The sequence below is a fragment of the Eretmochelys imbricata genome, chromosome 12 (genome assembly GCF_965152235.1).
Source record: "Eretmochelys imbricata isolate rEreImb1 chromosome 12, rEreImb1.hap1, whole genome shotgun sequence".
Lineage (NCBI taxonomy): Eukaryota > Metazoa > Chordata > Testudines > Cheloniidae > Eretmochelys > Eretmochelys imbricata.
Genome location: NC_135583.1, coordinates 37,686,407 through 37,809,455, shown reverse-complemented (window position 1 = coordinate 37,809,455; position 123,049 = coordinate 37,686,407). Strand labels below are relative to the sequence as shown.

The following is a 123,049-nucleotide window of genomic DNA, read 5'->3' as shown; positions in this document are numbered from 1 at the left end:
TGGAGCAGAGAAGCCGTTGCAATGCATACTCCAGCATGGGCTGTACAAGCCCACCTGGAACCCTAGGTGGTGATTTGTGGGACAGGCCCACACTGAAGCTCGCTGCTGCAGCTTTGCTGTTCAGGTAGCTGTGCTAGCTAAATTAAAGCTAGCATGGGTATGGCTACTCCAGCTGCAGCCACACCCTATCACTGCAGTATAGACGGACTCTGATTTGGTAACCCTTCACGCTTACTGCTTTGTAAGCCACAGCGTGCAGATCTCTGTAGTATATTAAGCCTTTGCTCTGCATGTGAAGTTCCCACTAATGTCTACGACCCGAGTGCATGGAATGGGCATTAGATATACACACTGTGGATCAGAGCTATCCATGGGGGGAAAAGGCGGATAATTTTGCTCTTTACATTCAAGGCAAAGTTCTGTCCGTGGGCACTCTCTGTTTAAAAACAAAAAACCCAAACCCAACCTTCCCCAGCAGCAGGGACACCGAGTAGAAGTTAGTTGCCCCTCTTCTGCTCACCCCAGATCTTCAGGGAAGTTGTTCTGTTGACCTTCAGCCATAGGAGCTATGGGGAAGCATTCTGGAATGAGATCAGGCAGGACATGTGTGTTTATGCACTTGCACACAATCGCAGACAGATTGTGAATACCCCTGTCTGCATGGGGGGGGGTCCATGCGTGGACTGCTGCCACTCACAAGGCAGGTATCTATTAAAGTTACTTAGCAGCAGACAGGCCTGATTCCTTTCATTTACGCCATAATCAGGAGTAACACTAGTGAAGCCAATGAAGCTACACCAGTGTCAAACAGATGTCAGTGGGGCCTCTGGCCCCTGTGTGCATCCTTTTGAGGACTGCTCAGGCTACATATCCCACCCTGGATTGAATGTGTTGATCAATCTGAATTGCCTACGTTTTACCAGATCTAATAACATCAGAATGAAAAATACCTCTCTGGAGACTTGATTGCTTTTCATTTTAACCTTCTCCCCTCTTTTCCTGTCCCCAGTTGATCATGTTTCATTTAGAATAAAGTCAGCTGCAGTAGTCCCCAAGCTTTCCCTTATCTCTCTAGTCTCTAACTAATCTACCCAAAAGACAACAGGACGATATTGTAACAAGAAGGATTGTTGCTAATCTCCCAGTAGATTACAGGTTAGGAAAGCGATTTGAAATGGTTGGACATTTTATTACTTGAAGGAGGTCCACCTGTGAGTCACAAGTAGCATGTGTCTGTCTTAATGTGTAACCACTTCAGTGCTAGTAATCTCTCAAGACCTGGGTTAACCAGAAAGAGAAACTCTTGCATGTATTTGGGTTTAATACTGCTTTTCTATGAGCTTTACAGAAAATGGGGGAATGTTTTACACTCCTTGTATCTCCCCCACACCCCAAGGAAATATGTTTGGGGATAGAGGGTTAATGGCCATGATACATGTGTACAATAAATTAGCTTGATTGTTTTCTTTGTGCTGGGCCTGAGCTAAATGCATTTGCTGGTCACAGAATGTATCCCATTAACTTGCTGTGTACAGTGTGTGTCTGTTTATCCAGCCAATTACTTCAAATCTGATCTGCTTTATCCGGGTAAAAATAGAGCCAGTTTCTGTGTAGAAATCAAGAGGCACAAAAACAGCAGCAAAGAAGCTGATCCTGATCAGCTGAGTGCAGAGAGGGCAGGAAGCTTTCTGCTGGTAATTGGAAGTATTTTATAAGGTTGTTTTTTGGTTTTTTTTAACATATGGCAGAATGAATTGGTTTTTTCTTAGGTCTTTGCTCAATCCAGCACCCTTCAGGCACACTTTGATAAATTGAGTAGGAGAGAGTTGGGAATGGAATGCGGAGCAGTAGAGACCTCATCTGGGCGCTGACGTTTCATGCACTTTCAGAAGTGCCTCGTTTCATTGCAAGCGCTTGCCCTGGGTGAATGCCAGGCCAGTATAAAAAGCTAGTGGCTGTATTAGTTGTAAGAGGAAGCATAGCCTTGAGGTTAAGGCACTAGACTGGGACTCCAGAGATCTCTATTCAATTCCTGGCTCTTCCACAAACTCACTGTGTGACCTTGGGCAAATTACTTAATCTCTCTGTGACTCAGTTCCTTACTCTGTATACTGGGAATAATAGCAATTTTCTGCCTCATAGGGATGGGGTGAGGATAAATTCATTGTAGACTAGGAGGTGCCCATATGCTCTGTTGATGTGCTCCCTATAAATACCAAGATGGGCAGCGGTGTCTTGTAAGGAAAGTAGGAGGTAGGATGGGTGCATTTGCATAGTTATACCCAGAATGCCCTTTCAGCTCCTAGCTATTGCATTGAACTGTATGAACCAGCCAAAAGGTTTGAGGGGCAGCATATGCAATGACTCTTTATTTTGTGTGGCCAACAATTTACTAAGCAACAGGTTTCAGAGTAGCAGCCCTGTTAGTCTGTATCTGCAAAAAGAAAAGGAGGACTTGTGGCACCTTAGAGACTAACACATTTATTTGAGCATAAGCTTTCATGGGCTACAGCCCACTTCATCAGATGCACAGAATGGAACATATAGTAAGAAGATAGATATACATACAGAGAACATGAAAAGGTGGAAGTTGCCATACCAACTCTAAGAGGCTAATTAATTAAGATGAGCTATTATCATCAGGAGAAAAAAAAACAGAGACTGGGAGTGGCTGGGTCATCAAACATATTGAATCTATTTTCCCCATGTTAAGTATCCTCACACCTTCTTGTCAGCTGTCTGAAATGGGCCATCTTGATTATCACTACAAAAGTTTTTTTCCCTCCTGCTGATAATAGCTCATCTTAATTAATTAGCCTCTTAGAGTTAGTATGGCAGCTTCCACCTTTTCATATTCTCTGTATGTGTATATATATATCTTCTTACTGTATGTTCCATTCTATGCATCTGATGAAGTGGGCTGTAGCCCACAAAAGCTTATGCTCAAATAAATTTGTTAGTCTTTGCCACAAGTCCTCCTGTTCAATTTACCAAGAAGCTCCTGAATGTGAAGTGATTCATATGAATTGTATGCCACCATCACTGGAGAGAGACTTAAAGGACCATAGTCAAGTTGTTTAAGGCAAAAATTCACGTCTTCTTTCACAAAACTCGTCTAAAGAGCGATTGGAATGACTTTAAAGAGAGAGGATTTTAAAGGACAGTTTTTCATAGGTGTCATTTGATTTCTATCTATGTGGGGAGGTGCTCCAGTCAGGCTAATAGGCCAAGTGGGGGGGGGGGGGCAAATTTCACACCTGTCTGAGGCTTGTAGTTTGTGGGGGCCACACCCTCTTTCCCCCCACCCCCAAAGTATGTCCATATTTTCCATTTAAATGCTCTCTTGTGGCATTGATCTTCAACCCATCAGAACAGTGCTGGTGCAAGACACCAAGTGCCCGGGTGTCCAGACTCAGGTTCCCCCTGCTCTAACCATTAGACCAAACCACTTCTCTGTCTTGGCTGCCAGCAGGGAATAATGGGGACTGAGGTTCCCGTCCTCTGTGGAGGGAGAGCAGCATTGCTTTTACAGCAGTTTCTGATCAATGCATTGATCCCAGACAGCGAAGCCTTTCCACCATTCAGGAGTAAAGCATCCGATACCGACAGCATCTAGTAGGGGAGGGGATAGAACACAAGGACTGCATCAGCAGGAGAGAACTGGAGGAAAGCTTAGTGCCTGATTATGTGAGCCAGATCTATGATTTTTTGCAGGTAACAGGTGGATTTTTTTTTTTTTTTTAAGGAGGCCACCCCTCCCTCAAAACTTCCCTGATCAAAGCATTCACAGAAAACCCTATACTCCCATATTAAGTGACTGATTCTGCAGTCTTTGCATGGGAAATGTTCCCCGTGAATGTAGGATGGAGACGCGCATTTAGGACTGGCTCCCAAAGTGCCCGCTGATGCCTGCATGCTGGACATGGGTGTCATGCCTCCAAAGCTGATCAGGGTATTACTGAACTGCTTTGCATCTTGGGGAGGGAAAACTGAAAAGGTGTGGGGGTTGGTTACATTCAAGTCACCATCTGAAATATTAACCTACTGCAGCCACCATCTTTCTCCAGTACCCTTGAGCTGGTTTAGTTTATGTGGATATCAGACTCCCAGCACTAAATGGGAGCACATGCCCCCTCTCTTTCCCCTCAAGCCAGGCATCACCACCCCTTGGGATATAGGGCATCATTTCTCTCCCTTTCGCTTCCCCTCTCCTGTCTGTGATGTAGAAATGTTACTTCTGCTGATCCTACAATGCTGGGTCTATTTCTCTCCTGATCCAGGCCACCATCCCCGGCCTGGCCCACCACATGGGCAGAACAGGGCGAGGAGCCCAAGATGGGATTCAGGTGCAGTACAACAGGGCATGGCCTGGGAATTAGCTCCAAGGTGTAGAATGTCTTGGGAGTTGTGGATATGGCTGGTCAGGGGGAGATCTGTTACAGTACCTGTCTCTCTTCCACCCCTTATGACCTTTGCTAGGAATTGTCCCTTCAGGGCCCATCTGGACAGACTTAGGGCCCAGAGTGCATGCCACAGGTTGTGGGGGGGCCCTGAAAGCCTGCAGCGAAGGGCTGTTACCAGCTTTATATCCCTGCTTCCCTCTTTTGTGACCCTTCCTTGGGGCATCCAGAACCATAAGTCAAGCCTTCGCATAAGAGGGGTGTCTTGGTGCTATACTGTGTGGCAGCTCCCTGCCAGCCAAAGAAACCCCTTAGAATTCTTTCAGTCTTGACTTTGCCTTGCAGATTAACCCTTGGTGTATGCGATGGACTGTCCACCCCACTCTCGCCCCGAAGGGGTTAACAGAGGCCAGATGGGCCAAATAACCGATTAGGCTGAAGGCTGAGAGGAAAGCCGTAATTAGGGGAAGCTCACCTATACAGGAACAGGTGGGGCTTCTGTAAAGCCAGGGAGCTGCTAGCAGAAGGGAGGGAGGTGTGTTTGGGACTATGGAGGGTAGTGCACAGTTACTCCCTGAGAGGAGGGAGTTGGGAGGCTGGCAAACCCAGAGAGTGGGAGAGAGTCAGAAAGGTAGGAAGAAAGAAAAGGAGGACTTGTGGCACCTTAGAGACGAACCAATTTATTTGAGCATAAGCTTTCGTGAGCGACGTCACTCACGAAAGCTTATGCTCAAATAAATTGGTTCGTCTCTAAGGTGCCACAAGTCCTCCTTTTCTTTTTGCGAATACAGACTAACACGGCTGCTACTCTGAGAAAGGCAGGAAAGGCTCAGGGGAACAGCAGCAAGGTAGGACAGTGCAGGCCTTGGCTGATGATTAGAGGGCCCGTGAGCTGGAACCTGGAGTAGAGGGTGGGCCTGGGTTCCCCTGCCAGCCATTGAGGACATGGCATAGACCACACAGAGGGCTGCTTGGGACAATTTGTTCCAGAAAGTCTTTATTTCCCCCCCCTGCCCCCGCCAGCCCCCCAAAGGGGGAACAATATAGAGACCCAGCCAGAGGGCCAAGTCACAAAGAGGAGGCTGCAGTTTCTGGAGAGAGAGGGGCCCGTGGGTGAGAAAGGACAATGGGTAGGGACACCGCTAGAGGAGGGCAGCACCTCGCAGAGCTAATCCCCAGGATGGCCAGGAGGAGGCACCACTAACTGTTTCATATATCTGCATGGAGATGAATTGATAATAAAACAAGAAGATGTTTATTAATAAAGAACAGAGATTTAAATGATACCAAGCAGAGACAGCAGAAGGCAAAAATGGTTACAAATAAAACAAAAGAATAACAATCCCAAGAGTCCACACAGAAACTTAGCAGGCTCCAAGTTTTGTCTAAAGCAGTTTTCTCACCTACAGCTGCTTCTTAGCGTCACCAACCCACATCGCTGGGGATCTACCATTCATAGATGCAAAGAGCGCTGACTTCTCTGTTCCCTTAGGGATGGATAACCAAAACATCTCTTGCTTCTCCTTATGTTCCCCAAAGTTTATTGTCTGTCACCAGAGTCAGGATGACTCCCTCACATTCACGCTCCTGTTTCTTCCCATGCTGATTTCACATGCTCATGCTAATTTGCTTCTCCTGTTTACTGCCCGTGCAAATGAACTGGCCCTTGTCCCTGGGATCACCAGGCTCAATTTACATTAGAGACTAGGGGAATAACTGTCTGCCCTCTTGTCTGGAAGAAAACTTTGTTTCTTCTTTTGTTTGGTTACAGTCTTTAAAGAGTAATATTAGTGAGTATCCATAATTCCTCAGATTCTGTTAATACATCCATTCTGTGACAATATTAATGACCAGTTTGTCACCAGCTTTCATGTGATATCTCGCACAACATTCCTTACAGATAAACACTATTACAGCAATGTGTTAGGTGTAGTGAGTTTGTCAGGCCTGACAAGAGTGGCTGACACAGGGAGATGAACCACAACCCAGCTTCTGTGTCACAGCTTTATCTTCCAAACACACTCTCTGGCTCACCAGGTCAGAAAGCAAACAAGCAGCATCTGTTTCACATGACTCCAGGCTTCAGCAGGCTGAAGAGATGCATCAGCCTCCTGAAATCTTGTGGCCTGAAATGTTTTTATCTCTGCTCCTAGGCTTTCCCCTGATTTTGGGCTTTGAGACCGGTTTCTAAAATAGAAGTGATTAAAAAGCATAGAGCTGCCACAAGCATTTAATGAGTTATTACCTGTTTTTGGTAGGTCACTAAGTCAGCAGGAAAAGAGGGGAAGAGTTGAAAATCTTACTCAGGTTAGAATATCACAGCCCCTTCAAGTGGCAAAGAACATCAGATTATTTAGGGCAGTTGAAAGATGTGTGAGGGGAAAAGACTGGGATTTGCAAAATCCTTCACAGTATTAGCTGCAGCGATTGTAATGCCAAAGGAAAATATGTTTGCACAGATAAGAGGTTTCTTTGCAGCTGGTGAAACTTTCTGCTATTCTCCTTATGCCATTGTTCTCCTCCTCCTCCACCTTAATAAGTTGTGGGGTGAAAACACAGTTGTAGACTCCTATCTATATCTGCCTATCCACCCACCCACCCACGTCACTACAGAATCTGAGTGCCTTAATTGGTGCTGAATGTACCTGCTAAAGTGCACCCAGGATGCACCCTCCGTGCCGATGAATATAGCAAGTACACATTTAAAAAATAAAAATGACTGACTGAATTCCATACTGGTGAAAGGTGTCAGCTTAACAGGCCTGGAAACTGCAACAGATCCTAAATGAGTAATGGACATGCAAATTCCCCTCCCCTGTTCCCTCTCGTTGTCCCGTTAGTGGGCTGCAACCCTTCCTGAACGTGTTTTCTGGAGGGGTGAAGGAGTTAGGTGTCAGATTGTAGGGGAAGTGGTGTTTCTCTACTCAAGTTTGGTAAAATAAGCGTCATTATCCCCATAATCCCAGAGGAGCTGGTCATTTCTGCTAAAATGATCAGGGGTTAAAGTTGCCAATTGCAGCACCATTAGGCTTCAGAGTTAATGCCCAATGAAGAGAAATGGGGGCAGTTTACACCCCTCACAAGCAACTGGTGATGCCCACTCCCTCCTTCCATCCTTCTCCATGCAAAGCCCAGCTGCTGAAGGGAGAGGGCAGCCCCTGCCCATACTGCTCTCAGACCTCTGATCTTGTAAGCCCTACAAATAAAGACAGGGCAAAGGAGTATAGGGTCTTGGGAAAGTACTACCATTTCCCCCCAAGACACTCTACCTGCTGCTCTTTCCTGTTCTCAGCTCGTGAAGGTTTTACTGGTATCCTGATGCTACAAAAAGCAAGAGTAATATTTCTCTGAAGATGAGAGATTCCAGGAAATAATACCCAGGTATCCAGTCTTAGCCAAATGGAACGTGGCCTGCATGTCAAGCTTTAACATTCTCCTTTGAGTTTGTCTGAGACCCAGGAGAGGGAATGCTGGGATAATTAAGGGTGACATCTGTCACTTGTATGTGAGGCTATGTGGCTGACCAAGTGTGAAGAGAAGAATCTTTCTCTGGAAAATGTACTTGGACTTCATCGGTTACGTGTTCAAAACCTGTTCACAACCAGAGCTACTCAGGGCTTGGCTACGCTTGCGAGTTACAGTGCATTAAAGTAGCCCCGGGCACCCTAGCTCACTACCCATCCACACTGGCACGGCTCTTAGAGCGCTCTGACTCTGCGGCTACAGCACGGCTGGTACTCCACCTCGGCGAGAAGATTAACGCTTGCTGCCTCTTGGATGAAACGCCCGGGTGTCAGTGTGAACGAGGTGTTGCATGACTGCGCTCTGATCAGCCTCTGGAAATGTCCCATAATTCCCTTAAGTCAAGTGGCCACTCTTGTCATTGTTTTTTGAATCACTGTAGGAATGCAGATATGCCCTTTGAAAGCTCCATTTCTGACACCTGGCTGCTTATCTGCTCAGAGACAAAGCGACCATTACTGTGGAATTCTGTGTGTGAGAGAGGGAGGTGAGGAGGGGGGTCTGCTGCTGTCTGAACTTACAAGACAGCATGCTGACCTGCTCTCAGCCCCCCAAAAACCCACTCTCTCTCTCCCCACATACACACAACACACTCCCTGATACACTCCACCTCCCCCCCGCCATTTGAAAAGCATGTTGCAGTCACTTTTATGCTGAGATAGCTGCCCATAAATGCACTGCTCCCAATGCCGCTGCAAGTGCCACAAATGTGGCCATGCCAGTGCGCTTGAAGCTGTCAGTGTGGACAGACTGCAGCGCTTTCCCTATTGCACTCTCCGAAGGCTGGTTTAACTCAAAGTGCCCTACATCTGCAAGCGTAGCCATGCCCTCAGTCCTGACTTGAGTGCAGGGGACTGAACTAGAAGACCTCTTGAGGTCCCTTCCAGTCCTATGATTCTATGGTAGAAAGTACCAACAAACGGTAAACCCAGCATAAGCAACTTTATTGTATTATAATATTTAGCATTTTACCACCTTGTCACTCCCATGTGATCAAAAATCATGTGTCAGGCCCCTAAAATCATGAAGTGTTTTGTTTTTCTTTTTTAATAAATTAACACATTTTGAGTTCTCTTTCTTTACCTTTGGGGTTTTTTTAGCCTTTAGTGGTCAAGTTTGCGAGAAACTTACTTTTTTTTTTTTTTTTATATATCAAAAGCTGAAATTCTCTCATAACCCCATGAATCCCAGAGCTGGGGCTTTAGGAAAAACAGCAGAAATCGGGACACTCAATAAAATTGTGAGAATTGGCAATGCTGTTTTTTTTTTTTTTTAATATCCTTCCCCTGGGAAGACGCCAGGGGGGCAAGTATGAGTATTCCATTTTACATCATAGTAAAACACATTTTGTTTGAATGGGCCCAGCTTACCAAGTGATCCGGATTGCTCTGTATAACTGCCCTGTCCTCCTCCTCATTTACCGCTCTGCCAATCTCTGAGTCACCTGCAAATTTGATCAGCCATGATTGTATATTTATCTCCAGATCATTGATTAAAATGTTGAATAGTGACTTGCTAGTACTGATCCCTGTGGAAACCCACTAGAAACACCCTGTTCGGGCATCGTGGCGAAGGACAGTCTGAAGGAGGGATCTGCAGGTGGATAATGAGGTAGCTTCTCAGATGTTTACAGGGAGCTCTGCTGAAGTGTGAGGGGCAGGTCAGGAGAGAACACAAAGGTGATTGTTTGAAAATGTAACACAGTTAAATCCATTTAACATGTGCTCTATGATTAGAATCGCAGGACTGGAAGAGACCTCGAGAGGTCTTCTAGTCCCGTCCCCTGCACTCATGTCTGGGCTAAGTATTCGCTAGACCATCCCTGACAGGAGTTTCTCTAACCTGCTCTTAAAACGATGGAGATTGGTATCGAGTTGTACTGTAGAGAGCTTTTTTTTTTTTTTTTTTTAAATCAGACTGTTGTGCGGTACTAAGCCAAACGCCTTGTAAAAGTCTATATTACCTCTAGGCAGTCACCTTTATCATCCGAACTTGTCATCTCCTCAAAGAATGAACTCAGGTTCATTGACAAGACCTGTTTTCTGTAAAACCATGCTTCTGGCATTTAATTATATCCCCATCCTTTAATTCCACATCGGTTGAATCCCGTATCAGTTATTTTTGCCCAGGATTGATGTCCGGCTAACCAGCCTCTAATTACCTGGATCATCCCACTTGTCCATTGGGATTATTAGCACTCTTCCAGTCTTCTGGAATTCTCCAATATGCCAAGATTTATTAAAAATAACAAAACACTGTGCCAAGCAGGACCAAGCATTTTCAGCCATCCGTGTTGTCTATTTGGTCCAGATAATGTACTTTGACTGCGCTAACTTCTCATGATGCCCTCCAACTAACGTCATGGTTAAAAATAAAAAAGGAAGGCCATTTATATGTGTTATGTCTCCCCATATGGCAACCTTTATAACAGTGTTTCCCAGAGGGTGGTTTTAGATTGATCGCCATATTCAGGGCCAGATTAACCCATCACGGAGCCCTGGCGTAGGCAAACATACACTTCTCCTGGGTTGATGCTTCCATTCCTGACTGGGCCGGGCCTAACTCAATTGGCACAGCAACCTTGTGCACCAGGTTGCAATGCCTGGAGCAGGGTGCTGGACCCAGTCCCACGGGACAGAAGCTGCCACTTTGGGGTGAGTGTGTGGTGGGCTCACTCTCCAACCCCCTCCCTCCCACCACTGGAGCCTCCTCACCCCCTCCCAGGCTGGGATTATGGTTGTGGGGTCAGGGTGGAGGGTACATACATGTAATGGTGGGTTACCAAAAAAGATAAAAAGCAACTGGTGGGTCACACCAGGAAAAAGTTTGGGGACTGCTGCTTTATAATGATTCACATGGCCTCTCTTGGAGGGAGGGCAGTGGAATGTTAAAAGCTATATTTTTGTCACATTCTGGAAAAGAACCTTAGCACAACCTCAGGCCTAGAAAGCTGACCCCAGGACCGAACTGCAAGGCCAATTAGCAGCGTAAGGATTTGAACTGTGGCCTTTGGGAGGAACAAGTCTGAAACTGCAGCTTTAACCTTTAACAATTCACTGACCCATCAGCCAGCTGGAAGATTGCTGAGCAGATGTAAAGCATAGCAGTCTACACCAGCATCCCACAGCAACAGGATGTGCTGCAGTGAAATCTTCCAGCAGGTTGCATACCCGGCATTGTGATGTTATTACAAGTCTTTAGTATGAGTCTTGCACTCCCTCTGGTGCTTTCCATGGGAGGATCTCAAAGTGCTTTGCAATCATTAAGTAACTATGAGGTGGGTCACTATTATTATCCCCATGTTACGTATGGGGAAACCGAGGCACAGAGAACTGGAGTAACTTGCCCCAGTGCTGCCTTTGACCTTGAACAAGAAGCCACATCTGCTTCCCAACACTGTGCTTTAACCACCAGCCAGCCTGCCTCTAGATGAACTTCCAAGAGGTCTTTTTATACTTTGGAGTGGCATCAATCTATTTTACATGCTGCTACCTGTAGTTACTCTGCATGTCAAGTTGTAGTTCTCTATCACAGTGTCCAGACTGTTACAGAGCGTTTGTGTGTTTAGCGGCTTGTACCTTTTCCCCTCCTTGGAAACGATATAAGGGCTGTTATTCTCAGTACACAATAATTATGTGAAAATCGAAGTCTGCCTGTTTCCACCAAGTGAAGAAAATACAACAAATGAATTGACTGTAAATTCTATTTGTTAAACACCATTTGTCTCCATGTATGGCTTTGCTAAGGAGCCTGGCGTTTGTGACTTTGACTGAGGCATGGCACATCCAGGCTGGCTAACCAGGAAGATAGTTGTTTTGATGGACAGACTGGTGCATGAGCAGCATGTTAGGTCTCTGCAGCAATTAAAATCTGCATATTTACCGATGCACGTATCTGTTCAAAGGGTTTTAAATCAATTTTGCTACTCGCTTTCATAATGCCTGCTAATTATAGGGTGCTTTTCATGTTCAAGGTGCTATACAGACACTATCTAATTAATCCTCAGAACAGCACAGCAATGTAGGTATTAACCTCTCTGCTTCAGTTTCCCCATCTATAACACAACCAGGCCCATGGAGACCTATGTGTGGAGGCAGCTTTTCAGTGCTGGGATCAGAACTCAGGCATTGCTGATTCCCGCTCCCGTGTCCAAACTGATAGACCATGCCTCTCGTTCAGTTCTCACTGCGTCTCAATGTTTTGTTTAGTTCTCTTAACAGGAGCCTGAGGAAATAGGCTCCCTTCGTTAGAAAAAACTCCTGCAGTATTGCTTGCAATAGAGGAACTACGTTTTGTCACTGCAGCATACTGTAATATTTGTAATAAGTGTTCCAACCCAAACTGGAATCTCCTAGATTGAAGGGATGTCTCTCGCTTATTGCAAAGTGTGTGGTGTTCGGGAACCATCCTGGGCCCAACGTACTTGCAAGAGATTCTCTTTAGTCAATGAGTAGTTCCAACTGCTTCTGCATAACTCATGAAAAAAGAGCTACTGCAGCACCTCTTCCTGCCTCTGAAGCTAAACCACTTAAAGGTCCAATTCCCAAAACCACACACAGGCAACACTACGGGTGCTCAGAAAATCCGGAACATGGATAACCAGGTGTCAATAGACCAACAAGGCATGCTGACACTCGGTTAGAAAGAGAGGACTGCAGGTTCAGTTAATTGGGATCCTACTGTAACTATCTCTGTCCAGTCAATCGATCGATTTTTGGAAAGTGTTTTGAGGATGGAAAGTGCCGAGTGCTGTTGTTGGAACATTTTACAGAGTTTGTAAAACCAACGCCAGGAGTTTCCCAGAAGCGTTTGGACAGTGGCAAAGTGACTGGATAACTCAGGACTGTCTTTTTACTTATTTGTTTGAGCAACTGGAAAACTGAAAAAGTATATTAACTTGTTATTACTAATATGATTGGGTTTATTATTTAAGTGCACAACAGTGAACCCATAATCTGGATTCTGATCGCAAGATGTCATTGAATAAACACATTTATTAAGATAAATGACATTTACACTAGGTTTACTAGCCATTTTTATGAAATTATATCAAGCAAGAACAATCAAGAATCTTTTTTTCTAAACAGATCAATGGCTATATGGAGATTTCTTCCATACCTTGATGTACTTTCCCAAACAAAGTTTTCTTTTTTAAGGCCTCAGTTCAGAAGGAATTTAAGCATGTGCTTAATATTAAGCATATGAGTAATCCCACTGAGGTCAATGTGACTATTCAAATGCTTAAATTTAGGCATTTGCATAAATGCCTTACAGAATCAGAGCATTTGAAAACTAAGATAAATTTGACTGACCCTTAGTCTATATGAAATATGTTTAAGATATCTTACATTTAAAAAAATTGGAGCAGAGAACAGCCTTCGCTGCAAGAAACCCAATACTTTGCTGGTTTCCCTTAATCTATCAAAAATGTTTCTTCAAAGTTTACCACAAATTCAGTATCAAATCATCATCATGATCTCTTACTGTTCAATAGAATAAACAGCAACCAGAGAGAGATGAGCTCTGGTAAGATTTGGAAATCTACACGTCAGATGTGTTTGGGGAACAAGGTTTGAGGGAACAGCAAAAATCGCTCTTGGCTAGATTTTGTCACCCTTAGGTAGTAGCCCCAATGGGACTACCCTCAGAGTGAAGGACGACTCACATAAATAATAGTGGCCCGAATATTGATTTGTTCGGCAAATAAATCCTGAAGCTTATGCCTTATGTCACAATTCAGGGCAACTACACCTATATTCCCCTTCTATGTCTAGCAAGGGCACCTACTCTCAGCTTCTGGCTCCCCACCCATCACCTCTCTTAAGCAGAGACGTGTGTCTTTCTCCCTCCTGAGCAGGGTATTTCCAGTCTACGCAGCTCCCTGCCTGTACTGTAAATTCCCTACATAAGACAGACTGTCTAAGCAGGCCTGCTTTCATTTTCTTCTCAGAGATGGTGCACTGTGTAATTGCCCACAGCTGGCTTACCACGTAGCTCCTTCTCAGCGACCACATTCATTTTTAAGGTAAAAGCATTACAGAGAAATCATATTAGAAACACCAACAACAACCAAAACAAACCCTACGCTTAGGCTGATAAGTTTACCAGAGATCATCGCAACTCCAGCACTGACTCAGTGACCCAATGAACAGTCCTAGCCTCACCAAGAGGGTTTTCTGTGGTCAGAAATTCGTAACAGCTGTTAGCTCAGAACAAGCACCCCCATGAATCTGTGAATGCCTTCCTTTTGTTTTTTTGATCTGTCCTCATGAAACAGATGATCAGCAGATAAAAGGTTGTCTCCACACCCGTCAGGGCAAAGCTTCAAAAGACTGTATTCTCATAGATTCATAGACTTTAAGGCCAGAAGGGACCATCGTGATCATCTAGTCTGACCTCTTGCACATTGCAGGCCACAAACCTTACCCACCCACTCCTGTAATAGACCCCTAACCTCTGGCTGAATTACTGAAGTCCTCAAATCATGGTTTAGTGCAAGTTACAGAGAATTCACCATTTACACTAGTTTAAACCTGCAAGTGACCCGTGTCCCATGCTGCAGAGGAAGATGAAAACCCCCCAGGGTCTCCGCCAATCTGACCTAGGGGAAAATTCCTTCCTGATCCCAAATTCCATACCTCTCCTCCTAGAGATTTCCTAGGAAACCTTCTTTACTTTAAAAGTTCATTCATGCCTTGACTGTTTCAAATAGCCCTTTAAAGCTCATAACACTTCCCAATGTTAGACTTACATACGATCCCACAACAATACAGAAACATTTGCATTTTTAAAGCAATGAACTCCTAAAATACTTAATCTTAATTCATCTAAATTTGTCCAGGAAATTGCTATTTCTGTCACACCAGTTCAGTGGTGGATACTGAACAAGTCTGAGTTGTAAGCCCAGCTCTGCCCTTGTCCTGCTGTGTGATCTTGGGCACACTTGGCTTCTACACGCCCCTGTTTTCCTTCCCACCCGTTCTCTCTCTTGTCTGGTTAGATCGTAAACCCTTTGGGGCAGGGACTTCTTACTCCGTGTTTGTACAGTGCCACAATGGGGGCCCCATTTCAGTTGGGGCATCTGGGCTGGACTATAAAATGAATTTAATATAATCTCTTTAAATAATTTTGACTGGTGTGTGACAATGACCTGCGTAGAATAACTGTGCACATTTGCAGAGGAGATGCCATGTGGACTAGAATCTCCATTTCAGAAAACAAACATACCTCTACAGAAACAAACAAAGCAAAATAGTATCAAATTTACTCTGCAGACACGGAATGGCAGTCCCAGGACCCAATACTACAAACAGGGCTTGCCACGTATGAGGATATTGCCGTACACGATGCAATACGGCCTGACTCTGCAAACTGAAAATAATCCAATGGCTGCCAGTAGTGTTTGTGCTTAGCTAAAGGAGGCACTGAAAACCCTAGGCCAAGAGCGCTTTCTATTTGATTCACTTTTGCAAAGAGATTGGTCAGATTTTTTGCATTTTTCCCATCTGCCCTGTTTCAGGATTGTTGCTGGATGCAAGCAAAACCGTTCTCAAGCCCTGCTCTCTGTACTGCTGATACCTTTTGTCTCAGGCATTGCTGCTTCAAGTATGTTGTGTGAGATGATATGCACCATAAAGCACGTTTCCCTGACCTGGTGTGGCTAATTTATTAGCTCCTATTTCCTCTCCCCCACCTCCACCCCCTTTTTTAGGTTTGGATACTACAGCTAATGCTGGACCTACTCATGCGGGGATGGAGGAGAACGGACATCCCTCCGCTCCTCTCCTCCAGTCCGACATTGGGGTCAGGTATGAAATTAAACTGTTCTGCAAACATATTCTCCGGGCTTCCGTGCTGTCTCTGCAACACGTGAACAAGGCTTTACCCACGGAAAACCATGACACATAATTCCTCACCACTGTCGCCCCACTGGCATTAACTGGGGGCAGGTTTCATTCCTTTGGAGTTAATGAACCAGAGGGGAAAATTCGGAGCATCAGGGCACTTGGATTTGGGGAGACTCAGGACTGGAAGGGCCGTTGAGGTCACCCAACAAGGAGTCACTAGGTTGGTGGAAGCCAGGGTGAGACCTTGATGCTTGTAGGCAGGTTAGTAGACTGGGAAGGTTAACCCATTAGTGCTAGGAAAGAACTTTTAAGATCCTTAGATGAACATGCTTAGTAGTAAATACTCTGCTTTTCTAAAAGTCTAGTTAATTTTTTTTAATAACTCATACCGTCCCCCCTCCCCCCCGAAACGGTTTTGTTTAAGTTGCTGTACTCTTCCAGTTTTAGAAAAAGACTTTGTACAATAGGGGCACGGGAGGCTAGTCATCCCATCAGCACATCCTAAGAGATCTTCGCCTGTGCCTCCATACTGACAACTCTTCTACAAGGGATTTATTGTGTTATATCCACTCTCATTACTTTCTGCACTGGTCTTCCTTTTAAAGGGGGCATCATCAAGTTAAGTCAAACACTAGAAATAAAATCCTTACCTCTGCTAATGATACCTAAGATATGAAAATGTAATTTAAAAAAACCCAAAAACTGTATTTTTCACGGTTTATGCTGCTTTGTTTACTATTTTGCACTTCCATCAGCTCAGAGTATGAAACTGGACTGGTCAGTTTCACTTTTGTTTATATTCAGTTTTGCTTCCTGTTTTGCAAACCCTATCACATACACCTAAATATAGAGATATATAAGTTGTTTCACTGAAAATATTAATTCTCTTTGTATTAGATTTGATCAACCAAGCTCTTTTTTGTTTTGTTTTTCAAAACAAAAATAGATGTAAACTATTCAGCAGAGTCCCCTTATTTATTTATTTTCTGGGTGGGGAGGGGAGAGCCATGAATGAGGGCCAGATTGTGCGATGTTATTCACTTGGGTAATACTTACACAAGTAGTCCTGTGAAGTCAGAAACTGGCCCTGAATTTATTACTTTCAGCTAGATAAAATAAGAAGGCTGCTTCCCATAACTGTGTCTCCTCTGTACATGTTTGTGTTTTCAAGAGTTGGCATAAGTCTTTGGACCACTGGAAGGCATTCTTCAGCTGTCTATACATGCAGTATTAATACTCTGTACTATCACAACACAGGAGTTGTCTAGACTGTATGGACACATTAAAACCCTTTGCTTCCAAAACGTTTTAGTGGAAGAGCTGTAGTGCACATTCTAGAGTTTGCATTCGAAACAAGTTCAGAATCAGCAAGCCGGAAGAGGCTCGCAAAACATGGTATTGCACAGGCTCTCATACAAGTATTAGCCTTGTATAAGTGCCAACACAATACCACGTTTTGCTCACCTGTGGAAGTAAGAGGGCACAATCACAGAACAGCACGCTATCTAGAAATCAAAGTAGGGGAATCCTAAATCATCAGCTTCTATTAGCTACTACAGTCACCTGAAACCACGCGTATGGAGCATATTAGATATTGGGGATGAGGAAGAGTGGTGGTTTGGAGAGGATTAAGCTTGGGGGGTATTTGTGTGCCTAAGCCCAGACCTCTCTGTTTCCCAATGCTGCAGTGGGACGCTGACCCTGGAAATGTTGGACTGTATTAGAGTTGGATCCAAACTAAAACCTTGATCTGAACACCCCTGAACTTTGGGGAAAATTTGGATCTGGGCCTGAGCAGCAAAGTTTGGATCCATCCCTGGGCGTGATGGGACACAGACATCATTTCTCCCTTCTCTGTTCCTTGTCTCTTCCTCCTCCCTGTTCTTTTCTTATCCCTCCTTCATTTCCAGCCTGGTGTACAGGAGCTAGGCTCTCATTTACCCATCTGCGAGTGCTATTAGCAAATTTCTCCAGTGACCAGACATGGGATACTAGATGGGAGGGCTCTGAATTACTACAGAGAATTCTTTCCCAGGTGTCTGGCTGGTGGGTCTTGCCCACATGCTCAGGGTCTAACAGATCACCATATTTGAGGTAGAGAAGGGATTTTCCCCGGGTCAGATTGGCAGAGACTCTGGGGGGTTTTCATGCCGCATGCTGCAGAGGGAGGCGGGTCACTTACTGGTTTGAACTAGTGTAAATGGTGGATTCTCCGTCACTTGAAACCAAGATTTGAGGACTTCAGTAACTCAGCCAGAGATTATGGGCCTATTACAGGAGTGGGTGGGTGAGGTCCTGTGGCCTGCGAGGTGCAGGAGAGCAGACTAGATGATTATGATGGTCCCTTTTGGCCTTAGTCTATGAGTCTATTGGTCTCCCACACTCTTTGGAGAAATGCTCCTCTCCAGATCTGCACAAATCTCTGACTACTGTTAACCCCCACTGTAGAGAGAACGTTTTCGTTATTGGCTGTTGTTTGTAGTGTAGCTAACATAGTCTGCGACTAAGCATAGTGACTAAGGCCAAAAAATTTGTAAGTGCCCCCCCAATTATTTGGGGGAGCCCAACTTGAGACACCAGGCATCTCAGATTGGGTGCCCCCAAATCAGAGACATTCAGAATGAATGGCCAGTGGAATCTTTTGGCTATAGTGTAATATTAATGATATGTCATCACAGGCTTATAATTACAGGAACAGCACGCTTGGCTCAAGATTTTTAAAATAAAATAGAGGAGCCTAAAGTTAATCCCTGAAGCTCTGTTTCGGCCCCTGACTGATTTTCAAAATTGCTGGGCACCCAGATGCTCCCATGCAGGCCCATAGCTCTGAGCCCAACAATTGTCCATGCTTCTGAGCACCTCCTCCACTGTGCAGAGCATCCTTAACGCTCGCTGGAGGCACTCAGCACCTCTCAGGATCTGGCCCTAAGTCTATAACTCAAGCTCCAAAGCACAGCTGCAATAGGCTGTCCTTCGTCATAGGGAGGGAGGAACAAGGAGTGTGCCCCATAAAGGGTTAATCTAGTGAGGTGGAAAAACAAAATATCTGGGATGAAATCCTGGGCTTACTGAAATCCATGAGAGTTTTATCATTGATTTCACTGAGGTCAGGATTTCACCCCCTAGACTGTCAGTGACAAGATGCTTGTTTCATTGTCCTAAGCAGAACAGGCTGTTGCATGTTGGCCATAGCTTTCATCAGTCTCGAGTATTTAAGTTTTTTTAGTTTCCTGGGAAAGTCCCAGATTTGTTAATTATTGTACAGTGTACTCTGCTGACCTAAATTCCCCCAGCAGTTTCAGTTGGACGAACTGTAACATTCTTTTTCATTTCCTGTCCTAAATGGTGGCGCTGTGCTCTTGTGTACCATTGACCAGCTGTCACGTTCCACCCCTCCAGTGGGCAAAATGACCCCAGTTTATATATAGTTCATAACACGCTTTGGGATCCTTTGGGATGAGAGGGCGATTCAGAATGGTAAGATGACACCATCAGTCATGTCAGTGGCAGTTTGCATAAGGAGAGGACGACAACCTGGCAATTTTCTATTCCTGTCATATGAAATCAGAGAGCTCAGAAGATATGATGTGAATGGGAGACTCAGATTAGAGCATGGCTTCTTCTTGTCCCCAAAGTAGGGCAACGAGATAACACCAAGAGACGTTATGGTGTCAGTGGAACTGCTCCATCTGGATCAGATGCAAACTGAACAGAAGTAACATTTCATCAATACAGAGTGTTCTCGCTATGCAAAAACCACAGCAGAAGGTCTGGAGCAGTTAGATCCCAGTGAAAGTGCCAGAGAGAGGAAGGATGGCGGTGTGCTTAACGTACAGCCCCAGGAGTCAGGGGAGCTGGGTTTTATTGTTGGCTTGGTTGCAGAATTGTGGTGTGACCTTGGGCAACTCACTTGCCCCTCTGTTCTTCAGTTTCCTCTTCTGTAAAATAGGGATAATTCTCACTACCCAGAATCTAATCCTCAATGTCAATAAAAAACAACAGTCTCTCCAGGCACTGAGGGGGCGGGGAAAACTTTAGGCTTTTGGGCTTCACAGCCTTTCCAATCTGAGGCTGTGAGCTGCTGCTGTTCCTTCTCACTAACACATTGTAGACAGCTGGCTTGTAGCTTGCCTGCCTCTTGCACGCCGTCTGATCCCTCTCACTTGCTTTTGGCACACAGCGTTCTGTTATTTCTGCTCTGGGCTAGGGCCGTTTCCTGCCCGACTCCACAGTAGCACAAAACAAGGATGAATTACAATTCAGACTGAACGGGGACTGCAAGTTGTAACACGCACCGCAATTTGTTGTTGTTGCCGCAAATTTGAATGGCATTGTGACCCCATGCGCCAGGTCACAACACCTCTCTCTCAACTTTGTCCCAGCTGCCACTCCATCATGGTGGAGGGGATTTGGTGTACAGGGAGCATGGAGGGCTCTGGGTGGTGAAAGAAATAAAACGGAGGTAGGCCATGGTGGTATTCAGAGAGCTGGAAAATTGCGTGTGGTCCTCAGGTCACACCTTGGCCGTGTCTGACAATAGATCTGAAGAAGTAATGTTAAAATAATTCTTTGCACTTATATGAGAAGTCTTTCCATCCATGGGCCTCGGGGTCTTTTATAAACATGAATTTAACACTTTGTGAGGCAGGGAAGCATTATTAGACTCATTTTGCACAAGGGGTAATCTAAGGTATACTGTGGTTAAGAGATTTCCCCAAGATCTCACAGCGAGTCATTGGCAGAGCCATGGATAGAACACACGAGTCCTGCTTTCACATCCTCTGCTCTAAGCTCTCTAGTCTAGTCCAAACTCTTAGAGAAGTAGTTACCTTGTGAACTCCAATGCCCAGAATGCACTGCATGCAGTAGTTACTAGCCCATTATTTACTGTTGTTGTGAACAGTAGTATTTTATTATTATTTCAGATTTATGTTAAAATAGTGTCCAGAGGCCCAGTCAGGATGAGGGACCCATTCCACTAGGCATGGTACATATCGAAAACACAGTCCAGGCCCTAAAGAGATTATAGGCTAAGACCAAAAGGTGAAGCGAGATACTGGCAATGGAGTTGTACTTAGCAGCAAGTTGGGCCTGGTAGGGGGTGTGTGTGTGTGTGAGAGAGAGAGACGGGGGGTGTACATGAAATGAAGCAGTCCCAGTCAGCCCCTGGAATACACCTGGCTAGTCTACAGTAGGAGCGCTGCAACGACGCAGCTGCACCCATGCCGTAGACTGCTGTAGCGCAGTCTGGTGAAGACGCTCAATGCCGACGGGAGAGAGCTCTCCCGATGGCATAATAAAACCACCTCTCTGAGCAGTGGTGTCAGTATCGGCACTTAAGTCTGTGTACCTTACATCACTCAGGGGGTGGCTTATTCACACCCCTGAGCGACATGAGTTGTACTGACATAACCTGCAGTGTAGACAAGCCCTTATTAAAGTTCTTGTGAACTCTGGGCTCTGTAGCAACTTCTCTGCAACAGCAGCTTCCTGGCACCCTCTAATGGAAAAAAAGAGTCACTGAACCCCCCCACTTCACGGACGACTTTTCATTTCTGCACTTCTATTTTTAATCGACTATCACAGTAATAACTTCCAGGTAGATGAGGGATGCCCGGTGCCAACACACGCCCAAAAGAATGTGCTGAACCAATGTCAAGGCCTCACTGGAGAATTGAGGATGTCTGGCCAGACTTGCTCAGCTCTGGAAATTAGCACATAAACAGATTGCTGCCTTGAGTTATTTAAATGAAAAAAAACTAAATCAGCTCTGCCTTTTGAGTCTTTATCATGAATTAAATACATACACAAGGGACTAACTGTGTAACGTTTGTCTTTAATGCAGCCCTTTTCTTTCCTTACTCTTTGCACAAATGAATACGACAGTATTCTGTGGATGTGGCCCAAAGGCTGTACTTGTAACCAACGGTTTCAAACACAAGTGCTGAAAGCTATGCTCTGAAGCTCATATTTGGGCTCCTTAAAAAAGAAGGCTTTTTTTTCAAAAGTGCAGGGTACCAAGCAGCTCCTAATGAATTCATTGTTGAAAAAACAGGTCACTTATTTAGGAGCCCAAATTTAGTCTCCTGTTTTAAAAAATCTCAGCCTTTGTTGGTGATTCTGCTGTAGTTTGGGTTGTTTCTGTAGATACAGCAGTTTGTTTTAAGAAGAGATGCCACTTTAATTATGAAATGCTTTGTGCAGCTGATTTAGCTCATCGCTCATAGGAAACTAATGCTATCAGCAAAGAAGTTCTGCACACAGACCTTTGCAACATATAGTTGTCTAAGATTTGTTACCAGGGATTATACAGGGCATTCAGAGAGAGACAGAAAAACTGGGCTGGTGGCATATACAATAATCATGTGATGACCGAGCTGTCTAATATAATGTATTAGATGTATGATCTAATAAGTGATATTAGACAGTCTCTTCATTGCTGCACTGCACCCAGAGATAGCACAATAAGCACTTGGCATTGTAGAAAACATTGTCAAAGCAGAGAATGACTAGGGCTATTCTAGTAGCTGACTGCAGTTTGGTGCTATCTTCCATTACATCTTGCTGTGAGTAACTCTGGCTTGATACAGGGGAACATAAAAAGGTACTGAAGTATTTCAATGAGTCCTCTAAGGCATTTAACAATTCAATATTGTAATGAACTGGCTTGTGAGTGTGTGTGAACACTACTTTTCTCTGATGGACAGAATTTTTGAACGTATGTGTCATAGGCTCTATATTGCCAACAGCAAAGAGAGATTCTCCTTCAGCTCAGGTGGTAGAATTATGTGCATTTAGAGGAGAAGGTTCAGAGTCATAGCCTTCTGATCACCGTGAAGTTCCAGGGGCTACAAATGCGTTATCATGATAATTACAAAATTCTAGGTGCCTGTGGATTTGCCGCAGTATCCAGGAGTTTGCAGTCTGAATTGCAACAAATACTGAATTGCAACGAATACGGATATTTCACTTGACAAAAAATAAGTAAATAAAAACGTCAATTTGGCAAATGTATTGTGTTGAAACTGGGAGTTCAATAACTCCAACTTAATCCAGGAATTTGCAGGCAAATATTTGTCATACTAGTTCTGTCAGTGCAGTTCAGCCTTGTTCTTCTCCAAGCCTCTCCTCAGAATCCACCCCTTCCGTAATGTATGGAGTATGGTTGTACTGATCTCAAGGACCAAAAGAATTAAAGGTGGTTATAAACTCTTTCACTGTTTCAGTGTTCAGTGTTGAACATTAAAACAGTGATACTTAGGTTTGGAATTTTTTTTTTACAGAGGGCCTGGCGTTTTGGCAAACACTCCAAAGCATTCATTCTAAAGTTGAAAGGTTATTGATCAAACACAAGCTAGAACCAAAAAATTAAAACAAGCATTTATACTGCAATTGAGTGATGATACAAAACAAAGTTAATTAAAACTTATTAAAGTCTCTCTCATTTTGGAGGCAATATATCAAAGTGTCTTATTTTTATTAACCACCTTTCTTTGAATCAAAGGCAAGGGTTAATTTTACTGCCTGTCCTGATGCATGAAGGGTATTCACTTCTCCTGTTTTTAACAAACAGACACAAAGTGGTGGAGAGACAGGATAGAAAAGGTGGGGAAAATATGGCTTTTGTTGAGGTTTTAGGAACACTGGGCGGCTGATGCTTTGGCAGCAGCTGTGGCCGATGCTTTGGCAGCAGCTGTTTCATGGCTGTTCAAAGCATTTACCCATTGCTGTGATTGCTGCTGCTTCCACCTTGTTACAGTCTGCTCCTGCCTTGGTCCCAGCCTTGCCCCTGACTTGCCTCACCGCAGGTAAACCTAGTTCTGACCCTTGGCTCTGATTCCTGACTCCAGCTCTGGCCCCTGACGCTGGCTCTCATCATGAGCTCCTATTGCTGGCTACCAACTCCTGCTCCAACCACTAAGCTGGACAGCCCACATCCTGGTCCCTGACAGCTCCCCTCAATCTCACCAGCCTGTTACATCTTCTCTTTTAGACTGGAAGCTCTTTGGGGCAAGGAGTGCCAGTTATTGTGTGTTTGTACAGTGCCAAGCACAACGAGGCCCAGCTTGGCCTATCGGTGGTGCCACAATATAAATATTCAATAGTAATGAGAAGAACCAACCATGGGTCTCACTATCCCCTTGGGCTTCTGTGCTTCATCCAATAGCAAAATCATGAAAGCGGGGACGGTGTTAGTTACCATCGTGATTCCTGCTCCTTACCACTGACTGACTGTTTCTTTTGTTGTCCCCATTCCATCCTGAATGTGGCTTTTGCTCTGCTTTTGTTTTCAGGCCAGTGTTCCAGTTTCAAGCTGTGTTGAGATTTCTATTCTAGCCCCTTCCCGAGTCCAAAGGCAGCTACTGATCCAAAGCAAACACTGCAAGATAGAGATTTGGTGTGTCAGCCTCTTCCCCTCCTCCACTCCACACACATTTGGCATCTCAGTTAGCATCCATTTCCCCCTCCCTCATGTCAAGATTAGCCAGCAACTACCCCTGCTATTCCAGTCTCAGAGGACAGAGTGACAACCATGCTGAAATCAATGTGCCAGAATGCATGAAGTGGTTTTGGGTTGTAGACCAGTGTCCCCTAGGGACTTGGTTGAGACCACCAGCCTCATTTCACGGGAAACCTTAAGGCACAGTTGCATCCAGCTCTCTGGAAGTGGAAGACTAGTGCATTAATCCAGCATGTCCCTTTAAAACTCTGATTGGAAACCTTTTACTTTTAGAATCCCCGTTTCCACAGCAACAACAGACCCAGTGCTCTCTGCAGAATTTGGGGTCTATAAATACATTCTAGATCTATAGTTGTGATATTAGCTATGACGACTACAAAATTGCATGTGGTAATGAAGTAAAAAGATCAGTACTTTTAGATGAAACAAATTAGATGAGGTTCACAACTTGGTTCAGATTGTAACCTGAAAAAAGAACAACTGAAAAATAATGCACAATACCTAATAAGATCCTGCATCTTAATTAGGATCGTTTTATATTTATTTTAATTATAATTTTTGGAAATTATGAACTGGAGTCTAAATCTCTCTCTCCCTCCCTAAATAAATAACTAGTTAAAATACATAGAAAGTTTTAACAGGTTTACAGATGCCTGGCCATGCAACTATCAGACAAAATAATAATTATTACAACAGTGAGCTTTTATTTAGCTATACGTTATACAGTCTTATAGTCATCAGATCTCTCTATTTAACAGGGTGTTACTATATTACACAATGAGCGGCTTTACACTATCCATGAAAAGTTTTGGTTATTTTATTAATTTGAGTGAAATCTCTGATTAGGCTTTGTATATTTTAAACACATTACTCTGTGGTTGTTTATGTAAATGGTTTTCTTTTTTAAAAATAGCCATTTTTGTGGAACCCACTTAAAAACACTGTGTGAACACTTGCTGCTTGTGGAAAAGCAGCTAACTAGCTAACACTGAGCTAGATTTCAATACACTTACTCCTATTGCTTCATGAGTAGTCCCTATGGGTCTGATTCAGCACAGTATCCCTATCCCTTAAATGCATGCTATCTTTAAGTGAATTTAAGTCCCAACTGCTTTTCTGAATTGGGATCACGAACTTCAATGGGCCCACTTGTGTAGGAAGATTCTATTCAGTGTGTCAGGATACCAAAATTTGGCCCATGGTATCTAGAGATGTGTTGATGTTGTTCATGACAGCAGAACACAAAGAAGGATGCAATTGAAACAGGGCAGATTAATATTAACTGCATTAAAAACAAAGGGGAAATAAATGACTGCCATATGGAAAAAGATCAGACTTGGCAGGAAAGAAATAAATGTTATTTTCAAGGTTCTGACACAGATTTGTATACAGTGGTGAGAGAGGAAAGAAAAGAAACTGAAACACATATCAACAAGTTTCAGAGTAGCAGCTGTGTTAGTCTGTATTCGCAAAAAGAAAAGGAGGACTTGTGGCACCTTAGAGACTAGCCAATTTATTTGAGCATAAGCTTATGAAAGCTTATGCTCAAATAAATTGGCTAGTCTCTAAGGTGCCACAAGTCCTCCTTTTCTGTTTACATATCAACAAGTTATTTGCCGTTTCCACCTTTAAAAAGAGAAGCTCTATGTTATTCAAAGTACACTTTGTCATGCAATCAGTTTTCGTTTGTTTGTTAATGATGGTCTTAGAATGAAAATAAATTCCATCCTGTGGCTCCTCTGGGGGCCTGATCCTAGTGGCTAGGGGGTCCATGTTACAAAAGCAGCACCACAGTTGTTGATACTAGTTATTGGCAGCCTGCACAGAGATGTCCAGGAATGAATGGGCCATGGGCAACGAATTCATTCCATAGCAGTGATTCCTCCTGCTCAGGATCGAGGGCACAGCTCCCACTGGATCTTCTTGTCAAGGTAGATGGGCCCCCACTGTCCACACACATCTGCCTGAATCTAGAGCGGTGAGGTATTTGTGTAAGTTAATGTGGGGATTTGGACTCAGTACCTGAATAAAAGACTCTGGTACCTCTGCCTAAGTGCACACACACACCTATTACAGCTGTCAGCCAACCAGACACATGTGGCATAGAATTTGCAACTTTTGGCTCCAAAAATACCTGGCATCTCTACTCGGAGAACAGCTGCACTAGCTCAACAAGAGGAGAAGGGTGTTACGAACACTTACAAAACAAACGCATATTGTATAGTGTCACCTAAAATATTTCCCAGAGTTAGATTGATAAAGGGCACTGAAGTAGAGAGAAATTCAGAGTTGAAACCCTAAGAAAATTTGCAGCACACAGGATGGGACAATGAGATAGAGGAAGACTTTTTCCAGCAGCAGTAACTGCAGAGGAGAAGTTTTTTGCACTAATACTGATGACACTGTGTTAAAGGACAGAGGCCAGAGCAGGGTATAGATGAGGTCCATAGGTAGGCTGGAGCAAGGCCATGAACATTATGGAGGACCTTTTGGACTGGATCCTGAGAAAATTGTATTGGGAAAGGGAGCTCGTGGAAGTGTTTGAAGTTGGTGTTGATGTGGCTGTTTCTTTACACTAAGGCAAGACACAAGTGACATTTTGCACAGGACAAAGAGAAAGGAAGAGTATAGTCAAGGCAAGAAGCAATAGATGATTTCAGCAGAAGCGGGGCAGAGTTGTGAAAGTGGGGATGAGGAGCTTTGTTGACATAGGAAATCTGGGAGGGGGAGAGTTTAGGGTTAACACTCAATCAAGGAGGGAGATGGATGAGATGGAGCTGTGTGTTGAGGCTGCTTCTGCCAGTGAGAAGCACTTCTGTGCGTGACATTTACCTAAAGCAAATTAAAAGGAATCCAAAAGTTTAAAGCAGGTCTGACATTGTCCGTCCACTGGAGGGCAGTAGCACACATGCACTCAAACCCCAACACATAAAAGTACTGTTAATTAGCCTTTTTCAGCTTCAGCCTGGTGTTTTATATTGCAAAACTGCACACACTGTAACTGCTCCTTCTGCCACATCAACTCTGGCTCAAATGGAGTTTTTTAAATCTTAAAGGGACATTGTCACAACTGGAGGCCCGATATTTGGCCTAACTTTCTTTGTAAAATCCTTTAGTTTTTTTGCATGTGCTTCAAAAGCCTTTTTTTTTTTTTTTTTTTTTTTAAAAACAGCCAGCAACCACGAGCAGTCCTATAATAAATAACCAGTGTATGTATGAATAATGAGGCAAACATAGTATAACATTAATTTCCTCTCTACAGCGATTTTAACAGCTTAGATTGTACAGTGATGCCTATTTTAATTATTATTAAACATACCTGAATAGAAAACAAAAGGGAATTTGTGGGAGGGAAAATGCTAGGATCAAAGGATTTCATAGCAGTCAGGATTGGGCAGTTGGGAATGGCTGCTGGAACTGGGTAGCTGGGAATCAGGACAGGTTGGAATTGGGGGTCTGGGGTAATGCAGTGTTAGCTGGCCAATTGGCGGTGCCTGATTTATACCTTACGTGCCCCTAGGCACTGCATCTTCAGCGGCCCCCTGCCTACAGCTGACCTTTGTGTTGCACACAGTTTTAAAGAGGTATGGCGCCCCAGGCACATGCCTTCAGTGCCTAATTGGAAATCCAGCCCTGCCAACTGGGAGTGGTATTTGGAATTGGGTGACTGGAACTAGGCATCAAGTCTTAGCAAACATTTTTATAGGTACAGAGCATACATTTAGACATTACCTTATAACACAGGATACAGATATTTTAAGTAGGATTAATACATTCAGCATCCTACAAGCATCTCATAAAGTGTAAACACATTCTTATAACTCTAATATCTATTTTAACAATACTAACACACAGGTGAGCCAAACTGGTTTCCAGCTATGTGTTTGTCAGTACAGAGTCAGGACTGGGGCCTTGGCAGGAACTGGTACCAGGTCATAGGGACCATGTTTTCATATGTTTCATAGCACCACGCACCATGGGGCCCCAATCCTGTTTGTGAGCTCTGGGTACTATTTTAATATAAATATAGTCACAGATTATGAGTATGTTGACAACAAGATGAGAGAGAACTATCTTTTAGTTTAGTTACTGTTTATTGACTACTCCAATAAAAAGAAAAGGAGTACTTGTGGCACCTTAGAGACTAAAATTTATTTGAGCATAAGCTTTCGTGAGCTATAGCTCACTTCATCGGTTGTATCTGATGAAGAGAGAAACCGATGAAGTGAGCTGTAGCTCACGAAAGCTTATGCTCAAATAAATTTGTTAGTCTCTAAGGTGCCACAAGTCCTCCTTTTCTTTTTGTGGATACAGACTAACATGGCTGCTACTCTGAAACCTATTGCAATAAAACCATCCAAGCTGTGCCTTCCAAACATGCACACTCATCATCCAGATAATTAACATTGGGCAAGAGAGAGAATGCAGGAAATAGGACAGTCTGGAAAAATATGGTTTTGGCATCTAGAGAACTCAGCTTTCACAAAGAAACCCCCTCCCCCTCATACATACACACACCATTTGCTCCTCTGAATGACCTTTAGCCTGCCGCCTGTTCTCTTGTGCAAGTTGTAATATGAACTGTTATAACTATGATTTATCTCTCTCGGTGTGGTTCTTTGCATTTTCTCATAGGCCAGCCATGGATTCTTGGTACCATGTTTCTGCTACAACAGAATTCCTTTTAGTTTTTTAGGGCCTCATCCAAAGCCCTAAAGTCAAAGAAGAAAAGGAGTCCTTGTGGCACCTTAGAGACTAACAAATTTATTTATTTGAGCATAAGCTTTCGGTTGCATCTGATGAAGTGAGCTGTAGCTCATGAAAGCTTATGCTCAAATAAATTTGTTAGTCTAAGGTGCCACACGTACTCCTTTTCTTTTTGTGGATACAGACTAACACGGCTGCTACTCTAAAAGTCAAAGAAGACTCTCATTGACTTTAGATCAGGCGAGAGGCTTTTCTCCATCATCTATTAGGTGCTTAAAAGGCTTAAGTGTGTCAGTCCAAGGGCAAGTATTCCTCTCATTGTTCTAGGGATTGGGAATGCTACAGAAGCAGCACACACCTTCCTCGGGGAAGACAGCACTTCATCTCTTTTCTGCTGAGCTCCCCACCAGTATGGGGGTTCTTACTCTTCCATTAAGAGACAAATAAAGACAGGGTCCCTGATCCAAGGAGATCATAATGTATAAGAATCAGTGATGGAAAACCCTTACTCTTACCTTGGGCCAAGAATAAAGATGCTGGTTCCTGGCCTGCTCCACGGAGGGCAAGAAGTAAAAAAAAAAAAGTGCATCATCACCCCTATCCTTACCTAATTGATCACATCACAAAACACATAATTAAGCTACATGGAAAAGCATCATCAAAATATCATGTCTCTCTTGGCTGCTCGATGTTGTCCATAAAACCCACAGGTAAATCCAGCTCTGAAATCTCAAATTGTTTCAAAATCTGTAACATACACATTTAAGTCACCATGACAGGGAACCACAGTTCAGAATGAAGTTGTTTGTGGAGGGAAGGGGGGCGGGGCACGGAAATTATCACTATACGAGGGCTTCACTGTCAGTTATGTTTTCACACTACATTTAAAGACACCCCAGGATCAAATGCCAAAATGTCTTTGACCATGGAGAGCTGGCTAATCTGGTAGAGATGTTGTCAAGGTTAACATTAATGGCAGTAGCTTTATTTCATTTACGAGTTCATGCTATGCTATCTTTCTGATCTCACCTGTTCCATATATGCTTTGAACTTTGTATATTTCTCCATACCTAGAATATCAGGGTTGGAAGGGACCTCAGGAGGTCATCTAGTCCAACCCCCTGCTCAAAGCAGGGCCAATCCTTGCTATCTAAAACAAATAAAGCATGTAGGCAACTACAAAGAAATGGTGCCCCATAACAGTACCCTCCCTCTAACTCCTTTGCAGAACCACACTATTTTCCATGCTGCTGGATGGCCCCCTTGTCAGAAATAAGAGGAGATAAGACAAGTTAGAAACCCAGGGAATGACTTCCCAATCCATACACCACAGAAAATATTGAAACTGAAAGACGCCGTCTACTCCAATGTTCAGGAGATAAGGAAATGTCAGAAAGAGACTTTTTCAGCTTAACTGACAATAAGAGAAGACTCCCCTCAAAAAGCAAAGAAAGAAAAGGAAGCATCGTTTTGGGAGATGATGTACAGCGGGAGTTACAGCCCATTACAGGGCCAGCTGACACTAGATTAAAAAGACAACACTAATATTGAACAGCTCCATGCCATGAAAATCCACTCCTGCAGCAAACCCTCTCCTGAGCCGATGCTGGACTGCACGGGATTTGAGTTGGACGCAGCAGCAGCCCTGTTTCGTTAGCATTTATTGAAGGGGAGCAGCCACCTGTGAAAAGCCACATGCTCCCAGCTCCACAGCCAGCCTGCAGAGCGGGGCCGGCCAGGGCTCCTTGCCTCGCCGCCTCCCCCAAGACAACGGGCTTCTGCTGTGCAGCACCAGCCCAGGGCCAGGCCCTCCAGCGGGGCAGCCCCTTGCCCCAGATCCCCGAGAGAGACAGGGATCCAGACAGGGCTGCCTTCCGCAAGCCCAAATTCCTCCCCCACCGCCCGAACCAGCCTGGCCTCCCCCGGCCGCAGCAAACCCCCCGAGCCAGCCTGCCCCCCCGGTCCCAGCAGACCCCCCCCGAGCCAGCCTGCCCCCCCGGTCCCAGCAGACCCCCCCCGAGCCAGCCTGCCCCCCCGGTCCCAGCAGACCCCCCCCCCCGAGCCAGCCTGCCCCCCCGGTCCCAGCAGACCCCCCCCGAGCCAGCCTGCCCCCTCGGTCCCAGCAGACTCCCCCCGAGCCAGCCTGCCCCCCCCGGTCCCAGCAGACCCCCCCGAGCCAGCATCCCCCCCGGTCCCAGCAGACCCCCCCAGCCAGCCTGTCCCCCCCTGGTCCCAGCAGACCCCCCCCGAGCCAGCCAGCCTACCCCCCCGGTCCCAGCAGACCCCCCCCAGCCAGCCAGCCTGCCCCCCCCCGGTCCCAGCAGCCCCCCCCGAGCCAGCCTGCCCCCCCGGTCCCAGCAGACCCCAGCCAGCCAGCCTGCCCCCCCCGGTCCCAGCAGCCCCCCCCGAGCCAGCCTGCCCCCCCCGCCCCAGCAGCCCCCCCGCGAGCTAGCCTGGCCCCCCGGTCCCAGCTGTCCCCCGAGCCAGCCTGGCCCCGTCCCCAGCAGCCAGCCAGCCCCGCCCCGCTCCCAGGCTGCACGCGCGGGGCAGTCAAAGAAGCAGCCACACGCTGTTGCCTCCTACTTCGCCCCGCCCCTGTCGCTCTTGGCCAGTCATCCAGCGGTGGGCGGGACTAAGACGCTTGATTGACATCCCGGCCTCCCGAGGCGGCCCCCGCCCTCGGGAGGTTGGCAGCCAGGAGGGAGCAGCCAATCGTAGCCAGGCCGGTCAGTCAGTGGGAGGAGGGAGGGAAAAGAGGGCGGGGCATCGCGGAGGGGTGGGCCGCGAGTGAGTGGGGAGGGGGAGTGAGTTCCGGCCTCCTCCCTCCCGATCGGGGCTTGGGATTCCTCCGCCGGCCGTTCACTTTCACACACAGTGCCTGTGCCTCCGCTCCGCTTGCTGCCTCCGGCGGGGATTATTTGTCGCGGTGGTGGCGGCTCGGGCTCTCCGGTGGCGGTTGAAGCCGGCGGGGGCGGCCGGGCTCGGGCGGCGCTCGTCAGCCGCGGAGAGCCAGCGGGAGGCGAGCCGGCGCGGGGCCCAGCCGGAGGAACAGGCTCGCGGAGGGGGCGCGGGGCTCCTGGGAGGCCGGCGGAGGATGGAGCGAGCGGGGCTGAAGCGGAGGGAAGGAGCCGCCCCGTGAGGGGAGCGGCCCAGGGACCTGCTTCTGCCGAGCCGCCCGGGGCAGGGACGCGGCGCTGCCCTGCGCCCGCTGATACCCGGGGGCCTGGCCCGGCATCCCCGGCCTGCCCCCCGCAGCTCCCCGGCCCCTCGGGCCTGCTCCCCCGCCCGGCCGCGGGGAGCGAGAGGGCAGCGTGCCCCGCTTCCTCGGCCCGCGGAGCCCGGCCTCACCCGGCTGCCGGCGCCCTGGGGTCCCGGGGTCCCTTGTGCCGCGTCGCCCCGGACCGCTGTCCCCCTCACTGACCCCCTCCCGGGCCCCCCGCGTGTCCCGTCATCTCCCCCCCCCTCACTGACCCCCTCCCGGCCCCCCGGGTGTCCCGTCATCTTCCCCCCCCATCACTGACCCCCTCCCGGCCCACCGGGTGTCCCGTCATCTTCCCCCCCCCATCACTGACCCCTTCCCGGCCCCCCGGGTGTCCCGTCATCTCCCCCCCATCACTAAATCCCTTTAGGCCCCCCGCGTGTCCCGTCATCTCCCCCCCCATCACTGACTCCCTCCCGGCCCCCCGCGTGTCCCGTCATCTCCCCCCCTCACTGACCCCCTCCCGGCCCCCCGCGTGTCCCGTCATCTCCCCCCCCTCACTGACCCCCTCCTGGCCCCCCGCGTGTCCCGTCATCTTCCCCCCCATCACTAACTCCCTCCCGGGCCCCCGCGTGTCCCGTCATCTCCCCCCCCATCACTAACTCCCTCCCGGGCCCCCGCGTGTCCCGTCATCTCCCCCCCCATCACTAACTCCCTCCCGGGCCCCCGCGTGTCCCGTCATCTCCCCCCCCATCACTAACTCCCTCCCGGGCCCCCGCGTGTCCCGTCATCTTCCCCCCCATCACTAACTCCCTCCCGGGCTCCCGCGTGTCCCGTCATCTCCCCCCCCCACTGACCCCCTCCCGGGCCCCCGCGTGTCCCGTCATCTCCCCCCCCTCACTGACCCTCTCCCGGGCCCCTGCGTGTCCCGTCATCTCCCTCCCCATCACTGACTCCCTCCCGGGCCCCCGCGTGTCCCGTCATCTTCCTCCCCATCACTGACTCCCTCCCGGGCCCCCGGGTGTCCCGTCATCTCCCCCCACATCACTGACCCCCTCCTGGGCCCCCGTGTGTCCCGTCATCTCCCCCCACATCACTGACCCCCTCCCGGGCCCCCGCGTGTCCCGTCATCTCCCCCCACATCACTGACCCCCTCCCGGGCCCCCACGTGTCCCGTCATCTCCCCCCCTCACTGACCCCCTCCCGGGCCCCTGCGTGTCCCGTCATCTCCCCCCCATCACTAAATCCCTTTAGGCCCCCCGCGTGTCCCGTCATCTCCCCCCCCATCTCTGACTCCCTCCCGGGCCCCCGCGTGTCCCGTCATCTCTCCCCCATCACTAACCCCCTCCCGGGCCCCCGGGTGTCCCGTCATCTCCCCCCCCCATCACTAACCCCCTCCCGGGCCCCCGGGTGTCCCGTCATCTCCCCATCACTAACCCCCTCCCGGGCCCCTGGGTGTCCCGTCATCTCCCCATCACTAACCCCCTCCCGGGCCCCCGGGTGTCCAGTCATCTCCCCCTCCCCATCACTAACCCCCTCCCGGGCCCCTGGGTGTCCCGTCATCTCCCCCTCCCGGGCCCCTGGGTGTCCCGTCATCTCCCCCTCCCCATCACTAACCCCCTCCCGGGCCCCTGGGTGTCCCGTCAGCTCCCCCCCCATCTCTAACCCCCTCCCGGGCCCCCGCGTGTCCCGTCAGCTGCCCCCCCCATCACTAACCCCCTCCCAGGCCCCCGGGTGTCCCGTCAGCTGCCCCCCCATCACTAACCCCCTCCCGGGCCCCCGGGTGTCCCGTCAGCTGCCCCCCCCATCACTAACCCCCTCCCGGGCCCCCGCGTGTCCCGTCAGCTCCCCCCCACATCACTAGCCCCCTCCCGGGCCCCCGCGTGTCCCGTCAGCTCCCCCCCGCATCACTAACCCCATCCTGGTTCCCTGTGTGTCCTGTCATCCTCCATCACTAATCCGCAGGGTCTCTGCATGTCCCCACATCCCCATCAGTAACCCCTCCTTGGGGTCCCTGCGTGTCATCTCATCACTCCATTGGAAACCCTTCTCTGGGGTCCTCCTGCCCCTCCCTACCAGGGTCCTTGCGTGTCTCCTCATCCCCACCACTGGAAGCCTCCTCTCCCCCGCCCCCCGGGATCCCTGCGTATCCCCACATCCCCCCCCATCAGCAACCCCTCCTCCAGGGTCCCTGTGTGTCTCTGCATCCCCCCCATCTGTATCTCACCCCTAATGTGAGGTCCCTGATTTTCCTGGATTTTTACTGTTTGGGACCCAGTGTGTATTGCTCTTAGGGTGCCCCCTTCTTGTATCTGGGCACTTACCTCTCAGGGTCCCATTCCCCCGCTTCCCTCCCTTTTGTTTGGGCACTTTCCTTCACTCCCCAGTGTGTATCTCCCCTGTTCCCGGGGGGGCACCAGCACTGGTGCAGGTGGTGGTAGCTGCAGGAGCAACATGGTAGAGAAGCGATGCCCACGGCTGCAGAGGGACAGTGTGTACCGCTGGTTCTCAGAACTGCCCTCCCCGCAGCGAGTGGAATTTCTCTGTGGCCTCCTGGACCTGTGCATCCCACTTGAACTGCGCTTTCTAGGTGCCTGCTTAGAGGACTTGGCCCGCAAGGACTATCACTCCCTACGTGACTCTGAAATCAAGGCCAACAACCCTGCTGACTTGGGTAGCCTCACTAACTTGACAGATGAGGTGGTACGTAGCAAACTGCTGGTATCCCTTGCCTTGTTGGGGTCTGCACACCGAGAGGCAGCTGGAGTCCTCTTCCGCACACTTACCCACATTGATTCTGTCATCAACAACTATGGGCTGCAGCTCAACGAGGGCCGCACTGGGGATGAATTTCTCTTGCTCTTCACTATGGCGTCCAACCACCCTGCATTTAGCTTCCACCAGAAGCAGGTACTGAGGCAAGAGCTTACCCAGATCCAAAACATCATGGCCAGCACCAGCAAGAATCCCAGCATCCCCACTCTTAGCACCATGGCAACGTACCCTGGCTGCCATAAGGTGGGTATTGCAACCTCGCACTCTTCCTTTCAGGGTTTGGGTAATATCTCAAACTATTTTTTTGAAGGCTTAAACAACATAGCCACATATTTTCTCCTTCCTACCACTCAAACATTCTATTGATAAGTGACAACCTAAGGGAACAGCAAAAATCAATTGCCTAGTAGATGGGATGGTCAGAGATTCATCTAGGATCCTTGGGATCTGTGTCATAATCAGAAGGGGGACATTCATCAGTGAGTCACAAGTAGATCAACAGAAATGGGCTTGGACTAACTGGACTGCCTCACTTCATGGGTAGCAGATCAAAGACTAGCGAGGGAGAAAGACATGGAAAATCTAGCTGGAAATGGGAGTCAGCATCTGTCTTCAAGGATTAAGAACTGGAGGGTTAGGAATTAGGTTTGTTAGAAGTGTCTGTCTGGTGGCAGTGAAATTTTGGTGAGTCTAGGTCCCACTTAACCATAACCCAGTAGGAGAGGCTATCTAAATGCTGAACAAAATTGCACTGGAGTTGTACTTAAAGTGGCTGCTTAATGGACCGATAAAACTATCGAATTCAGTGGGAGCTGGATCTTTGCCTAAGATGGGTAGGTACGTGTTGGAGGTGTCCCGTAACATAAGTTTCCTTCTAGTTGTACATTCCTTTGGATACTGCTGCCTTAGATTTGAAAGTTTGGGGGGGGAGGGGGAGGTTATACTCGGCTGTGGACATCTGGGTGCTTTTTCTCAACATTTTGTTTCCTTGTCTCAAAATATATGGAGCCAACAAGCAGAGGTTACAGTTTTACTTTTTGTTCAATTTAATTTTTTGTTGTGAATGATGTATAGATGGAAAAATATTTTCAGTACAGGCTATAAGGATATAATTAACTGCAGGAGGAGCCTCCATACGAATACTTAATCTTATGGTTTCTATTCTGCAGAAGAAGCATGACATCAAATCAAAATAAGGAATAGAACAAATATACAGACCTCAGTTCCATCTTCCCCACTCTCACCTTCTTGGTGGTTAAAAGCAAAACTTACCGCATACAAAAGTTCTGTAGAAATAGGATCAGGACCAAGTGAACATGCTCAAGGAACAAAGACATGAATGCCTCTGAGAGCATACCATTTTGGTCTTCACTAATAGTATACAATTTTTATCTAGCTGAGAAAGTGCAGCACCGTTTAAGCCATTCTAAAATGGATTGAGAATCCATTCTACTGTTCTTCCTGGTACCAATAAAAATTACCTTCTGGTAGTCACTTGCCACTGTGTTCAGAAGAAAAATAGCCTTTGGGGCAGTGTATTTTAAACATGGAATCGTACATATGGTACACTGGACCCTTGCCAGAAGGTGCGTCTATATAGCGCAAATTTGCATATAATGCGGTCGCGGCCATGGATCCCAAATTTAATTTTTTTAATTGCAATTCATTTTAGCGCGGTCTCTGCTATAACATGGTCCCCATGTTAACGCGGTACCGCGCATGGATCCCAAATCCCGCGTTCTAGCGAGGGTCTGGTGTATTGAAGAACACTGATAGTTTACATAGTAACAAAATTCTCTTCTTTAAGGGAGTACAAAAAATTAGTGTCACTTTACTGTACAGATGTTCCCTGGGTTACGCAAGACCTGACTTACGCAAATACGCACTTACGTAAAAAGTTCCATAAGCTTAAAATAGGGGTGTGGGGTTTTTTTGGGCGTAATGGTCAGGTATACATTTCCAACTTATTCAAAATTCGACTTACACAAGGTGTTCCGGAATGGGACGATTGCGTAAGTCGGGGAGCATCTGTATATATTTTCATTGTCTTTTGAAATTAAGATAATCTGTTTGAGACAATTTCAGATTTGTTTTTAAGAGAAGGCTGCTAAGCTGTTCAGATGCTGGTAGCTAGTTAATACGTTTTAGAACAAGAAGTTGGCTTAAATCTATAGTTGGACAAAGAGCATGGAAAAACAATATATCTTATTCAATCCAGCCATGTTTAATTGTGCACAATTAAATCCAAACATTGCAGGTTTGGATGCTGTGATGATGTGACTTGATAACGTTTGCATGATCACAACATCACCCAGAAGAGTCAGCGCAGGTGCCAGGAGAAGATAAGCTGCATTGGGGCCCCAGCCATCAGAGCTCTATAAAGACTTTCCCAGTGCCAGCCCTTCCCCATCATTTGTGCTTCTTTGCCAGAGCACAAGCTCTGCTGGGTTGGTATTTGATGTCCGCTAAACTCCTGTGAGCACAAACTCCTCTGGGTTCATCTTAAACACTGAGATGTCCCTTGTCACAAGATACAGTGGAACTACCTTAGACTTCCATGCTGTTGATACAGTGTATAATTTAAATAGCCTAATGACTTATCTAAAGTGTCTGTGACTTTAAAAGGTTGTGGTTTTCTAGCCAAATTGAAACCATAGTTTATTTTTTGTCCATATAAAATTGAACTATTATTTTGCATTAATGTAGTATTTTTATATAAATTCCTTGCTTTTTATATTTTGAAAAATTAAGAGCAACGCTGAGTGCATGTTCTGTCATCAAAATAAGCAGCACAGGCGCTGTGCAGTTATGTATATAGACCTTTGAACACATAGCTAGATAAATGTACTCTGTGCACACTTACATTGAGAGGGAAAACACACAGGCAGTGACTGCCATTTTCATTCATTTGTAACTTTTCAATGTTTTAGTGATTAGGAATCTTTATAGTTCAAATTTGAATTTAAAAATGAAAACACTTGAATTATCCATGAGCAGCAGTGTCTGAAAAATCTATTAATACATGAAGGCCACCTTTTATTTTTTTCATTTTCAGTTCGCTCAAAAGGAGTCGCACATAATTTTACTAAAATTAAAAAACAAACAAACAGCTCACTTTCTCCCCAATCCTTTCTGGGCCGTGAACAAGTATGAGAAACTTCAGGCCAAAGGAGTAATTTTGGAAGGAGCTATAAACCTCTGAAAATGCATTTATAATGAAAGTGACTCTTCCAGCACAAATATAACATCAATGCTGTCATGGTATTTGAATGATGTTTGTGTCAACATGTTAATGTTATTTCCCATACCAAGCAAGACACATCTGGGAAGAAAAAAATGTGTAATTGTCGAAATAATTCCAATTTACAGTCAGTGAAGTATGTGCATATTTTGTAAGGATCAGGAAGAAAAGGATAATAGCCATGAAATGTTAAACTCATTACATACAGGGTTCCGTGTTATATGTTTACATCTGGAAGGAGATTGCATGTCCCAGTCTGAGGTAGATCTAGATGTTGGGCAGTTTTGATTCTGTGGATTGCTGATCCAGTCTAGTCACATAAGGTTGAGGGTGAACCATGTCGTATGAAACTTGTGGTGTTCTCTGAGATAGGAAGTACGCTTAAAAAAATTGAACTAATTAATTCAAATTTCTGGGTGTTGAACAAGTTTTGCTTTAGATATCCACTGATTTAGGATATACTTTTTTTTTTTTTTTTAACTGTAGATGAAAACAGGTTAATAATATCAATTTTACTCCCACTGTTGCAGGGATGAGGGTTTGGGGGTGATGTATTTCAATAACTTTTCCTCCTCTACCTGTCACTTACATAAAACAATTTTGAACCAGGACCAAGAAATACTATACAATGGGGCATTCCAACAAACAGTGAAATAAGGCTGCCTTAGGTGAGTAACATTTTGGACATCAGTCCTTCAACTGATTCCATGTTGAGGAATGCCCACTGATTTCACTGGGGCTCTGTGCAGGTGTAAGGATCTGACTGGGTGGAGTCAGCTGCAGAATCAGAGCCTTTTACATAGTAGTTCTGGCCATATTTTGTTTGCAGATGAAAGGAAGTAACACAGTCAGTGGTTAATATGATACTGTAGTTGTGTGATTCTGTTGCAAATTGATATCTTATGAATGGTAGGCCAGTCAGCCTCCAATTGCTGTACCAACAGCTCTGTTCTAAGAATGTAGCATATGATATCTATCAATCATATTATTCCATGGGCTCATTTAAAACTTTGGAAATAAGCTGCTTAAGAGGGTTTCTATATTGACCGCTGGATCTGGTTTTAGTGATAAGGTCTTACTTTCAGGTGCATGCAAAATAGTTTTGTTTTTATATTGTGTTGCTGCAGCTGATTGAAGGACCTGAGAATATTTCTGAGGAAACAGTAACTGAAATTTGTAATCCTTTTATGGAACCAAATTTTGAAAAAGTGTGTGTGTGTGTGTGTGTGTGTGTGTGTGCATATAATTTTTTTTTTTGGAAAGCTGAACCTGAGTCCTATCTAGGAGCTCTTTGGCTTTATGCCAGTCTTGCAAAGGAAGGGTAATAATTGGATTGTTCTTAGCACTATTGGGTAACTCTGGTTTTAAATTGAATCTTTAGCCTCCAATCTATCATGAGGAATTATGTCTTGTTCAGTCATTTACTATGTTAATACCTGTTTAGGCTAGAAATTGAAGTGTTGCCGTTCCCCTACCACATGTCTCAGCCAGGGACTTCAAGACAAGTGGGTGGTACCCTAGATGGGACAGTGTGAGCCCTAACTTTCTTCCTGGTCCTCTTTCATTTGTGATGGTAACTGCATGGTTGTGTCATCAATGGACCTGCATTCAAATTCCTGTGCTCTAAAAGTGAGAGCCTGTGCTACATGAGCTAAAGGAGCAGTTCTCTTACCTTTGAGGCAGTGGCATACACAAAACTCTCTGTGGCCTGACCATTCGTGGGTACAGTGAGCCACACCATGTTAATGTGGGTTACGCATAGGTACTGAGTTTCCAGATTGGAAAGTTGAGACTCCCTACTTGGACTATCAGAATTTACTAATGCTAATCCTAGGCTTCTTGTTTTTTCTCACAAAAATGGTTTAATAGGATGAACCAGAAAGGTTTTTTTTATAACTGCATAGGAAGGATTTGAAAGGGGTAAAATAGTCTCTATTAGTAGTATGTTTATTTTAATTAAATGAATGTTACCCAATAGTATAATGAATGTTAACATGAGAATCTTATTTAGGCATTTAAAATCAAGCTTATTTGGAAATTGGACTGAATATTCCATTGTGAGAAACCAAATAGAAGAGCCAAAAAACTTTCACTCAATTCATAATGATGTTGACTTTCCCTCCACTTTTTTTTAATGCAGACTATGATGTTTTTTCTTCAGCCATGACATCATTGTATTCAAGTCCTGTGTTTGTATACTATTTTTTTTCTAATTATCTATTGACTGTTATCAATTACAACTTAAGCAAAATTGAAGTAGGACACTCTTCATATGAAATAAAAGTGAGTATAAATATAAGGAATAAAATAGAATAAAAGGAGACTGCACTGTTTTACCTGAACCAGTCTCTAAACTGTTTTAATTAAATCAGTGCTCAAACTGTGTATAAACCACCCATGGAAAAGCAAAGCTAGCAATTGTTAACCACACATAAACATTTCAGTGTGCAACTTCAAAGGTGTTGAAAAGCAACCTTGTTTTGAAGTATTTAACCAGTCAGTTAAAAATCTGTGTTTTTAAATGTATGATTTGAATTGCATAAATTGAGGTGCTATGATTCTTTAGCTGGTTATTGCGACAGGGCCTGTCTCTTTCTGTGTGTTTGCACAGCGCCAAGCACAAGGGGGCTCTGATCCTGATTGAGCCTTCTAATTATTACTCCAATATGTCTAATAATAACTTTTCCCTTGAAGCCATGTCCTGTGTGAGTGAGTTGCAGAGTATATTTTGTGTTTTGCCATTTTGAGGTTTTGTTGTTTTTGCTGAAAACAAAAGAAGTGCTAATTCTAGAGATGCTATTCCCATGAGTATAGTTAAGGGCTATTAGCCTTTCTGTTGTAGATTATTTTCAATGACATAACTTAGCTGTTAAAATTAGCTCTATATGAAACTTGGGAGAGAAGGTTTGGATTTTTTTCCCTTTGAAATGTTCAATATTTGTAAAAGGGAAGAGAGCAGGATGAATCAAGAATTGCTTTGCCTGTATGTAAATTAGGAGAAATATAAAAGGCAGTAAAGACAATGGTGTTGGTGTCGTCCAAATCCACATCTTGTGTGAGTTTTGCATTGAGTATGTGGGGCAGTAAACTGCCAACCTACTTAGCTTTTGGGTAACTGCTAACAATATAATTATATACCTCAACAGTGTTTGAAATCACTGACACTTTTAAACTAAAATACTGCACAATATGCAGTTTTAAAGCCTTCATAATTAACTAAAAAGGATCCAAAAATAATCAGACCAATTGCTTAGGAATAACTTTTTAATTGAAGAGTTGAAGAGTCAATGATATACTAGAAAATGTTGCTTTTAAACAGTGGCTGGCTTTCCCCAGCCCCTATTTTCCTGTTTTATATGTGAATATTGTCACTATCTAACAGCATTTTTTAAACCTATATTCACTGTTTTAAAATATGGATTTTACCTTGTTCACATGTCCTTCTGAATCTGTGAGTTGTTAGTCAGTGAGATCAGAGTATCTGTGAATTATTCCAGTGACAAGGCAAACTAGAAGTCCGTTCACTGCCTGATTTGCACTTCAACAAATATAAGGCTTGCCTTTCCTTCTCTTCCCCTCTGACCTCTCAAATGCGATGCTGGGAGTTGGCAACTGCAAAAGAAGCATAACACTATTTTGATGCCTAAGGCCTAGTCTATGCGACAGAGTTAGATTGACATAAGGTAGCTTATGTCGACCTAACTCTGCAAGCGTTTACACTAAAATGTAGCTCTCATCAATGTAACTTGCTCACTACACCGACTTAATAACTCTCCCTCTGCGAGAGGCATAGGCCTTAAGTTGATGTAGTTAGGTTGATGCAGTGTCAGTGTACTCTGCGTTGCTTACATCAACTGTTGCTGCCTTTCAGAAACTGTTCCACAATGCACCATGCTGGCAGTTAAATCAGTGCAAGTGCTCCCAGTGAGGACGTGCACCGCCAACACAAAGAGCATCGTGTGGACATGTAAAACTGATTCAATTATTGTGGTGGCTGTACATCAACGTAACTTAGGTTGACTTAATTTTGTAGTGTAGGCTTCCTTTCGAGTGTATCAACCAGTACTGTCACCTGTTCAGCTGAAATGGTGCTAGCCTCAATGGCCAGATGATTTTTTAACCACAGTGTTGATTAAACATGCTTTCAGTAGATTTAATTAAGTGGTGATAAAATCAGGTCTGGCTGCAGGAACCTTGTTCATGCTTTGGCTACTATTACCACTGATGCTGGCTGGGAATTGTTTTGTAAACTTTCCAAATTTAGAGATGGTCTAAAGGTTTAGAGAAAGACAGACAAAAAGCCCTATACTGGAAGTCTTGGATACTTTCAAGTGGACCAATAAGATGGACCTGCATGATACTTAGTGCAAGTGTCAATGTGTTTTGTTGCTTTCTTTGTAGATATGAATCATACTGTGAATACCTGCAGCTAAAATTGTACACATATGTATGTAATTGTATAGATGGTGGGTCTGCCTCTTGCTACTGGAGAGATTTCGCCTTAAAAAATTGTATAAACAAAAGCCCTATCAAGAACGTAAGGAGAAATTTATGCACGTTTAATCTCAAATCATACATTAAAATACTGTGTAGTTCAGGATAGAGACTGCATATCAGATCATGCTGATACGTGCCTAAGTCACTGTTAGTATTAAGCTGTCTTCTGTTGACTGCTTTACTATTTAAAATAAAAGTTGTACTGGCAGAATATAGAAGTGATCCACAGTCTATACTTGCATGAACTTCTTTCTGATCTCAAATGGAAAATCTAAAAAAAGGCCTGAATCCTTTTAAATGGTTTATAAATTTGAAAAGATCTGACTCTTTTATGCAGTAGGTAACTAATTTAGGTGCTCAAAACTGCATTATATATATCAAATATTAGTGACGATTCAGTGAGTGGAGGGGAAAGATTAACGGTATTTCCCATTATTTCTCACCCCATAAATACTATAATTCAGAATTGCATGAAAGCTGTGGAACTTCTGGTCTTGTTGTGTTGTGTCCTCTTGCTGCTTAATGATGATTTTTTTCTATTTATTTTTTTTTTTTAAAGCTGAAGTCTTCTTTTAAAGGAAATTTTGTTTGCTTTACAGCAGTAGCTCAGGTTTTGTGTGTTCTGGAAGATTCTATGGCCCTGTGTGCATTATGGAATTTTAGTAAAGGTTTCTGGACAAAGGAAATCTTTATTAAAGAGTAAAGTTGATTAATCACAGTTAACTCATGCGATCAACTCAAAAATATTAACAGCAATTTAAAAAATTAATCATGATTAATCGCACTGTTAAACAATAGAATACCAATTGACATTTATTGAATATTTTTGGATTTTTTTTATGTTTTCAAATATATTGATTTCTATTACAACACAGAATACAAAGTGTTCACTTTATATTATTATTAATAATTACAAATACTTCACTGTAAAAATAAGCAAAAGAAATAGTATTTTTCAATTCACTTCACAATTAAGGTACTGTCGTGCAATCTCTTTATCGTGAAAGTGTAACTTACAAATGTAGATTTTGTTTTTGTTACATAACTGCACTCAAAAACAAAACAATGTAGAACTTTAGAGCCTACAAGTTCACTCAGTCCGTCTTCTTATTCAGCCAATTGCTAAAACAAACAAGTTTGTTTACATTTACAAGAGATACTGCTGACTACTTTTATTTACAGTGTCACCTGAAAGTGAGAATAGGCGTTCGCATGGCACTTTTGTAGCTGGCATTGCTAGGTATTTACATGCTAGATACACTAAACGTTCATATGTTCTTCATACTTTGGCCATCATTCCAGAGGACATGCTTCCATGCTGATGATGCTCATTAAAAAAAATGTTAATTAAATTTGTGACTTAACTCCTTGAGGGAGAATTGTATGTTTCCTGTTCTGTCTTACCTGCATTCTGCCATATGTTTCATGTTATAGCAGTCTCGGATGATGACCCAGCACATGTTCATTTTAAGAACACTTTTCACAGCAGATTTGACAAAACTCAAAGAAGGTACCAAGGTGAGATTTCTAAGGATAGATACAGCACTCGACCCAAGGTTTAAGAATCTGAAGTGCCTTCCAAAATCTGAGAGAGATGAGGTGTGGGAGAATGCTTTCAGAAGTCTTAAAAGAGCAATGCTCCGATGTGGAAACTACAGAACCTGAACCACCAAAAAAGAAAATCAACCTTCTGCTGGTGGCATCTGACTCCAGTTGATGAAAATGAACATGCGTCGGTCAGCTCTGCTTTGGATCATTATCGAGCAGAACCCATCATCAGTATGAACTCATGTCTTCTGGAATTGTGGTTGAAGCATGAAGGGACATATGAAGCTTTAGCACATCTGGCACATAAATAACTTGCGATGCCGGCTACAGCAATGCCATACGAACGCCTGTTCTCACTTTCAGGTGACTTAAACAAGACATGGGCAGCGTTATCTCCTGCAAATTGTAACCAGACTTGTTTGTCTAAGCAATTGGCTGAAGTAGGACTGAGTGGACTTGTAGGTTCTAAAGTTTTACATTGTTTTGTTTTTGAATGCTGTTTTTTTTGTACATAATTCTACATTTGTAAGTTCAACTTTCATTTTAAAGAGGTAGCACTACAGTACTTGTATTAGGTGAATTGAAATATACAATTTCTTTTGTTTTTTACAGTGCATATATTGTAATAAAAAGAAATATAAAGTAATTGCTGTATGCTTTGTATTCTGTCATACTTCAATATATTTGAAAAAGTAGAAAACATCCAAAAATATTTAAATAAATAGATAAATAAATATTTAAATGTACCTATTATTGTTTAACAGTGCGATTAATCGCAATTAGCTTTTTAAAAAAACTAATCACATTAATCACTTGACAGCCCTATTAAAGAGTCAGCATTTGCCACACCTTTGATTAAGGTCTGTGAGCATATAATACACACAGAGTCAGAATTTACAGTGAGAATGGACCACCAGATCATCATCATCTGCTCTGTGATATGCAGAATGTTGTCCAGCAACAGCAGGGATGACTAGACTTGACCTTCATGGTATTTCTAAGGCCTTTTCTACACTGGAGATTTATCCCAATTCCAGCCATCAGTGAATAGCCATCTGTGTAACTGCACTGTATGAGCCCCTAGTTAGATAGGGAAAGCCAAGCAGTGATTTGTACCACTAGAGCTTACTGTGATTTAAAACCAGGGTATGCTGCTGCAGTGCAAATCACAGCTTTCCATTTCTATACTAGACTGGGATTGCACAAGTGTTGCTACATTGGTGGCCAGAATTCCTAATGCAGACAAGGTCTAAGATTTAAAACAAACAACAACAAAAAGTCAGAAACACGTAAAAAGGCAGGAGCAGGAATTTGTTTGAGTCATAAAAAAACAAGAGGACACAAGCCAGACTCTTTAAAAATCCTTCGCAGCTCACCCATAAATCTTTCTGCATTTAAGAAACTGAAAGAGAGATTCCTACTCAGGATTTATTCCAAGGGTGTGTATCTGGAATTTGACTTGTTTACACCAGTATTGATGGCTGGCCCCCAGTGAAGCTACACCAAGGCATGCCCAAGTATAGGCAAGGAAAGCCATGATTTGTGCCAATGAAGCTTGCCCTGGCTCAGCATTGGCCATTGATTGTTGGATATGGGCAAATTCCCAGTATTCACTTTCTGAGGCATTTAAGCCCCAGTCCAGCAAAGGTCTTAACTACGTGTGTAAATTTAAGAAGGTGAGCAGTGGTATCATGGATTTTAAAGAGAAAAGCCTATATCTAAGATCAGTAATGCCCTAGTCTTGCAGACGTACCTGTGAATAGTCCCTTTCACTTCATTGGGACTACAGGCATGCATGAGGTTACTCACATATGCAAAAGTTGGCAGAACTGGGGCCTCAGACAGCATCTTGGAGCCTAGCCCCTGGTTTTCATGCTTCATGGATCAAACTTAGAATGGTGACCTAGTCTCCTATTGCTAGTTAGGAAATTGAAATGAGTAACACTGAGAGGGATGGGTAGGTTTTTGTTTTTCTGGGGTGTTTTTTTTTTTAAATGGAAGCCTAAATCACTCGGTTCACTTTTTAGAAGCAGCTATGTACCTAAAAACCCAGAAAAGAGGAGAGACCCTGTCCCAGTCTGCAGTCTTCAGCTGTAACATCTTTTGGTTGAGTGGGTATTCTAAAACAGTACTGTAGTATCTGAATGATCCCACAATATTTAGCTCATGCTAATTGGAGATTGAAAGGACTGCTATTTAAATTTTCCCCAAGACTTTATAAAAGATGGAACAAAATTGTTAAATATTCTCTATATGTGGCCCCAAACCTGAGAGGTCTGGAAATGAAAAAAATAAAAAAAAAATCTTAAATTGAGTTAGAGGAAGCTCTCAGACAATGTAATTTACAGGGTGAAAAATTAGTGGAGCCCATTACTTTCTAAGATTCCTGCCTCCCCAATCCTTAGTTATTTTTCATATCTGCAACATTATGTGGATTTTTCCCTCAACAATAAATAGGAAATTATTGTATTCATTCATGCAGCTCTTGCGCTTGAAGCCATTAGATGCTCCTTAGTGCTATTCTCTTATCCAGCCTTCACTTTGAATGTTTTTAGTCTTATTATACTCTGAATATGTATGACTGAATAGAAAAGGAAATCCGTATTTATTTTGCATAGAGTATTAGTGAATAAACATCCCCCATGAATTTCTTCAGAACAAGTTGTTCCCAAAAAACCACCTATGTAATCTTTTCATAAACTTGGAGAGTATAAGTAGTCATGTTACACATTAGATAGTGTTGGTTTTAATTCAGTCGAGGCCAACAAATAGTTTTCAGTTAAACCCTATATATTTTGTATTCTGGTTAGTTATTCTAAAAGGGAACAGATAATTACTGTTCTACTTAAATACTTACCAAGTTAAATTTCCCATTTATGAACACTGCTGTTCTCATGAAAGGACTTTGTGTAGTAAATATACTGTTGTACATCCTCACTGGGTAGCACAGCTAACATTTAGTAAAGCTGGCTTCAAAGATTTACCTCTTCCCAAACTTATTTGAGCCATCCATGCGTTAGTGAGAACATTTTAGACTGGTAGCTCTTATTACCTCTTGTACAGCTACAGAACGGGTTGTCAGTATTTCCATTATGAACTTATCTTTGTGCACGGTAATACATAGGAACCATGACATAAGAACCTGAACTCTGAATTTTCTTGCTATTTTAAATTTGTCAACTGTGACTCAATTAACATGGTTTGTATTTAATGAATCATGATATATAATTTCTGCACAGAACCCCCCTCAATGAGCCACTGTGCTTCCAGCCCCTCCCCCCCAACTACTCACTGAGCTGCCTGCACCCAGATTTCCCCCCCATAAAACCCTCTCACCCCACACCTGTATCCTCCCACACTAAGCCCTTCCGTACTTGGATCCTGCTGAGCTGAGCCTGCCTGCCCACAACTGGTGTGCAGGGCTCTGGGGTGTTTCTGGGGCAGGCCCTGCCCTTGCGCTTTCTCAGGGTTGGGTGCAGCCTCACTGCAGATCCATGTCCGTGGGGCACGGGTGGGTGTTGTATGGTGGTCTCCCATCTTCGTGCAACCAGTGACTTGTGCTCCCCACTGCCATGCTGGAGCCTCCACATTTATTTATTGACAAATAAAATTTGTAGAATTTTAAAATATTGTGTACAGAATTTTTATTTGCTTGGCGCAGAATTCCCTCAGGAGTAGTGTGGCTGTAAAAACGTAATTGTGTGTAAATGTTGATATTTTTCATGTCAGTTTTCTTCTAGGACTGCAAGTTTCACAGTTCATGCAATCTTAGGATATTGCAGTGTGTGTGGTCCAATCAAATATCACTTATTCTTTAATTTTAAAATAGCTGGCTGATCTGAAAATATTACTTACATTACAAAACATTTTTTACTGAAACTTTCCCTTTCTCTAGAAAAACTTCAATGATATGTAACGTCAAAGGATATGGAAGACAGTGGAAAAAAGTTATTTAAAATCTGCATGAAGACTTTTAAACAGTCATAGTGAGCCTGACCATAACACCATTAGCTCTCTAACTAAAGTGCTCCGTTTGGAACTGATCATAGTGTTGTGGTTGTATGTCAGTTTGAATTTACTGTACTTCAGTGTGAGAGTGAGTCAGATAACATATGAGTTCAGCTGGTCAAGATGTGGGCTAAATTGATCTTTACCAAAAATAACAAACGGATTTATGTCTTCCTGGGAAGAATTCAGATTTTGCGTATAACCAAAAATGCGTGACAGCAGGCCTTACTTGGGAAAACATCAATCTGTTTCTTGGGTTAAACTTTCCACTGCCAGCAGCAGGTTGGAGTCAGCAGAATGCCCAGCCCTCTGGAACGTCTCTCTCCAGCAATCCGCCAGAGTCTGAGTTTAATGAGCTTCAGAAACAGTGCGTGATTAGCTCTTCGATCAAGCCTTTGAAAAATTTTAGTTAGGGCATTGGGATTTGTGTGTGTGTGTGAGAGTGAGCTAAGGGTTTCATTGCTAGCCTTTTAATCTGAAAGCTTCGTTTTTCACTGTTTTACAATTGTTCTTATGGGTGTAAGGCACCTGTGTGCTTGGCTGTAGGCCTCCAAGTAAATGTCTGAATTAAAAAAGTAAAAGCAGTCTAGTGATGTTGAAGAGGAAGACAGGAGTTGTAGTCATTTCTGTTCCAACATCTCTCAAGGTTTTCTCCTATAATCTATCTTTCCCTTTTGGGGGCTCTGGTGGTGTTTTTTTAAAAGCAGGTCGACTTCTCTAGCACAGGTGTAAACTGTCATAGTTTGAACAAATGAGTTTTATGAATGCAGTTTTTCAAATTCCTTCTCTTGTGCACTTAGGTGTTAAAGTGTGTGTGTGTCACACATGTGAAGGCCAATGTCTTATGTGAACCTCACAAAGGGATAATTCTACAAAAACAGATAAATTATGCAAAATCTAAAACATGTAATCCAGTCACAATATACTAGGCTAACGATGGGGTGGATGAGATGTTTTTAAAAAATTGCTTTCGTCCTCATGGCCCTGCCTGGAATCACTATGTGACTGAACCTTAGAGGAAATTGTAAACTCTGATGTTAGTTATCGTGAATAATGACTAGTTTATTTTGTTACACTGAGATTACATTTTCCTCTCTTGTGATTTGTGAAAGGATAGAACCTATGTTAAATTAGAATCCTTCAGACTGGGATTTCTTGTTAATTCAAAATGTGGCAGTTGAATTTCAGGGAGTGCATTTGTTAACATAACCTATTTAAACAGACAGGTTTTTCACCTTTCAGATACTTAAGCCTATTGCTAATGTGACCATTTGGCTTCTCCTTTTTTAGAAAATGAGAGAGGCTAATTAACTTGCTTTAGGTGGTAAATTCTTCACATTACGCTACTAACAATAGGTGTTTCTCTACATTGTAGCACAAATGTGCAGATTGTTGTGGACAGCAACTAAAGGAGTTTAAATGTTCTGTTTTTCGTATGATTTATGTTTGTTTTTCTAGATCTTGAGTCACAGTGAAAATATGTTCCTTATGCTAAGTGCAGTTCAAAAGGTACATATTAGGCTATAAAGTCGGTTTTTGATGATGCAGCCTACTTGTTCAAGTTTTTCTCTTTCACAGTGAATCATTTTTCATCAAAGTATAGTCTTCAGATCTTGATGGCAAGCTCCCAAATTGCAAAGCCAACTGAGTCACTTTCTTACACTGTTTTTTGTCCTGAGAGGTGAAGTTGGTTTCTTATCTGTTGCAGTTAGGGTGACCAGATGTCCCTATTTTATAGGGACAGTCCCAATATTTGGGGCTTTTTCTTCTATAGGCACCTATTACCCCCCCACACCCGCTGTCCCAATTTTTCACACTTGCTGTCTGGTCACCCTAGTTGCAGTAATATTTAAGATACATGACACAACATAAAAGTGGTTGCCCTTTGCCTGACATAGTAACCCAGGTTTGCTCTTAAAGTACAAACTCTTCTTCTGTTAAAATGTGTTTAAAATGGACTGTTGCATGAGCATAACACTTTAAAATAAATGGTACTTTGTGTACCACTGTGTGGATTATGAAGGCTAATTTAGATTTACAAATGGCTGACTAAAAAGCTCCTCTACCAAATTGTTACTTGTAAAAATATACTGAAAAATGTATAACTGTTTTAGAATAGAATAGTAATGCTCTTGATGGCTCTTAACTCAATTTGAAACACTATTCATGTAGTAGAGGAAAATGGAATATTCCAAAGTTATATCAGCTTTATTTATTTGTTTTTTCCAGGTCACTCCAAGATCTGAGACCCCCATAAAAAGTGTCAGTAACAGTTTGGAAAATGCACTACATACGTCGGCACATTCCATTGAGGAGTCGTTACCCAAGAGATCTTCAGGAAAACACTCCAAAGGTGGGTCCCAATTTGCTTTGCATAATTCACATCATATATCTCTAATTGCTTTAAGGAAGTATTTTATAATCCTGATGCAAGATTGTAACTGTGTTTCTTTGCTAACTTGTTGAATTCAGCAAGGATAGCACACTGAATGTAGAATGGTCATTGGAGAAAGTCATCTTAGTCTTCCAATAAATAGTTAAATTTTTATAGTAAGAGACACATTCTGCTGGGCAGTTAGCAAGAATGTTGCTTACAACTTAACCTCCTTTTAACTCTTTTTTTGTCAAATTATGTCTTCGCGAAAACTAAATGTCTCCTGATTTGTTTAAGTAATTGGTAGTCCATATATCTTGTGTCTTTATATAAGTAGTTAATTAATATATTTTAGTATAAAAATGTTTGCTATAGTCATTGTTGCTGTTCCTCTTAGAGATGAGACAACAGGTAGAAGAGCAGCTATGTTTTGGTATTCTGTTTTGGTTTTCAAGAGGACATTCCTGTGTGTGCAGTAAGGAGGGGTAGATGGTACGAGAATCAGTCAACCCTTGACACCTTCCTTCCCCCAGCCATACAACCCCTATTGTTCTGTTCATTTGCTAACTCTGAAAACTGAATGTTCATCCAAAATCACTAGGAGTTCAATTTAATGCTGCATTGCCAGTAGGTAATAATAAATGTACAGACCTTTCAGTGTCCAATATCTGTGTGTAAGCATACCTTTCATGTTGAGATCATCGGTTATTTAAAAGAATGTTTGAGAATGCTGGTGGTGGATGGGGATCTAAAAGAGATTGTGTTCACACTTTGACCTTTGTACTTGTAGCAAATTGATACATTGCCGTTGATACATTGCCGTGGGTGTAGTCAGCCTCATGGGGGGGTTGGTATAGGAAGGAACAGTTCTAGACATTGAATGGTACATTCAATGGGGACACAAGCGAAAAAATAGGTTTCCTGAAATTTTGAGTGGAGAGCAACGTCCCTTTCCACTCCCATCCCTTTGAGTATTTCTAAGCATAAGTCAATCTCCTTTACTTTAGATCAGCAACACCCAGAATCTGAGTTCACTATTTTTTTTTTTTTTATTGCAGGCAGAGAAATATGTGGCCCATGGTTATGTTGGAGAATATTTTTAGCTCTGAGCTAGTTGTAATGGGGTTTAAAACCCTATACAGAGACTAAGAGAGTGAAGGAGCAGTATTGGACCAAGAGGGTCTCACCCCTCAGCAGCTGTGGAGCATGCTTCAAAGGAGGGGGAGAGTGGCAATGCGGGGGAGAATAGGAATGAAGGAGAGGCTGTCCAAAGGTAGCAAGACAGTTTTCAGCTTCTGGGGACAGAGCTATCCACAGGAGAAAGATCTGGATTGTGGGTAAAACCACAACCAGGAGGGTAAGAGCCTGAAGGCTAGGACTATAACAGGGTTTAAAAGAGAACTAGATAAATTCATGGAGGTTAAGTCCATTAATGGCTATTAGCCAGGATGGGTAAAGAATGGTGTCCCTAGCCTCTGTTTGTCAGAGGGTGGAGATGGATGGCAGGAGAGAGATCATTTGATCATTATCTGTTAGGTTCACTCCCTCTGGAGCAACTGGCATTGGCCACTGTCAGCAGTCAGGATATTGGGCTGGATGGACTTTTGGTCTGACCCAGTATGGCCATTCTTATGACACTTTCTCCACCCTCACTCCCTGTTGAGATAGAATAACTGAACACTCAGAGGAGAGCTGGGGAATACTTATTTGACCATGTGAGCTGCTGAGAATGGGAACTCCCTGCTGGATTGGGGAGAGGACTGCAGCCATGTGCCCAAACTGAAGAGAGAGCAGGGAGTTAGGAAGCAGCATGGCGGGGCTAGTTAGGTGCAGTAGAAAGAGACAACTGAGGCACTTAATCGCACTCCCATGGGGCCTTTAGCTGAGAGGGTGGAGATGGAGGTCTTGGGTGCCCCCTACTGGCTACTGCCAGGAGAACTCTGGGGCACTAGGAACGACTGAATGAAGCTTGACCGTTAGCCTTGCTGACTGCTATGCAAGCCCATCCCAGGATGCTGGGGTTGGAAGGACTATTGCGCTATGGCCTTCCTGCTAGACCTGCCGGCTTCCGAGTAAAATCTGCTGTGCTAGTTTTATACTTATGTAGAACAACTTTTGTTAACTGCCTTTGTAGGATCTGTATAGAAGAAATAATGCCGATAAATTACACACATTAATTAGTGCTAATATTTTGTCTTTAAATTTAGAATAGGCTTCAAATGCAACAACAAATCTAAGAAGTTATGGACTGAGTGATAAGTTCAAATAAAGAGCTGAAATCTAGTCATTTTCTGGGGGCAATGTTGTGTAGTGGTTAGAGCAGTGGCCTGTAAATCTGGTCTCTGGGTTTCTGCTATGTAACCTTGGATAAATCTCTCTCAACCTCTTTCTGCTTCAATTTCCCTATCTGTAAAATGGATATAGTAATACCACTTTGAAATCCTTGATGAAAGGTGCTTTTACAAGTGCAACATTATTTATTTGCTATAGAAGCAGAGGAGCCAAAACAGAATGGAAGTAATTAAAGATCCTAAGTAAGACTTCTTGGCTTGTCTCCACTGGGAACTCCTATTTTGCGATATACCCAACAATAATCCCAATAGCTATAAGTAGCAGTAAGTTTACAGCCAAATAATGCTGTAAGTAGCTATTTCTTCAGCTGTGAAAAATGCAACACTCGGCAGAAACCTGCCAAGGTTCGTGACTTCCATCTGTCAAAAATACGACAGGGTTTGGCATTGAATTTTCATTCTTGGACCATGATTGTTGTTCTAGCACCAGAAAATGTGCCAAGACTAGACATGGTACAGACTGAAATTAATTACATTTTCCTCTTACACTTTTTTTATTTTTAATCTATGAATTTTAGAATAGGATAACCAGTTAGTTTGCAGGGGTGTTGTTTAATGTGTATGTTGCAAAATGCTTAGGGATCAAAAGGAATCATGCAACAAATACAATTATTTGAGTAACTAGTATTCTAGCTTCTAGTTAACCAGCAACAAAGACTATGTCTGTCCTGTGGGATGTTGGGCCTCTCCTTGCAGGTTGGAGTCAGATCTGAGATTGACAGCCCGCCTGGGGCAAAGACTGGGGCCAGGACTGCCCTTCTGTGGAAAAGCCCCATAGCTTTCTGCCTCCACTCCTGGGTGGACAGTTGACCAGGGGTCTCTCCATTGTAGCAGAGGCTTTCAGGGATAGAACTACCCAAAGATTTTGAATTTTACTCCATTGGAGATGCCATAAACAACTGTAAATATTTTTTTTAATTCTGTCTTTTTTGACCAGGAGTTTCTAGCCAGCCTTTCCTCATATCCCTTCTCTAAAGGGATTGCTGCTGGGGCAGATTGCAAATGCTCTAGTTCCTTCTCTCTAGTCAGGAGCGCTAAGCCGGACTGCCCCAGCTGCAGAGAGGAGCTTGTGCCTGAAACAGAGAGCAACCCAGAGGTGAAGGAGAGGACCAGGTCTCCCTGAAGCACTCCAGACACCCTAGGCAGGCAGGAGGGCCAGGTCCTTACCAAGCCAGAGAATTGGGCCACGGATAAAATTTGCAAATGATTTGCATCCTGGCTCTCAGAAATATTAGTAAACCATACACTCTGTGGTTGTTTGTGTCTTTAGCAGGATTTTCTGGGTCCTGGAAATATTGACAATGGTTGTTAATTAACCCCCTACCCTTCACCCTTAGTATCCAACTTTCAGTGCACTTGGAGGTAGAAATATTGCGTACTCCTAGCTGGTGAAGGAGGCAAGAAAAGCAGTGGGCTATACTGTTAAGTCTACTGAATACTTCTTGGAGATGACTTAGCTTCAGTAATTCTAGTTTGTATAAATAGTGTAGTTAGTGTATTTGCAGTATTTTATATTGTCCTGGTTGGTTGGTTTTTTTTGTTTGTTTGTTTGCTCGCTCATCTGTGTGTTACAAGATGGTTAGCTGGAAACATTTATATATGTTATCTTTCACATATAACTTGACTTAGTCTTCTTAGTCTGGATTAAGTTTAGAAGTGTGAGCAACAAGGGTGATGTCGTGGTGGGAGTCTGCTATAGACCACCGGACCAGGGGGATGAGGTGGATGAGGCTTTCTTCCGGCAACTCACAGAAGTTACTAGATCGCAGGCCCTGGTCTCATGGGAGACTTCAGTCACCCTGATATCTGCTCGGAGAGCAATACAGCGGTGCACAGACAATCCAGGAAGTTTTTGGAAAATGTAGGGGACAATTTCCTGGTGCAAGTGCTGGAGGAACCAACTAGGGGCAGAGCTCTTCTTGACCTGCTGCTCACAAACTGGGAAGAATTAGTAGGGGAAGCTAAAGTGGATGGGAACCTGGGAGGCAGTGACCATGAGATGGTCAAGTTCAGGATCCTGACACAGGGAAGAAAGGAGAGCATGCTTTTCAGTAGGAGACATTGTAGTGCTTTTCCCTCAAAGTATATTTAATACAATCGAAAATTTAGGAAAGTATATTTGAATGGTCTTGGCTGTGGAAGTTGTCTCAACTGGATGGAACGTTAGGTGGTAGGCTATTTACCTACTTCCAGTGACAGAAAGTTCTGTTTCTGTTCCCAAGCTGTAAGCAGGCCAGTGCACCCATTATAGTGGATCTGTTGAGCTTATTACTCAAAAAAGGAAACTGTAAAGTAAGCACAAATAGACTTTCTTATTACACATTTGAATTTAGATTGCAGGGTGGAGGAGGGAGATAAGACATCGCTAGACCTCTGTCCTTCCTATCTTTTTCTATATTTGTAAAATGTACAGAGATTTCCTTTTCATTTTAGGAGAAATATGTTCTTTTCCACACTGTAAGCAAATGAAGCTTGGATTTCTTGTTGCATGCACATTGAGTCTTAAGTGCCTCATTGTACTTTACTTTAAACAGCCTCAGGGTTTTTTCCCACAGTTGTCAGTTTATTTCTTTTACTATTATAAATGAAAAAGTGCCATGGCTTGAATAGTTGATTCCAGTCTCAAAGGTGACATACTTTATACTTATAATTCAGTTTGCCTTCAGGACATATACTTTCAACATCAGTGCATCTATGCAAGAAATGTCCCTTTTGGTTTGGTAATTGTGTTTTGGAACATGACATTTGATTGACTAATGTGAAGTCTTTGAGGACTCTAGTCTTTAGAATTATCACCGTCTATAAAAGTCTTAGTTAAGTACTATGAAAGTTGTGTGCAGTGTTGTTGTAGCTGTATGGGCCCAGGGTACTAGAGAGACCGATAATATCTTTTATTGGACTAAGTTCTGTTGGTGAGAGAGACAAGCTTTCAAGCTTACTCAGAGCTCTTCTTCAGACCAACCTTGTCTCTCTACTATGAAAGTTAATTTTTCTTCAAATAATTGTTTTTTGTTATACTTTCTCTTTGTAGACTGAGTTTAAAATGACTTCCTATACATAGTAGTTTACATTAGGAGCAGGAAATAAATCTCCTTTAGAATCATGGCTATGTAGGGCTGGAAGGGACCTTGAGAGGTCATCAGGTCCAGCCCCCTGTCCAGAGATAGGACAAAGTAAACCTAGATCATCCTGGATAGGGTTCTGTCCAACTTGTTCTTAATAACCTCCAATGATGGGGATTCCACAACCTCTCTTGTGGAAGCCTATTCCAGAGCCTAACTATCCTTATAATTAGAAACCTTTTCTTGATATCTAACCTACATTTCCCTGGCTGCAGATTAAGTCCATTATGTCCCATTCTGCCTTCAGTGGACATAAAAAACATTCGATAACCTTCTTCTTTTTATAACAACCCTTTACATATTTGAAAACTGTTATCAGGTCCCCCCTCAGTCTTCTTTTTCTCAAGACTAAACATGCCCAGTTTTTTTAACCTTTCCTTATAGGTCAGGGTTTCTAAACCTTTTATCTTTTTTGTTGCTCTCCTCTGGACTCTCTCCAGTTTGTCCACAACTTTGCTTAGGTGTGGTGCCCGGAATTGTATGCAGTACTCCAGCTGAAGCCTCACCAGTGCTGAGTAGCGCGGGACAGTTACCTCCCATGTTTGACGTATGACATTGCTGTTAATATACTCTGGAATGGTATGCATTTATGAAAAAGGCTAATCACATTATAGACTCATATTCAATTTGTGATCCACTATAGCCTCCAGACCGTTTTCAGCAGTACTACCACCTAGCCAGTTATTCCTATTTTGTAGTTGTGTATTTGGTTTTTCCTTCCTAAGAGTAGTACTTTGCACTTATCTTTACTGAATTTCATGTGGTTGATTTCTGATCGATTCTCCAATTTGTCAAGGTTGTTTTGAATTCTGATTCTGTCCTCCGAAGTGTTTGCAATCCTGCCCAGTTTGGTGTCATCTGCAGATTTTATAAGCATACTCTCCATTCCAGTATCCAAGCCATTGATGAAAATATCAAATAGCACTGGATCCCGGAATGACACCCTCCCTGTTTGACAGCAAATAATTGATAATTACTCTTTGAATATGATCTTTCAACTAGTTGTGGACCCATCTTATAGTAATTTCACCTTGACCACATTTCCCTAGTTTGCTTATGAGAATGTCATGTTGGACTGTGTCAAAAGCCTTACTGAAGTCAATATATATCATAAAAAGAAAAGGAGTACTTTAGAGACTAACCAATTTATTTGAGCATAAGCTTTCGTGAGCTACAGCTACAGCTCACGAAAGCTTATGCTCAAATAAATTGGTTCGTCTCTAAGGTGCCACAAGTACTCCTTTTCTTTTTGCGAATACAGACTAACATGGCTGTTACTCTGAAATATATATCATGTCTACTGTTTTCCCCCCGACCCTGTAGGCCAGTAACCCTGTCAACAAAAGAAATTGGTATGCTTTGGTATGGTTTATTTTTGACACCTCCATGCTGGCTATCTCCTTATAACCTGTTATCTTCCAGGTGCTTACAAATTGCTTGTTTAATAATTTGCTTCAGTATCTTTTCATTTAGGCTGACTGATGTATAATTCCCTGGATCCTCTTTGTTCCCGTTTTTAAAGATCGGTACTATGTTTGCCCTTCTCTAGTCCTCTGGAACCTCAGCAATCTCCTTGAATTCTGAGATAATTGCTAACAATTCAAGATTGTTTCAGCTAGTACTTAACTACCTAGGATGAATTTCATCCAGCCATGCCGACTTGAATACATCTAACTTATCTAAATATTCGTTAACCTGTTCTTTCCCTGTTTTGGCTTGCATTCCTTCCCCCTTCATGTTAATATTACATGTGTGGAGTAGTGGGTCACCATTAACCATTTTAGCGAAGACTGACCAAAGTAGGCATTAAACACCTCAGCCGTCTTGATGTCATTAACTCTTTTTCCCTGTTAGGACCTACGCTTTCCTTCAGCTTTCTCTTGCTCCTAATGTATTTGAAGAATCTCTTCTTGTGGCCTTTTATGTCCATTTTCTTCATAGATGACTCATGCCTCCTGATGCCGGGAGAGCACAATGTAAAGGGGAGGACACATGACCGCCCCCATGTGTCTGTTCTGCCCAGCGACCCCCCTGCTCTGCACCTAACCCGGGCCCACTGCACTCTCCCTGCCCCACCATTGTTACCTACGGCCGAGCAAGCCAAGTACATGCTGGGAGGGAGAGGGGACTCTGGCTTGGTTGGCCCTTGTGCCTGCAGCCAGGCCTGGACAGGGGGCAGCCCGCTGCTGCCTCCCCAGCCTGGCTCTTGCAGGCAGCCGCTGCACTGCCCAAAGCAGCAATCTGGAGCGGCAGGCATGAAAAATGGCTGGTCACGCTCCCTCCACTCCTTGCCCAGGCCTGGGTGCTAGGGACAGGATCTGAATGTGTGGAGGGACAGGCACAGCGGGAGAAGGACACCCTCTCCTTCTTCTACGAGTGATTGTTCATGTCCATTCCAAGCAGGTATATGCGTGCCGCGTGCACGCTAGCCGGAAGATTTTTTCCCCTAGCAGCGTCCATAGGGTCAGCCTGGGCGGCCCCTGGAGTGGCGCCTTCATGGCTCCCAATATCTGGCCCTGCCGGCCCCGCATCCCCTTAGTTCCTTCTTACTGCTCGTGATGGCTAGCTGGAACTTTGCTCGCTCTTACAGCAAGCACCTTAGCAGTGTGTTTGTTCTTAGTGTACATAGTTCAATAGTTATTCTCTCTAGTTATACTTTTTCATACAGTTAGTAGTGGTTTGTTAGATAGTTCGTTTCCCCTTCGGGGGTATGCCCAGGTCTCCGGGGTTTAAACTCTCTGAATCCTATGGAAAGTTTATGCCCAAGAGTGATCCTCACTCGTCTTGCCTGCGGTGCCTTGGTGAGACTCACCAAAAGGACAAGTGCCGCATTTGCAAGGGTTTCTACCCAAGAACCCTTAAGGACAGAGAGCAGAGACTAAAACTCCTGCTCATGGAGATGGCTCTGAGACCGCAATCTGACCCAGGACCCAATGACCCAGCACTAAGCATGTCGTCTTCGGAGCGCAGCGCTCCGGCACCAAAGGCATGCGAAACAGGCCCAGCTAAGGACTCTAAAACCCACCGGCACCGCCACTACTTGGGCCATAGGATGTTGGCCTCAGTTGGCACCATTCTCCGTCTCTGGTGCCGGTAAAGAAGAAGAGGCCGGTGAGGGACCGGTTACCCCCCCTTGACACCTAAGAGGCCGGCGCCGTCCGCGAGGGGCTTGGGACAGACTGCCTCCGCCTCGCTTCTGCCCAGGGTTTTGTCAACTCCTGCCCCGGCCGGGGTCCAGTCAAGTCCAAACCCTCCTCAGCCCCCGGACCATCTGGTGGACATACAACCACCATCGACGCCGGAGGCGTTCGAAGCAGCAGTGGACCTGATGGATCTCCTGGTGCCGTCCTCCACCTAAAGGAGGGACAAATCTCTGGCGACTGCATGTCCCCGTTCCACTCCAGGGGTAAGCCAACCATTATGGTCCGTCGGTCTCCATCTCCAGCACCGCCTGCACAGACGCAGGAAGCACACCGCTCCCTGGAATCGAGTTGTCGTTCGTTGGCGACCCAGAGGACTGCTCCTCCGTGGTCGTCTTATTCGGAGACCTCCGAGTCGGAGGTGGACTCAGCTCAATCTAGCAGATTGCGGAGCATAAGGTCCAGGTCCCGGCGCAGTCACCAACCATACCCGGCACCGTGGCAGCAACAGTGGCAACCACCTGCTCACTGGCCCTTCTGAACACCCTGGGTGTACCATTAGAGCCAGGGTCAAGTCCATGGTCCGCGCTCCAGAACGGTGTTAGTGTCCTCGGCGTCATTCGTGCCACTGTCGGCGCCACCCTGGGGCGGAGTGGCCCTGCCAACTCACATGGTTTCGGCGCCGATACCTCAGCCAGCTCCAGCGCTGGCACCGGTGGAAGCTTCAGCTCCATCCCTACCGACCCCGACGGTCTCGGTCCCGCCGGATTTACCGGTTGCGGTGCAGAGTTCTTCATCGGTACCGGCTCCACAGCCCGAGTACCGCGTGTCGAGGGACCCCGGGGGGGGGGGGGGGCGACTGAAGGCAGTGAACTGGGCCCACCTCTTGTTCTCTCTCTTCCTCGTCCTCACCCGATGAAGCGGTTGCGGGGACTTGGACGGCCCTAGCTTTGGAGGACAACCAGGTTCTTCAACAGCTTTTGCGACTGGCTGCCCAAAGCCTGGGGATTCAAGCAGAGGAGGTGGAAGAGGATTTAGACCTTGTCATAGACATTCTGTCTCCCTCCGGCCCATCCAGGGTTGCATTGCCATTTATCAAGTCTGATAACCGAAACATCCAAGAACTTGTGGCAAACTTCTGCTTCTCTGGCACCTACGGCCAAGAAATCCGAGCGCCGCTACTTTGTTCCCTCTACAGGGTATGAACATCTTTACACAAACCCTCCTCCGGACTCTTTGGTGGTCAACGGGGCCAATCAGAGAGAATGTCAAGGGTTTCAAGGATCCACCCCTAAAAACAGGGATGCCAAGAAACTGGACCTGTTTGGCTGGAAGGTCTACTCGACAGGAGGCCTGTAACTTCGTATAGCCAACCAGCGGGCCATAGTAAGCCGCTACGGGCATAACACCTGCTCGTCTACGGCTAACTTGACAGAACTTCTGCCCCAGGAAGCTCGGGGGGAGTTCTCTGCGCTCGTGGAGAAGGGGAAACTGGTCTCCCAAGCATCTTTGCAAGCAGCTTTGGACGCGTCCTCTTGCACTTCAGCCACAGGGGTAGTTATGAGGAGAGGCTCCTGGCTACAGGTCTCTCATTTTCCCCTTGAGGTCCAGCAGACCATTCAAGACCTTCTCTTCGAGGGTGTAGCTCTCTTTTCCGAGAAGACGGATAAGAGACTTCACAGCTTGAAGGACTCTAGGGCTACCCTTTGTTCACTGGGGCTTCACATGCCTGCTACCCAGCGCAGACATTTTACGCCTCAACCTGCCCCTCGTCCTTACCAACCCCAAAACTGCCAAGACGCTCCACCACGTAGGCAGAATAGGAGCACTCGGAGGAGGCAACGCCCGCCCTCTGGACAAAGCTCGGGCCAGCCCAGGGCCCCACCAGGCTCTAGACCACCCTTTTGAGGATACGGTCGAGGACGGCTTGCCAATATGACCTTTTGGATCCTTCCCATCTTACTTTCTCATCCCGTCTATTCCCTTTCTACTATGCCTGGTCTTGAATTACTTCAGACTGATGGGTCCTCCACACGGTAGAGAGGGGATATTCCATCCAATTCCGTACCCTCCCGCACCACTCTCATGAGCAACTTCTAATTCAACAGGTGCAGTCCCTGCTCTCAGTAGGGGCAGTGGAGGAGGTTCCTCAGGAGTTAAGGGGCAAGGGTTTCCCAGTATTGCCTCATACCGAAGGCCAAGAGGGGCCTCAGACCCATACTGGACCTGCAACAGCTCAACAAGCACGTAAAGAAACTCAAGTTTTACATTGTCTCACTAACCTCCATTATCCCCTCACTGGATCCACGAGACTGGTACGCCGCCCTCAACTTGAAGGATGCGTATTTTCATATCACAGTTGTCCCACATCACAGACGCTACCTCAGATTTGTGGTGAACAGAGGCCACTACCAGTTTACCGTCCTCCCGTTCGGACTGTTGACTGCCCCCCAAGTATTCACAAAATGCATGGCAGTCGTCGTGGCGTTGCTGTGCAAGCGCCAGATACAGGTTTTTCCATACCTTGACGACTGGCTGATCAGAGGTCGCTCAAGAGCCCAGGTGGAAGCTCAGGTCGAGTTTATAAGGCGGACCTTCCTCGACTTAGGTCTCCTCCTGAATGAGGAGAAATGTACTCTGTCACCGGTGCAGAAGATAGAATTCATAGGCGCGGTCCTGGACTCTACCCAAGCCAGGGCGTACCTCCTGGAGGCCAGGCTTCGCTCATTTCAGGACATTATACAGAGCCTCAGACGGTTCCCCATGACGTCAGCAAGAAACTGTCTAAAGCTGCTGGGACACATGACCTCCTGCACATACGTGGTGCAGCATGCCAGGCTCAGGCTGCGCCCACTCTAGTCTTGGCTGGCGTCAGTGTACCGACTAGCCAGAGATGCGATGGACAGGGTCGTAACCCTGCCCCTCCTGGTACTGGACTCCCTCCTATGGTGGCTCGACCCTTGAATGGTTTGCGCAGGGGTGCCTTTTGCCAGCCCTCAGCCCTCGCTCACCTTGGTGTCAGATGCCTCGGATCTGGGTTGGGGGGCTCTCCTAGGGGACCTCAAGACCCAAGGCCTCTGGTCTGTGGTGGACATCACTCTTCACATCAATGTCAAAGAGCTAAGGGCAGTGCGTCTGGCATGCTACGCTTTCAAAACGCACATAATGGGCAGATGTGTTTCAGTCCTCATGGACAACACCTCGGAGATGTTTTGTATCAACAAACGGGGATGCACGCTCCTCTCCCCTGTGCCGAGAAGCGCTTGTGCTGTGGGACTTCTGCATAGAGCACTCGATCCACCTGCAGGCCTCATCCCTCCCAGGGGTGCGAAACATACTGGCGGACAGCCTCAGCTGGACCTTCAATGGCCACGAGTGGTCCCTTTGGCCAGACGTGGTGAGCTCAATCTTCCAGTTCTGGGGCTCTCCACAGATAGACCTGTTCGCCACTCTGGGCAACAGGAAATGTCAGACATTCTATGCCCTCAGGAGCCACGGCTCAGGGTCCATCGGAGACACCTTCCTTCTCTCATGGGAGGGCTGCCTGCTATATGCTTTCCCACCCATCCCCCGAATCCACACGGTGCTCCTCAAGATCCGCAGGGACCGGGACCGAGTCATACTAACAGCGCCAGTGTGGCTGTGGCAGCAGTGGTTCACCTCGCTCCTGGAAATGTCCATAGCGACCCCACTCGCCTTACCGCTGGTCCCCGACCTGATCACGCAGGACCAGGGCCGACTCCGGCACCCGAATCTGGAGTCGCTCCACCTTACGGCCCGGATGATCCATAGCTAAGTGCCACAGAGCTGTCTTGTTCGGACCAGGTCAGACAAGTCCTCCTGGGTAGTAGAAAGCCCTCCACCAGAGCTACTTACCTGGCCAAGTGGAAAAGGTTTTCCGTCTGGGCGGAGCAACGTAGTCAGTTGCCGCTCCTTGCCTCCATACCGTTTATACTGGACTACCTCCCTCACTTAAGGCATCAAGACTTGTCCCGGTCATCAATAAGGGTCCACTTTGCCGCTATCTCTGCCTTCCATCTGGGCTCAGATGGTCTCTCGGTCTTTGTAAACCCTGTGGTCAGTCGTTTTCTCAAGGGTTTGGACAGGCTCTTCCCACACACGCGTCAGTCTGTCCCTGCCTGGGACCTCAGTTTAGTCCTCTCCAGGCTTACAGGCCCGCCATTTGAGCCTCTGCCCACCTGCTCCCTTTTATATCTCTCATTCAAGGTCGCGTTCCTCATGGCAATTACCTTGGCTCGACGGGTTTCGGAGCTCAGGGCCCTCACATCTGAGCCCTCTTACACAGTTTTTCATAAGGATAAGGTGCAGCTCAGGCCTCATCCGGCTTTTCTCCCGAAGGTCGTCTCCCATTTTCACATGACCCAGGACATCTTCCTCCCAGTGTTTTATCCCAACCCACACTCCTCCAATAGGGAGCGCAGGCTGCACTCACTGGATGTGCGTAGGGCCTTAGCCTTCTACATAGAGAGAACTAAGTCGTTCCAGAAGTCCGTCCAACTCTTTGTAGCCATGTCAGACAGAATGAAGGGCCTCCTGGTATCCTCTCAACACATATCGTCATGGATAACGTCCTGCATTAGGGAGTGCTATACCCTGGCAAAGGAGCCCGCTCTGCAGATAACCACTCACTCTACCAGGGCCCAGGCCTCCTCTGCAGCGTTCCTGGCACAAGTCCCTATTCAGGAAATTTGCAGGGCAACCACGTGGTCCTCAATACATACATTTACGTCGTACTATGCAATTACACAACAGTCCAGGGACGATGCGGCTTTTGGGCGAGCCGTGTTTTTTTCTGTGGATAACTCTGACCCCACCTCCTGAGCTCTAGCTTGTGAATCATCTTCTTGGAATGGACATGAACAATCACTCGAAGAAGAAAAAACCGTTACTCACTTTCTCATAACGGTTGTTCTTCGAGATGTGGTGTTCATGTCCATTCCAATACCCACCCTCCTAGCCCTCTGTCAGAATAGTTGGCAAGAAGGAACTGAGGGGATGGGGGGTCGGCGGGGCCCGATATTGGGTGCCATGAAGGCGCCACTCCAGGGGGCACCCAGGCTGACCCTACGGAAGCTGCTAGGGGAAGAATCTTCCGGTTGGCGTGCACGTGGCGTGCACACACCTGCTTGGAATGGACATGAACAACACATCTCGAAGAACAACAGTTATGAGAAAGTGAGTAAACGTTTTTCCCCACTGGCAGGCCAAGCAGAAATTGGCGGGGGGGGCAGCACTTCACCCTGCATGATCCCCCACCCCCATGTGTTGCCTGTGTCTAGGTGTAACTCATTTTGTGCCTTAGCCTTTCTGATTTTGTCCCTACATGCATGTGCTATTCTTTTGTACTCCTCCTTAGCAATATGTCCATGTTTATATTTTTTGTAGGGTTCCTGTTTGATTTTCAGATTATTAAAGATCTCCTGATGTAGCCATGTTGGCCTCTTACTATTCTTCCTGTCTTTCCTTCACATTCTGTGTTCTCTTTTCAGGTAAGAAGTGAATACATCTGAATGTGTTCTTCTTTTTTCCAAAGTCAGCTTTGCAACAAAATCTGGATATAATTTACAAATTCTGGGCCTTTATTAATGTACTGAATCTGGAATTCTGCAGTCACCATCAATCCAGATTCATGGATTAGATGTCCCTTCAGTCACTGCCATTAGCAATCACTAGAGACTCTTGGCATAATTTGATCTATTACTTCTTTTCTGCAGGTCATCCTAAATTTCAGTTGTCTAAACTCTTCAGCATTTTTTAACTGCAGGAGTCACAGAATTGTTTTTCAGATTTACTTTTTAAATTGAATGGATTTTTTTCTTACAAAAACAGCTGGAGTGGCCACCCTGAACAGTGAAGTTCTGTATTTTTAGAAGAGTCACAGCACAAATAGTGGAAATGTAGGTTTCTTCACTGCTTCAGTCCTGGCTGGGAAGGGCCATCTGCTAAGGGTGGAATTAGTGGTACAATCTCCATGTCTGTTCAATCCTTTTGTCACTGCCAATGAGGAGCTAATTCAGATTGCTTTACATTATCTACAGTGAACTATATCCTGCTTATTTATAGCGTGGACTGCACCATAATAGGATCAAAGTCTAGAGAACTCAGCTGGAACCACCAACTCATTTTCTGATAGGTTATCAAATTGTTATATCTAGGCAGTTCAGATTTAATTGAAAGTTTTGAATGGGTGAGGTGCAAGGTTCCCTGTCTTCTTGTTAATTCCACAAACATTTAAGTCTTTGCCCTGATTCTCTGAATTCACTTAGAGGTGCTTTTGTACGTGTCCAACATGGACAAAAACAGTAAAAATGCAAAGTGTCCCACGTACATCATTTCATGTTTATTACCACCAGTCACAAAGATGCAAAAAACTGTGGATGATCAAATGCGAAAGCCAATATAACATGTAGATTTTTGCTACGGAGTGCTTATGTTCCTTTAAATGAGAAGGATTGACAGGGGAACATTTTCTGTTTAAGCTGTTGTGTGTTTCAGTTTGTAAATCTGGATACGTGTATTGTGGATATCTGCATTTCTACATTTCTATTAAAAATCAAATATAAGTGGGAAAGCAGAGCATTCTAGTATGTTCTTCGCTTCAGCTATGAAAGCATTAGTTACTGCAAACTAGTACAAGACCTTCTGTGTTAGAGGCAAAGTGAAAGAGCTACTTAAGACAACACAGGGAAGTTTAATACAAGAAATAGTATAATTTCCATATGATAGATTGGATTTCTTATGACAACAAAAAATACACCTGGCTGTATAGAATTTGTTTTAAACAAAAAACAACGGTCCCCCTCCGCACATTACTAGTTGCATGACTGCTTGTCTTGAGTAAGAAAGGTGGTATTAGTTTCTTGATGCATATTCTATCTTCGTCTTTGCACCAAATTCCAGTTTATGTATGTATTTTAACAGTATTCATGGTGCTCATCACCAAATGCTGTACGAGAGCAATAACAATAAAAATAATACTCCTGGGACTGGTGGCTGATGGAAAGCCACCTGCTCTGCCAAAAAGGAAAAATAATCCAGAAAGGAAGAGCCTTTTGACATCCATTGGAATTCCATGAATAGAACAAATTAGTAGCTAGCCCATAGGATGCAGTGAGTGCTGATTATTCAGAGTTATAAATATTCTACTCTTGTCTCAATTCCAGAAAGAACATTTGTGGTAGAGCTGATTAAATTTAAATGAAAACATCTCAGTTCATCATTTGGTAAACAATGTTGTAATTCTTAGAATTTTATCTCTTTCATCAGAGAAGTTATTAATGACCCACGCACGTTAACGCTCAAAACAAAGTGTTTCAGCTCTTAGGTGAATAACACATGTAGGCAATGAGTACTATTGTTCTGTGCATGTGACACTTGAGCAATGCACTAACCGTGATCAGTTACCACAGCATATTTTCCAAAAGCACAGTGGTATGAAGTACAGTAGACCAGATGTTGAAGTGCAAAACAAAAGGCTCTTTATAATAAAGACAATGTAAAGTTCAAAATATACTAAAACTGTAATCTTATTATTAGTGTCTCACATCTCAGATTTCACTTGTACTTTGTTTGATATGTCATTGCTCCTACCTCAGATTATCTGTAGTAGAAGTTCTCTGTGGGTATTCATAAGATTCAAGTCACTGCTACAAGCTTTTGCAGGGATCAAGTCAAGTGCCTTATCTTCCTCATCTTTCCTTTTTCTTCAGTATTGAAGCTGGCTTTCTGCACTGTCAGCCAGTTTCATTTTCTGGGAGGTGGCAGAATTCCACTAGTCTTTGGCCATTTTCCCTGAATTCAACGTCTTCTCTCCTCCTTTCCCGTGCTACTACTAAAACACAAATATGCAGCTTTTGTGGCCCAGTTTAACTTCAGGTGAGACAACCACGATCTCTGCAATCTTTTAGCATAGAGAAGGTGAATCACTGTTCCTCATTCCCAGCTATGCATCCATATTTTTAGGTGGACAAGCAGTTTTGCACCTATGGACAAACGTAGTAGAACTTTTAAATGTAAAACAAGAGCATCAGGCCTGATTCTGCAACCCTTACTCATTCTGATAGCCTTGGGTTACCATATTTGAACATTCAAAAAAAAGGACACTCCGTGGGAGGGGGAGGGTGTATTTGCTTGCGCCCCCATTCCAACCCCTTCCCCAAAGTCTCGGCCCCCTCCCTGCTCCATTGGACCCCACCCACGGCTGGCTCCCTCGCCACTCGCCTTTTCACCCTCCCCGCCCGCCAGCCACTGGCTCCCTAGCCACTCGCCTCTTCACCACTACCCCCCGCTTGCCTTCTCACCCCCCCACCCGCTGCCGGCTTGCCTCTTCACCCCGCCTCGCTTGCCTACTCACCCCTCCTGCCGCAGGTCCTCTGGCTTCTAGGATCAGGGGCAGCCGAGGGGTCTCCATGTGCTGCACCCGCCACAAGCGTGAGCTCTGTGCTCCCGTTGGCTGGGAAAAGCACCAATGGGAGCTGCCAGAGCCGTGGAGCAGGACTTGTAGGCGCTGGCAGTGCGCAGAGAACCCTCCCCCCGACCCAACCTCACCCTAAGAGCCAGAGGGACCTGCCGGGAGGCGAGGTGGGGAGTCCTGGTGGTGCTTACCTGGGGCGGGCCCCGGGAAGCATCTGGCAGGTCCCTCTGGCTCCTCGTGGTTACCACAGCTCTGATTGGGCAGGAGGGAGCCGGTGCAGCATGTGAGACCCCCTCCGCCTCTGTGCCTACAGCCCGCCCATACTGCAGGCTCCTGCCGGTGGGCAGGTGCCGGGACCTGCCAGCCCCGGGACTTTAGTGCACGCGGTGAGTTGAGCGGTCCCCGATATCGGGACAAAGGGCATCCCGACCGATGTGGCAAAATCCCGGACCTTTTAGATATTTAAAAATTCCTCTCAGGTGGCTATTTAAGAACTAAAAAGCTGGACATATCTGGGAAAATACGGACATATGGTAACCCTATAATAGTCCCACTGCATGAGTAAAGGCTGCATGATTGTTCCTTTAGTGAGTGCACCCTGTCCCCAAGACTACATAGCCCAAGATGATAAGCAGTAAAAACAAGCAAATACAATGGCGCATAACTGAGGTAGAAAAAGAAAGGGGCCAACAGAATCCAGGATGGATGGATTTAAATCAGAGTTTAATCATGATTTAAATGATCATGCAGGAAACCTTGCTTTAAATCATTGATTTTAATCATGTTTTGCATTTGTACTTTTTAGTAATTACCTTCCTAAATGAGAGGTTGATTCTCTTTGGTTGGTAACCATTAAAACATGTTGATTTGCAACTAAATACCATCTTTACACTAAATTTGGTGCTAACTAGAAGAATACACTATTTCCATACATGCTTATTTAAGCAGTTATATAGATTAATTTACATTTATCCTGATTCTTAATTTTTATACTTATTATGTTAGAAAATGGTGAATTATGCATTTTGTATTTACTATAAGATTACTTTTTACCTGTGATTTGTGTCATGCTCCAGTTGGACAGAAATTCAAATTAAAACATAAAAGTGCAAAAACCAGCATTATACTTTTATTTAATTTAAAAAATTATCTTAAATGTTCTGGATATATAAGGGGAAAAGTTTATCAAAATATGTTTTGCATTTAAAACTGACCTATTAAACAAATGAAGTCTTATCTGTAATTAATGAATTGAACTGATTGTTTCTGTTCACCATGTCCTTCAGGATTTTAGAACTAGTGATCTCATTCTCTCACCTAGTTTTTGTTTATAATTTGGACGAGGAAAACAAGCTTTCCTGCTTTTCTACTTCTGATTGGTTTCTTAACTTTGAATGAGCTAGTTATTGAACCTAAACTAGTTGAATAAATTGAAATTAAGAAAACGTTCTCTGTGCATCTGCAGAAAAGACTACTGCTGTCAAAAGCTGGTTTAGCACTTCAGCAGACTCTGGTTCCAGGTGCTTAGCCAGGGACTTCCTGTATTTCCTTTGGTGTGATTTTATTTAAAACTTATAGCAAACATTAATTCATTAATGTCTTTGTATTTGGTTTAAATAATTTGAATAGATTCTAAGTAATGTCTGCCTCAATATAGATTGTCAATTTCAAATTTAATGTTAAATAGGTTGTTTTAAAATAAACTTGTATTTAATTTAAATAAATAAAAACAGATTTTAATTTATTTTTAAATTGTGCGTTTTTTTTAATCCACCCTGAGGGAATTAATTGCTGTGATGAAAAAATCTATGCCATCACATATTTGGGGGAAAACTGAAATATTGAAATAGGCCATTTCTCAAAATTGTATATTCCGAGTTCAGTTCAGACCAACGCTGAAGGCAAATACTTACCCGTTTTTAGATGAGGTTTCTTTATTGTTGTGGGATTTTTCCCCAAATAACTTGGAGCACAATTATAATTGGCACAAAAACAATTCTGTATTGTTTCTTTATTCTACACTATTTATGAACGGGTTGCATATGTTGTTCTCCCTCCTGTCTGCTGATGTGCACTTAAGTTCTCTTTAGAAGCACTAGAGGAAATCTTTGCTCGCAAGTAGTCCCCATTGACAACAGTGGGGCTATTTGTATAAGGTTGTGCAAGAGTGAACCTTTGTCTTGTAGGTATAACGAACTGCAAAATCTACATTCTAGAAACTCATCCAATTAAAGTGCAGTTCTACTGTGAAAAGTGGTGTTATAAAAATGGCATCTTCTAACTCAGTAGATATGTTCCTTTTGTGTATTCAGAGTTCTTTCTGCTGACTTAGTGACAATAATAATAATACCTTTATGCTTTTCATCAGTAGATCTCAAAGCACTTTATAAAGGAGGCAAGCATAATTATCCCCGTTTTACGAAGGAGGTAGGAATCATTATCCCTATTTTATAGATGAGGAAAATGAAGCACAGGGAGGTGAAATGGCTTGCCCAAGATGACCCAATAGGCCAGTGGCAGAGCCAGGAAGTAAAACCCCGGTCTCCTGAGTCTTAGTCCAGTGCTCTGTCCACTTGGCAACCAAGGTTATTTGGGTTTTTTACTGCTGTTCCTGCAGAACCAGCACAGCTTTGGGAGCATGGAAATGATTCAGACAACAAATATGGCACCCCACAATACCATTTTTACATTGTCGTCCTTTTCACAGTGGAACCTCACTTCAACATGAGAAAAGCTAGATGTTTGCTTCTGTGTATACACTTGGTAGATAACTTTACAGGGTACACAGCAGTACTCACCCACCTATTTGATACCAGAGCCTGTTTTAAAGTAACTAATCTACTGACTTTGTCACCAAATAATTTCTAATTCATGGTCTTTTCGATCGCATGAGTAGAAACTTGGTAATTTTATTAGATCTAGGTACTGACTGAAGCAAAATTGTTCAGGAGATCAGGGTTGTAATCTGTAAATTATTTTATATATATGCACCCTATATTTTGGTAGTATTCTGTTTCCATATTTTTGATGCACTATGTCTTCCATTATTTTCTTTCTCTGTTATTAAAGTGGAATATTAGCATTGCTGTAGTTAAGAATGAGACTAGTTTACTGTTTTAACAACTGATATTTTTTTAAGTGCTCTAAAATACACGTGCTTGCTTTTATTAACTTCTGGGTTTGGGGTAGGGTTAGTGGCTGAAATTTGAGTTGGTTACTGAAATACAGTACCCCTTTAAAAAAAATCATGTGACATCTTTTTGCACACACATGGGCTCAAACTATTGTTCTGATCATACCCAAACAGATATCACCTCCTCAGGATTAATTTCAGTTTGTGGCATCCACTGCCTTTTGGGGAAACAATATTACACCCCCCCCACCCCCTGCCTCTCCCTCCCAAAAAAAAGTTAGGGTAAGAACTCAACAGTGTGGTTGAGCCAAGTTGATGGACCCAGAGAAAGTAACTTGCACATGTGCAGCATGAATTGGGACTATGTCGCAAGGTGGAATGACATCAGAAGAACTGTGCAAGTCCAGGTGGCATGCTATGGCCATTGAACCCAAGCAGCACTCATGTACTATGAGTTGAGTCCAGCTGGTGGTAGTTCTGAGAATGTGGGCTGCTTTGTATTGTGCACATTGGCTGCTTTGTCTGCATTGTTCAGGGGCTCCTTCCGGAAGATTTTTCCGGATAACTCAGAACCAGAAGCTATGCGAACATCTTCGGGTACTGTATACTTCTGTAGAATTACCTGTGTTCACTCCCTTGTGTACAGTTTTATCATGTTAGATAAAAGAGATTAGAAAACTCTCTGTAGCTGACAAGCAACTTTATTCTACTTCCAGTATATTGGAAATCAAAATGAGTGAAATTACACTGTTAATTTGTGGGTGGGGAGCAGTAGTAGGAGGCATAAACTGGTATGTAATAATGCTCCATCTTGTTGTGGGATGTATTAGGGAGTAAGTCATTGTTTTCATTGGATGTACTCATGACTGAAAATGTAATTTCAGGAGATAAGTGTGTTCAGAATAACACTGGAAGTAATGTGGGTGGTCATTGTATCTCATTTTAGGTTCGCTAAGCACCCTTAAGTATACATTACTGCTTCATTCCTGATCTGTTTATGGTTGCCAAATAAATGGGATTATTTTCCATCTTTTATAGATATTCAAGCTCTTAAAGACAAAATTCTTATTATCACTGGGAGGGGTTGAAGAATTTACAAGAGTTTGAAAGTAGATGTGGAACTACTTGGAGAGTTTGAGTGGTAGTTGGAAAGCTGCAGAATTCAGTGTTATTGGGAATCAAGATTTGTGTGAGGAGATGATATTGGAAATTCTTAGGGAAGCTGGAGTTGGGACTTGTTTGGTGGTAGCAGGAAGGATTTGTATGTTCGGGGGAAGGAAGTAGGACAACAAGTGGGACTCAGTGATGTTCCAACTCCTAGTATTTATGAGTTGGGTGGGAATGGGCTGTTGATTAGAAAAAACTGATGGAAGAGATATGGTGTCTATGACCATATAATTAAGCTATACTCAACAAGAAAAAATACTATTTTAGTAACATCTAGTAAGATTCACATCGTATCATCATAACATCAACAAAAAATAAACAGTAACAATTCTGTCTTCGAAGTCCGTGATAGTTCAGCTGTCAGACACTGTTCCTTTGAGAGAAGCTTAAAATAAGTTTTCAGAGCAGTGTATGATGTCAGTGAACTAGTACATTGCATTTAAAAATAAGTATATACAAACTGCCTTATCAGTTTCTGCTGAAAAAGGCAGTTTTGAGAATATCAACATTTAAAACCACTTCCATCTTAAGATTCTGAACTGTTACCCATTATTTCAGTGCAGTTGTTTATGTCTACACTGCAGCTGGCAGTCATCTCCCAGCTTGGTTAGGCAGCCGCATGCTAGCTCAGTTTGAGCTAGTGCGCCAACAGTTGCAGTGTGGATGTTGCAGCACCAACAGAGGCTCAGGCTAGCCACCCGAATATGGACCCAAGGGGCTGGGTGGGCATGAGAGCGTGAGCTGCTTCTCAAGTTGCAACATCCATACTGCTATTTTTAGTGTGCTAGCTTGGCTCAAGCTAGTGCGAGTCATTCTGTCTTGGCTGGGATGCATGCTCCCCACTGCTGTGTAGACCTGTCCAATAAGGCTGTCCATTTTCTTCAGTTCATACGTAGCAAATGTAAAATGTGGTGGGTTGGTTTGTTTGTTTGTTTATTTACTTATTTAAATTACGTCCAGGTAATTAGGAGTCTCTTTATAGCCATTCACACACTGTTTATTTTGTGGATTAACAATTTGCTGATTTAAAAATTAACACTACAGAAATTGTCATTTTCAGCTGTATCAGGTGAACAAGGTTTACTTGGAGAATTGAAGTTATTTGTAAGTAATTGTCATGTTATACTACAAGTTTCATTCTATGATTGTCAAAAATCTGTGGTATGATGAGCTATCCAGAACCTTCGTCTGTCATCTTATTTTGCTTCTGAGTATATTTTCCTTGGGCATTCTTGATATTGCCCTTTTCCTGTTCCCCTATCATTTCCTCCCAGCCCACCCTGTCCCCACAAAAAACTGTGTTGCAGGAACCTTCCTTCTGGCAAGCAAAACTCAGCAGGTCTTCTCCAGAGCTGCTTGACGCTGTTCATGTCGTCTGGCAGAGGGGAAGGGATTAGAAAGGGATACAAAGCATTCTCAGATCCTGCTGGTTTGGGATCCAAACTTGGCACTGGCACAAGACCTCTGTGTCAGCAATATGGATAATTTTTAAATAAGTAAATTGTACAATTATGTTAAATATTTGTGCTTGGTTTTTGTATCTCCAAAGATATGAGGTCCTCCTCTGTAAGCCTAAATACGTTCTTAAGTGCTACATATTATAATACTTCAGAAACATGTTCTGTTTAACCAAGTTTCTGTACCAACCCTACATCATTATTCAGATGTTTATATCAGTTTAATTTATTTTGTTTTCACCTTTGATTGAGTAGAGCTCCGTTTCCAAATGTAGCAGAATAGATAAAACTGTCAGCCAGATGTGGATCACACAGAAGACATTACTACATTCCAGCCTTATTTTACTCGCTGTAATATGCTAGCTGTTGTATGAGCATCAGGTATTTTGCAGTTAATTCTAGCTATTGAATCCAAGGATTAGTGTGCTTTTAAAAATATTTTAACATTCCATTTTTTCTTTTAGACTTAAACCTATTGTATATTAAGCAACTTTCTGAAGCTTATATACTGCATAAATCATGAAATTCACTTTTCTTTACAAGGAGCTGGAGATCAGGTTGAAGGAATTAAACTGGAATTAAGAGAAAAGTTACAATCAAGTTTTAAATGTATGGACTATTTTTTTAAAAAAATTGGTCTCTTGAAGGGAGTATGGGAAAGCTTGCAATTCGTTTTAGGTATTTTATTAATTGTACAGCCCTCTGTTAAGTCTGGGGAATCTGAGGTAGAGAAGTAATTAACCCAAGAACACTTTGGGAGTCTGTCGGGACTGGGATTAGAATTCAGAAATTCCTAGTCCTCTGCTTAGAGCTCAGTCAAAATCCTTGATGCTAGATGGCACAGTGGATAAATGTTAGTTTTGTACTTTGGAGATCTGAGTTAATATCCTAGTTAGATCACAGAATAAGTTGTTTGAAGTCATCCTCTTCACCCCTTTTTCCACATCACAATATGTGTCATGGTAATTTGCCATGGTTAAAGAGAGACCTGGGACTGGAATGGTAAAGTATTGGGGATCTGTTTTAGGGAGTAGGTGTATCAGAACTTTGTGGGGAAACTTTTGCGGCCTTTGATTACAGTATACCTACTGGCTCAGGCTAGGAATCAGTCTTTCACTTAACAAGCACTAAACAATTTTAAAGTTTAAAAACAAAACAAAAAACACCAGAAGCCAAAAAACTAGAGTAAAGTCTGACATCCCAGTCCCGTTCATCTACATTTAAAAACTGAACAAACTACAATGTTGGACCTTATCTACACTTGTGGTGGTGTGTACAGCACATGTAGCTACATGTCACAGTGCAAAGGAGCTGCATCTGCATTCACTACAGTGTGTAAGCTACACATGGCAGTTAGCTGCCAGAGCCTTTTCCCACTTTCTCCCCCTACCAGAGTCTTGTGCTGCTGCAGGGAAAGGCTCCAGCAGCAGTGTAGATGTGGGAGGCACTGCTTGGGTGTGTAGAGAGCAATGTATGCTATATACACTAGGGTTCAGGCTCATAGGGCACTCTACTCCCTGAAGCCGTGCTTCCCTGTCTACATTGCTGTTTATACCTGTGATAACTGGGCATGCAGTGTCTCTACACGCCGCTGAAAGTGTAGATTTTGGTGTCTATGTAACATTAGACTGTTCTAGACCTTGGTCATAGTTGCAACATGTTATTGAGTTTTAAATTAACAAACTGAATGAAGCATTCTATTTTCTGTAAAGAAATTCATTACTGAATAACTTTTAAAGAGAGACTCTAAACATCAAGACTCTAAGGTGCCTATTGTTGTGGTTCAAAAGTGACAACATTAGATATCCAGCACTATGCAGCCAAGGCCCTTGCAGTCCATCAGCAACAGTCCTACCAAAATAGCTAAAAAGACATTTCCCTACTGGTCAAGAACTGTGGTGAGCTGGTGTCAGCTGAAAGTTATGCTCTGTGTATTTAAGGTGGTTTTCTGAGTTCTTACTACAAGGGAATGTGTAAATGCAGTTTTCCCACAAGCAAGCTTCTACCACACTGTGTGCATATATTTAAAGACTACATTTAGCAGGTTGTATGATGATCCAGAATAATGCATGTCAAATGTGCTTATAGCAGTATTAACTCTTGAATTTCCTGACTCTCTTGCAGTCACATCTTTAGTGTTCATTAAGTTGTTTTGTTTTGTTTTGTTTGCACAGTAGCTTGAATTTCTAATACCCTTTTAGTATTAATGATAGCACGGAACAATAGAACTGAAAATTGTTAGAATAATTAAGAAAGGGTACAACTTTCTACCAAATAAAGGATAGAGTGGATGGAAGGCTTGATCCTGAAAGGTGCTGAGCACCCTCAAGTCCTCCGCACCCTCAACGATTTCAGAGCTCAAACATTATAATCAAAATCAGGCTCAACATGAGTAATAGTATTGTGTGTCTGTCATTGTGTGTTTTGAATTAAAAGTCAGTTTTAATTCAAAATTACTGTCATCAGCCAGAATCTTCATTCTGTCTTTAGTTTTCTTGAAATTTTAGACAACTGTTTAATGCAGTTTTCAGAGTAGCAGCTGTGTTAGTGTGTATTCGCAAAAAGAAAAGGAGTACTTGTGGCACCTTAGCCCTGGTCTACACTAGGACTTTAGGTCGAATTTAGCAGCGTTAAATCGATGTAAACCTGCACCCGTCCACACAATGAAGCCCTTTATTTCGACTTAAAGGGCTCTTAAAATAGATTTCCTTACTCCACCCCTGACAAGTGGATTAGCGCTTAAATCGGCCTTGCCAGGTCGAATTTGGGGTACTGTGGACACAATTCGACGGTATTGGCCTCCAGGAGCTATCCCAGAGTGCTCCATTGTGACTGCTCTGGACAGCACTCTCAACTCAGATGCACGATTGTCTGCTGTTGCTCTGACGCAGGGAGGGGCGACTGACGACATGGCTTACAGAGTTGGCTTACAGGGAGTTAAAATCAACAAAGGGGGTGGCTTTACATCAAGGAGTATTTCAGGCAGGACTTCACGGAGGGTTCCAATAAGAAACGGTGCACCTAAGTTATTGTTCTTATTGGAACAAGCAGGTTGGTCTGGCCTCTGATACATGTCTAGATTTATCTCGCTGCACCTTCTCTGTGAGTGACTGCAGTGAGACCTAGAAGAATGAGTCCCCTAGGCGGGGGGGTTTGCAAATGAGTACAAAACAAATCTGGTCTATTTCTTGTTTTGATCCACTCCATCTATCTTTTACATCTTTGGCTGGCAGCAGACGGTGCAGAAGGACTGCATGCCATCCACATCTCATGGCTGCTCGGCAGAAGATGGTACAAAAGGACTGCTAGCCATCCTCATCTCTTGCCTGCCCGGCAGAAGATGGTACAAGAGGACTGCTAGCAATCCGTATCCCCTGCCTGCTCACCATAAGATGGTTTAATAGGACTGACTGCAGGACTAAAGAGAATGACCTGATCAAATCACTCTAAAGCCATTCCAAGTCACTCCATGTCTGCCCAGGCGCTCCTGATCGACCTCACAGAGGCGACCAGGAGCACCTCGGACATGACGATGACGGCTACCAGTCCTATTGTACCGTCTGCTGCCATAAGGCAATGGGTTGCTGCTGCTGTGTAGCAATGCAGTACCATGTCTGCCAGCACCCAGGAGACATACGGTGAGCTGAGCGGGCTTCATGCTTGCCGTGGTATGGCGTCTGCATGGGTAACCCAGGAAAAAAGGCGCAAAACAATTGTCTGCCCTTACTTTCACAGAGGGAGGGAGGGAAGGGGGGCCTGACGACATGTACCCAGAACCACCCGCGACAATGTTTTAGCCCCATCAGGCATTGGGATCTCAACCCAGAATTCCAATGGGCAGCGGAGACTGCGGGAACTGTGGGATAGCTATCCACAGTGCAACACTCCGGAAGTCGACACTTGCCTAGTTACTGTGGAAGCACTCTGCCGAGTTAATGCACTTAATACACTTAGAGCATTTTCTGTGGGGACACACGCACTCGAATATATAAAACCGATTTCTAAAAAAACGACTTCTATAAATTTGACCTAATTTCGTAGTGTAGACATACCCTTAGAGACTAACAAATTTATTTGAGCATAAGCTTTCATGAGCTGTAGCTTATGCTCAAATAAATTTGTTAGTCTCTAAGGTGTTACAAGTACTCCTTTTGTTTAATGCAGTGTTTGCTATACGCAGAGTCATGGCATTGGTCAGTATATTACTTCTAACTTAATATAGAGGGGTAAAATGGACAATGGTTTTTCAAATTGATTATGTCCACAAAACTGAGTGGAAGTTGCACTAATACCTAAATTTCTAGTGGGACTCGTACTTACTTGTGATGAAAACTACTGTATATAACCATGTCAGTCTTCTAATAGATTTTATTTTTATAAAAATGGGTAGGAAAAGACATATGTGACAAATTTGATGTAAAGTTGCAAAGTGTCATACAGGACTCGTGTTACCAATACTACTGCCAACTCCCATCACCCGGTAGGTCCTTTGGCTTTGCCTCTGATTGTTTGCCTACTGCTGCCTGATAGTATCTTGTCCCTGGCCTGTGAGATATGTTACTTTCTTTTGTCCTGGCCCTTGACTGAAACTGTGTGGGGTTGGGTCAAGAATCCAGAAGCTTTTTACCCTTCGGTACATGTCCTTAGAATTTATTAAGTTCTTTTCCTGGGAAGGTCTGCATGAAGTGACCCATACAATAATACTCACTCTTAACAAATACAGGATTTATTAAAAATGGAGAAAATTGAATTAAAACAAAAGAAACTGCTTAGCATGTCTAGATTTACACTTCTCTTAAACTGAATCAGATGAGGCATTTTCATCTTAGTTACAGAGGAAAAACAAGAGAAAGCAGTAGTTTACATCCCTTGAATACAGTTTCCTCCCGACCATTTGGACACAGCAAGGGAGTAGCTATCTAGACAATGAAATGCTGACACTACCCAGAGTTATCTCTTATGAAGCTTCTGCAGCTGTGTCAGCTTGCAGGTCCAGATGTGGCTCCTTTGATCTAGGGCGGCTGAATCTATTTCCCCAGTTTTCTCCAGTTACCTACACAGACACTTACGTACACTATAAGGTTTAACTCATTGCTTTCTCTAAGAGAGAGTGCACTGAGGGCACAAAAACCCTTAAAAATGATTGATCACCATCTTTCAAAGGTTTAATGACCAAAGTTGGAGACCACACTTCGCAGACCAGCCTGCATGTCTCTGTCCCAGCCATTGTCTATATTGTTCTTTCAAATAGCTGATAGGATTTTCCTCAAAACCAAACATTTTTCTCTCTAAACATGAGGGCTAGAAACTTTTCTTTTCAATGAAAGCTCATATTCTCACATAATCATATGAACCCAGAAGCTGAGAGTGTAAGAAAAATACCAAATATCATGAGACTTGAGATAAAATTGCAAGACTTGGCAACGCTGGAAATCACAAACCGTATATTATGGATTTGAATAGTGAAATAAGCAGCAGGAGGAGATGTAATATTTCCAGTAATGAACACTGACATGACAACGTTGGCCTGGTTTAAAAATGAGGAGGTGGGTGGAGGGGAAATATAAGAACACTTCCTAAAAATCTGTCTGCTTTGCCACCAATTTTCTCTGCTTCTCCTGCTATTACTGCAAATATTTCTCTATTCTGCTCCCCTTCTTTTAAATTCTAAAGTGAATGTATCTTGTGTTGGACAACAGTTTATTGCTATGGAAGTGGTCATGATTTCACATATTCAGTATTTGGCATAAGGAACTGATGGACTGTGAGAAAGAAACAACCAGTGTAATCAAACTCGCACTAAGGTCAGACCTCTTGCAAATGGTAGCTTGTAAACTCAATTGAAGGACAAATGCTTTTAAAGAAGGAAGCTTTCACTTTTTAAAAATGTCCTGTTGCATTCTAAGGTCCAGCTGATGCCACTTCTGGGATTTGCATATCAGATGTCTCAATGCACAAGATCAAAAATCATGGAATGTTTTCAGATTTGCAAGTAATTGAAGTGCAAATGTAACATGTTTTTCTGTATCTTTTGATTTATAAATGTAGCACAGGAAATAATGCATGAAAGACAATGGAATGTAAAAATATAATTTATTTTTGGAAGTTTCTCCAGTTTAAATGCTGTTCTTTAAAGGAGCCATTATAAAAGAAGGAAGATGGTCTTGTGGTTCAGGCTCCTGAGTTTTAACCATAGCTGTGAGAAGGAACTTCCTGAATATGACCTTAGTCAGTCACTCACTTCTCTGTTTTCAGTTTTCCCATCTGTAAAATGGAGATAATGCCTCACGTCTCTGACATACACAAAAGAGCCCTTTGAAGTTAAGGTTGACTGTACATCTCATTAGTTTAAGGGTATAAAACAGTGGTTCTCAAACTTTTTGTACGGGTGACCCCTTTCACATAAGAAGCCTCTGAATGTAACCCCCCCCCCTTATAAATTAAAAACACTTTAAAATATATTTAACACCATTATATATTCTGGAGGCAAAACAGGCTTTGGGTAGAGGCTGACAGCTTGCGACCCCCTCCCATGTAATAACCTCAAAACCCCCTGAGGGGTCCCGACTCCCAGTTTGAGAACCCCTGGTATAAAATAAATCCTTATATATTAATGTTGTAGTATATAAATACCAACTACTTAAAGCGGAAAGTTCTGAGTTAAGGTTAAACTTACAAGAAACCTAAATGTTTTTGAAAGGAGGAAAACATTATTGAGGTGCCCAAACTCCACCCTCTGTTGGTAACTCTTCCCTGGAAAATCTTTCAATATGTAATTATGTTAAACAGTGCATATGACTAAAGCAGCGGTTCTCAAATTTCATGGCACCGTGAACCCCTTTTGACAACAAACATTACTACACCACCCCGGGATGGGGGGACCCAAAGACCGAGCCTAACCAAGCCCTGCTGCCCCAGGTGAGGGTGGGGGAGGGAGGTTGAAGCCCAAGGGCTTCTGCCCTGAGCGGGGAGGCATGTAACCTTAGCCCTGGGCAGTGGGGCTTGGACTTGGGCTTCAGACTTGCTGGGGTCCGGGGCCAACACCAGCCTTGGTGACCCCATTAAAATGGGGTCGGGACCCACTTTGTGATCCCGATCCACATTTTGAGACCCCCTGGACCAGAGTAAAAATGATTTTACAGGACTGTTTTCCAAATTAAAAAATGGAGCTAAGTGGAAAAGTAAGTGCTTCATTTTCCTTTCTAACTTGCTCTTTATGCCTCTGTAAAAGAGCAATGGATTTATTGCATTACCTCACCACCTAGAGTGGATCCATTTCATCAGTGTATCATGCACATGCTATTTTTAACAGAACTGGAAAGGATAACCCTGCTGAAATTACATCATTAATATACACAGCTGAAAGGAAGTGGCATAAAGCACAACGATGCATTAGAAGGATTATTCTTCTGTTGTGTTTTCTGCCTCTGTGGATGAATTATTCAATTTGTATAATTTAAATGGAGATAGGATTGGTAACTAATGCTTATGAAGTGTTTGGGAAATAATTTCCTATAAGCAGTCATATGAGGATGGGTGTAAGAGAGGAAACGATTCAATTGCGTTATAAAAGCAGGTTTGATATGACATAGGTATTAATTGGTGTATGGAGGGAGTTTAAAATAAATAAAGCCTATTGTCTTCAATCAAAACAATGGTATTCAATAGGCTGATATTAAAGAATTTGTAGAGGTCTTCCGATTGCTATCTGCTAGCAAGGCCTGGTGGGGGCAGAGCACTGAAATTTAAAATGCGATTGTATCCATCACCTTTCTTCAAGATATAGCATAGTCTCATGGTTAGAGGACATCCTCTTGTGACTTTAATCCCAGTTACCAGGGATTCCCAGTGGCTTTGACCAATACAGTTCAAATCGCTACTTCAGTTTCCTCATAGGCTTTATCTCATTCTTTTTTTCTTTATATCAGGATCACAGAGATGTTGTGAGGATTAATTATCTAATGGTTCTACAATGCACTGAAAAGGTGACCTGCAAATGCTGAGTATTAACTTTATTTCACCTGCTGAATTATTGCCGTATCCCTACTGGGAACCAAAATGTGCAGTCATGCTTTATTGAACACAAGATTGTTGGGGGGGGGGAGTTGTTTGTTTGTTTTTTTACAAATTAGCATAGATCAGAATGTTGGGGCCTACATTTTTAGAAAAATGTGCACTTATGCACATGCAATACTGAAAATTAAGGATTTAAAATTTAAGTTGATAAATCCAGAAACTCTAGCTGGTAGGAGCAGAAGCAGCCAAAGCAGGTACTGCTGCACTGGGGAAGAAGGGGGTTCAAGGAGGCCCAGCCAGACTCACCTGTCTCCCCAACACCCCTGAGACCCAGACCTGTGGAGGAGGTGCTCCATCAGGAGGATTGCCAATGTTCTACTCATACAAAACCGAACACCTTTGCTCCACCCCTTGCCATGCCCTTTCTCCGAGGCCCTGCCCCTACTCACTCCTTCCCCTCTCCCTCTCACTCACTCTCCCCACCCTCCCTCGCTCACTCATTTTCACCAGGCTGGCTCAGGGGGATTGGGTGTGGGAGGAAGTGAGGGCTCTGGCTGGGGGTGCGGGCTGTGGGGTGGGGCCAAAAATAAGGAGCTCAGGGTATGGGAGGGGGCTCTGGGCTGAGGCAGTGGGTTAGGATGTGGGTGGGGGCTCTGGCTGGGGGTGTGGGCTCTGGGGTGGGGCTGGGGATGAGGGGTTTGGGGTGCAGGAGGGGGTTTTGGAGGACGGGAGGGGGATGAGGACTGGGGCAGGGTGTTGGGGCACAGTGGGGAGTGAGGGCTCCAGCTGGGGATGCAGGCTCAGGGGTGAGGTTGGGGATGAGAGGTTTGGGGTGCAGGAGGGTGCTCTGGGCTGGGATTGAGGGATTCGGAGGGTGGGAGAGGGCTCAGGGCTGGAACAGGTGGTTGGGTCGCGGGAGGGGGTGCAGGCTCCAGGCGGCGCTTACCTCAGGCAGCTCCCGGAAGCAGTGGCTTGTCTCCGCTCTGGCTCCTAAGAGGAGGCGTGGCCAGGCGGATCTGTGCACCGTCCCATCCACAGGCACCATTCCCGCAGCTCCCATTGGCCACGGTTCCTAGGAGCTGCCCATGCCTCCATGCCTAGGAGCTGAAGGGGGTCATGCTGCTGCTTCCAGGAGCCATGTGGAGCCAAGGAGTCTGCCTTAGCCCCGCTGCACCACCGGTCAGCAGTCCCTTTTCGACCAGGTGTTCCGATTGAAAACCATATCCAGCAGCTACAGGGGCACTAGGACCTATGTGGTGCCTCCCCTTTCCTCTACCCCACCATGTGAACTTGATAAACCTGCAGAGACTCCAGCCAGTAGGAATAGGAGCAGCCAAAGCAGGGACCTCTAAACATTCCAAAAACTTTCTAGTTTTGACTGGACTTCCTCTGCCCTGTACTGATGAGCTGTTTTGTTCCAGCCTTCTCCCTCTAAGTCCCTCAGAGACGCTTTGCTTGGACTCCATTTTACATCTGCTTCTCTGACTCTCTTCTCCCTTGCCAGGACCCTCTCATCTTCCTTCCCTTCCATTTGTCTTTTAGCATATCCTCTTCTAACTAGACTCCTGCCCCTCCACCCCCCAAAAATTGTGGCACTAACATATTTGTTGCCATTGCGTTCATTCTGCTTGTGTGTTATACCCATTCCCACAGTTCTCTGTCTTGTCTATTGAGATTGTAACTCCTTTGGGGCAGTAACAGTCTGCTACTATGTTTGTGCAGTGCCTTGCATAATAGAGCCCCAATCTTCACTGGCCCTTAGGGACTACTGTAATAAACATGGTCAATAATAAATAGTAAGAACAATGTTTTAACTTGGATTTTTTGCCTCTTGTGGGTTGGTCCAACAAATCTGGTGTTTAACTTGAAAAGATTAGCTTGAATAATTTTTTTGTTGGTGAGTTTGAAATACATGCTCTTGCTGCATTTTGTTTCAGAACTACAAGATTTTAACTTGTTCAGAGCTGCAGAAATTATTCAATAAAGGTCTGAGCAGGCTGCCATCTGCTCTTAATACTTTGGTCTTTTATCACCAGATAGCACCACAAGCCAAGGCATGCTGTCCCAGCAGCAGCTGCATTGTAATCTCACTGACGTGGTCCCTTGTACACTAACATGGCTATGTACTGCAGACCACAAATTCATGTTTTGAACATGTTGTAAATAAAAATATAAATAAAATAATCAGATCCTAATCTGGTGGATTCAGTCAAATTCTAATCTTAGAACTTCAATCTGCACACCCTTTTCAGACCTGATTGGACACATTCATGTTTTTGTTTCAGATAATGGGACTAGAATAATATTTTATGGAAAACAAAATTAACCTTATACACATTAGTTCCCCATTTATCTGAATGAATGTAGAACCTGGGGAGTTTATTGACTTAATCATGGTTTTGGATCAGAGGAGAAACTTTTAATGTAAGTTACAGATATCTGGCAACATACATTATTTCAAATAATATTTGTGGGTGCTTTGGAATAGGACTTTCTACTAATAATTCCATTCTTATAGAGCTGATGTAGTTTGATTATGTTGGACCAGAGTCTTATCCTTGTATGCAGGTGGAATAGCGCTCTTATTTTACCAGTTATTTCACAGTTTTTAAATGGGGCCACTCTAGTCATCGTGGCCAAAGGTGTAAGAATCTGGCCTTCTGAATTGAGGCTGTTTCTTACAACCCAGGAGAAAATCAGGGCTCAAAACAAGACTCCCATTTGCAGGAGAAACATAAATTTGGTGTACAGTGCTCTTCTCTGGATGGGTTCCTTCCAAAATGTGCCAGGATGGGGTGTGTCTTTATTCAGATGCCTTTATTCAGGTGACAGCATATATCTGTTTTAGATGTATCTAGAAATTTGGAATCTTCAGTTTCATTAGGTTTTTTCTCTTTGGGAGGTGGTGGGATTTTAGTTTGGCCTGCATTTTAGTACAATTTAGATGTGTTGTGGGCAGAGAGAGAGGCTAACTCCTAGTACAGCTAAACTTGTACATATTTTTTCCATAGAAAATGGCTCTCTTTGAGATTGTTTTATACACCAAGTTATAAAACTTTTTGAACTAGGATTTGTAGTCAACTAGTTACATTTTGTTTCTTGCTGAATTAAAAATTCTTGCCAAGGAGCATTCTCTCTGTAGGATAGATCTGTCCCTTTAAAAAAAAAAAAAACCCAAAGCCTAGAACTCCTAATGTTCAGAGGCAGACCGAGCAAGGACATTAAATAAAACAATCCCCTGGTCAGTTAGAACCAGACTAAAAGTAAAGTGTGGTTCGCGGTGTGGGCACATTACTTCTCCAAAAAGTTACATATTTAATTTACAAACAAAGTTTTGTATATCTGCTCTGTTGTAGATTACGCTAAAAGATATTTTTCACTGGTTTGGAATTTGTGATTAGACATGAAAAGCCTGTTTCTTTAACTGTATGTGCAGAAATATTCAGGTACTGAAACTGTTTGGAACTGAGCATTTATGCATACAGTCACAGTAATTTCATGAGCACACTTCTGAAAATCAGAACTTTACTCTGATTAGAGAAAATTACCATTTGTCTTCTAACTTGAAAACTAAGACAAAACATTGGGCCTGATTTTTAGGCAAGTCAGGCATCCACTTGCATGCATAATTGACATGTATTCCCCACATTTGTATATTCGAATAGCTAATTAGATGCAGTTATGCATACAGTTACCCAGTTTGTGTACACAAATATAGTAATTATATGTTCAGATTGAGGCCTCAATCCTGCACGTGCTTAACTTTATACACTGTGCAGTATAAGGCAGTAGGGAGTTACTTCACAGTTCATGAAGGTATGGCCACACTTTCACATCTTTGCAGGTTTGGTTCCTGCCTACACATGCAACTGTGTGCCTGTGTTTGAATAGTGTACTCCCTGTCACACACACACCCTGTAAAAAAGAGGGGCATGCAAGATTACTGTGCAGGTATTTTGTGCTTTTATAGAAGACACTTTTCCTTAAACCAACCTTTGAAGAGTATTTTTAATAAAGCAAAAATAAACATTTCCTCTGTAGCTGCGGTATCTGTGACTAATAAGATAGGACTCTTGAAGCCTTCCTCGTCCTTGCTACACAGTTCAATTTTGTTGTCAGAGGTTTCAATACCCCCCTCCTTTTCTGCCTACCACATAATAGTTTTAGCTATGCGTCCATGAAAAGTATACTTTTAAAGGAATAGCACCTGTCTAGTTTAGCATGTGACTGTTCTCACGCTTCGTAAGAGTGCCAGGAGCTGATCTACAATATGTCTAGTACAGCAGCTCTTTTTGAATAAATTATTCAGTACAAATATGTTTTAACTTTTAAAAAAAACAAGCAAACCCGTGGCAGCTGTCTGTAAAGTGAGTAAGCTATCCAGTTTTACAGTGGTAACACAAAACTTAGTGCTGATAGCCCAAAATATTTGGTAAGAAAAACTTCAATTATTTAGGTTCTAGTGTTTGAACATATGTTTTTTTCTGAAAACAGCTGAATGATATTCATCTGGGCTTTAGATTTTCCTCTCCAGATATGAGTCATCTCCCACGTTGAGTGCAGACAGTGAGATGTTTTTCCATAGCCCCTTAAATATAATAAAATCCTGGAACGATTATGTCGGTAAACATTGTGGCCTTTTGTGGCTAGCTAAAATGCTGACAACATTATTCTCTGTTCATTGAATTCATACATTGTTTTGATTTGAGCTTGTAAGAGCTAAAATACATGGGCAAGGGTTTGGGTTATTTTTAATCTAGATCCTGTTTTGGAGAAACATGAAAGGGTTACTCAGTCTGCAAATGAAATGAACCAAACTGAGGAAATAGGATCATGCTGAATAGTAGCCATTTGAATGGAGGCAGGGGACACAGCCCATGAATACTGAGTTTTCCATATGCTGCCAAAAAATAAATTGACATTCTTTTTTAAAGCTGTGTAATTCCTTCCTGTGGGATAATGCAGCCTGTAGGTTTCTGGGTATTATTTTAAATTGAACTAGGATCACATTGTCAACAAAAAACCTGTGTATTGAGCCCAGTGCTAAACGCATTCTATAAACTGGAAGAAAGTCTTTAATTTCCAAGTAGCAAGGAAAAATGACAGCTCTCCTGAGTATTCCCACCATTAGCATTCTGTGGACATCACTGCTGTTGAGTGGAAAGTTATTTTCACTGCACCAGGAGAACACCAGTTTCCAGCCACAGTGTGCTGCTGCTCTTCTAGAGTAGGCAGTGGAGACAAACAGAAGACGAGCTGTTTCACTGCCTCTTTTCTGGCTATAGCTCCTTTTCTTCACAGCTCCAGTTTCCTCACTGTCTAAGAGGCAGCTCTCAACGGGGCAATTCTTTGCTGCTTTATGGTGGGCATCTACAGAAAGACAATATGCCCCATTGTGAGGCTCATTTGGATCCCACCATCATTTGACATTTTATCTACTAAGCTTTCTAGGATAGATAGTTCTTTCTCCCTCTCTTACTCCCCCAGGAACTCCTGTCCTCCATGAAGGAAAAAGGGTCCTCTGTGGCAAGAACTACATGCGAGGAGCCATGTAAAACTTCTGCTTCCCATCTGCAGAGCAGACCCAAGAGAAGGGAAAACAGGCCAACAAGAAGAAATGCAGAAGATGAGATGAGATGACATACTGATAGCAACTACTGAGAGGTTCCAGGGGCAGCTGTTATAGTAAACCCTGGTTTGGCCACTATCTTAAATTGCACAAGTGGATGAAAAAGCAAAGGCCTGTCAGGATTCCTTGTAGGACTTTCTCCTTTCCCCTCCCCCCTACTTTTGCCTCTTCTAAATGAAAAACTGTTCAGATTCAAGGGTAAACCATGCCGCTTGGTCCTACCCCCTCTACATCAGAGGAAAATGGAAAGGAATAGTACGAGCCTGACAGAGCTGGTCCAATAGGCAGGTTAGGAGCCAGGAGGAAGAATTTACCAAATATGATCCTATTTCTAATATTTATTTTGCGGAATTAAATATTAGGTATAGGATCATATTGAGGAGTATGTTCCTATTCCTAATATTTAATTTGAGATACGTAAACTCAAAAAGACTGGAAGACTATGAAAATTGAGTAAATCTGATAAACGCTATTACCTCACAAAACAAAAGTCTGCCACCTTGGTGGTCTTTGGATCTAGTGAAGGGATTGTTCCCTCAAGGTAACTGTACACCTAGGGAAGTCCTCAATAAAACATTTAGGTTAAGAAGAGCTCTGTGTAGCTTGAAAGCTTGTCTCTCTCCACAACAGAAGTTGGTCCAATAAAAAACATTACATCACCCAGCTTGTGTCTCTAATATCCTGGGACTGACCCAGCTACAAGAACACTTCATAGGGCTCTTAAGAACATTTTGAGTGTTCTGCTTTACAACTGTGTTTCTTCACTTCCACATCGATAAGTACATAATTGAGTTGCTGAGTTACAAGTGTACCAGTCTCCATCTAGAAGAATATAAGCATGAACTTAGTAGATTGATAACAGTATAATATGTGCTTTTATGCAGAAAAATCCAGTCATTGGGAAGGAACTGTGCACAGTAACGTTAAGTAGTCACCTTATACTTGCTCCCAGATGAGGAGAGATTGTCCCTTGTGTTTCTGTCTTCTGCTGCAGCTTCATGAGGACAGTGTTTCGGTCTGTCCATGTCAGAAGATCATACTACTTTTTCATGCTTTTTCAACAGCTGTCATATTCTGCATTCATTTATAGAGGGATGTATAAGCTATGTATTAAATTATTACACAACTTGAATACTTCTCAGCAGAAACAGACCTTTCACTTGTATAGAGGCTGCCAGATCAGTTAATATAATGTCCATGTTGCATACCTTGATTAGATGGTGATTATTTATTAGGTAACTTCTTACATGAAAGCAAGTTAATCCTCTGGCAGCAAATCATGCTACTCTTTCTGGTGATTTCCAAGTGACAAGAGCTTTAATAATTTACATTTCATCACTAATATAACAATAAAAAGGAGCATCCTTATGTGACAGATCAACATATCCGATACCTAGCTGTACATAATGCATTACATTTCATCCTTTTTGGAGCCAGCTTTCCTCTTTTAGCTACCTTTAGAGATTCTTCAAAAAGAAACACTGACTTGTAAAGGCATCCTCCTTCACTCATTGTTAGGGTACCACCTCTTAGTTTTAGAGAGTGTTGAAAGGGTCTTTTGGTATATTTTAGTTACTGATGCTCTTTTTTCTGATGTTACTATAATTAGCTACCATTTCTGGGAGTGATGTGCATTTGTAAATTTGTCAGTTTAGAACTTAATTTAGCATTTATGTAATTCTTGCAGTAATACTTTTTATAAAATTGTCTGTTATCAAATCTGCAGCTTTTATAAGTGATACAATGTGTATTTCTCCTCTTCTTCACCTTCTCTTTCCTCTCCCAAAAGGAGAGATTCTGTAATAGTGCACAATCCTCTCTCCCCCCCCCCCCGCCCCCAAAATAAAAGAAAGGACATCTCTGTTTAAATACCTCACCCTTCCCACTCTCCCTCCTCAATGTTTCAGTGCAGATTGGATGGCTCCTGCTTTTGACAGTGCTCAGGAATGGTTGCCGAGTGAGTTAATGTGTGGCAAAAGAAGTTGTAGGAGTTTTTCTTGCTGTTTGGTAAATGGAGCATAGTTTAAGTCTAAAGGTTTCTATGTCATCCTTTTAATATTTAATGATTCAGACCCTACTGGGTCATAAGTTTGAAAGTTCAACTGAGTATTTATAAAATGTAGGGCCTCTGGGATACTCTCTTCAAAACAGAGGGTTCCTGTGGGGAGATATCAAGGACAGATCAATGTTGCCAATTTTCTCTCTGTTTATAATCACAGCTCTGTTTATGGAGAATTAATGTTAAAAAAATTTTTGGATATACAATCAGACCACATCACCGGAGATCGATTCAGGTGTCGATTTGCAAGGAGGCCACGTCCCTGTGGGATTTGCTGTGATGATGATTGACTATTTAGAATTTGTTAAAGGGAGTTACAATATGTAGTTTTCTAAACTTCCACTCTGTGCTGTGTTTCTTATCTCACTTGTTACTGAATTTAATACACTGTTGCAAACTACTACCAAATTCTGAGTGCTCTATTCTGAAAGGTGCTGAGCCCTCAATTCCCATCTATTTCAGCTTCCTGGGCAGGATGGCCACCTTCTGTAGACCTGGCCAGCCATTTCCATGTTGTCATTTATATACAAAATTTCAACTTTTTTTTTTTTTTTAATTCTCTATGGATCCCTCTAGGCTTGCAGTATGTGAATCTTTGTGTGCTGACTGGTAGAGAGCAGGTAAAATAAAATGTGATGGTAACTGGATCACAAAATTTAGCATTGTAAATTTGGTACAGCAGCAGATCCATTCATGTATTTGCTGGGATCTCATAATTCTATTGCATAAAATAGTGCCAACTTCAAGAGAAGTTGTCGTGTTCCACTACTCTCAGGATCCAGACGATAAATGATTTTAAATGAGGGAAAATATCTGCCTTTTTTATTGAAAGCATTTTATGGTAGGGGGGATAAAAAGACTTGTAGAGAAATTTAAAACCAAGAGGCTTTTTTAATGTATGTGCTTGGTTTATTCAAATTGTTTTTAAAAGTTAAAGAAGTTAATTTATATTATGCACAAATGACTATTTTTTTTTTACCACACTTCTACTTTTCCTGGCATTCTACCAGCATTTTTAGGGATTCTTTTGTTTTAGAAAGGTACTCCTACATGACTTCTCTTTTTATTTTTTAAGATACTGTACCGTACATTTGTTTAAAAACTGTGAGCAAACAATTACTTGGAATGTGTTTTATTAATTCCTTGAGACAAGCACATATTTTAAACAAACATTTAATCAGTTGTACTTTTCTTTGAATGCTTCAGTGTTCCTGTGAGGAAACAAAGCTTCATGAATTAAGTTAATAGATTAGGACCACAAATGACTATTATGATCATGTCGTTTGACCTCCTGCATAACACAGGGCATAGAATTTCACCTGTGAGGTTTGCCTTTTTAATCGTGACTTCTAGCTTCTCTCATCTTTATTTGCTGAGTACCAACGTTGTGCTGGTCGCTGTATTAAAGTCAACACAGTCTCTGCCATGTGGATCTTACAATTTAAATCGTGTATCCACTATTCTGCATACAATGTAAGTTGAACCTATGTGCAGATAAAATACTATGTATTATAAAATACTCTTTCACACTGAGTGCATGGTTGTTTCTCACTGAAAGGCTTCCACAGCATTTGTTCTAAATGGAGAATTTTTAATTTTGTGATTTACCCTATAGAATCATAGGGTTAGAAGGGACCACAAGAATCATTTAGTTTAATCCCTATTTGGTCAGCTCTGTTGCTTTGCTGTGTCAGATTTTCACGCTCCTCTTTGCAGTCTAGTTATTCTTCTGTTAAGCTTGTCTATATACAAAAATGTCTCAAAGGCCTTCATCTATAACCGGTCTTTGATTTCAGGAAACATGACAGGAAACGTATCCTGAAAAAAGCATCAGCCTGTTTAAGCCATCTATGAAATAAGAAAATGAAAACCAGGGCATTGTAAATTCTGTTGATAAGACCCTTAAAATTAATTGTAAAAGGAGACAGATTTTTGATTTTTTCATCTGCAGAGTTTACTTTTGAAATATTGGTTCTTACCTTGCTGATGTGTGTTACATTGTTTATCCTTTAGAAGTCTTCATTGCTGTGATTGCTAATCTTGAATTTTTTTAAAAAAAACTTTAACATTGGAATTGCCATACTGGATCAGGTAAGTGGTCCATCTAGTCCAGTTATCTGTGATTAACAGTGGCTAGTACCAAATCCTTAAAAGGAAGGCACGGGAAACCCCATGGTAGACTGTTAGGGAATGACCTGCCCCCAAAAGAAGCTTCTTCCTAAACACCACCATTTTTTCTTCTCCCCGTCCACCCCCATTTGCATGGCATGTTGAAGAGAAGAAGTTATTCAAGTTATGATTTGTATGAATGGTCAGCATTCCACTGGGTGTCAACAATGAAGCTTCCTTGCTTTACCACTACCTTAATCCCAAGCAGCAAGCCAACTTTCGAGAGGTGGTTCAACAACCCTACTAGTCTGGTCCTGGACACTTCTTTTGCCCCAACTGCCAGTGACAACAGGTGGTGTCTTTGCTGTTGTGGACTGGATATGTGTATCAGTCTGAGTTGAAATCACTACTCATTTCATTCTATGCAACAATATGTATTACAGCTATATCATTATGATCCTGATGATGGAGAGGGGGATTTCTGGCAAGGTACCACATGAAAGTTTAAGTGTAATTTTAATGATATAGCCCAGTTAACTCTCTAAGTAATTCCTAGGGGGTTTTGAGTAAATGAGACAGATTCTGTGTTGTAATCTATCAAGCAGCAAAAAAAGGGGTGCAACTTTTTCTTCTTTGAGTGCTTGCTCATGTTGATTCCAAGTAGGTGTGTGCATGCCACGTGCACAGTCGTTGGAAAGTTTTTCGTCTAGCGGTACCTGTCAGGTCGGCTGTGGAACCCCTGGTGTCGCACCTCCATGGTGGTGAATGTAGGTCCCTGCTGACCTGCTGCCTCTTCAGTTCCTTCTTACCACCAGTGATGGTCGTTGAAGCAGCTCTCCTCTCTTGCTATGGCAAGTGATCCCCTAGTAGACTTTCCCTTGTTGTACCAATAAATTGTTAAATTTAGGATTAGTTAGTTTTCATTAGTTCATAGTTAGTTAAGAGACGTTTTAGTTGGGGGTTTCCCACCACCACCGCGTTCTCCCCCTCCCAGGAACTGGGGTATGCCTCAGTCTCAGGGATTCAAACCGTGCAGCTCCTGTCTGAAGCGCTATGCCAAAGGGAGACCCACATGACTCCTGCTTCAAGCATTTGGGGGAAGCCCATTAGACTGAGAAGTGCAAAATCTGAAGAGGCTTCCACCCAAGGACTAAGAAGGAGAGGGACTTTAGGCTAAAACTGCTCTTCATGGAGTCAGCCCTTCATCCCCAGCTAGCACAGGCAGCGTCCAACCCCAGCTCAGCATTTTGGTGTGGAGTGCGCCGTCCGCAGTAAGATAGGCCGCAGTGCAGAGAAAGGATAGAGACCCTTGGCAGTGCTCCTCCCCGGCACCAAAGACCTTCTCCAGTGTGAGTGCACAGCACCGCTCCCATTCGCCAGTGTCACACAAGAAGAAGACTGACTGAGGTTGCTTTCCCACTAGAGCAGCAGAGCAAGGAGGCACTAGTGGGCTGCGTCCCTCGCTGGGACACCCTGCTGTGACTCAGCTGGCACCACCCACTCCAGCCTCACAGGGAGGTCCGTTGAGTCCGGTTCTTGTGGAATCCCCAGTGCGGGAGTGTCAGGTGGAGGATGCAACAGCAGGCAGTCCTCAGCTACTACAGCTTTAACTCCTGGAACACATTGTCCAAATTAAAGGATCTGCTTCTGGCTGACTCTTGTTCGGAGTTTGCTGCCGTTCTTGAGGAAGGCAAGGTCATTGCGAGGACCTCCTTACTGGCCTCCCTGGATTCTGCAGACTTGGCAACCTGGACTATGTCAACAGCCATAGCTATGAGAAGGAGCTCATGGCTTCAGGCATCGGAACTTTCGCACAAAGTTCAGCAGACAATTCGACTTGCCTTTCGACAGCTCATGGCATTTCTTGGAGCAAACAGACTCTAAGCTCCACAGCCTTAAAGACTCACGGGCAACACTGAAGTCCCTGGGGCTTCATACATCCCCGCCCGCAGGAAATATTTGAAGCCACAGCCTACCCCTTGCTTCTACCCTAATCCTCCCCTCCCCCCAGACAGGACAATAGCAGGAAGCGAGGCAGAAATAATAGATGCAGACATTCTGAGCCCTCCTCTAACAAGGGCCAGGGTTCAGCAAGGCTGTCCTCAGCCTCCAAGCCAGACTTTTGAAGATGGGATGCACCAGTCCAGATCCTTCCCCTCCCTTCGTGAATCATCTATCCCATGCTACCATGCCTGGGCACAAATCACCTCAGACCAGTGGGTCTTGAGCATGGTTTAATTGGGATATTCTCTCCAATTCAGTTTCCTCCCCCTTCCCACCCACCTTCACCTTCTTCAGGGACTCTTCTCACGAGCAATTACTCGTATAGGAGGTGCAAACGCTCCTACAACTCGGAGTGGTAGAGGAGACCTCACTCCTCTGCGCCCCCCCTCTTCCCCCTGGCCGCACCCTGACCCCAGTTTTGTGAGCATCCATGGCCCGCCATACAATTTCCACACTCAGATGTGGCCCTTGGGCCAAAAAGTTTGCCCACCCCTGCTCTAGAGGCTTATGAGCCCTTCTTCTGAGCCCCTAGCAACATGTTCTCTCCTCTACCTTTCCTGGAAAGTGGCATTCCAGGTGGCTATAACTTCAGACAGGAGGGTGTCTGAGCTTAAGGCCTTGATGTCCGAGTCCCCTTATACTGTTTTTTATAAGAACAAGGTACAGTTGCGGCCACACAGGCTTTCCTCCCAAAGGTAGTTTCTCAATTCCACACAAATCAGGACATGTTTCTTCCAGTGTTCTTCCCTAAGCTGCATGCTTGTAATCGGCAATGGATGCTTCACTTCCTAGATGTCAGACAAGCATTAGCTTTTAGCACTGAGCAGACAGTGCCATTTTGAAAATCAGCACAGCTATTCATTGCAATTGCTGAGCGGATGAGGGGGCTCTCGGTGTCGTCCCAAAGGATCGCTTTATGGATCACGGCCTGTATCAGGATGTGCTATGACCTAGCAAAGATACCTGCCCCAGCACTAACAGCGCACTCCACAAGAGCGCAGGCTTCCTCAGTAGCGTTCCTGGCACAGGTCCCCATTTAGGACATCTGCAGGGCAGCGATGTGCTCATCAGTCCACACCTTTACCTCGCACGATGCCATTACTCAGCAGGGCAGAGATGATTCCGCATTTGGCAGAGCGGTGCTGCAGTCTGCAACTTGGTGAACTCCGACCTCGCCTTTTAGGGACTGTTTGGGAGTCACCTACTTGGAATCATCATGAGCAAGCACTCAGAGAAGAAAAAATGGTTACCTACCTCTCGTAACTCTTGTTCTTCGAGATGTGTTGCTCATGTCCATTCCAACACCCACCCAGTGACTGTCAGAGTTCTGGACTTTTTTGTTTAGACCTGTGACATTTTTAATAACATTAACTAGTTGGGAGAAGATTACTAGAATGTTAATATCTAAATAGGAAAACTCTGATGATGATTGTGATGGATGCAGTATAGGAACTTAACTTCTGTGCACTGAACTGTATTGAATGCTCTAGAATAAATTGAATCTTACAGAATCCTCCAAAGCTGCCAATATAGTAGAATCCACTTAATCACCTGACTGATAAATGGCACACTTTTTTAATTGGGATGGTTGCTAGGGATGTATTCAGTACAGTGCATTTAATTGACTCAGAACAGTGGATAAATTACATAACTGATTTATTTAACCAACACACCTGGCTTTGCACATAGCCTCGTCATGGTATGTTATGTAGGTGTTAGTTGGTATTGGCTAAAATAAGTTTCCCACTGTGCAGGCTTTTGTGTTTTTTCAGGCTTCCTCCCTATTATGTGGTGTTACCTTTAAAATAAATATATATTTTGTTGCTGTGCAATGTTTTTCCCTAAGGCAGTTTGTGAAATTAAGATGAATATATCTCAGGAAAAGGTACTGTATTCTGCTGAGAACCCAGAGAGTCCTGATCCTGCTGCATGAGTTCTTCCACTGATTTCATTAGTGGGAACAGGATTGGATACTATACTATTTATATTGTTCTCTTAGATTTACTTCTTTTTTTCCCATAACAAATTAAGATCCTTTAGCAGTAGCTGATCATGGATTATCTTAGGTGGGAAAATGAGTTATGCTATCCACATTAGGAATTTTTTTCTACATACAATAGTTAACATTTTATGGTCCTAGTATAAGCAGCGCAAGTTGTAGTTTTAACATGTTAGCTGGTTTAGGTGAAGAGAATTCATGGGAATACACATACATAGTTTTTTAATATGATCTTATGTCAATAACCCAACTAGTAAAATGTACACAACTATTTTATTTTACAGCCATGCACAGCCCTGTCTTGCTTGAATTACTCTAGCATTTGCTGATATCTCTAGAGATCTTATCTGAATACTAAAAAAACTTCAAGGAATGCAGAACAAAGCCAATACGGTAACACTTGGTTGAAGATTTGAAGACAACTGAGTAACAGTTGCCAAATCTAAATGGCTTCCCTTCCCTCTGTCAATCTGTGAAGATGTGTATATTGCAGAAATTTATGCCAGTCCTTCAACAAGTTTGTTCCTGCTTTACCTTTAGGCAGTTTTACCCAGCAAATGATGATCCACTCAGTTAATGTCTATGATCCACTCTAGTTAATGTTCATGTCTCTAAAGTTGCTTGCCGGTCATGATAAATCTCTAAGTGCATTTAATTCCAGTCCATGTTCAATCTACAGCAATTCTAACTATGCTTTAGGGTTAATTGAACTCCTTTTTAGTACATATATGGAGAGAAAAACATCTTACCCATTTTAAAGCATTTGTATATCTTCAAAGCAATGTACAGCCACCCTTTCAAAACCCTTTGGGAGATGACTTATTCTTAATGTGCCACATCTTCCACCTCCAAACTAAGGTGTTGAGGGTACAATTCAGTGATAAAATACAATAAAAATAATTAAATTATGGTTTCAAAAAGGACAGGGGAATGTCTCTGAAAACTTTAAATTAAGATGGGCTCTAGGATAGGAAAAGGTATAAGTAATAAATATGGGGCAAACAGTAGCCACATTGAAAATGCATGGTAGGTTTTTGATTTTTGTTTGGCGGTGATGGGGGGGAATTAAGTGGAGAAAGACTGGTTGAGATGGCGGGGGAGAGACACGGGACATACCACAACTTAAACTGGTATCACAAAGGCATGGTCATTAGCTGACCTATGAAACAATTGTGGGATTCCTAAAAAGCATATGACTAAAGATGAGTAAGGACAAGGCTGGAGAAGGAGGAAGTTTCTAAAATAGCCAGGATCTAGATCAGGGGTGGGCAAACTTTTTGGCCTGAGGGCCACATCTGTATGGTGGGCCATGAATGCTCACAAAATTGGGGTTGGTGTGTGGGAGGGGGTGAGGGTTCTGGTTGGGGGTGCACGCTCCGGGGGTGGGGCCAGAATGAGGAGTTCAGGGTGCAGGAGGGGGCTCTGGACTGGGGTGGGGGAGTGGGGTGTGGACGGGGTGAGGGCTCTGGCTGGAGGGTGTGGGCTCTGGGGTGGGGCTGGGGATGAGGAGTTTAGGGTGTAGGAGGGGGCTCTAGGCTGGGATCGAGGGGTTCGGAGGGCGGGAGTGGGATCAGGGCTAGGGCACAGTTGAACTAGGGGTTTTCTTGTGCAGCTGATGAGCCAAGTAAGGCTTCCATGGAGATAATGTAGCCAAAAATCTGAAGTGGAGGATTGTCTTTTGTGGTAATGTATCATAGGGGATGGTGGCAGCAATGCCAGTAAAGTTGCCTAACATCTTCCACTACTAGACCCTATTTTCAATTGCTTAAATCTTTTTCAAATTTTAACTGTTCAGGCTGAAGTGTTCCCACTGTAACTGAAATCAAATGGGAGCTGTGCTTGGAACATATAAAGCTCTATGAAAATGCTAACTGCTCTGAAAAAGGTCAAGCACCTAATATTAGTGGACATGTTTGACACTTTTCCCCTTAATCTCTCTGTACCTCAGTTTCCGTCTGCAAAATGGGGATGATAATATCTCCTTTCCTCACAGGGGTGTTGTGACGGTAAACTCAAACTTAAGTGCCATAGAAAGACCATGAGCAAATAAAGAATTCTGTGTTCAGTGCAGGGTTTGGATGGTGTGCAGGAACTAAGTCATGTGGATGCACGTTGAATGATGAAAACTGAAAGAAATATTAAACAGCTACCCATTCAGTGATCACCATTCCTCCTGTGCACTGAATGAGGCAAATTTATTTTTGTATATGCTTGTAATACTGCCATGCTTCACTCGCAAAACAAACGTTGGTGCTAGATAAGAATAACTAGTTTTCTTGGTGTTTAGGGACTTCCTTCTTATTCTTCTCATTTCTTTACTTTTAATAGTGAGTGTTGAAAAAGTGGAAGTAAAGGGATTGGCACACAAGAAGAATGAAAGAAATGTTGAATATTCCTTTGAGGTAAGTTTTGAGGATTTTTTTTTTTTTAATGGGGTGAGAGAAAAGAAGAAAATACTTAAAACATGAATGTGAAGTTTGAAACAGTTAAGGAACATTCAGGCCGAACAGACAGATGTCAAAAAATAGTCATCAGTGGGGAATCATCATTGAATGGGAGTGTTTCTAGTGGGGTTCCACAGGGATCGGTACTAGGCTATAAAACATGGACTCCCAGTGTGATGCTGTGGCCAAAAGGGCTAATGCAATCATGGGATGTATGAAAAGGAAAGTAGTGAGTGAGAGTAGAGAGGATTTTTACCTCTGTGTATGGCATTGGTGAGACTGATACTGGAATATTGTGTACAATTCTGTTGTCCGCATTATTAAAGGGATGTTGAAAAATCGGAGAGAGCACAGAAAAAAGCTACAAAAATTATTTGAGGTTTGGAGAAAACGCCTTATAGTGCGAGACTTACTCAAACTGTTTAACTTATTAAAAAAGAAAATTGAGAGGTGACTTGATTACAGTGTATAAATACCTTCACAGGGAGAAAATACCAGGTATTAAAGGGCTCTGTAATTTACCCAGAAAGGCATAACAAGAACCAACGGCTGGAAGCTGAAACCGGACATATTCAAATTAGAAATTAGGCACAAATTTTTAACATTGAGGATGATTACCCACTGGAACAAAACCACCAAGGGAAGTGGTGGATTCTCCATCTCTTGATGTCTTCAAACCAAGACAGAAAGCCTTTCCGGAAGACATACTTTAGCCAAATACAAGTAATGCTTTAGTCTAACACAGGTTTTGGGGCTCAATATAGGAATAACTAAGTAAAATATGATATCCTGTGATATACAGGAGGAGTGCTCGAGTCATTAAAAAAATACAAGAAGTGCTGGAACGTGCCAGAATGGCCCAGAAGCAGAAGTGGAGGAGGAAAAGGCACCATTTCCTCACACTGTCACCTCCACCCCTTCTGCTTCAGGCCTGTTCCGGAAAGAGAGATGACAGCTCAGTAACCTGGCCGAAAACTGAGTCAGAAATACTGGAATGCCATTCCAGAGCATTCCAGCATGACTTGAGCACCGACAGGAGGTCAGACAAGATGATCTTATGGTTTCTTCTGGCCTTAAAGTCTATGAATATGTGAACATCTAGATTTAATATATTTTTGTCTTAATTCTGGTATGCCTGAGAACCCCCGGGTTTGACGCACCAAAAGCAGAATTTGATCAACCAAAGCCACATGGAGTCAGTTGCAGCTGCCTCATTCAAAGCTGCACCGCCAATGGCAGATTGGGTGTGGCAAAGCTTCATTCTGCTGTGACCCATTGGCTTACATAGCAGATTGTGGGAAGGCTGTTGCAGGAGGCAGTGAAGCAGCGTATGCAGCTCTCTCCCCTCATGTAAAGTTTCCTTGAACATGGGGAATTCTCTGGCTAGTTTAAGGCCACTTTACATTGTTCATGTTGTACAAAAAGAATGTACACTTTACATTCGTTAGCAGACTGAAGAATCTGGCCTTAGTTAATTTAGCTTCAGAATACCCTTGAGAGATACGTATTATTCCTTTTTTACAGGTGAGGAAACTAAGACACGAATAAGTGACTTGCCCAGAGTCACATAGGGCATTTGTGGCAGAGCCAGGAATAAAATCCAGCTCTCTTGATTCCCAGTCCTGTATGCTAATTACAAGAATGTTGTTCCTTAAATCTGTGGTAAATACTTAACTTCAGTTTTCTGTATGGTTAGGCACCAAAGTGCAATCTGTTTTCCTTTGCAAACAGCTATACGGATGCTTGAGACTGCATTAAAGTTAAACTTTTACTTTATGATTATTTGTGCTGTGTTTTAATGACAATAAGGCCTTATCTACACTGAAAAATAAAATATTTCACCACTGCACTACCACTGGTCCTAGCAACAGTCGAACTTCAATATAGATAAGGTGTTGATGGTTTCTGGAATTTTTATCGTTATGCCATCTAGACCTGCCCTCTCTGAACAGGGATAGACAGCATCATTTATCTGCCTTAAATCTTGCAGTGATGGTAGTGCACTGGTGAGAAATTTAAAGAAAAAGCTCAGTGTTAGACTCCACGTCAGACAACCCTCCTAGAAAGAACTTAGGTGATAAAATTCCATTGTGGAATGTTCTGTTTGAAACCAAGATGAGCTCAGGAAGTGTTGGTGGTAGTGTCCAATCTTTCTCTTGCCCTTCTTCTGGGGGGTTCTATGGATCAGGAAGGTTATCTTTGCTCCATAGGATTCAGCATATGAAGCCTTCCTGAATTGCACGTCCACATGTTACCATGTAAGCCAAATTCGGACAACTGTATGCTTGACAAGGGCTTTAAAAAAGAGTAAGTTCTGATGTAAATGCAGGCCCTTATGGTATTGAGCAATATAGAGACATCGTCCATTGCTTGGTGGTTCAGAAGGTAATACTGCCAGTGTCAATGTCTGACACAAGCTGATCATGCTCCTGTCTTTATGTGATAGATTTAACATCCATATCAGGTTGTTGTTTTTTTGCCATACTCTTATTTAAATGAAATTCAGCAGCCTGTTTTCTTGAGTATTTTCCTTCCTCTGTTTAGTTTTTTCCTCACTGCCTTTTTAGATTTGTGACCTTATTTTATAATCAAAGAAATATCCTGAGTGTTGTATTAAGAATTCAAGAACACACATCAGTCATATTGGATGAGAGAGAAGCATTTTGCTGCGCCTCATCTCAAGCACTGGAAACTGGGCTTGGTTTGTGGCACATATCCACTCAGAATAAGGCCATAAACTCAGAGATATTTTGGACAGTGCTAATTGATATTACATGAGGTTTCAAAATAAAGCTTGGCTTTTCAAAGTGACACTGCCAACTTGATCTTTTTGATAGAGTACCCTTTAAACAATATCCTGAATTTTTAAAATTCCTTAATTTTGTGTGGGGCTGGGGGAGAGGGAGGGAGGGAAATGTATTTAGGATAGGCCCCAAAACGCCAACACGCATGCTTGGGCCCACCAATCCTCACCATCCCATTCCTCTGTGTCTGCTGCTACTACCAGTAACAACAGTTGCACATCTAAAACTGAAAACACCCTCTTGGAGAGGCTGGGGAAAGTGTGTGTGTCAGATGCCATGCTAGACTATCAACAAAATTGTGATACTGACTACACACACAGTGTTGTCAAATACACAACATAAACAAACAATAAAACACACACCGTTTTCACCCTGCAATTTCAGTGATAATAATTCAGATAGTAGATACAAAATTTCCAAATGAAACTATAATTTCAAGTTGATGCTCTGTAACTGTCTGAAAGGACAGGGTACAGTTTAGCTAAACCAATAAATTGAGATTCTCAGGGTTAAAAACTCCTCAAATATGCTGCTTAGATGCAATGGGGAAAAGAAGCAAGGCTGACTAAGCAATTTGGTGTGATGAGAATTACTTGTCATGGATTTGGAAATCATGTAATTGTTTTGTAAATGCTGAGAACTATAAAATGTTATCAAAACATAAAATGGTCTGCCAGATGTTAATTATTGTTATTACAGAACGGGGGGGGGTCGGGGGGGAGAGAAATATATCTCCTTTCATATTTTGTGAAACTGTTCATGAATCCTGAAAGAAAATTGGTAATGTAGCATGAGATGAATGGGGGGAGAGGAGAAGACATTTTGTAGAAGTAGAAACTCCTTGGATTTTCTTTCTTGGATTTGGTGTAGCAACTCTAGGAAGAGGAAATTCCTCAATTATGTAATGTATTTTACTCTCCACTCACTAGTATTTTGGAAGAATCCTGATGGCTGGAAAAACCTTGTATGTTTTCAGTTGTCATTGAAACTAGTGTTGTGGAAAAATCACTTCCTGCTATTTAAAAACATAATGACAGGCTTCTCCCATACATTACTGTTGAAAATTCAGATGCATTCCAAACACTTGACCTCAGGATTTTCAGTCTAAGGATCTTTAGGCTCAGCAATGCTAGCCAACCTTTTCTGATATTCTTTCTGCCAAGATACTCTTACTCTTGGCTCAGTTAAACCAGTCAGCCACAAACCAATGAATGTCTATGTAATATTGGTAAAAAAAAAAAAAAAAAGTTGTAGGGACTTATTATAGAAAAGCAGGTAGGAAGAGAAGTTAATCTCTTCGCTTTTCTAGAACATACACAAGGTGCTGTCTAAAGTGTGTAGATAGAAGAATAACTGCAGGTTTCAGTGTTAAGCCTCTGCTATTTTATATGGGATGTATTCCTCAGATCCTCAACTTTGCATTACATATGGAATTGATTGATTGCAAATGAGCTGTGTAACATGCTGTGGTGTATTGTTCAGATTCTACAAACCAGCTGTTTCAGTTAACAATGGGAGGAAAATATTTCTCCAGTCAGTGTTTCTCCCATTTCGTGTTAACATTTGCTATAGTTGGCAAGGCTCTATAAAATGTAAAGTACATTTTAAGAACTCTGAATAGTCTTAGCTATAATGGCAGTTACCAGGAGTCAAATACTGCGAGAAAGGTGGGCAGCCATCTTCAAAATAAAAATAGTGAGCTGAGGGACTGTAACTGTGTTTGAACAAAAATTTTTATCGTGTTTATGCCAAACATACAGATGGACCAAGCCTTTATGCACATAATGGGTGAAATAAACATTGCTGTTTATTGAGTCCAGGTTTCTTAGAGCTAACCATAGAGTTGTGTGCTTCGTTACTAACCAAACACTTTTCATTTCTTAAGGTCTTGTGGTCTGATTCTTCAGTGATATTGGTAACCAAATCTTCTACTGAAGTGACTGAATTTATTTCAAAGGTAAAGGACTCTAAAATACTTTACTTTGTACTTTGTCTCTATATGTGATTTTGTTCAATTATATCTGAGAAGCACCCTAAGATAATATGAATAGATTGAACTCCATAAATGTGTAACTCATGAACTATTTCAGGGTCCTCAAATGATAAGTAACAAGCCACCTTTTCACCTGTTTTTTCCAATTTATAATATCCTCTTCCTTTAGCTATCTCAGCTGTACCCAGAAGAAAACTTGGAGAAATTCATTCCTTGCCTAGCTGGTCCAGATTCATTTTACCTAGAAAGGAACCACATGGACCTGGAATCAGATGTTAGGTATGCTTCTGAAAGCTAATTTTTACTTGCCGCTTGGCTTCCTTGTCCTAGTGGGGATCGGAAGGGGAAGAATCAGGAAATAGAAACATCTTGTCTATATTTTAAACTACTTTCAAGAACTTTGAGCCTGATCCTACAAACATAGTTGCTTGTAATTCCACTAATTTCAATGTACAAGAGTTTTGACAGACTTGGACCCTATGTGTAGAAATCAGTATGGTCACATTGCACTATGTTACACTTTCCGAAGAAGTAAAAATCGTGGGGCTCCTTGGTAGCAGCAAATAATGGATTACGGCCTTAAGGTGACAGGTTTCAGAGTAACAGCCGTGTTAGTCTGTATTCGCAAAAAGAAAAGGAGTACTTGTGGCACCTTAGAGACTAACCAATTTATTTGAGCATGAGCTTTCGTGAGCTACAGCTCACTTCATCGGATGAAGCTCACGAAAGCTTATGCTCAAATAAATTGGTTGGCCTTAAGGTGGAAAAAGTTCCTTGAAAAAGTGAGCACATTTAGATCATTTCCAGTACAAAGTGAGTTAAGAGTGAAGTTTTAAGCTTGTTCAATATGTAATTTAGATAGAGGCCACGCTTGGGTTAATCACTTGTAAGAAGTAGCAGGAAAAAAAGATGAAGTTATCAGCATTTTTGAAGATTGTGTTTTAGTTATAAAGCCTTTTGTGATATTCACACAAGATCTTTTCTTGCAAATGGGAGTTTTACCTGAGTAAGATCTCTAAAATTCGTCTGGGCCCTTAATGGAGAAACACAGCCAGAACTAAGAAAAATACAAAAAAATGGTTTTCTGGGTAATAGTCCTCATTTATGTGAGGATGTCTTTTAAACACTTTTTCAGGGCATTATGCTGTTCCTCACAGTTAATGTGAATCAAATCGTTGTGAGGTTGCCATTACTTTAAAGTAGAAAAAGCAGCTATGCTCATGTAAAATGGTCCACTTGTGTGTCTGTAGAGCTAAACTATTTTCTAAGTCTCTTTATGATTTGTCCTTACACCCCACTTGCAGTGGCATATAAATCCTATTAATAAAACCGTATTAATATATGGTTTTAAAAAGGCTCTTCCCAACATGATTCACTTGGCCATTGTGGACCAACCATAATAGTTTACAACTATCTACCGGTAATGTGGAACACCATCAAGCAAAATGATGTGAGCGAGCACTTGGTTTGATTGGTTTATTTCAAAGTGCTAAAAGAGTTCTATAAGCAGTTCTACAAGCTGACTTTTTTAGATACCTGTCTGCTCTGAATGCTAAGTGTTATTGGAAAACATGCTAATTAACATGTTAGTATGCTTGCCAAACACCTTGTTTTCCTAGTCAGGACAGAGCATTTTTTCCCCATTACTGTTGTTGGTGGAACGGCACTGGTGGACAGAATAAAGACAACAAATGTATGCTTAGATTGTAACGATAAATAATGTTAATATTTAAATAATCTCTTTTAGGCTTCATATCTTTGTCACTGCTATTGTTTAGTTGGCAAAAGTTTTCCACAAGTCTAGGTTAACAGAGCAGCAGAGTCTCTTTACAAAGCAAAGGTTGTATCCTCACAACAGAGAAAGATAGACGTTTATTTTTAAAAAGCTAACTACGTTACAAAATAAAGACTCCCAGTTTGTAGTGGTTTCATTTTTCATATTAGTGACTTACTCGTGTCTCTGCTGATGTAAACTATGAAAATGAACTGTGAACTTTCAGGATGGAAACTGTATATAGAAGTAACTTTTGACTCAGTGTCTTTTTAGACATTACAAATATGAAGATGCAGTCAAAACATTTCCCCCTGTTTGTTCCTTACTTTTCAACAATTTTTTTAGTGCTTTCAAAATATGCAGCTGATTTGGCAGGTGAAAACCAAACAAATTTTTTTGCTTTTAAGAAAAACTCTGGTAATGCACATTAATATAATGTATGTTTTATACATTAAGAAGTTCAAGAAGATTGCCATCTTTAGTTTCCAAGAAGAGGAATGAGCTTAGCAGAAAACATGTGACACCAGTTTTACAGCCTTTTTTAATATATAGCCAGGCACTATGCGTGCTGTTCATTTGAAAGCTTAGCGTTAACAATAGTAGACAGCTATTGTTTATGGGCTTTAGTTTCACAATTTTTAGAGGCAATTTTCAAGTTTATCCCATACACTCTGTCTTGTAATTGTTCTCTGTTCCAACCTCTTGCATTCGTAAGTCTGAAATCAACTTTGAATGTAAACTATTAACCAAAATAGAGGCAGTATAAAGGAATAGCATGACTTCAATAGGAATAAAAAAATAAAGGTAAATGCAAATTTCAGTCTTGATTTCAATGCTGATTTCATGGTCAATCGCAAAACAAACATAATTTTGTAAATTAACTTTTAGGTATTTGGCATCCTTACCTTCCCATGTGCTGAAAAATGACCATGTCAAGAAATTCTTCAGCACTTCATCTTCTTCCCAGCAACTTCAGAGTTCAAGTGAGTTTAAGTAAACAGTTTAAAATGCACATATTATTGACATAAATCTAGTAAATTGATGCCAGTCAAAACTTTTTAATCTCCCTGTTGTTTAGGTCCTGGCAACCCCTCTCTCTATAAAGTAGTCACTACGCTGGGTGCATCTGGAAGGTGAGATACCTGACTTCTGTGTCCAATGTAGAGTTGTAAAATTCTTTCACTTAAGTAGTTATCTGCATGCCCTTGTTCGAGAGAGGGTTTTTTTATATATGCAGTGTTGTTATATGCACTTGGGGGTGCATGCTCACCTGTGTTAATCTGTTGAACTCTCAGCGCAGTGAACTCTGAAAGCTATGGTTTCACTGACTTTGTCTACACTGAAGATTTTAGGAAATGTTAGCACTGGTGCACAGCTGTACTCATGCTTGCAGAGGTGGGAGCTCTAGCATAGACAAGCAGCTGGCATTTTTTGTGTAGTGTTTTTACCTGCCCTGAGCAAAATTGCTGAGAATGGTAAAACTGTGACAGTCAGTTTACATCAGTGTTCCTACTGTTGTTAGAACCAGCTGACCCACAGTGGTGGAAGAATTCCCTGTGATTATTGCTTATTATATTAGTCATACTTGTCTCACTGTTACCTCGCACTGCCCCACCTGTAGCTTGTATCCGTTTGTTGTTGTTCGCTCTCTGCTTTCATGATGAGCTCTTTGAGGCAGGGAGCATCTTTTCTTTATATGTGTGTGTACCATATCTAGCACAATGGGGCCCTGATCCCTGATTGGGGTCTCATCGGCAATACCAGAATACAAGTAGTAAATAATAATAATCCGCATGCAGCCATAATTACACAGCCATGGTCTTCTCTAATATCACCTAGGTTTTGTTAGAGGCCCATCATAGTGTTTCCTCCATACTTCAGTTGAGTGTCTCCCTTTAAGGGGTCAGCGTTTTTCAAACTGTGAATCTGGCTCTCCTGAGGGAAGATACTGACCTCTTCCAACAGAGGCTCAACGCAGCTGTGAGAAGAGAAGGAAAGACATATTCCTGCCTTTTTGCTTAGGATTTGACAAATCCAGAAATTGAGTAATGAATACTTTACAGTTAAGAGGTGATTTTTGTTTCTGGAAGTGGAAAGACCAAGGGGGAAAATAATGGTAACTGAATAGATTCACTCACTCCACATGTATAAAAACCATTTCACAATGGATTTTTTTATATATTGCATTGATGGGGAAAGCTATGCCAATGTTGGAATCTCAACTTTAATATTAGACAACCTGTACTGTTTCCATTGTATTAGCAGTATAGGATTTTAAAAGTATAAATCAGTAACTTATAAAATAAGCAATGTGTTGGATCCCTGAAACCTTGTCCTTTATTTTATTGGTGAATGGGTGTGTGTGTATGATCATACTGACTGAACTCTGCATGGCAGTAATTCGGTATGCTAAATCAAATTATTTTTCTATTTTGCAGACCTATATGTGGAGTAGCTGGTATTCAGTCTTCACAGAATCACGTACAGCACTCAGCTGTTTCTTCAGTTGCAGTCCCCCACTGCTCTCATTCAGGGAGTACAGGCTCATCATTAGCCTACCGCTCCCAAATGGACACCTCTTCACCCATGTTGTCTTCCAGTTCACAGACGCCCCAGACCCAGGAGCAAAATGGGATTTTAGACTGGCTCAGGAAACTGCGGTTGCACAAGTATTATCCTGTCTTCAAACAACTCACAATGGAGAAGGTAAAGTGGTGGGCTAAATAGGAGAAAGGAATCTGTTGTTTAAATAAGCCATATATTCTCTAGCATGTGCAGAAAAGCGAAATGGCAAAATAGGCTTATGTTTACATTTAGACTGGCTGATATTTGTAGCTAGAGCTAGGCAAACTATTTGTAGGAACACTTTATTTGATTAAATGGCCTCCTGTTTTTGTGTATGAACTATCCAGAGACTTACTTTAAATATTTCCTAGTTTGTTCAGAATTCTCAACGTCTGGCTTATTACAAACCCCCTTTGCTCTTCCTGTTCACTATTCATCCTTTGATGTGCAATAAGTCATCTAAGTCATAGTTTATTCTCTTTCTTGATTGATTTTTTCCCCTCTTATTTGTAAAAGCCTTGGTTATCCAAATGCATGTCAAGATTCACTTCTAAAGTGAGCTTCTGTGTGGGTAAACATGTGCATGAGTGTTGGATGTTTTCATTTTCCACAAACGTTGTGAACAAAAATCACTTGCATTGCATGAATATTTGCATAAAAAGTGTCATGAATGCCATTGAAGTACATTGGCTTTAATCAGTTGAATGTAAGTACTTGTTATAATATGCAGCTCTGTCTGTAATATACATGTAAAATTAACCTCCTCCTCTTTTTATATTTGAACTTTGAGTGCCCTCTGGTGGATTAAATATTTACTCTGATTCTTTTAAGTCATGGCTCTGAATTGCAATGATTTTTCAGCACTGCAGCATGGCTTGAAAGGTATTATTTTAATGAGGATGGCCTAAGGCCACAGTTTTCTAATTTGATTTTCCTCATTCAGAGAGGAAAAATATATATAGTCAGTTTTCCTTTTCCTGACAAAATTGTGCATATTTTAATGTTTGACTTTTATTTTCAAACAACTGTTGTGCTTATATTGGTATGTATATTCTGCTGAAAAATAGTCACAGTATCTTTGCAACTAGATTGACCCATGCAACAAAACTGAACTCTGCTCTAGATGTGATAGCTAAATGATTTCTGCGTTAAATGACACATTCAGAGAAAATAAATAACGTTTTAACTTCTGATAACCAACTGGTATACTCTGAGTTGAGTCAGCTGAAATAAAGCAGCAGTAATCAGAATGACTTTTTTAGCAGTAGATCTTTATCAGTGTAAGTCAAAAACAATTTATCATAAACAAAACAAACAAAACCAAAAGAATCCCCAACCTGCGGTTCACTCATCTCTCACCACCTTGCCACCGGCATCATTCCGCTTCTGACATTACAGCAGCCCTCCTTGTGTGCTGGGAAGTAGTTAATGGCCCTGCATTCTGCTACAGTCTTACCCTCATTGAGCTAGTCCTCGTGCTATGTACATTAAGTATTTCATTGAAGGGAGGAGTGGTAGAAATTTGCAACCTTAATCTGCCCCTTACAACTTGTCCTTCCCAAAATTTGTCAAATATTTCTTGCACCAAATTGACTAACCCCAAAATTACCTGTTTCCTGCATGCTGTGTCATTCCTATAGTTGCCAGATAATTATTGACAGGTTTTAGAGTAACAGCCGTGTGAGAAAAGGAGTACTTGTGGCACCTTAGAGACTAACCAATTTATTTGAGCATAAACTTTCGTGAGCTACAGCTCACTTCATCGGATGCATACTGTGGAAAGTGTCTTCCACAGTATGCATCCGATGAAGTGAGCTGTAGCTCACGAAAGCTTATGCTCAAATAAATTGGTTAGTCTCTAAGGTGCCACAAGTACTCCTTTTCTTTTTGCAGATAATTATTAGGTACCTTGGGGAGAAGTCTCAAAATGGGAGGGTTTTTTTAGGGAATCAGAACTTAAAACTTTATTTGGCTCAAAATTGCCTTTCAGTATGCACACGGACTATGTTGTCTTTACTGTGAATTATCAATATAGGCAAATATTTTAACAGTATATTTGTAATTAATCTAAAAAGCTCTTAGGAATATCCAAGTCCTCCATTTTTATACTGCCCTAAATCTTTAGTTTAAAATTGGAATAAAACTTATTAAAATTCACATACATGTTTAAAACAGGAGTCTTCAAGGTGCTTCTCAGAATTGGAAGTCACTGAGAATAGAGTAGGGTCTTTTGAAATGTATGTATCCATATATTGCACACTGTAAAATCAGCTCCATATTTCCTCCTATAAAAGTTTCTGAGCCTTACTGAAGAAGATCTGAATAAGTTTGAATCCCTCACCATGGGAGCAAAGAAAAAACTCAAGACCCAGCTGGAATTGGAAAAGTAAGTATGTGTGTTGTGGGGAGTGGTGTGTAGTCTGTCTGGCTTTTTCAGTTTGTAAAATATGGTTAGATGGCACTAGAATTGTACAAGCTCCTGAATTTAATCCCAGTTTTACTCTGGGTTTTGTTCTGAGGACAGAGCAAATTGTTAAACCTTCTAGACTTTCCCTAGAAAGTAAATCTGGATCGTACTTCTTTTTCAGGGGGGTATGGAGACTTAATTAGTTTGAAAAGCACTTTGAAAATGTGGGTTATTTATATTTAGTACTTATTGTTTTATTATTGATTATTCAAGGCTGATAAGATAAGCACATAAAAGAATTGGTGAACTCAACTTCAAAGGGACACTGTTAACTTACCCATAAAGTAAACAAATTTCTTGAACTAAGCTACTAATTACTCCTTAAATTATCAACATTGGAAGAATTTTAAAAATCCACATTATTTTTCACTATTTATGCTCTTCCTGTGTTTGTTTTCTAATTTATCTCAGGTTGGATAAGGAAAGTCACTTTCAATTTTAAGTTTTCAGAACTGCAGTATTTGAATCCCAGACATTGTAGGATAGATGTGTAAACTTCAAGAGGGCCAAGTTCCATTTTAAATTGTTATCTGGAGCATAAATTTAGGATTACCTACTCCCCTCAGTTTACCATGGAATAGCAACTCATGTCAGTGGGATATTTGCATCAAGATCAAAGGTGGCATATGCCCTGTATATAGTAACTAAACTCCTGCTTGTCTTCAGTATTATTAAGGTTGAATTCAGCATCACTCAGTGGCAAAACATTCTCACCATTAGCAACAATGCTCTTTCTGTCCTGTGTTTCTCTCCTTTCCCTATCCTCCTTCTCTTTTTTACTTTCCTGCTTTCTTTTCTCTGCATTTTCTTCCTGGAAGCAACTTCCAAATCCCTTCATCCCTTTGCTTCACTTTCACTTGTTTCCCATCCTATCAGATGAAATGACCTGTAAATAAATAGCTGTTGTCATGGAGCTTTGGGGTTACCCCCCAAACCAGATTAATACAGAAGTGAGGTGGGGTGGGGGTTTCACATTTGTGCGTCATTCATCTGTGCTCCCTGCAGACTCAGGCAAACAACACTGCGTTGGTTACAGTTGCTTTACATTTGAAAGGTTAACTCTGTGGAATCCAGATATGCGGAGTGGGCCACATAAATGCACCTAGCTGACAATGTATTTGATGTCTCTGCTGCAGGGAAATATTTATTTTAAACCTGTTCCAGTGTTTAGGTTCACACACCACAGTCCCCTCCCAACATTTTGGTTAGTTGAAGGCCTTGTGTACACTACAAACTTTGGTTGACACAAGTTACATTGGCATGCAGCCGCTGAAGTTTGTATGTCCCTTGGGCATACTTGGTTGTTTGCATTGGCGCTGCGCATACATGCCAGAAGTGCTTGTGTCGATGCAAAGTACAGTGCACCATGGGTAGATATCCCAGTGTGCCATGCACTACTCTCCAGCTCAAAGCCTGTTGGGAACTTTTCACAATATGTTGTGGGTAGAAATGAGTCGTGCAGGGATCTCTGGGAGCGAGGGGTCAAGTTCCCAACATGCAGCTCTCTCCACCCCATAATGCCATCCATATCCCATCATTTTCATGACTTTTTAAAAAAAAAATCCCACAAACCTGCTCAGCACTTCTCAGAGTCCACCATCTCTGACAGATGCATGGAGCCCGCAGAGCTCTGTGCTGTTCTCATGAACGCTGCAAGTACAAGACGCATGATTCTCCTGTATCTGCACACTCGCAGAAAGTACCGCAACAATGGAAGACATCAGGATTTCTTTGTGGACAGTTTGCTGAGACAAAGCGAAAAACAATCCAAGGTTGTTGGCATTCATGGAGCAGCTTCAGATGGTGTAGCACAGCTTTTGGGTCCAAGAAACAAGCACTGAATGGTGGGATCACATTGTAATGCAGGTTTCAGACGACGAGAAGTGGCTGCAGAACTTTTGGATGCAAAAGACCACATTCTTGGATCTGTGTGCTGAGCTCACCCCAGTGCTCCAGCACAGGGATTCCGGAATTGCACAAAACTGAGTGATTGGGCAACAAAAAGGCAGATGAAATTCAGTGTTGATAAATGCAAAGTGATGCACATTGGAAAACACTAGCTTTACATTTGAAAGGGCAGTTCTGTAGAATCCAAATATGCCAAGTGGGCCACATAAATACATCTAGCTAACCATATATTTGAGGTCTCTGTTGCAGGGAAATATTTGTTTTAAAACTGTTTTAGTGTTTTTTGAAAACGTCCGCTCAATATGTAATAGTCAAAAAAGCTAACAATGCTAGGAACCATTAGAAAACAGAGAGATAAGATAGAAAATATCATAATGCCACTATATAAATCCATGCTATGCCCATACCTTGAATACTGCATGCAGCTCTGGTTGCCCCACCTCAAAAAAGATATATTAGAATTGGAAAAGATACAAAGAAGGGCAACAAAAATGATTGGGGTATGGAACATCTTCTGTGTGAGAAGAGAGTAAAGAGACTGGGATTGTTCATCTTGGACAAGTGATGACTAAGGGAGGATGTATAAATCATGATTGGTATGGAGAAAGTGAGTAAGGAAGTGTTATTTACCCCTTCACATAACACAAGAACCAGAGGTCCCTTCCCCTTCATTGGGCTCCTCCAGGCTTGGCTGGCAGGACTGGTTAGACTGTGGTGGAGTCTCAAACAGGTCCTGGCTTGTGGCATTGCTGCCTCCCCCCACCACATCTCCCCCCTTCTCCTCCTCCCTGTTCACAGTGGAGGTTTCTGTTTTGGGCTCCTCTGAGGTCTCCATAGTGGTTTGCAGGGTGTTGGTGGGGTCTCTGCCAAGTATGGCATGTAGCTCATAAAAGCAGAAAGTCTGTGGCTCAGCACCAGATAATTTGTTGGCCTCTCTGATGTTGTGGTGTACCAGCCACAGTTCCTTTGCTTTCATGCGGCATTGCTGCTGATCTCTGTTGTACCCCTTTGCTTGTGTCCCCTGTGCCATCTATTTGTAGATGACCATGTTTCTACAGCTCGTCCGTAGCTGTGCCGTCTAATCCAGGCAGGAGTGCTTCTAGGGTGTGGAGCCAGCATGGTCTATTGGGCAGTTGTATACAACAAGGGAGAGCAGCTAAGGTGGGCAATCAGGAAAAGGCATTTCAGAAATATGCAGAGGGTTTTAAAATGGGGAGGCTTTTCTCATTTACAGTTGTGACCAAAGCAGTCACTGTTGCAGGGAATGGGACAGCTGATGGAGGACTGTTTGGGTTGACAAAGTTTGTGCAGTGTCTGTACTCACACTGCATCAACCTTAGTAGGTCGACTGTGGCTCCACGCTGTTCAGGGAGGTGGTGCTACTCATTGCCATAACAGGGCGCTTATTTTGGCCAGAGACACATTTGAGTCTCGACTCATGCACAATGAGGCATTTGATGCACAGGGACTTACATCAACCTAACTTTGTAGTGTAGACCAGGCCTTAGGTTTTGTAAAGTTTGAATCACATTTAATTTCTCTCTTAAATTCTCTACATTTAGCTTCCTCTTCATCTTTGGAATGAAGGGCTAGCTCTCTGTTTCACTGTATTTAGTTAATCAGATAAAATTCAGTTTCTCCTTTTGTGATATTTTATCCTCAATACCTTGTACAAATAAGTGGCTCAGTATAATACCATATAACAAGAAAGACCAATGTAAATACTGGCAAGAAGCAGTGGTTAGGATTGATTTAATTTCCACATACTCATATTTGTGCATCGTAAATTGAGCATAATCTTTTTACAGATGACTGAGTTAGACAACATAGACCCCATCTGCCTCAATTTTATTCAGAAATCTGTTTAAATACCAAATTGTTTTAACCAATTGTTTTTTCCCCTCCACCCCATTCACTGTAGAGAAAAATCAGAGAAACGGTGCCTAAATCCAGCAACACCTTCTTCAGTTACCAGCAGTGGAGTGGCAAGGGTCCCTCCTACTACTCATGTAGGGCCTATCCAGAGTATTCGTGGCAACCATGCTGCAGGTAAATAAGCAATATAAAGAAAAGTGCACCATCTTAAGCTATAAGGTTATAGGATGGATATGTTCTTGCACAGTAGCAAGCTCATAGCTTTACTGCCCCAACCTCAAATTAAAACTGAATTGCTTTATTTGTGTCAGTCCTTTGTGATCATATTCTTCCAAAACTTAGTTGATTGCATGAGGAATCTTGTTCCTGGTGATATTTGGGTGAGACAAATATACAATTATCATTCCAATGATTTGCATATGAAGAGCTGGTTGAGCTGCTGAGTAACCATTACTTCTCTGGACTCCTGCTCCTCAGGGCAATGTGAATCCCTACTAGCCTGAAGCGTCTTTGTGTATTAAGGGTTAGAATATTGCGGGAGACACAATCATAAACTGCAGTATTGTACCAGGCTTTTGTCATCTAGATGACAATTTAGCAAATAGTTTTCATATTTTCTAACTGATTTATCACGCATTCTTTATCCCTAGAGCTGCGTGTAGATGTGGATCAGCCAGCCCATCCGCTTCCCCGAGAAGGTAGTTCTTCTGAGTACTCAAGTTCCTCTTCCAGCCCCATGGGGATCCAGACCAGGGAAGAGAGCTCCGATAGTGCTGAGGAGAATGAGAGACGTAAGGAAAACCAAGCAAAGCTTATGTTTGTGTTGATCTGTCCTGTCCAGTGAAGCAGCTGTATTTATAGATCTTTCTGTCTCTAGGTTTAGAGATTCACTTGGACAGTTCAGAAAAGGAGAAGCCAGTGATGTTACTAAATCATTTCACTTCGAGCTCCGCCAGACCCACAGCCCAGGTTCTACCAGTGCAGAATGATGCCAGCTCCAATCCTTCTGGCCACCATATCTTGCCAATGCAAATGATGACAGCAGCCTCCACCCACATCAGCCCTATCCGTATGCTAAATGCAATGCACAAGTCAGAGCGAAATACAGATGTGAAGCTACTTTCCTCTTCTGTGCATTCACTTTTGTCTTTAGAAGAAAGAAATAAAGCTTCACCTGGATCTAGAAGCAGCATTAAAATGGACAAGAGCTTTGGAAATACAGTGGTTGATGTGATGCCCACATCATCTCCCCATCAGCCCCTGCAAGTACTTTCAGGAATTCCTGAAAACAGTTCTTCATCTTCTGTTAACTGTGGTCCTCGAACCAAAGTTGTACATGCTTCAACTCTGGACAGAGTGATAAAAGCAACTCAACAGACATCATTAACAGCGGAAGCAAGTACTGCTGCCACTGTAGCATCCAGCACAGTCTTCCACATGGCACGTCCACCCATCAAACTCCTGGTATCTTCTTCTTCTGTCCCTATGGATTCTGCCCCTGCTGGACAAACTTCCTGCTCCAACAATATGCAAATAAGTGTGTCTCCTGCAATAATCAATCCCCGGACTGCTCTATATACAGCCAACACCAAAGTTGCCTTTTCTGCAATGAGCAGTATGCCAGTGGCTCCAATGCCAGGCAACTTCTGTGCAAACAGTAACCCTGCCTCTTCCGGCAGCCACCCATCCCCATCATTTGCAAACCTGGCAAATTTGCCCAGTTGTCCTGCCCCCAGTTCCAGCCCCACACTTTCGTCTGTTGCCGAGAACAATTTCTATAACAGCAGCAACAGCAGTAGTAGTGGATCTGCAGGGAGTATCCCAGTACCAAATCAGAATCATCACCACCACCACCATCAGCAGCAGCAGCCACCTGGGTGTATGGTGTGTAGCTCCTGTGGGTGTAGTGGGAACTGTGGTTCAGGTGGTATGACTGTCAGTTATGCGAACTATTTCCAGCACCCATTTTCAGGTTCCTCAATGTTTACCTTTCCATTTCTACCCTTCAGTCCTTTGTGTGGTAATGGCTACATCAACACGCAGCAGTACAACGGCAGCACGACTTTTCCAATGGTTCCTTCTCCCTACGCCAGTGGTTTAACACCAGACTCTGTAATGAGTGGGCAGTCCACGTTTGCAGTGCCCCCAGTGCAGAACTTTATGGCAGGAACAGCAGGGGTGTATCAGACACAAGGAATGATGGGAAACAGCAATGGTTCAAGCCACAAAAAAAATGGGAACCTTTCCTGTTACAACTGTGGGGCCAGTGGTCACCGAGCTCAGGATTGCAAACAGCCACCAATGGATTTCAATCGGCAAGGTAAGAAGCCGGTGATGTGGGGCTGCTTAGTCTGTGTGCGGAACCGCATGTTGATCTGAGTGGGAGTTACCTGAACGGGTGGGGATGAGACGGAAATCTAATGATGGTACCTTCCTTGTCTTTATATCAAGTCTTCATTTAATTACAGAAAAATATCATGTTATAAGCAAGAGTCTTTGAAAAGAGAGAGATGCTCTGGGCTAAATTCACAGAAGATTAAGCTGACTCCTGTGTGTACCCCATGTTCCCTGCTTTAGGGCATAAGTGCTGTTACAAGTCTTGTGTTGGCCCTCTGCACAGGAGTGAATTTCCCTTCAAGGGATGGAGGGGCTGAACTTTCATTGACTGACTGAAATAGTGTTGCAGCTGCTTATACTGTCTGTGAATTTGGCCCCCGAGCCATTGTCTGTTTCTTGTTTTGAAGGTTATCTTCAAAGTTCATACATTTTTTTTAAAAAGTACGTAAGTAGAGTGCAACATCTGTAATGAAGTGTCTGCATCCTCTTGAGGGACTTGGCTTGTGATTACTGAAAATGTGCGGTCCATGGCATGTATATATCTTCCAGTATTGTAGCAAAGGCACCTCTAAAAGAGATTTTAAATCCTTGGATCAGGACAGGGCACATTTGGGAGTGAACTGTTACTTTACCAAGAGTATGTTGAGGTCAAACGTCTCTTTTCCTGAAGTTCAGTGTTTCAAATAATAGTGTGCGTAGTATAACTTTTCAGAATGAAATGCAGACTTTTGGCTAGAACTAGTGATACTAAAGTGATACCTTGCCCACCTTGCTAATCTGAAATGTAATATCTTTTATTGGACCAACTTTTGTGGGTGAAAGGAACAAGCTTTTGAGCTTACATAGAGCTAATTTCCGGTGACCTAAAGATAAGCTTGAAAACTTGTCTTTCTCCAACGGAAGTTGGTCCAATAAAAGATATTCTCTCACCCACCTTGCCTCTCTGATATCCTGGGACTGACAGAGCTACAACACCGGAAACAATATTTCAGGTTGTGCTTTGGGGCAGGGACTGTCTTTCTTTGTGTTTAGATAGTGCAGCAAATGTCATCAGAACTTATCCTTTTTTTTTTTTTTAGCGAATAGGCGGAGTTTTCCAGCAGTGCTAAAAGTATGAATAATAATTAGTGTTGTTTCCAGAACTTAGTATTTGGATAGTGGCAGCTCCGAAAATTGTGGCACTGCCTCAGTCAATCCTAGGCCAATCGCAGACTTCTGAGGCTTTGTCTACATTAGCACTTTTGTTGGCAAAACGTTTGTTGGTCAGGGGTGTGGAAAAAAAACCTGCCTGACCGACATAAGTTTCACCGACAAAAGCGCCAGTGTGGACAGCACTGTCGGCAGGAGACGCTCTTTGGGGGTGGTTTCATTATGACGGCGGGAGAGCTCTCTCCCATCGGCACAGAGCGGCTATACGGGAGACCTTACAGTGGCACAGTTGCAGCAGTAAAGCTGAGCCGCTGTAAGGGCCGTAGTGTAGACACAGCCTGAGTGTAAACCACTAGACTGGTGCTCTGTAACGCATGTTAAAGCTGCATTTCATCAACTCCTGTAAAACTGCCCTGAATTACTGCAGTTTTGAAGATCTTAAAACTTCTGCTGCCCCGAAGTTGCATGTTAGCCACAGCAGCATTCTGTGTTGTGCTGTGTTTTTATTTCCCACTCCTCCTGCCTAAAGTAGACGTCTCCCTGTCAACTTCATGAGTGAGGTTGGCTGCTGCTTTTATTGTGTAAGGGGATGGATTGATTTAAATCAAAATGATTTAATCACTGATCTTAATCATGATTTACATCAGCAAGCAGGAAACTTGAATTTATATCATCGGTCTGGTTTTGCATTTGTACCTCAGTTATTTTCCTAATGATAGGCTGATTCTCATTGATTGGTATAATTTGGCACTTTTTTGCTAACCAGGAGGCTACATTACATCTATACACATTTATTTAAGCATATATAGTTTAACATACATTCATTCAGATTCTTAGTTATTTACATTTTTATGTAAATGGTGAATGATTCATTCTTTATTTACAATATGATTAATTTTTTTACTTGTGATTTGTGTCAAGCTGCAGTTGAATGGAAACTGAATTCAATTAATACATAACAGTATTTTAACATTTCAAAATTGTGTATTATTAGTTAAAATAAATAAGGTAGTTAAATAAAACTAAGTGTGCTGGATACATAAGGGGAAAAGTAAGTTTATCAGAAAGTACACTTAAAACTTTTTTTAACAAGTAGTAGTATCTGATTACTTCTGGTCATGATGTCTTCAAGATTTTAGAACTAGTAGATGTCATCCTCCCACACCTACTTTTTACTCACATTGGAAGAGGAAAACAAGTTTTCCTGCTTTTTCAGTTCTCAGTCCCTCTTAATTTTGAATGAACCAGTTACTGAACTTAACTAGTTGAATAAACTGAAATGAATGCAAATATTCTCTCTGTGCCTGAGGCGACTGCTGTCAAAAGCTGGCTTAGCACTTCACCTAGAACCAGGTTGTTGCTTAGCCAATGACTTCCATCATTTCAGTGGCTTGACTTTCTGTAAAACTTAGGGCAGGTCTACAACACCGCTTAAGTCGATCTAACTTACGTCTTTCAGGGGTGTGAAAAAGACCCCCCTGAGCAACGCAAGTTACGGCGAGCTAAGCACTGACCACGCTGGCACTATGTTGGCGGGAGATGATTTCCCACCAACATAGCTTCCGTCTTTCGTGGAGGTGGAGTAATTATGCGCTTTCCGGTCAGCATAGAGTGTCTTCACCAGATGCACTACGCTGGCGCAGCTGCACCGATGTAGCACTTCTAGTGTAGACCCGCCCAAAGGTAGCACAAATGTAGTGCATTATTTGGTATTTAATTTTAAATAATTGTATAGAGTATACTAAATTTAGGCCTTAACATAGGTTATTTTTTAATCAATTTTAAATGGGTTTATTTTTAAAAGAAAAGTATTTAATTTAAATTTTAAAAAATCCATTTTTTTTAATTTTAGCATTTTATAATGCTGTTGCATAATCTGTAAGAAGCAGATATTTAAAATGCTGTGAGAGAGAACTGCTAAAAAAGGTTTGCATTGTTGACTTCCTTTCCCCCTCTTTCCCTCTTCTACAGGTACTTTTAGGCTGAAATATGCCCCTCCAGCTGAAAGTCTTGACTCCACAGACTGATAACTTTCTCTGCCAAGAGAACACTGTAAGCCATGGAGATAAGGAATTTTAAATACAAAACTGAGAAGTCCATTACTGTTAAGTTTTAATGTGTTTTTTAATCCAAAGGTGCTTTACTTTACTAGACAGGTAGAAAATCTAGCTTAGGGATGCATCAAACCCATTTTTGATCGCCAAAATTCAAGCTTAGATCTTGGAGTCGGAACTTGCCTAATACGGATCATGCGATTGACGCGCAGTGGATGGCAGGTGAAGTTGGCCAACTACATTTTCTGTTGCAAATGCAAAAAAAACCAACCACCCTACACACTTCTGCTGAAGAATGTTGCCATCTTTGGACCTTCTACCATGAAAAGGATAACTCCAGGGCAGCTACTACAATGTGATCTGAAATGAGAGCTGGAGGTTGAAGGTGTGAGCGGCTGTGTGCCAGCTAGCCTTTGAAACCCTGGGCTAGGTAAAATGGCTGCTTTTTTTCAAAAGTCATCAGGCACTAATCTCTGGGATTTTTAAGGATTGCACTACAGAAGAATGTAAAACTATTCAGGCTTCTGCACTTTTAGCAGACAGTGTCACTCTGAGACCAGTGCAAGAGGCAAAGAAGTTCCAACCTTTAAACATTGGCACCAGCAGGCTATGCGATTTACTACACAATAAAAATCTTAAATAATTCTCTCCTTTCCCTTCCAAAAGAACACACATGGCAGTTTCATTTCCTTCTGGAAACAACCGTACTCTCACTGTCACCATTATTACTAGATAGAAGTGGGTTACCAGCAGTGAAAGTAACTTAGTTTTCCAAGGGTCCAAGTCCCAGAGACTCCAGGGCCATAAAGGCTTCACAAAAGAGGGGTTTTTTTTAAAGTAATACACGAAACACCTTTTAAGTCCTGTTACTGTGTATAGGTCTCTTTCACAGAAACCTTACTACTCTGCTTTTGTAAATGAATTTTAAACCATCCTAAAAATAAACTCTGGCAGCAGAGTTAGCAAGCTGTTGCTTTACTTTATGTAATGAAACTGACTCGTACCCCAGGGCTTTTACTACAGGAGTCAGAAGGGAGGAATTCAAACATGTAAAGGGTCGTAAACGTCATTATTTTGAAGACTTTTAAGGATTTACTGTCAGCCTTCTTTGTGGCCGTAGACTCCAGATTACTAATTTTGGTGTTAACTACCTAGCATACATAATTTTGAGTTGGCAAGTTTAATTAAGAGTTAGGCAGGAGCCAAACAAAGCTCATGTTGCTGAATTGAAAAGGTCTTGTCCTGTCTTGCCCAAGGAATTTCACAGGCTGCAATGGGTGTGGCCTTTTTTTTTAAAAATGGCCTGAAATTTAAAGTGATTCTTGTTTTCCAGATTAGAGTATGCAACTTTAATACCTGAGGCCTTGTTTACCTTGTGGGATTTTTTTTACACCTGTATAGCTACACCAGTGCAAACCCGAGGGTAGAGGTGCTATGCCAGAATAAATAGCACTTGTCCTGGTGCATCTTGCTCTGGTTTGAAAGCAAGGAAGCCAGACCAGTGCAAGACGCTTTTTATGTGTGCGCAAAGCTCTTCAGGGTAGATCCGGCGTTAGCTACTGAAGTGTGAGTTTAAGTAGCTAATGCAATAAATTGTCAATCAAGATTTTAATGGCAAATGTTAGAAGTTAAATGTCAGGGACACCTTTCAGTTCCGTTTTCTCAAAACTGTCAGCCTCATCCGAAAGCAACAACAGGCTAGGACAATATGATGAATTAGTATTGATAAAGAGGCATTGTAACGTGAGATGGCAAGACACCAAACTTATCCCAGTTTTCCTTTGAAGGTCATACAGTTTTTTGGCTTACAGAAACCAAAGCCTGAAGTTGTGTAACATTTGGTTTTTCAAAAATAACAAGATTTCTGTTTTTTCTTATTTCTATGCAATGAAGAAATGCCATACTTCTGTATCCTCAGCTCTGTTCACACTACACAGTATTTATAGACAGTGTTGAAACAATTGTTTGCTATGTCTGTATTTTGAGGTGGTTATATAGAATGGTCTCATGAGCAACTTTCAAATCTGCAACACTAACGTGATGAGAACTGACAATGCAATTTACTTCGCCTTAATGAGCTTGAAACAATAGTACAAAAAAAGCTGTCATACAGTATGTTAAAGGGAACTTGCAGTTTTCACTTAAAATGTTTACTACAGGATTTTGATGGTCTCTCCAGTAGCCTGGAACGTGTGCTGAAAGCCAAACTTTCACATTTTTTCACTTTTTTTAAACAAAAGACTATTTTAAAATTGAACTGTATTTAAACTATTTCAACACACATGCAAGGACTAAAAGCCCTCTCTCAAACTAACAAAAACCAACAAAAAAAATATTCTTGTTTTCTGTACCAGTTACATTTTGTTTCATGGGTAAGGCTGGGAAGTATAGTCTTGTCTGTTTAATATTCACTGCACATTAAAAGGGTAACGAGGATTATTAAACTGAACTTTTATCCAGTTAGCGTCTTCAAAAATGGTTTCATTCCTGCATTCAGAATTCTTCTCTTCAAGAATGTTTCCTTTATGTAAAGTTAAGGCTGATATTTCCTAGGCTGATTAATGTGCACTTAACTATCTTTAAAAATTACCTTTTAAGGCTGATTTCAAATTCAAACTCAGAAGAGCCTGAGTAAATGGAAGGAAGTGGAGCTTAATGTAGAAATGTTTGAAGAGCAAGTATTGTTTATAGAGCTTTCCCTAAATCATCAACCTGAATTATGGCTGCTGATTTTGCTAGCGTAATCTGTTCAGTTTGTACCAAGAACAACCAAAGTTGGTGAGCCGAAACAGAGCACTTTAATTATATAATCCATTTTAAAAGGCACGAGTCCATCTTTCCTCTCAAATTAGTTTGTCTAGAGTGACTGAAAGAACCAGCTCATAATACCATTTCTGTATGTCCAAATATGGAAAATAGACACAGAATAAGCTTTTTACTCATATCTTTGCCCTGGCAGTGTAAGAATATCTAGTTTACAAACTAGATTGCACTATAGGATACCTGAGACTTTAAAATGCAAAAGAGGGACAAACTCCTGGTCATTCTCTGCTTTTAATCTCAGCACTGTAGGAACGTGAAAGAGGGTCATAACTTTAAGCTTCCTTACCAGGGGAATATATAGTATATAGTGCAATTTCACAGTAGTCTTTCTGATTTTAAAGTATTGGTGATGGAAGTGTTAGGAGTATGAAGCCAGAATTACCAACAAACTCTTCTGACAGTAGCAGTCCAATTTGAAATTAAGCATTAGAAGTTAGTATATTTGTGTCATTAACATTTGTTAGGAGGGTCAACAAGGAAGATTCATATCAGGAAGCAGGTATTAATAGGATTTCATAGTAACTTTACCTACAGTAATATCAGGTTTCATGTTATGTGAAACTTCCTAAACTGTATTAAACATGACCAGTAAAAATTCAGCCACAAAATAGGTGAAGGACTTCCTCAAATAATAGTATAAACCAACCACTGTTACCTCAGCTTGAGTTTCATGCCATTTACTGCTTGTTAGTACAGATGCTAAAATTTGGTTTATGGTATTCGGCAGAGAAGCCACACTAATTCCACTCCCCCAAATGAAAACAGATTAGTTCTTGCAGTTTCATAATGGCATCAGTCCTATAGAACACTTAAAGCCCTGGATTCTGGGAGTGGTCTAGAATTCCTTTGTAAATCCCGTGGGTCCTGTTTCGTTGGAAGTAAATGTACTTACCACTTGCAAGATTCTGGAAAACCATATTGCTGGTTGAGGCCAAAGGTAAGTTACTACAATACTAAGGAACTACACAACAAACCCTTGGGACTATTTAAGTTCTTACACAAGTAAAAGATGCTTTGGTACAGAAACAAAGCAAATCCTATGTTTTGAAGTATAGTTTAACAGTTTCTCTTGGATATAGTTTTCCACTAGGAATAAAGGAAACTCCTACTCCAATTTGAGCCATTTCCCTTACTTCAGTCAATTGTGCATGTAACTTTATAAATATTTTTAAAATAGTTTTGTAAATATTTAATATTCAGCTAATTTGATTTTGAATTGTAAATGTCAAGTATTCTGGTATTGGAATTTTTATGTTTTATTATACTTTGTTAAAGGTAAAATTGTACATTTTTAGAATGTTTTTATCTAAGTAAATTTAATGTATGGAAAATAAAAAATGTCCAAGTCCTTAATTGCTTTTAAAAGGCTTTATCCCTTTTAGTTTTCTCCCAACTTAAGTTGAGAACTATCTTAGAAATTAATTCAGAACAATTTTACAGTTAAAGCCACCCTCAGTCTAACTATACTCATCTGCCAATGAATCAGATAGACCTTACATTGTTTGTGTCTCTATGCAACTGCTATTCTCTAATATTTAAAATTTGAGGGACAAACTTTGCCTGAGTCAAGCACAACTGAGGTTACTCTGCAAGGTACTGCTGTCCACAACGTGACACTTCACTCCTGGACCTCATTTCAGAAGACTGACTGTTGGGT

General features: G+C 42.8%; 1 protein-coding gene across 1 annotated transcript; it reads left to right on the top strand.

Annotated features, from left to right (window-relative positions):
* The first annotated feature begins 34,428 nt into the window (after positions 1-34,428).
* On the top strand, positions 34,429-122,718 carry ZCCHC14 (zinc finger CCHC-type containing 14). Its single transcript, XM_077831318.1, has 13 exons — positions 34,429-35,154; positions 50,435-50,558; positions 97,528-97,601; positions 102,333-102,404; positions 102,610-102,719; positions 105,103-105,197; positions 105,293-105,347; positions 106,653-106,920; positions 109,074-109,165; positions 113,076-113,203; positions 113,680-113,820; positions 113,907-115,349; positions 118,487-122,718. Exons 1-13 carry the CDS (start codon positions 34,591-34,593, stop codon positions 118,540-118,542), a joined length of 3,222 nt encoding a protein of 1,073 aa, XP_077687444.1. The 5' UTR covers positions 34,429-34,590; the 3' UTR covers positions 118,543-122,718.
* Positions 122,719-123,049: the final 331 nt, after the last annotated feature.

What these genes read in the sequence shown, in the direction of transcription:
- ZCCHC14 (XM_077831318.1), top strand. Translation starts at nt 34,591, where the DNA reads ATGGTAGAGAAGCGATGCCCACGGCTGCAGAGGGACAGTGTGTACCGC. An exon ending in ACCCAGCTGGAATTGGAAAA is followed by an intron (nt 109,166 to 113,075) that starts GTAAGTATGTGT and finishes CATTCACTGTAG; the next exon opens with AGAAAAATCAGAGAAACGGT. An exon ending in TCGTGGCAACCATGCTGCAG is followed by an intron (nt 113,204 to 113,679) that starts GTAAATAAGCAA and finishes CTTTATCCCTAG; the next exon opens with AGCTGCGTGTAGATGTGGAT.